The sequence below is a fragment of the Dreissena polymorpha genome, chromosome 1, assembly GCF_020536995.1.
Source record: "Dreissena polymorpha isolate Duluth1 chromosome 1, UMN_Dpol_1.0, whole genome shotgun sequence".
In the NCBI taxonomy this organism is placed as follows: domain Eukaryota; kingdom Metazoa; phylum Mollusca; class Bivalvia; order Myida; family Dreissenidae; genus Dreissena; species Dreissena polymorpha.
The window spans coordinates 112,012,977-112,144,036 of NC_068355.1; the positions used below are offsets into that span (position 1 = coordinate 112,012,977).

Consider the following 131,060-nt stretch of genomic DNA (forward strand, 5'->3'; position numbering starts at 1 on the left):
AAACTTGTCAATAATTTTAAAAGTTACATAAGAAATAAATATTTATGCTCCTGAAGAGGTGCTAGCAGACAGTCAGCATGGGTTGTCAGGTCTCATCTAGATGAATGCACATTAACAGGGATACAGTCATGCCATAGATTCATTCAACCTGCAATTTTACTAAATAACTCTTTAAAAAAAATAATTCTCCATTGAAAATGAAAAAGTAGGAATAGTAGGAAGATTTGGTAAAAAAATAGGAAAAAGTAGGATCCTGATGAAAAAGTAGGAAATAGTAGGAAAAAGTAGGAAAAAGTATGACCGCTTGACAGCCTGTAATCACCCTGTAAAATTGTTTATGAAATTTCAAAACATCCGGGCCTGAGCGCCACCTCGGAAGTTGCATTGGCTCATTTATTAATGCATCGCAAAAAAGAGGTGGCGCGCGTGATTAACGGCCGTGTATGAGCATATTGTGCTAAGGCAAGATCAAAACAAGTCGATGTTGTTCTGTTAGAAGCTAGTAATCTTTAATAAGAGTTTAGATAACTTTGAATATAATCAATTTGATAACCTATTACAAAAGAAAACCTATCTCGCTATTGCACTGTTATAAAGTATTAAACAACGGGTACACAATGCACGTAATAACCCTGGGGACATTTTTCAAACTTACCTACTTGCTGCGTGGATAAGTACATAAGGTGGGGTGTCAATACAAGTAGGATATGATTTCGATATAAAACTTCATGATTTGTTTTCATAATGTTCGAAAATGAAGTCTTTGTTTATCAGGTACCCTTGGATTACTTAACATAGGTAAATAAATACAGTGTGTTACAAATGTATGAGATAATGCAAAACTGGGAATAATGCCATATGTTGCAATCGAAACTCTCGACCAGCCTAGCTACTTACCAGAAAGGCAGTTGAGCATGCTGATCTGGGCCCATTTTTACCAAACAGTTCTTAGATTAAAGTCTAAGGATAAAGAATATTCTTTTAATTGATATATTCAATAGTTGCTTGAATTTTTAGTAAAACTTGTTATTGATTGCTTCTATCTATATCATTCTTCATGTAGAACATTTTGTTAATGATTAATTACCAGTGGAGGCATGTATATATTCAAACACTGAATGCACTTTCTTGATTCCAAGTCTATTTTTTATTCTTAAGTCTAAGAATAGGTTGGTGAATACGGCCCCAGGAGCTACACTGGTATATATAGCATAAGACCTATTTTCACATTTTTCATCCATGGTATAAAACACAACACAAGGCCAAAAAGTCAAACAGTGACTTAATATTTTATAATAAACATTAATACTTAAGCTTTGAGAAACAAAACTGATGGCTGAAACAATAAATTTTGTCTGTGCAAAACATGCGTATGATTTAAGAAACTGATAAATTTGATTAAATCTAAGTTTCAGTAAAAGATATCAACATTAGTCCTTAAACAATATTTCCGCATGTCCATCATTTAATCAGTAATAATACATTTCTGAAAATGTTGTATTTTATCCGTACACCAATACATGTTTTATAAAAATCAAGATAGTCGGTATAAAATGATTTTATTCCAAAAATGCATTTGTTGATACTGTTGTTATTCTCACCCAGGTTTATCTATGAAACTTTGGCAAAAGTTTAAACCGCAAATGTGTTATGTCAAAGTGAACTTAACTCCAAATTTCAATATCTGCTGATTGTTTGTCATGAATAAAAATTATAATAGCTAACTTTTCAAATAACAATTTTTTAGAAAAGAAAATACAGCAATTTAGTGCACAGAAAATAAAGTGATTAAAAAAACAGCAATGTATCTTTGATGTGATAAACCTTTTCTTGAAAATAATGTAAAACCAGAACAACAAAAAATAGTCTTGTTCTGGGACAACAAGGTTTAATGCATGTGTACCCAGATTAGCCTGTCCAAACAGGCTTTACCCAGATTAGCCTGTCCATACAGGCTTCACCCAGATTAGCCTGTCCAAACAGGCTTTACCCAGATTAGCCTGTCTATACAGGCTTTACCCAGATTAGCCTGTCCAAACAGGCTTTACCCAGATTAGCCTGTCCATACAGGCTTTACCCAGATAAGCCTTTCCATACAGGCTTTACCCAGATTAGCCTGTCCATCCAGGCTTTACCCAGATTAGCCTTTCCATACAGGCTTTACCCAGATTAGCCTGTCCATACAGGCTTTACCCAGATAAGCCTTTCCATACAGGCTTTACACAGATTAGCCTGTCAATACAGGCTTTACCCAGATTAGCCTGTCCATACAGGCTTTACCCAGATTAGCCTGTCCATACAGGCTTTACCCAGATAAGCCTTTCCATACAGGCTTTACCAGATTAGCCTGTCAATACAGGCTTTACCCAGATTAGCCTGTCCATACAGGCTTTACCCAGATTAGCCTGTCCATACAGGCTTTACCCAGATTAGCCTGTCCATACAGGCTTTACCCAGATTAGCCTGTCCATACAGGCTTTAACCAGATTAGCCTGTCCATACAGGCTTTACCTAGATTAGCCTGTCCATACAGGCTTTACCCAGATTAGCCTGTCCATACAGGCTTTACCCAGATTAGCCTGTCCATACAGGCTTTAACCAGATTAGCCTGTCCATACAGGCTTTACCCAGATTAGCCTGTCCATACATGCTTTACCCAGATTAGCCTGTCCATACAGGCTTTACCCAGATTAGCCTGTCCATACAGGCTTTACCCAGATTAGCCTGTCAATACAGGCTTTACCCAGATTAGCCTGTCCATACAGGCTTTACCCAGATTAGCCTGTCCATACAGGCTTTACCCAGATTAGCCTGTCCATACAGGCTTTACCCAGATTAGCCTGTCCATGCAGACTTTACCCAGATTAGCCTGTCCATACAGGCTTTACCCAGATTAGCCTGTCCATACAGACTTTACCCAGATTAGCCTGTCCATACAGGCTTTACCAAGATTAGCATGTCCATACAGGCTTTACCCAGATTAACCTGTCCATACAGACTTTACCCAGATTAGCCTGTCCATACAGGCTTTACCCAGATTAGCCTGTCCATACAGTCTTTACCCAGATTAGCCTGTCCATACAGGCTTTACCCAGATTAGCCTGTCCATACAGGCTTTACCCAGATTAGCCTATCCATACAGGCTTTACCCAGATTAGCCTGTCCATACAGGCTTTACCCAGATTAGCCTGTCCATACAGGCTTTACCCAGATTAGCCTGTCCATACAGGCTTTACCCAGATTAGCCTGTCCATACAGGCTTTACCCAGATTAGCCTGTCCATACAGGCTTTACCCAGATTAGGCTGTCCATACAGGCTTTACCCAGATTAGCCTGTCCATACAGACTTAACCCAGATTAGCCTGTCCATACAGGCTTTACCCAGATTAGCCTGTCCATACAGGCTTTACCCAGATTAACCTGTCCATACAGACTTTACCCAGATTAGCCTGTCCATACAGGCTTTACCCAGATTAGCCTGTCCATACAGACTTTACCCAGATTAGCCTGTCCATACAGGCTTTACCCAGATTAGCCTGTCCATACAGGCTCATCAGGAACACTTCTTTTGGCCTCAACTTAAATTTTGCAAAGAACAGACTTACTTTTAACATGTTTATCCCAAAATACAATAAAAGCAAATGTGTTGTCCCAGATTAGCCTGTGTGGACTGCATGGGCAAAACTTGAATAACACTTACAGCACATGCATTCAGCAATGTGTCCCAGAGTGAGGCTCAAAACTTAATCTTCCATATGACTCATTAAATAATATACACCACCATCTCTGTTATTCTGAACTGCATTTGTCATTTACTCCAGGTGAAATAGGAGGAAAGACACTGTCATTTACACAATTCACAGAATACTTGACAATAAACATTTAATACATCACTATTGCACAAATATAAATATATATATATATATATGATTTTACAGATATTTATATACAAACATAAATTACTAGTATTTACATTTAAAAACGAAACTCAATCTTGATAATTTTTACATACATCTACACATGAATAAATTTCATTTATAATAGGATTAGGCAACAGACTGTCAGTAAATAATCATAAATCATCTGACTTTATAACCATATTGACAATGCGACACAGAACACTTGTTCTGTCAAAATAAATTTATTAAATATAGTATAACAATTTTTGTATGCATGCAGGTTAAACATTAGATTGTAAGAGATTCAATATTCATAATTAAATATAGATACCAAATTTCATAAACAACATGGAGAAATATACCATAAAGTGTTGTGTGACAAAACTCTGACAACAATTTATTTGATTATTCCTAAAATAAAAATACATTATATGCAAGACAAACATTTTTTCTGCAAAGCAACTGCACTTAAATGCATCACAAACTGCGTTTTATATTGACTGTTCCTTTGCATCAATTTTTTTGTTGTAAAGCTTTGCTTGTGCACCTAGGCTTATTTGTATTAAAACAAGGGCTGTCAGAGGATACAACCCTTGACTTGTATAAACAGGCTTATCTGGGTAAAGCCTGTATGGACAGTTGTCAAAACACCTATATACTGTTTGATTCCAATAATGTCGCTTTAATGGAATTACTATTTTTATATATTTGATTCTTAATATTTAATCAACTAAACTTGTTTTATTAGTAGTACAATTTTGCAGTAGCCCCCCATTAATAGTTTTATTATTACTTTACAGTACCGCCCCTGGATTTTTTTCACGTCATTGTGTCTTCGCCTGTCAATTACGTCATAACTCTTTCTCTGTTCCAGTTGTAAGCCACATGCATAGGTCATTGGGTTTATAACGTTCAATTTTATTTATATTTTCTCTCTGATAGGCGTTTCTTGTTTGATTTTATTATTTATTTATTTTTTAGCAGTCACATAAACAACCAAGCAATGTAATATGGAATTTTTACACCCATTATTGCTGCTTCTTCCTGTATTTGCGCGATGATTATCTGATATATTAACTCCATGATGCTATATTCTCAAATCTTTTTCTATAAAGAAGGAATGTAGTTGACAATTGTTAATAGTTTTATTTGATCGTTCGTCAAAAAGTTGTAACTCTGTTACTCTTGTATCTTCAATGCAATTGAGTAATGAAATAGTAATTAAATTGAATGCGTTTTAATTCCCTTTTATTGTTGTTTAATTTGAGTTACAATGCTATGACGTTAAATTTTATTTACACTTAAATGTATTATGAATATTGCTGGGCCAAGTGTGAGGTTGAGCGCTCTATAACCAGGTTTAAACCCCCAATGCTTTGCATTGACCGTTCCAAGGCGGTGACCCCAGCTTTATTCATATTTTGTGTTTATGTTGGTTTGTATTGTGCTGTTTTGTATTGTTTGGGCAATCGGTCACTTGCCTTAAATAAAGGACCATCTATTTGTTTAAATGAGAATTCAATACTTGACCAGAAGCTGGAGTTTCACTTCTTTATATTATACAATGTTCTTCTGCTTGAAAAAGAAATTGTCTTTTTTGTATAAGTAAATAAACTGTTGTATATTAGTAAGTAAGCTATTTTAGCTGCCTAGTTATTCAGTATTTTTCTAATTTGCAATGAATCCTTCGAAACATTAACCTTGATTTTTATTGAAAACCAAATTGAATGTTCAGTATTTATTAAAATGACCTTAACTATTTCCCATGAACTTAAGTGTCACACATGCGAACAAACCTCATGCATGCCACACATGCAACCCTAGAGGTGACTGTCACACATGCGAACAAACCTCATGCATGCCACACATGCAACTCTAGAGGTGACTGACTATTACATATTTATAAATGTATTCTTATTACACTAGTGTATTATCATTTATCAGCAACAATTGATGTTTATTTACTAAACATGACCTTTATACCAGCCATTTCACGTGTGATCCAAAGCTGGATCTGAATTGAAGGCATTAATGTATAAAGTTTCATTACAATGACTCTATTTGTTATCCCAATATTGAGTGGAATCCAATTTGCCATTGAACTAAAAGTTACTTAGAAAATAACAAGATGTGTTTGTGAAACACTATGTCCCCCATATATTTAACCTTTGACCTTGAAGGATGACCTTGACCTTTCACCACTCAAAATGTGAAGCTCCATGAGATACACATGCATGCAAATATCAAGTTTCTATCTTCAAAATTGCAAAAGTTATGGCCAATGTTAAAGTTTGACACAAACAAACAAACCAACAGTAAGGGCGAAAATATGACGTTTGACCTTGAAGGATGACCTTGACCCTTCACCACTCAAAATGTGCAGCTCCATGAGATACACATGCATGTCAAATATAAAATTGCTAGCTTCAATATTGCAGAAGTGACATTACATGAGCAATTTTGACCCATATATTTGACCTTAAAGGATGACCTTGACCTTTCACCACTCAAAATGTGCAGCTCCATAAGATACACATGCATGCCAAATATCAAGTTGCTATCTTCAATATTGCAAAAGAAGTCATAAAATAAGCGATTTGGGCCACATATATTTGACCTCTGACCTTGAAGGATGACCTTGACCTTTCACCACTAAAAATGTGCAGCTCCATGAGATACATATGCATGCCAAATATCAAGTTGCTATCTTCAATATTGCAAAAGTATTCATAAAGTAAGCGATTTGGGCCACATATATTTGACCTCTGACCTTGAAGGATGACCTTGACCTTGACCTTTCACCACTCAACATGTGCAGCTCTATAAGATACAAATGCATGCCAAATATCAAGTAGCTATCTTCAATATTGCAAAAGTATACAATAAAATGAGCGATTTTGACACATATATTTAACCTTTGACCTTGAAGGATGACCTTGACCTTTTACCACTCAAAATGTGCAGCTTCATGAGATACACATGCATGCCAAATATGAAGTTGCTATCTTTAATATAGCGAAAGCTATTGCAAAATGTTAAAGTTGGCGCAAACCAACAGACCAACCAACCAACAGACAGGGCAAAAACAATACGTCCCCCACTACTAGAGTGGGAGTCATAAAAAAGGGCCGAGTGGGGGTTGTTTATACAAGGTATATAAGGAATCTACATATTAAGTTGCCAAACTTGGCCTAGGTGTGACAAATATTTAAAAAGAGTTAACAAAATTGGCTTAAGGGGTAGTTTCTACATGGGGCATTTGTGTTCTGAGTTAAAATAAAATCTTTCCAGCCAATCTTGTGTAACTAGATTACCAAAAGTACCAAAAAAACTGTCACCAGCCCCTATAGTGAATAAGTAAATTCTAATTGTACAATGATTCCAAAAAAATCAAACTCGAGTAACAACTTCGCCTATTGAGTCAGCTTCATATAGGGAAGGCATGTTTTAAGATCAAAATAAAATCTCTCAAGCCATTCCTGAGAAACTAGCTAACCAAGACAAACACTTTATCTCAGCTCAGAAACTGAACGACTCCAGCACAGAGGTGAGGAGAAAAGATTGCCTTCTCTTCAAAAAGTAGACCTTAAAATACCCGTATACCTTAGCACAGAGAACTGGTGATCCCATAAGTTGTATTTCAACAAAAACTTTCATTTAAAAGCAAAAAAAAAAAGAAAAGTTAAACCTTTTTTTGGCATATTTATCACAACCGAGTACACTGAAAAATCAAAACAGACCAATGATCACGAGTGTTAATTTTAACATGAAATGCAAAGGTGCATTGTGGGTAACTTAAAGTAAGCAGTTTCAGTAGAAAGCCCAGTTTCACCTATGCAAGTGAGCCTTGCTAAAAGGAAGTGGGAAAATACTATTTTCAAATTGTTTTTTTTTTGTGTGCAACAATATGTGTTAAATTAAGTGAACAACAAGAGATACGTTTGTCAGAAACAAAATGCCCCCTATAGGGCCGCTTTGAAATAAAATTTTAATGTATCATTTAGCAGGTTTAGAAATTACCTCCCTTTTAAAGCTTATTACTTCCCTTGGATTGTATTTTATGACTTTTGACCTTGAAGGATGACCTTGACCTTTCACCACTAAAAATGTGCAGCTTCATGAGATACACATGCATGCCAAATTTCAAGTTGCTATTTTCAATCTTGCAAAAGTTATGGCCAACGTTAAAGTTTTCGGACGGACGCACAGACTGGCACACTGACAGACGGACTGACGGAAAGTTCAACTGCTATATGCCACCCTACCGGGGGCATAAAAACCATTACTCTTGCATGAACCATTACTCTTATTCATTTAATTTAAAGTATGTACATAAAGTAATAACAACATGTAAAACTGCAACAGTCAACAGCAATTGCATACACCATAAAATGGTGATTTTTTTTTTGTACCCAGAATTCAATCACAAGATTCATGTTAAATACATGACAAATCAAATAAATTAGAAAATACAATATTTAAACATCAGCTCACTGTTGGCCTAATTCATGTGATAGACACGAAGCTGCTAATACAGGAGTATGTATACCTGCCAAAAAGTATGAGGTGTATCCTGGGAAAACTGAGCTTAAGGCATGAGCATCAAGAGATGTGCTAGATAAGCTTGCGAACCTTAAACAGACTACAGTAAGGTAAAACACTTTCAGCTTTTATATAATATTTTGACTACAGGAATTATCTCTGAGTGAAAAACAAGTTTATTCTGAAAATGTTGTCTCAGTTTAAAATGTGCAGACCTAACAGGCTAATCTGGCAAACCTTTCACACACATGCATTCAGCCCAGGTTTCCCGGAACTAGGGTCGTATTATTTCTGAGTAAATTCTCGTTCCAACTAAGCATGTCAAGATCACCTTATGCAAGTGAAGTTTTTACACTTAAGCAAGAATAAAATCTCCCCCATCAACATCAGTTGAATATATAAATCCAGCCTACTTGAACATCATATCCATAGACTCTACCCCATGCTAGGTTCATAAAACAATAGGGAACATGAGTCAGGGTTTGGCTCTGTTACATTTGTAGCCACAATAATAACAAAGTAAACAAGAGATGTGTTGGTCAGAAACACAATGCCCCCTAATGGGCCGCTTTTTGTTGTTGTTGACCTTTGACCTTGAAGGATGACCTTGACCTTTCACCACTCAAAATGTGCAGCTCCATAAGATACACATGCATGCCAAATATCAAGTTGCTATGTTCAATATTTCAAAAGTTATTGCAAAACTTTAATGTAAGGTTAAAAGTTTTTTTGTTGTTGTTTTTTTACCTTTGACCTTGAAGGATGACCTTGACCTTGACCTTTCACCACTCAAAATGTGCAGCTCCATGAGATACACATGCATGCCAAATATCAAGTTGCTATGTTCAATATTTCAAAGTTATTGCAAAATTTTAATGTAAGGTTAAAGTTTTGGTGACAGAATGACAGACAGACAGACAGGCCAAAAACCATATACCCCCGATCATTCGATCCGGGGGCATAAAAATCCACCTATGCCAGGAAGATAACAAAAAATATATATTTTGTCATTTACGACCACTACCACTTTGATCTAAGATTCTAATTACTGAAATTAAACGATACACTAAAACTGAAACCAAGCATCTCTGAAATCCCTCTGGTAATGCAAATTTTAAATCTTAATCAAATCTCATTCTGGTCCAAATGTCATTTGACCGGGCCCTCCCTTCTTCATGTAACGTCGTATCATTTTGTAGCGCCCACTCTCAGCTCGCTTGGACAAGAGTTCTTCTTCTTGAGCCTGCTTCCATTTCTTTAAATAGAAGAAAATTGCATTAAATTAGGGAAATGTATCAATTATTTTAACGAAGCAAGCTCTTTAACAAGGCAATTAGTAAAACCAGTCGTTTTAACAAGCAATTAATTAAACCTTGCAATTAGGCCAGTAGATTACCCAGAAGCAATTAGTTAAACCAATCTTAAGTTGTTTAACAGACAGAACAAGAAACCGTCGGAGACGGGTAATGCTCCCCAAAGGTTTTTTTGTCACAATATTGCACTATATATTCAGATAAAAGGAAACGTCTTGAGGGCACAGTAGGTTGGGGGACAATAATTTTTTTATAGAAAATTTCAAAGGGCCATAACTCTGTGAAAAATCATCCGACCAGAACCCGCTGATAATATGCACATCTCTTGGTAGTGAAGCTTCCCATAAAGTTTCATTGAATTCCGGTCATTAGTTGCTGAGAAATAGCCCGGAAAAGAATTGCACTATATGTACAGTAAATGGAAAATTTCAAAGGGCCATAACTCTGTTAAAAATCATCCGACCAGAACCCGCTGATAATATGCACATCTCCTCTTGGCAGTGAAGCTTCCCATAAAGTTTCATTGAATTCTGGTCATTAGTTGCTGAGAAATAGCCCGGACAAAAATTGTGCACCTGACGGACAGACAGACAGACGCACACACGGACAGATGAAGCGGCGACTATATGCTCCCCCCAAAATAAATTTTGGGGGAGCATAACAAATTAAATTGTTTAACAAACAATTAAAATAGTTAATGTAGACAGACATTTAACAAATCAAATAGTTTAATAAGATAGCAGTTCAAGAAAGACGATGTTTTACAAAGTAAGAAGTATAATCAAGCAAAATATTATAATCAAGAAAAAAATTAAATATTCAAGTATTTTAATCAAGACCGCAGTTTTACTATTGAAGCAGTTTTATAAAGACAGTAGTTAAACTTATCATGTAGTTTAATCAAGACAATAGTTTAACCAATCAAGTAGTTTATCCAAGCTTTTATTTACAATAAGCAGGAATCTTAACCAAGCAAAAAGTCAAGACCAAGCAAGAAATTCAACCAAGAAGTTTTACATTTAAACAACAACATTAAAACAAGAGCACCGCATAACGGGTGCCAACGCTCGGCTGCGCATGCATTTTTTAATAAATGAAAGCTTGTCAGAAATTATTTTTTTTAGAGGTCACAGTGACCTTGACCTTTGACCTAGTGACCCAAAAATGGATGTGACGTGTAGAACTCGTCAAGGTGCAGCTACATATGAAGTTTCAAAGTTGTAGGTGGAAGCACTTTGATTTTAGAGCCCATGTTCAAAACATTGACAAAATGTTAAGGTTTTAGCAAGACATGGAACGCGGACAACACAACGAGCTGGCTATGACAATACATTGGATTTTCTATGAAAACACCCAAGCTAAAAATGTTACACATTTCCAGTATTGTCAAAAATGTCATTTAACCATGGTATTTTTATGAGAATCAATTGAGTGACCACACTTCTTACAATACTAGATCCTATTTCAAAAGATATTGTAAATGTCTTTCCATCACAATTTCTTAAATCAATGTATGTGTTGATGGTAAACAGCTTTCCCCACTAAATGTCATGTGCACATAAATGAGTGTTGATTAGACATTCATCTAGTAAATTGAGGAAAAAACACAAAAAGATTAAGAAACAAGGGACAAAAAATTGTCAATAAACCAGGTTTTCAATTTGAAAAAGAAGAGTCTGATCAAGGGAGACCATTTAAAATGAGCATTGTTACCCCCCTTGTGTCAAATTCAAACCACTTTTACTTGTGGCAACCTTGATTTCAATTTGGAAAAAAATCTGATAAAGGGAGACAACTCAAAATGTGGATTGTTACTTATTGTTCATAGTTACCCCCTTGTTTAAAAATCAATATATTTTTAGTCTTGGCGACCTAGACCATGGAGATATTGACGTAATTCTTTCGCACGACACACCATCCAATGATGCTGAACAAATGATTTTGAAATCTCACAATGAATGACATAGTAACAACATGTATGGCCCGGACAAGCTCATTTATGGCCATTTTTGACCTTTGAACTCAAAGTGGGACCTTGACCTTGGAGATATTGACGTAATTCTTTCGTGTGACACACCGTCTAATGATGGTGAACAAATGTGCCAAATGATTTTAAAATCTCAAAATGAACAACAAAGTTATGGCCCGGACAAGCTTGTTCCGCCCGCCAACATTCGCCAATCTAATAACCAGTTTTTTCCTTTGGAAAACCTAGTGAAATATAAAAAGGAGAGACAGAGTTATGGTTCTTATGCACAGCACATCTCCGTAAAAAGGTCAAGTTACAAGCTGATACCTCTTTGATTAGTTTTTAAGATTTGTTCTAGAAAAAAATTAAACACAAAAATTGGCAAATGGCTATTTCTCTAAAATTAAAGGAGAAATATTTATGGATCTTGTTAACTCCACATCTCTTAAAAGAGATATACCTATATATTAAGTTTCAAATTGATACTTCTATTACTTTTTGCGATATTCTCCATGCAAAATTTCAGTTAAAAAATAACAAGGGCAAAAACAAGAAAAGTACCACGTGGGATTTTGCTGGTTAATGAACAGAGCCTTTATTTGATGATAAAAATAAAAATCTCTAAGGTTTGGTGAAGATACCATGAATACTGGCCAAATGAGAAGGCAGAAACCAATAAGTGAGCAATGACAGAAGAACTGACAAACACTGTTAAAACTATATGCCTGCTTCAACAGATTGTGAGCAACTTAAGACAAACCAGCAAGTTCACATTTCATATTATTTTTTCTATAATAACACATGTGCATTTCGTATGCAACTGTTCATACATTACACAAAAGGTGAATATGTCATAAAACAACTCAAGAAATTAAAAGTTATTCTTGGACTTATATAGACACAAATTTGATGTACCAACAACAAAAGAAATCCACAACTTATTGTTCAAAACTTACCTCAAATTCTGTCTTTTTCCAAAGCTCTTTGCTCAAATAATCTTCTTTTTCCTGTTCTTCTATAGCCTGCAAATATTTACCAACATCTGTAATTAAAAATGTACATGGTCCTTCCGCACCTGAGTCTGTAACATGTGCGGACTTGGAGTGTGTCCAAGCATCCCAAGCTGTAATTTCTAGCTAATTAGTTATTTATTAATATTCTGTGATCATGTGATGTAAGGGGAAGCTGGAGTACACCCTGGAAACCACATGGATGCATTATCATGACCATCAACCAAGCTATCATGTGCCGAGAGTGAAGTTTGAAGCCTGGTCAGCTGGGCAATAAGCACATGTACCAAGCACTGACCTAACTGCACTGCAAAGTCACTATCTGAAAGCCTTGTGTAAAACAACTCCGGAAAACAATTATTATTGAGAAAAAAATTAATTACAAGGGACAAAGTTGTCACAAAACCAGGTTTTCATTGTGAAAAAAAAATCTGATAAAGGGAGAAAACTCAAACTGAACTTTTGAAATGAACAAACAAAATTAACCCCCTTTGTAAGTTTGTTTTTAAAAAAAATCTATTTTTAGTCGTGGCGACCTTGACATTGGAGATATTGACGTGATTCTTTTGTGCGACACACCGTCCCATGATGGTGAACAAATGTGCCAAATGATTTTAAAATCTCACAATGAATGACATAGTTATGGCCAGGACAAGCTCATTTATGGCCATTTTTGACCTTTGAACTCAAAGTGTGACCTTGACCTTGGAGATATCGAAGTAATTATTTCGCGCGACACACCGTCCAATGATGGTGAACAAATGTGCCAAATGATTTTAAAATCTGACAATGAACGACATAGTTATGGCCTGGACAAGCTTGTTCCGCCCGCCCGCCAGCCCGCCCGCAACCGCCAATCTAATAACCAGTTTTTTCCGTCAAAAAACCTGGTTAAAAAGGCCCATAACTTCGCCAAAAATCAATGGACCAAAACGAATTTCACAATTCCTCAGGGCTTACTCTGCAATTCGCCAATTTAGCCAATGGCTAAAAATAAGGAAATTTGGCTACAAAAAATTCCATTTGGCTACAAGGTTTTCTGCATTATCACCCATAAAATATCCAAAGTAACAAGAATTAAGACATAAAGAGGTAAATTTGGCTTCAGAAAATTTTGAGCCAGAGGGAGCCCTGATTTCTCTGTAGGTCATGTAGATAGACTCGCATACCAACAAGAGCTGTGTTTGTGAAACACAATGCCCCCTACTGCGCCGCTTTGAAGCCATATATTTGACCTTTGACCTTGAAGGATGACCTTGACTTTCACCACTCAAAATGTGCAGCTCCATGAGATACACATGCATGCCCAATATCAAGTTGTTATCTTCAATATTGCAAAAGTTATGACCAAGGTTAAAGTTTGTGACACATACAATGACAGACCGACAGACAGACAGGCCAAAAATAATATACCCCTGATCATTCCATCCGGGGCATACAAATCAGTGCAAAATCTGAAAGCGTTGCGTAAAAAACCTCCAGAAAACCGCAATTATAGAGAAACTTCCAAGGCCCAAAACTTTGCAAAAAAAAAACAATGGACTGGAATGAAACACACACTCACCTGTAAATCATGAAGGTAGACTCACACACAAAATATAAGGTCAATTTTAAAAGCATTTTGAAAAAAAAGCCTGAAACATGGAATGCCTGATGGACGGACTGACAGTCCAACTTCTATATGGCATCCTACCGGGGGCATAAAAAAGAATTCACCTTTAGCTAACATATATTTGGTTATAATTGGTGAACTTTGAAAAGACAATATAAACATAAGAGCCTCACTTTAGGAAAACAGGGCAAAATGCATGTGCATAAAGTGTTGTCCCAGATTAGCCTGTGCAGTGAGCACTTTCTGACAGAATTGGATTTTTCGTTAAAAAGAGACTTTCTTTTAATGAAAAAATCCTTTCAAGCCAAGTGTTGTCCCTGGACCATGTTTTCTCATAACGCAGCTCATTTATCAATCCTCTAGTTTCAAGGACTAAGTCAATACTTTTTAAATTATGTAAAGTACAACAAAAATATTTACAATATGCTAAGATTTACAGAAAACTCCTTTTATATGACTTACCTTACCCGGTAATTGTTATGAAGCTGCAAGCAAATTTCAGTAATGTGATAAAACATATGTTTGACATGCTTTTTGTATAAGGTACAGTTTTGATACTTAAATACTTACATCAAACTGACTTGTATTAAGTTTAAGGTTTTTTCGTATAAGATGCAGTTTTTCCTCGCGCCCATATTCCTGTTTCATAATGCTGAACTTCCAGACCCACCGCAGGAACCACTTGATGTACATCACAAGCTGATATGGAAAGAACACCAGCTGTACCCAGAGTATATCCCGATATGTGGGCTTACTGTATCCACCTCTGCAAAATATTGGATATAAAGAACCCCAGCTGTACCCAGAGTATATACCGATAAGTGGGCTTACTGTATCCACCTCTGGAAAATATTGGATATAAAGCTGAGAATTTAGTTATTGCAGTATTGGGTGTTATTGCAGTCTTTGCTAAATAGCTGTCCCCCTGACCAGACCAGAAAAGATACATATCGACTGGTTTGGTTTTCAGAAAATGTCAGTCCTGGCGAAACATTAATTTTTGAACTTGACCATATCTTTTTTGGAACAGCTTTGTTTTGTTTTAAAAATGCAGGTTCTGCAGTGTTTTACCCAGTTACTCTAAGACTGTTTTTTCATGTTCACTAGTAAAAGCTCATGTAGAATATTTACCGTATATCTAAATTTTCTTCTATTATTTCCTTTAAGATTGCCTCTTCCTTTTCCTTGACCTCCTCCTGGAATACACAACATTTTGTTGAAGAATGAAACTCTTTCTATTTCAGATTTTCTATAAAATTTTGAATACATGAAAGCAAATTGAGTGGATTGACCTCATATTAATAGGAGTATACCAAATCAAGCAAAGATATATTTCCACTTTAAAAACAGTGCACCCTTCTAAAGAATAGAAAAAAGGAAAGTCAAGATTTGAATAAAAACAAGAGATGTGTTTGTCAGAAACAAAGCCTCCTATTGCACCGCTTTGAAATAAAATTTCAATATATCATTTGGCAGGTTTAGAAATTATCTCCCTTTTAAAGCTTATTACTTTCCTTGGATTGTATTTCTTTACTTTTGACCTTGAAGGATGACCTTGACCTTTCACCACTCAAATTGTGCAGCTTCACGAGATACACATGCATGCCAAATATCAAGTTGCTATCTTCAATATTGCAAAAGTTATCGCAAAACTTTAACCAAGGTTAAAGTTTTTGGACAGAATGACAGAATAACAGACAGACAGGCCAAGAACAATATGCCCCCGATCATTCAATCCGGGGGGCATAAAAATTTGATAACTTACCTTAGATTTTCTGGCATCTCGTTTATTAGCCACCGGGAATAGGCCCCGTTCTTTGGCGATATTAGTCGCTTGGATACGGTATTTCTGGTCCTTGCAGAGGTAGCTGATGGCAGACTGGTAGTTCGCCCAGGCCCCGTAATACTGAAACAAATCACTGAAACCATCACCATAGTTTTTTCTCAGCCTTTTGTGAATGGGACCTCTGAAATCAAAAGCAAGCATGCTACCACTGGGCCACGAAGACTACAATAATTATTAGTGAATTATAAATGCTATCGTATTCCAAATAATAGACATAAAAGCGTTCAAACGCTTCATAATTTTACCTTTTGCGAATGATTATTATCCATAAATAAAACAATAATTTTCTAATTTGTTCCTAAGTAAGGAGTAATTTTTTGCTGGTTTAATCAGAATGTATACATTCTTTTTTGAATCTATGACAACTCTTTGAAAATTGTTATTTAACCAAAATGAACAAATCCATTTAAGATTTTTCTGGGGACCTAGTTTTTGAACACATCAGATACCCAGATTCAAACTTGGCCTCGGTATTGTCAAAATAATATTCTGACAAAGTTTCATAAAGCTTGAGACATAAATATTGTTTCTACAGTGGTAAGATTTTTTTTTAAGTTTTAAAGGTTTGTTTCGGAGACCTTGTTTCTAGACTCACATGACCCAGAATAAAATATGTCCTAGATATTGTCGAGAAACATTCTTACCAAGTTTCATCAAGATTGAGTTATAATGTTTTCTAGCATGGTAACAAGGCTTTTTTAAGATTTGACCGGACAACCTAGATTTTGTATGCAAATGACCCATATTGAAGCTCGGGCTGTAGAGATTAACATTCTGACTTTGTTTCAACAAGATTGAATCATCAATAGTTATTATGAAAGTAGAATACAATTCTTGCCTGTAACCATTGCATGTACAGTGTATGCAGTTACGAATTCATTATAAACAAAGGTATGTTCTTTTTTTGCATTAAATGCTATTAATAAAGTGTTCCATTAAAAATAAAAAAGTTGGTACATCCATGTTATAGGTAAAGCTTTAACAAAAACACGATTGTTTTGGTTTTGCATTTATACAATGTTAATCAAGCAAAATGATATAGATCGCACCATGCACATTTCATATTAAAATGATTACTGATACATGTCCTCACAGTTCTGATAAAACTTTCATGTAACAGGAATGAAATTTTAGCACATGTAAGATTTTATATTTCAGATTCATTGTTTTAAAACTGTACTGAGGTGAAGCAGTGTTCTCCAGCAAAATTTGAGAAGCAGTTATATTTTCAAAGTAGCTGGCGACCAAGCAATAAAACAGGTATATTTGCACCATTTCAATTCATAATTTGGGGAAAAGTAGCCAGCATCAAGATTGAAAGTAGCCAGCATCAAGATTGAAAGTAGCCAGCATCAAGATTGAAAGTAGCCAGCATCAAGATTGAAAGTAGCCAGCATCAAGATTGAAAGTAGCCAGCATCAAGATTGAAAGTAGCCAGCATCAAGATTGAAAGTAGCCAGCATCAAGATTGAAAGTAGCCAGCATCAAGATTGAAAGTAGCCAGCATCAAGATTGAAAGTAGCCAGCATCAAGATTGAATGTAACCAGGATATTGCTGGCTGCGAGCGTCCCAAGAACACTGGTGATGACAATATCTCGAATTAAGCCCACGACTAAATTACTTCATTGAAGAAAACTCTGGTACTTGTACTTTTCATGCCCAGCAACCTTTTTCCAGCAGCTCCATGTACATTGTTACTTTTTCCAATAATTGTGTGATCGAATTTTCTTTTAATCCCTATTTAATGGAAATAATACAATTATGTTATAAATATTAATTTGGAACATATACATTCCAAATCAATTTATATTATCAAAATAATAGTCCTAATTTATAAATACAACGCAATCATGATTTCTATTGATTTTTTAACTGAATGTAAAACAAATTTTCAAACTGCATATGCTAAGCTGCTGACATAATCAATTGATTGCATCATTCAGCTCAAGAATGCAAGTGTTTAAGCATATTGAAATGCAGTCACATTAAAATATGTCGTCTTTGTGCATTTTGTGTGTAAGGATTCTTCCTTATGCTTGACATTTCGAGAGTACACACATTGAAAGTTGAAAATGACTGCCATTTTTGTTTTTATTTTGCTTTAGTAAAATTAGAAACTAAGTTTGAAGAAAACTTTGTGTTCTACTTGAGTGCGTAAAATTGTATATGCTGATTAAATTTTAATTTGGGCATTAAGCCATATTTTGTGTTGTAACAATTTTGAATGGCATAACCAGGAAATATCACAAATAATATTGATACTACTTAGAAAGGTTAGATTTAGTTTATTTAATCTGTTATTGATACAGTTTTTTAAAATCGAACGTTTTATACTCTGATTGTTTCTCAAAAAAAAATATGCAAGTGTCTTTGTTACCTTAAATCTATCTAACTACTCCTAATTAATCAGGTACAACAAATTCGGAGCGACAATGACTGTATCCCATACCTGTACACCAGATATCACAGTGATTGTGACTGCTATCACATACCTGTACAATAGATATATGTGATTGTGACTGCTATTACATACCTTTACACGAGATATCACAGTGATTGTGACTGCTATCACATACCTGTACAATAGATATCACAGTGATTGTGACTGCTATCACATACCTGTACAATAGATATAAGTGATTGTGACTGCTATCACATACCTTTACATGAGATATCCCAGTGATTGTGACTGCTATCACATACCTGTAAACCAGATATCACAGTGATTGTGACTTCTATCAAATACCTGTACAATAGATATCACTGTGATTGTGACTGCTATCACATACCTGTACAATAGATATAAGTGATTGTGACTGCTATCACATACCTGTACACAAGATATCACAGTGATTGTGACTGCTATCACATACCTGTAAATCGTATATCACAGTGATTGTGACTTCTATCATATACCTGTACAATATATATCACTGTGATTGTGACTGCTATCACATACCTGTACAATAGATATCACAGTGATTGTGACTGCTATCACATACCTGTACAATAGATATCACAGTAATTGTGACTGTTATCACATACCTATACAATAGATATCACATTGATTGTGACTTCTATCAAATACATGTACAATAGATATCACAGTGATTGTGACTGCTATCACATACCTGTACAATATATATCACTGTGATTGTGACTGCTATCACATACCTGTACAAAAGATGTCACAGTGATTGTGACTCGATGCTAGCACATACCTGTACAATATATATCACATTGATTGTGACTGCTATCACATACCTGTACAAAAGATGTCACAGTGATTGTGACTGCTAGTGCATACCTGTACAATATATATCACAGTGATTGCAACTGCTATCAAATACCTGTACAATAGATATCACAGTGATTGTGACTGCTATCACATACCTGTACAATAGATATCACAGTGATTGTGATTACTATCACAACGCGTACATCCACCTTCGGAGCTGTATGCGTCTTGTAGTAGCGGTAGTAGTTGTAGTAGAATTCATCTGAAGTGATAAACATTAACAGTCAAAAACAATGTTATATTTACAATCAGAATATAAACAAATTTATAGGATAAATAGCACCTAAAATATTATAAGACTCAACTAGTGAAGTGCAAAGATTGGATTTTATTGAACACTGTTTTTAATATGATTGACAGTTAAGAAACTGTCATCATTTGAAATTACTGATTAAAACAAAGGGAGAACAGAAAGTTTAAAAGTTCTGCATTTAGATGCAGTCGTGAAGAGGCAGCGGGACCAGTACAGAACTCTGAATTACAATCAGCAAGTTCAAATGATTTGATTAAATGGAAAAATTGCTTTGGGAAAGATTGTCAAAAGTACATGTAGTATCCATATTATGGTAGTGAAAGATAGATAAGATAAATGTTGTTCAAATACATATTCAATGGATTGAAAAAGTTGAGTCACTTCAAATCAGGGTGATCCACATGAGTTGCCCTATGGGAATACAGGGCTCTATGCATGTGCATAAAGAGCCGTTTCAGATTAGCCTTTGCTGTCTGCCTAAAATCATAAAAGACGCACTTTCTGTTTGTTTTTCTTAAAACAAACAAGAGCTGTGTTTGTGAAACACAATGCCCCCTACTGGGCTGCTTTGAAGCCATATATTTGACCTTTGACCTTGAAGAATGACCTTTGACCTTGAAGGATGACCTTTGACCTTGAAGGATGACCTTCACCATGACCTTTCACCACACAAAATGTGCAGCTCCATGAGATACACATGCATGCCAAATATCAAGTTGCTATCTTCAATATTGCAAAAGTTATGACTAAGGTTAAAGTTTAGTGACAGACACACACAATGACAGACAGACAGACAGGCCAAAATCAATATACCCCCCGATCATTCAATCCGCGGGCATAAAAAATTCCATATAAGTGGAATATGTCGTCCCTGGTTAGCCTGTGCAGGCTGCATAAGCTAATCTGGGAAGATTCTTTAAGCACAATCATGAGGCCCAGTTTCCCCAGAGAGCAATTTATATTGAAATGTCACAATTAGTATGAAACAAACAAGAGCTGTGTTTGTGAAACACAATGCCCCTTACTGCGCTTTGAAGCCGAAGGCAGCTATTTAGAAAAAAGGTCACATTTTGAATGTAAAGGTCACAGTGACCTTGACCTTTGACATAGTGACCCAAAACAATGTTTGATTGTAGATCTCAATAACATGCATGCACATGTGAAGTTTAATGAACACAGACCCAAGAGTTTTCATTTTATGAGCAAGGTTAAAGTTTTTGGACAGACACACACATACAATGACAGACAGACAGACCAAAAACAATATACCCCCTGATCATTCAATCTGGGGGCATAAAAAGAATACAAAAAGGACACATACCTGGGTGATCCAACATATAATCATAGTCATTTCTGGAGTCCTCCCCTGTCAGTATCTACAATACATCACAGTATTAAGCTAAAGAACCAGTAGAGGCTTTTAGATGATATCTTAAGAGAAAAGTGTATATATTCAATGTTAATTCCCTTTAAAATAATAGCAAAATTTATCAGTGAGAAGTAGATACAGGGGTTCTTGTATTATACAGACAAATGTCCAACCACTGTTCAATGGTATAAGGGTTTCTCAAATAAGCTGTCCGAGTTGTCCGAGTCATCAATTTTCCCATACAGACAAGCAGTTTTTCAAAGCTGCCTTGTCCGGGGACAAGTAAAATTTCCGTGGTAAACATTTTTCGAGAACGAAACTACTACATTTTCCGAAAATCAAAAATGAAAGTTTAAATAAATAGCTAATGATTAATCTGCAGAATGGCACACGTTTTCAACTGCAAGGTAGGTAATTTTCTGATGATAATTATTTAATGTAGTAAACCAGTCCACGCGTATATAGCAACAGCCAATCACACATAAGATAACATATTAAGTAGAAAAACCAGAACACATGTGTATAGCAACAGCCAATCACGCATTACATTTTTCGTACATTGCAAATGACCGCAAACATGTTCTTCTGACATGCAGTGAACATTTTTTTTTATAAAACCACTTCAACGTCAAGCCATGACACGAATCAGACCAATGATAAAATCAGTTTCGCGTGGGAGAAGAAGAGAAAAACCAAGTATGAATATGATAAAGCCTACAACGCCAAGCGGAAATGAGAATTTGTTGAGTCTTGGCTAAATGATTTCCCTTGGCTTAACTATGTTTATAAGTTAAAATAGAAGTTAACAAAAGTGTATGTTTGTATTATTTGCTTAATTAGTAATGATCTTTTCCTTTATCTACATGTATCTTAAAAGTACGTCCGTACTTCTTTGGTACAGACAAGTGAATTAGTGGGTCCAACATGTCTGTGGACAAGTAGACTCTTAAAATATTTCAGAACCCCTGGGTATTACATGTAGATGATTGTGTACATAAATTGAACATTCTATATTAAACTTACTTCGTATGCATTGGCAATTTCCTGAAACTTCTTTGAAGCTTCATCTTTTTTCTAATAAACAAAGAAAAACAACATACAAACTCAACATCAACACTTGAAAAGAATTTAGCAAAACACTATTTTTATTACTGTGAAAATCAATGTGGTAATTAAATGAATTTCTCAATAAATTATTAATACAAAATAATAAGTTAATAATATCGCCCCCCCCCCCCCCCCCCTAAAAAAAAACAGGGCCTTAACACATAATATTTTGCGACAAAACTGACCAAAACCAATTTAACATTTTCAGTCACAGTAATCTTCACCTTTAAAAAAGTGACCCCAATCAGTGAATTTTTGCAAAATTGGGAATTAACAGTAAGGAACCTATTGGGAACAAGGGACAAAATTGTCACAAAACCAGGTTTTCAATAAAAAAAGTCTGATAAAGGAAGACAACTGCAACTCAAAATGTGCATTGCTACAGATTGTTAATCACAATTACCCCCCTTGTTTCAAAATCAATCTGTTTTTCGACCCCGTGACTTAGTTTCTGACCCGGCATGACTCATATTTGAACTTGGACCTAGATATTGTCTAGATACAACTTCTGACCAAGTTTCGTAAAGATCAGATGAAAACTATTTGAATTAGAGAGCGGACAACATGCTCAATGTTTAAAACGCACTAAGTGACCACATGACCTAGTTTTTAACCTGGCATGACCCATATTCGAACTTGACCTAGATATTGTCTAGATACAACTTTTGACCAAGTTTCGTAAAGATCAGATGAAAACTATTTGAATAAGAGAGCGGACAACATGCTCAATGTTTAAAACACACTAAGTGACCCCGTGACCTAGTTTTTAACCCGGCATGACCCATATTCGAACTTCACCTAGATATTGTCTAGATACAACTTCTGACCAAGTTTCGTAAAGATCGGATGAAAACTATTTGAATTAGAGAGCGGACAAGCTTGTTCCGCCCGCATTCGCCAATCTAATAACCAGTTTTTTCCTTCGGAAAACCTGGTTAAAAATTATCTAGAGAAAATCTTGACATTGGGAAAATTCTTTTCGTGAAATCTGAAAAGTGGGAATTATGGGTCTTTAAATTCCTTAGTTTAAATTGCACAAACATATTCAAATATACATTATCGTGCATTTTGGCTTGAAACGTTCAGTGACAGTTCTCATTTCAATTGTTCACTGGCAGATAATGCACTTTAGGGAAGAAATTAATGAAAATGTCCTTCCTTTTTGGAATTGTTTGGAAATTAATTGGGAATTTTATAGCTTTTCCTTAATTTGATAAGTGCCTTTTACGGGTACTTAACAAAGAAGGAAAAAAAATGCTGCCAATTTTCAACAGTGGTTATTTACTGTCCAAGGCCAATGCACATGGGAAGTATAAAGCCAATGGGTTAATCAGCTGACGAGTTATTGATCAGAAACAATTTCACACTAAGTGTAACAGTGACCTTGACCTTTGACCAATTGATACCAATTTCAAAAGGGGCAATTTACTGTACAACATCAATGCACATTGGAAGTATCCAGCCTATTGGTCCCTCCGTTCACAAGTTAGTGATCTGAAACAATTTCACTCTTTGAGTGACAGTGAACTTGACCTAGTGATCTCAATATCAATAGGGGTCATCTACTATCAAAGGCCAATGCACATGGGAAGTATCAAGCCAAGAGGTCAATCTGTTCACAAGTTATTGATCGGAATCAAACTGGTCTACTGACAGACTGACCCTCCAACATCCAGCAAAATAATTTACCCCCTCTTCTTTGAAGGGGGCATAAAAAAAGAAAAATCAATGAGGACTCAAGGAATGAAAAAATAACACTGGTACACTCAATTAACTGAAAGAAAAACTACTTGTTATATTTTAATCTATTTATTTCTGTTTACAAATCTTTATAATTCACAACTGATTTTTCGGAATTAAATCACAAAATGATGATGATGAAACGTAAATATTTCAAAGAGAAGTTTTGATGTTTTATATGCAGAACAATTAAAAACAGTTGACTTTTACCTCATCTGTTTTGTGCATATCTGGATGCCATACTTTCGCCAATTTTCTGTATGCTTTGGTGATTTCTGCCTGAAATTGTCAACAAATTGAAAAATAAGAAATTCATATAAAATCGTGCAATTAAGGCAAAGCCTATCAATGTACGTAATTATATTTCAAGTAAGCTTTGGTATGCATAAAGCAAATTATATATTTTTTATTGTGACTATTTTCTAAATAGAGGTTACACATTTCCAAAAAAAAAATTAGATAACACAAATTTGACAATAGTTCGAAACAGTGTATGCAGAAATACACATTGCCAGTAATTTAATTTCAATCTTCAATCACATAATTTTTATTCAGTAACCAGCATCATTTTACAATCATATGCTAAAAACATGTTATATTCCTTGACAAACTTTAAACCTTTTTTTTCTATCACAAAATTTAATGAAAGTTTGTTTGCACTATGGTATGAGCATGTTGTTGTAATCAACACTGCTAAATATACATGCTATTGATTTATTTGTTACTTGCCTTAGTTGACTCCCTTGAAACATCAAGAACTGAAAATAGGAAAGGTTTTCTTTTCAAAATATGCATAGAAGCATAAGTTTATATATTTTCTAACTATAAATAAAAAGTTCTTTAACTTTAATTTTAGATTCATTATTCACTAATGAAGATGTATTTTTTATATGAGACCCTGCTTTTGCCTTACTGATCAAAAGTGATAAACACTTAACTTTTTTAGAAGAAAGAAATATTCCTAAGCTACAAATATTACAGAATATGTTGATTTGTATTGGCTATTACAATGTCAAGATTTGAATTCTTTTGATAGCCTTAAAACTGACCAATGCTCCAGCTGGACCTAAATGGAAGAGCGCTCTTCCCTGCCATTCCAAAGCCCTGTCATACCCCTGTAATCTATACATTCTCCATTGAGATTCAGATTGGTATGTTTTGTACCAAATAGCACCTTTATGATGCAAAAAATCCAGTTCCAGCCCGTCTAAATTCCGCCCTTGGTATATTTTTAGTTAACAATTGAAGTGCTGAGACCAGATATATCCAGCTAAAGGTCTGCTGCACCGGACACTGTACATAGCATATACATGTATCCGCCAAATCTGTTCATATGTCCTTCACTTGCTGGGTGCTTTTCTAACATATCCATATTTGACATCTTGTATGCCCTTTATAATCCAATTCCCATCACTTCCATAGAACTGTATGTTAATTTATTTTCATTTTTTAAGCTCATTTTAATGGCTGAATAGATGTGATTAAAACTTCAAGTAAATAATTGGGCTACAATATGCAGTGTTTCATTTTGTTCAAAATTGTCCATTATATTATATTATTCTGACAAAGTTTGATGAAGATCGGACAATAAATGTGGCCTCTAGAAAGTTAACAAGATTTTACTATAGCCATATATAGCCATATTAGGAAAAATGCCCCGCCCCTTGGCAGCCATGTTTTTCAAGCAAACGTAACCATTTTCGAACTCATCCAAGAGATCATTGACACCAATCTTCTGACCAAATTTCATGAAGATTGGACAATAAATGTGGCTTCTAAAGTGTTAACAAGGTTTTACTAAAGCCATAAAAAGCCATATAAGGAAAAATGCCCCGCCCCCTGGTGGCCATGTTTTTTAAGCAACCAACGCCATTTTCAAACACATCTAAGATATCATTGGGACAAATCTTCTGACCAAGTTTCATGAAGATCTATGAGATACACATGCCGCTAAATATCAAGTTGCTATCTTCAATATTGCAAAAGTTATGGCCAATGCACCATACCGGGAGCATAAAAATGATTGAAAATCTCTGACCCGGCCCCACCCCAACCCCCTTAACTTTTCACCCAGAGGTCAGATCAAAATTCTAAATAGTGCAGGGTCACACATATGCTCATAGCTACCATGTGTGTAAGTTTCAAGGTTCTAGTGCTTATAGTGTAGAAGGAGATAGTGTCCAGGACGGATGGACGGACGGACAGCGGAGATAATCACAATATCAATGTTAACCTGTCTTAAGCACGAACCTATGCAAATGGTACCATTAAAGCATGAAATAATTGCGATAAGTTTATTTTGTTATTCTTTTGTTCGCTCTATTCACCATATTGGAAATCTGGTGTAATGTTGCTGACTTAAATTGTCGCTATAGGTTCTAAGGTCGTTATTATACACCAATCTTACAGGCTGTTTCCCAATTGCAAAAAGGAGAAAAAGGCTGTTTCCCAATGGCAAAAAGAAGCATTTTTCCCATAAAATCTGACTAAAATTTCCTGGAAAATATGCCAAACTTTTCCAAAAAACTCAATAATAGGTTTATTGAGTTTAATTATATAAAGGAATTTAATTCCCTACCACTTTATAATATAAATTTTAGAAAGCATGCATTTATCAACAACTGGTATACTGTCATTTATAATCATATTAAAAATGTTCAATTATTCCCAATTGCATCTCGCTTTTTTTTCCCAATCCAAAAGGAAAAGGTTGTAAAATATAAAGCAAATTTTTTTAAACTGGTATTGGGGCGACACGAATTACCCAAATCTACCCAAATCCTCCTAAATCAACCCAAATCTAAATAAATCTTTATAAAAATAATTATTTTGCATCATGTTTGCGTGATGAGAACTTATAATTGTTCTGTTTTATGCTTCATCTTTACTCAAGACAATACAGGGCTCGCGCAAGAGGGCGACATGAGCGACAAAAAGTCGCTTTCTTACGCAAAATGTCGCCTAAAACTAAAGAAATTGTAGATAAAAAGCGACATCCAGTCTCCCTCTTACTGGAATTTGTTTACATCCGGTTTTCTCGATGTCAAGGTCTGATTCAATTTTCAATACACAGCAAAATGTTGCACCCTGGAGCTTGTCGCAATTAAGCGACAGGTAATTTAAACCCCGCACCCGATTCTCCCAACTTCCGAACTTATCCAATCGGCGATCGATATTCATCAAGTCAGCGTTCAAGTCACATTGTAGCTTGCCAATCAACACTGAGTTCGCTCACACATAATTTTTGGTAATTCATGCGCAGACGCTGTATAAAGTTAGTTGGAAATACACAGTTGATATTGTCGTCTGCCAACACGGCCGATGGCAAGCGTCATATTTAAAGATAAACAAATAAAAAGGAGCGTAACAATAAATAAATTATTTCTAAGCTGATCACTTTACACCTTTCTACTGACTATCGATCTGAATTAACAAAAGGATGATAATTAAATAATTAGATCTATGTCGATGATGTTACACCTTTCTGCCAATTATCGTTTGATAAAAAGATAATTACATTAAGTTGTTTTTTAGCGACAAACTATGCTATTGTAAAGCAATATGTCAATTAAATTGTATATTAATTACGTATTTGCTAGGCTACTGGTTTTCTTTTATGCAGTCAAACGATATGCACATTTTATTTCATTTACAAAACGCGTACAATTTTTCGGACGGTCGTTTTTGGATACATTATTTTTCGTCGATCATAATTTATTTTAGAAGTTGACATGGGGTGATACGGACGGTGTGGTTTATAATATTTCGAATTGTATTCATCAGATATTGAAATTGGAAAGACTATAAAAATAACAAATAATAGTTAACAAATCATATGGTAAATGTCATATTTCAAACATAAATATTTATCTGGTCTGAGCTTATGTTGGCTACTGCTTCATATACATTTTATCTTCGAATTACTTTAGTCTTTATAATATCATATATATATATATATATATATATATATATATATATATATATATATATATATATATATATATATATATATATATAGGGAGAAAGGTGTGTGAACAACCAGATACACAGACAGACATACATATTCCCATTTGAGACTTCGGCGTGTGCGCCTAGCTACGGTGCAGAACGAGACATACATACTATGAAATCCCCATCCCCAGAAAAAGGATGGTTCATTCACAGTTATACATCCCGCACTTACACCGCAACACATCTCGACGTGGGAACATTTTTTTATTACATACACAGAATGGACAATATATATATATATATATATATACATCAAAATGGATTGAATATAGAGCTAGTAAACTTATAGTTATTAGTTATGTATACTACAGTGGTATACTGCAATAATGTGATACACATGTATATATGTGTGTTGTAACCCCCTACACGCAAACCCTTGTGTCCGAGTCTCTCCACTTCTCCCTAAAGTCTCCTCTCTTCTCCCTAAATCAGTGTCCAGGGAGAAGTCACTTCTCCCTAAAATTTGAGCCCAGCGTGAGCCCTGCAATATGTAATTTTTCTCATAAAATTACCTTAATAATTATAGGTTACACACCACTTACTATATGATTTCGGTATTGGCCACTATGGTACCCAATATATTTTGGTCTTAAATGTTATTGTTCAGGGTTTTTTATCTGATTTTGGGGAAAGGGCCTGGCCTTTTTTGAGGGGGAAAAAATCGCGCAAAATGCCGGATTTTGGGGAAAAAATCACGCAACACGCCAGAGTTAGGGGAAAATAAGGAAAGTCTTAAATAATCAATTTAACATATTTAGCTGTTTTTAAAATAAACTTGATTCAACAGATAATTTAATTATGCAAAATTTTATATTTTCTACACTGGATCCGGTTCACTTATATATTTAAAGTTTAAAAAAAAGGGGAAAAAAAAGAAGTCTGGGGGAAAATTTACCTGCTGAGGGGAAAAAAAAATCCGAGGGGAAAGGGCCGTTTTTCAGCGGGTCCCAAAGAAGGAAAAAAAAACTGTCGTTGTAGTATATGTTACCGTCCTTTAGATAAAACTAGTTTCACATATTTAAGTTCCTTTGATTGTTGCTATACTTAACATTTTCAACAATCAGCTCGAACTGTATGCCATTTCAAATACCCAAATCAATCAAAATCTTACCAAATCTACACACAATCTACGCAAAAGTTATACAAATAATTAATTTATATCATGTTTGTGTGATGGGCACTATTGTTTTTTTTTAAGTCTTCATCTTTCCTCGGGACGATATGTAATTTCCCAATAAAAATCAAATATAGGTTACGCACTACATTACGAATTTTTCTCTGTTCTGGCTACCCAATACATTTTTGTCATAAATGTTATCGTTGTAGTATATTATGTAACCGTCCTTTCGATCAAACGTGTTTCACATTTTTATGTTCATTTGTTTGTTGCCGTACTCAACAGTTTCAACAATCAACTTGAACTGCCTGCCAATTCAACTACCTAAATCTACAAACATATAACCAAATCTACCCAATATTGACCCAAATCTACACAAAGCTTTTAAAAATAATTATTTTACATTTTGTTTGTGTGACGGGCACTTTTGTTTTTCAATGCTTTATCTTAACTCGTGACAATATGTAATTTCCAAATAAACAAATACGTTAATAAATATAGGTTACACACCACATACAAATTGATTAATTTTCTGTCTAATCTGCTACCGAATAAATTGTGGTCATACATTTTATCATTGTATGTTTGTTTGTTTATTGCCGTACCATACAATTTCAACAATCAACTCAAACTGCATGCCGATTCAACTACCCAAATCTACTGAAATCTTACAAAATCTACCCCAAATCGCCCCAAATCTACACACAGCTTGTAAAAATAATTATTTTACAACTTGTTTGTGTGATGGGCACTATCGCTTATTTTTAATGCTTGATCTTTACGCGTTACAAAATGTTATTTCCTAATAAAAAAATACTTTAAATCAAATACATGTTTAACTAGAAATGGCGCGGCTGAGGCCGACGCATATCCCCACGCTGCATGTTTGATCCAGGGGAGCCCCAGGGTTGGTAATAGGGCCATGCATAGTTGAGATTGACCGTATTGTCATAAGAGAAGTTCAGTATCAATTAGAAGTGAATTGGTGTAGAAATGAAGAAATTATAGTAAAAGGCAATTTTGGATGGGCGTGGCCTATGTGGGCACAGTGTCCCAGGGTTGGTAATGGGGCCATACATAGTTGAGATTGACCATATTGTCATAAGAGAGGTTCAGTATCAATTTGAAGTCAATCGGTGTAGAGATGAAGAAATTATAGTAAAAGGCAATTTTGGGTTGGCATGGCCTATGTGGGCGGGGTGCCCCAGGGTTGGTAATGGGGCCATGCATAGTTGAGAATGACTGTATTGTCATAAAAGAGGTTCAGTATCAATTTGAAGTGAATCGGTGTAGAGATGAAGAAATTATAGTAACAGGCAATTTTGGGTGGGCGTGGCCTATGTGGGCGGGGCGCCCCAGGGTTGGTAATGGGGCCATGCATAGTTGAGATTAACCGTATTGTCATAAGAGAGGTTCAGTATCAATTTGAATTGAATCGGTGTAGAAATGAAGAAATTATAGTAAAAGGCAATTTTGGGTGGGCGTGGCCTATGTGGTGAAATATATACAATTATGATAAGAAACAGTACGAGAAAATAGGCATCAGGTTGATAAGGAGGCGAGGAACTGATCAACAACATATCGGCCAATTTTTTAAAAATTTCTTTTATGAAATTCACAATTTGGCTCTTACAAGAGGTGGCCTCCACGTGGCAAGAGGTGGGAAACATATCCATTATGTTGGCAAACTACCTCATGCATATAAAGAGAAATTGTGTCCTTTTCGGTAATTCTGTGCTGACGCGGGAGTGCTTTTCGGTGGCATAAAATACTATTGTGATCTTTATTTAAACATAAAGTGTCATCGTTTCTTAGTCCCATTGCATAGGTATTTCCCTGTTTCAAAACATGCACAGAACAGTCTATGTAAAAACTCTATGCGATTTCCGAACAAAACAATTGTGCCGGAAGTCCGTCAACCCCACAAGCTTTATTTTTGTTTAGATAAGGCTTGTTTAATGTCTAAGATAGAAATTCCATCCTTTAAAATGTCCCTTTCATGACAGTTTACATGATGATACAGTGTTTTTTATGGCAATTTAAGGGCCGATATTCAGCCCCATTATCCTAAAAAAAAAAAAAGAGTATATATTCAGTGTTTTTTATGGCAATTTCGGGGCCGATATTCGGCCCCATTCCCCTCAAAAAAGAGCATATATTTTTCCCCCATTTTGTAGAAAAAATCCCCTCCAAAAGTAAATAAAAAAATTAAAAAAACAAACATTTTTTTTTTTTTTTGAAATAACTGTCTTATGATAAATATACAGGGCTCAACATTAATGGTTGTCCTATTTCCCCCTGGCAAGTAAAAGTTGGGTCTGGGCAAGTTATTTTATAATCTAGTTGTCCGCCCGGAAAAGTGCAAAAAAGAACAAAGAGCATTTAATTTAGACTAACTACTGTAATCATTTTGTTAAATGTTCAAAAATAAAAAAGGTTTTGTGGTGTATCATTTTGGTTTATTAAACAATATGAGGTTTACAGTTGATGTGATATATCATGTTTTGGCAAGTTGCTTTACGTTCAGTGCAAGTAGATTTTAGAAGTACTGGCCCAGTAGGGCAAGTTGGTTTTTCGGTTAATGTTGAGCCCTGATATATCTCAAATTTATTTCATAAACAACTAATAAAGTATGTAACTATAATTAATATGATTTTGAATTATTATAAAGAGTTATATTAAGTTAGTTTTTCCCAAATCAGTTAATTTAACATGAACTGCATTTTTTTCCCAAAATGGCCAGGGAAAGGCCTGAATATGTATCTATATTGTGTAAATATTCATTGATAAAAACATTCCAATTTAGTCCATTTTATTGATAAAAAATGCTGAAATTTTCCATTTTATCGATTTAAAAAATCCCAATTAGACTCAAAATGGCTAGGAGAACTAAGACTGTGCATGAAGGCTGAACTGTCTGAAACTAATGTTGAAAAAATCATTGATATATATTTAAGAAAAAGGACAAACACATTCAGCTGTGAATATTACATTCATGCATAAATTTGTATTTATATAATAAATATCATTACATATAAAAGAGTAAATTTTTATTTTCCCCTTTTCCTAAAAAACGACGCGTTTTTCCCCTTTGGACGGGCCCCGCCACCATTCCCCTATAGGTGAAAAAAAACACTGATATTTTTCCCCAATTTTGTAGAAAAAATCCCCTATAAAATTAAAAAATAAAAAAAAATTATTTTTTTTTTGGAAACAACTGTCTAATAATAAAAGAATTTATTTCATAAACAACAAACAAAGTATATAACTGTAATTAATATGATTTTTATTATTATACAGGGTTATAATATATTAAATTAGTTTTTCCCAAATCAGTGGACTTTTCACATGAATTGCATTTTTTCCCAAAATGGCCAGGAAAAGGCCTGATGTATCTATATTGTGTCAATATTTGTTGATAAAAACATTCCAATTTGGTCCATTTTATTGATAAAAAATGCTCAAATTTGCCATTTTATCGATCCCAATTAGACTCAAATTGGCTTGGAAAACTGAGACTGTGCATGAAGGTTGAACTGTCTGAAACTAATGTTGAAAAAAACATTGATATACATGACAATGGTATACAGTCCAACCTCTCTTAAGCAGCCAGTCAAGGGAAACGGCCAAATTGGCTGCTTAAGCGGGGTGGCCTCTTAAGAGGTGGTTGGGTCATAGGGAGTCTGGAGTTGATGAGTGCATGGCCAACTGTTCAATTTTTGTATAAACAAAATGGTAAATATGTGTACGTATTCTAAACAATGTATAGAATTAAAATAATTGTATTTCTTCCTTTCTAAAATCAGCTATAAAACAAAATTTTCATTCAAAAAAATAATATTCATCTTTCTAATCATCATCAATATCGTCATCATCATCAGAATCAAGTCAATGAAAAAGAATCATTCTCATGATTCATTGTTTACACAATGCGCGTTGTATGGTCCCAATGCACTTAAGATGGGAACAGTTGTGAATCAGTTTTGCGTGAATAACTCCCGTGTCACTATCAATCATAATTTAATTGGTTTATTGCAGTTTTATGTCTATGTAATACCTACCGCACGAATTGGTCCCTACAGTGATCTCCTCCACGATAAAATCGTGGCCAGTTACTTAAGAGACTGATTATAGCAACCGGGTGTTAATCCTCCTGGCAATCGTGCTTTTCATGCATAAATTATAAAAACATTTTTTCGCCGCGTGAAGGGTTTTATCAAAACTAATATATTGAAATAATTGTAAATATAAAAACAAATATTAATGCTTTGTTTAATTCCCAAATGAGAATACCGTCATAATTTGTAATCCGAAACACACTCCCGATTGTTTTATGTTAACGAGACGTTTAAAAGGCATCAAAATGTCCTCATATATTTCCTTTGTCCTGACAAAAGCGCGCGAAAATTATGCACCAATGTACAATGTCACGTGAAAAGCGTGCGTGTATTGATTATTTGATAAAAACTTTGTAGCACAGAGAACATGTAGATCAGTTGATTTCGGCTAAAAGTTTCGTTGTTCTTTTTAACTTTTAATTGGCCGATAATTGTCATAATGTGTGCTTGAAATAGTATGATTTAACAACTACAAATAATAAATTATAAATTAATAATCTCTTTTCCAGTAATAATAGGTGATATTCGCACATGCCGAAACAAGGGGTTGGACTGTATATTTAAGAAAAAGAACAGAGACATTCAGCTGTGAATATAACATTCATACATTTATGTGTATTCATAAGATAAATATCATTACACATAAAAGAGTGAATTTTTTATTTTCCCCTTTTCCTGAAAAACAACGTGTTTTTCCCCTTTGGACGGGCCCCGCCACCATTCCCCTTTAGGTGAAAAAAACCACTGTGATATGGCTTAACATTATTTTGGATTGCTGCATTATCTCCTTTGTTATATAAATTTTCAAAATCTGTTTTGCATTTAATGAGAAGTGGCGTATTGTCCGTTTTTATGTCACCATTTTCTGTAACTGTAAGACTTAAATAAATACTATATGTAATTATTTTAATGACTTAACGAGTGTTGGTTTGTAACTAAATTTGTTTAATGATTGGCTCGTAATTAAAACTCGCTTAAACGGTTGCAGTGCAATTGTTGATTATGCAAATTAGTTCGACTATAAGACTTATAATATTCATTTCTGCTAGAGCAAATACGACGCTAACTGATCTTGATTTCAACAAAAGTGATAATCTTGATACAATTAATATAATATTAATCTATGCACATGTTTACACGAGCGGTCAGTATTGCAAGTTGGTTTACAAAACATAAAATAATCAGACAAAAGCCTCAATCGAGTGCCTTTAATAGTTTTTAATAAACGTGTCCTTTACGTCTACGCTAAACGCCCCTACCCGCCCCTATCTCAATTCAAATTTTAACGACTAAACCATAAGAATGGTACCAATTTTCGAAAGTTTACCCCTGTCTGTAACAAAAAAGGTGCTTGTTCAGAGCTCCAGATAAGGGTCGTATTTTCGTAATTACGAATTATTTTCAAGTCCGTTACGTATTTATTTTAAAATCTTGTTGTACCATATAGAATTACCAAATCAAGTTACGAATATTATTTTTACATCGGTGCGTATCGATTTTTATTGAGTTCTTTTCGCGTATTAAAGATCTTTGCGGTGCTTATATAGAATGGTTATCGGGTTTGTTTAACAAAGCGCATTTTTTCCAATAAAAGCGGCGTATACAGTCTATCTGTCAAAACACAATGGGGGCGCCCAGAGAGCGTCCTAAAAAAAACTGCAAAGCGTCCAAAAGCACGCTTTTAACATATTGTACGCAAAGTGAGCCGAAGTTAAATGTTTAGAAAGACATTATAGAAAAGATCTTAAACCATGTTGTATGTTCAGTTGTCGACACAGTCGGAAAAGCTAAACAAAAACGCGACACGACGGGTCCAACTTTAAACACAATAAAAAAACATTAAACGAGTGGAAGGGACAAGTCCCGTGGCTAATCGTTGAAAAGATTTTAGGGGAGACCCGTTTTAATTGTGAAATATGTAAAAATTCATCTAAGGCATGCAATCTCAGCACAGTTGGGGCATATGAACGTATTTGAAAAATAAAATTGTATAATACTGAAAAGACACTGTTGAACTCGTATAAATAAAGTTGCTAGAATGTTTATTTTGATTTTTTTGCATGAAACTAACCATTATTATTTATTGTTAGGTCATTTAGAAAAAATAAGAATTATTTTTCAAAACTTAGTAGTAACGTTAAGAATAAAATTTCAGAGTTAAGAATTCTTTTTGAAAATCTGGTAGTAATTTAAGAATTTCACAAAACCTTATCTGGAGCTCTGTCGTTGGTTGCTTTATAAATGTGTTTATTGTCACGCAATTGATTCCCTTCATAATTGTGGAAAGTTGTGGAAACGACATCGTTAATTAAAATTATGTAGCGCGTTTAAGATCAAATTTGTACGATAAACAATGCGGGGAATCACGTGGTCAGATTTTAGAAAAAATGGCCGCCGATGCCTTGATTCGATGGAGAAATTGAGTCTTCAAACAGGTACATCTACCTTATTACTTACTTTTTTTCATTCGGATAACGCCTATCATAGGGCCAACCGGAAGCAGTTTCAGTGAGTATCAACCGTTTTCCGCTGGTTGGTCTGAGTGTGGAGATAACTCATGGAATATTTCCCGATTGCCTGAATCCTCCATCGAATCGAGGCATCGGCGGCCATTTTTTCTCAAATCTGACCACGTGATTCCCCGCATTGATAAAGTCTGTGAAAAATTAATTTGTAACAAGAGTGCCAAACTGTCTCAAGATACGCCCGTTTGAAGGTTTTGGACAACTTGATAACTTTACCATGACCCATATTTGAACTTGACCTACATATCATTTAGACACAACTTCTGACCAAATTTGGTGAAGATCAGATGAAAACTACTTCAATTAGAGAGCAGACACCATGCTAAATGCTTGAAATGCACTAAGTGACCTCATGATCTAGTTTTTGACCCGGCATGACCCATATTTGAACTTGACCTAGATATTGTCTAGATACAACTTCTGACCAAATTTGGTGCAGATTGGAAGAAAACTACTTCAATTAGAGAGCGGACACCATGTTAAACGCTAGAAATGCACTAAGTGACCCTGTGACCTACAGGGCTCAACATTAACTGAAAAAACAACTTGCCCTGCTGGGCAAGTACTTAGAAAATCTACTTGCCCTGAACGTTAAGCCATTTGCCCATACATAAAATATCACATCAACTGTAAACCTCATATGTTTTAATGTTTTAATAAACCAAAATGATACACCACAAAACCTTTTTTATTTTTGAACATTTAACAAACATTTATAAAATAACTTGCCCGGACCCAACTTTTACTTACCAGGGGCAATAGGACAACAGTTAATGTTGAGCCCTGGACCTAGTTTTTGACCCTGCATGACCCATATTCCAACTTGACCTAGATATAGTCTAGATACAACTTCTGACCAAGTATGGTGATTATCGGATGAAAACTACTTCTATTACAGAGCGGACACCATGCTAAATGCTGTAAATGCACTAAGTGACCCCATGACCTAGTTTTTGACCCGGCATGACCCATATTCAAACTTGACCTAGATATTGTCCAGATACAACTTCTGACCAAGTTTGGTGAAGATCGGACAAAAACCACTTTAATTAGAGAGCGGACACCATGCTTAATGCTTGAAATGCACAAAGTGACCCTGTGACCTAGTTTTTGACCCGGCATAACCCATATTCAAACTTGACCTACATATTGTCTAGATAAAACTTCTGACCAAGTTTGATGAAGATCTGAATCAAAACTATTTGAATTAGAGATCGGACACTGCTGTGGACGCCGCCCGCCTGCCGCAAAGGTGAAACTATAATATGTCCTGTTTTTTTAAAACGGGCGTATAAAAAAGTTTCATGTTATTCTTTAGTTGAAAATTTAACTGGTCATCTGATTATTTCAGTACTTACATTTAACAGTTTGTTTTCGATACTGACACTACGCTTTCGGTACGCTGTTATTGGCTTTTCTTTGTTTTATTACGTACCGTGATAATAAAAATTAAGCTCTATTTTTTTAGCTCTATATTTTTTAGACATTAGTTGGTCTTGACGACACAATTCTATAGCAACCAAAGGTTGTTATATTTGTATCAAAATTTATATCAAAAGTACCTTGAATTAGTGTTGATTGGTGTAGATTTGGGAAGATCATTAAGTAAGTGGTGTATAATTAACCTATAATTATTAAGGTAATTTTATGAGAAAAATTACATAATGTCTCGAGTAAAGATGAAGCATAAAACAAAACAATTGTTCCCATCACACAAACATGATGCAAAATAATTATTTAAACAATGATTTATGTAGATTTGGGTAGATTTGGGTAGGTTTGGGAAGATTTGGGTAGATTTGGGTAATTCGTGTAGCCGCTGATATTGTAATTTTTTATGTAGCCTAAGTCAATTACAATGTTGAACAGATGTAGAATATTTGTACTGTTCAAAATTTTAACATAAAAATGTTGAAATATCATCCTGTTGTTTAGGTTGCATGCAAATGACTGCCATTCTGGTAAATTTAATATATCCTCCAATTACCTTGAGTCGAGCGGTTAAGGAAACAACTAAAATAATTTCTGAGTTAATTCAAATAATCCCGCAATAAACGATGTACCTAAAAAGATTTATTTCATTCCCGTAAAATCCATGTCAAAATTGTTTATTTACAGCGTGTTCAACCACACAAAGCCGATAGTTCCATACACACCCACAATAACGTACACTACGCGCGTTGTTTACCTTGAGTCGAGAGGTCACATTCGAAAAGCGAGAGTACTCTATTGCAAAAGGCATGAGGTCAACAAAACTTTGAAAATTCGATTCACTGAACAAATTTAGAGAAACTGAAAGATTAATTAAACTTTTTTTATAACTTCTATTTACCATTTAACAAGTTTCCGTTTTATCGGTCGATCTTCTTTTGAGCAACATTGACACTAAAAAGTGCTCAAGAGTTGAAAAAAAAACAACGTTCGCAATGTGTTCAAATAAAACTTTGGCATATATGTTACTATTAAAAGATTTGATAAAATCATCATCCAATCGGGACAGGGTAAACCCACTGAACATGTGAATATTGGCATGTCACCTATTTTCGCGATGTACGCGCAGAGATTGTTCCATGCAACATTTTCTGGGAATCGTGAAAGGGTAAAAGAATTGTCTTTAAAATAAATCAAATACATGAAATTATGAGTTGACTCTTGCGCAGTGGTCAGCAATTTATGTGCAAGTTTAATCAAGAGTACTGAAAAAATTCACGGAATAGGCATATATTTGGATTATTTCAGTTGAAGTAAGATTTATAAATGCAATTAAACTGGTTTTTTTCCTTATTTTAGTCCTGTCTATAATTATTTTCAAGCGTAGTTATGTTAGTAAAACAAAACACGCGGAGCGCATGCGTGTGACGCCATCACTAGAGCCGCGTTTTTAATGTAAACAAAGTGATCAAAATTAGGTCATGCTCGAAATAAGGGAATCATACGATATATTTGGGTGATGGTCGTTTCGTCCCACTACCAGTTCGAGCCACTGATATTTGTGTAGGGAGGGATTGGTCGTTTCGTCCCACTGATAAGATATAGCCAGGATGGTGTGAATAATAGCCAGGATGGTGTGAATAATACCGTATAGGTGTGAATCATAATGGGGTGTATATTAATGTAGCAAATTAAAATAGTGTTAACATTTATATTAATATTTATGTGATTATTATTATTATTATATGTTTGCATAGTGCATTATGTTCAATTAATTAATAACATTAAACGCTGTCGTTGTTATTTTATGCACCATGTGCATTACATGTATGTTCAATAAATTTAAAACAGAAAGTGCTGTTATTTTATTTGTTTGCATTATATTATATTTGCAGAGTGCATTGTGTTCAATAAATATAAAACATCAAGTGCTGTTATTATTATTTTAGGCACCATGTGCATTATTTTCAATAAATATAAAACATGAAGTGTTTTATTTTTTTGCATCATGTATATATTTACATATATATATTACATTTAAAAATAAGAAGAAATGAACAATAATACAAGTTATTTTCAATAAAGAAATAATAAAATGTTGGTCATTTACTTTTAGAAAAGCTTATGTTTTACTTGCAACCTGCAAACTATTAATTAGCGGCATGTGCCGCTAAAGGCATTCCACTGTTATATTAGCGAAGTGCAAACACTTAATTAACGACCCAGGCCTTAAATGGTCAATTAGTAAACTTATTAACTATCTTTAATTGGCTGCGTGGATTGCACACACTGTGTGATGAACACTGAAAGAGTTAATAAGGTCTGTTAAACACATAGTATATAATACGTGCGTTGTTCATTGCATTCACAAAACCATTAATGGCAGAAGAATACCCGTGCATGTATTGTGAACGGAATGTCGGCGAAGATGACAGAGCGATATCATGTGACGAATGTGAAAGATGGCAACATCTGTCGTGTGAGACTGGTGTCAGTTTACGGCAGTAAAGGAAAATGATGAAAGGGGAAGTTGTCGTCGAATGGAAGTGTTGCTAGTGTAACCGACCGGTTCCAATGGATGTTACACAGTGATTTTTTTTGCTCAAATTTACAGCCGAATTTCGGCTGCTTCCCAATCGCAAAAATACACTTTTTTCCCCAAAATTCTTACCAAAATTTCCCAAAAAAAGCCCAACTTCCAAAAAAATAATAAAAAAATTTTTTTTTTTTTTTTTTTTAGAAAGAAGTCTCATATAACTTAATAATGATTTCTTAAATCTAGGTCTCAACTTTATTTTTTAAACATCTTACAAAATATATAACTTGAATTTAGTCATTTTTGTCCATAAATCATTCCCAAACTTGCCACTTTTATTGATTAAAAAAAAACAATTTGACCAGACTCCTTTTCTAGAAAACTCCCTGAACATGCACTTAAAAGCAATATCACTTCTGTTACTTATAATCCTATTTATAATGCTTAATTTTTCCCAATTTCATGGTTTATCGCGCTATTTTTCCCAATTTCACGGTTTATCGCGTTTATTTTCCCAATTCAAATGGCACAGGCTGTAACAAATTAAAGCAAAAAAAATCACTGGTTACACCCGAGGTGGAGGTTCCAATGGATGCTACACTAGAGGTACCGGAGATACCAGAGGCTAATGACATTTCTATAATGTCCGAACTCTCGGTGGAGTCTCGTTCCACAGCGACGCTGAAGGGCTGTGTATTCCACTGGAACCAGCGCGTCTATCGGAGGGTGGTGAACAAAGGCCTCGTAACAGCATATGCGGCAAAGGGCGATAAGTTCCTCTTCTTGATGAAACTGATGTCCTTGTCGTATTTGCGGTGCGAATACATCGTTCCTGCCTTCGAACAGTTGAAGATGCGTTATGTTTTATTTTATTTATGTATTCCATATATTATTTATAATACATTGTTAATGTACTGTATATAATATATATGACAACTTTAAAATAAATCTTTGACTGAAATACATTTAATTAAATTTATTATATTTAAATTCAATCTTCAAATATGAAAAATCGCATGCAGAATACATTTAACCTGAATAAATAATCTTGAAATTAAACAAGGTTGTTTTTACATGGCACAGAGGTGACCATCACAGGTGCAAAAGTTTCCCGTTTTCATTCACACCTATACGGTATTATTCACACCTACCCGGCTATATATTATCAGTGGGACGAAACGCTACCCCTTTTCAACAGTAATATCAGTGGCTCGAACTGGTAGTGGGACGAAACGACCATAACTCATATATTTTTACTCATCGCTTTCCTTAATTAATTGGGTAAAGAACGACGTCTGATTAGTGATGTGCACTGAATTGCTGCGAAAAACTTCAGTTGTGTTTTTGAAGAGGTGCATATGGACTCCAAGAGCCGTCATAACAAAAATTATCAAAGGCTCTAGGAGTCCGTTTATAAGGACTAAGTAAAGCATATGCTATTTTTGAAAGCTTACCCCACCCACACATTTAAACAGTTGCTATTTGAAATATAGATGCTTAAATGAACATTGCCATTATTCTGTGGCTATTTATGAAACTTACTTTCGTAACAATTTTTCTCTCCACAGTACAGGTTGTCAACATATCCAGATGTAGGTGCAAGAAATAAACAAAAAACGAAAATACTCCAACACGAATTCATTTTCGCCGGTATATAATAATACCACACCGAACTGTCAAGTCATAACGGTCATCAAGAGTTACGACAAAACGACCATATATCGTTTGTCTTGTCAAAAGCGGTCCTGTATCTTCTAATACTTTGTAATGTTTGTTTAAAAAATAACTCCACAGTGAACATAAAAATCCAACATAGTTCTTTAACAATTGACCACAGCACTATGTAACAATTGAATATGTCATTGTTAGATTTTAGTGTATATTAGAGAGCTATACCGTATATTTACTGGTTTACTTGCTATATATTTGTTGTGTATTTAATTAAAACGACAGATAAACAGACAGATGGACAGACAGACAGACAGACAGGCAGGAAGGAATGCAGGCAGGTATAGGCAGACAGACAGACAGTTAGTTAGTTAGTTAATTTTATTTGTGTATACATGTCAAGCATGTTTTTAACAAGTTTCTAAAAAGTTAATTTCGATTAAATGAACTTTATATTATCATGTAATAAATTCCAATTCTAAATATCATATAGTGTAGTAAAATGAAGAACTAGTAAAGCCATTAACTTGAGGTACATACAAATTGAATCTTGATCTATCCCCATAGTGATGGACATCTGTACATTTGACAAAATTTTCTTTCATATAGCTTGGACATTTATTATAGAAAACCTTAAGGATATAGTTAAGTCGAAGTTATTTGCATCTTTGCTCAACATTCAATAAACAAAAAATCTTCAAAATTCGATACACCAAGTGACGTTCTACAATGGGAATTGTTAATAAAACGAACCATTTTATTTTGGACTATTTGTAGCTTGTGCTTGAGATGTTTCGTGAGCCCACAATACCACAAAGATGATGCATAATCTAAATGGCATTGTATTCAAGAATTACATAAGCTTCTTCTAAGATAGACAGACAGACGGACGGACGGAGGGACGGGCGGACGGGCGGGCGGGCTGATTCGGCGGACGGACAGACAGAAAGAGAGACAGACAGACAGGCAGGCGGGACGACAGACAGACACTCACACACAGACGGACAGACACACAGACAGGCAGACACACTGACAGACATACACACATACAGACAGACACACATACAGACAAACAGACAGACAGATTACAGACCTGATTCTGGATCTGAATATGAGTACGTCGAAAATACCACTTCTGGCTTTTACTCGACGGTAATGGAGTGCGCGATAAGACACAATTGATTTTCTTTGAAAAACATATATTGTTGAAGAGTTCTCACGTAATGTCATCACGGAGTCTACTCCAGTCAAGCACAGTTTTAACAAAGAGTACATTTATAAAAATTAAGTTTTTGCTGGAATTGTTTTGAAGCACATGGAATTATTTATCACTAGGTTACTTACTATGTTCTGATGTATTGCTTAGCCTTTATGGTACGTTTAGACCTGAACGGCGTAAGGTAGCGTTCAATAGATAGGTACGTTCCCTTTCACTGTCTTGTACAAGAGTGTCAAACTGGCACGTCGTCTGCCTTGGAGTGGTGCGATGTCCAACTTGTGTAACATTTCAGTGGCACAACCTTGCTGTCGAGAACGGGAGTCTCGTGTGATGAACCTTGCGGTTAATCGCTGGACACCCTTAAGCCGATCGATGTCTTCTTCGTTGAAAAGGTCCCATACAGCACTGGCATATTCTAGTTTTGAACGGACAAGTACTAAGTAGGCTTTTTGTGGGATTCTAAAGGGCAGTGACGTATGTTTTTTTCTGAGGAATCGTATACTAGTAGTAGAATAAGCTTGCTTTGTTTAATTGGTGAAAAAAGTTTTCCATTCCAAGTCTTTTGATAAAGTAATGCCATGGTGGGATTGTCTTGTACTCTTTTGAGGATTTTTTTTTTGTAAATATTATAGAAAAGGCTAGATATAAGTGGAACTAAGAAGATAACATTTCTTTGCATTGAATTCCACCCCATTCGTTGGCCCATTTCTGAAGGTTGTATACTAGTGTGTCATGGTGTAGGATTATTTTTCATAACAGAGAGCACTGGTGTAGGTTGTGAGCCATCATCCTTGGTGAAAACTGATTAAAACTGGGTTGATTAGATCTCAGCTCTGCCTTTCGAGTCTGTGACTATGTGACGAAAGGAGCGTTTATTTGGAATACCGATTTTATCCGGTTTCTTTGATTTGACATACGACCAGAAAGTGTTTTTTTGTAGGTCTTTAGACCTTCATTGATATTTATATTAACATAATCCAATATGCCTGCCGGATTCTTTTCTTTGGAGTGGTGTTTAGTTTGTCACCTCCCTTTTTGAGGTTCTAGCTAGCTTTTTATAGAGGCGTGGTTTCTTTTTAATTATTGTTTGACTTTTCTCGTGATCAATGGTGTGGAGTTTTTAGTTTATCTCACGTTTGCAGAGATGTTTGCATTGATGGCAACAGTAAGATCTGATTTGAACGAATATCAAAGTCCATGGACTAATTAGTTGTTGTTGAACATATTGGTTGTGTTTCCTGATATTTCGACAACTTTCACTTTAAAGGGACCCCGATTGGCTTTAGAAGACATTTAATAACGTCTTGGTAACCTTGTTTTTGTGTAGAACGGTTTGGTGCCTGAGTCAGCAACGACAGTGTCATGGCTTTATATCTCAGAATCATTTTGTGTGGATTTTATTAGAAGAATGTTTTTAGTGCAAATAAGATCAATGAAGGTGGTCTCCCTGATGGGTTTGTCGTGGACTTGTGAAAATTGAAGTCAGCCGAGTGGTCAAGAAGCGCTTGTTGGGCTTCTTTGTCCTTGGAACTTTTCACCACAGCTAGGTTTTCTCAGTCAATTTCAGGGCAATTGAAGTCCTCTGCGACGACCATTTTACGTATATAGTGGAGTGGCCCCAGTTCAAGTGATTTACGAATTTCTTGGACGTCAGACATGTTTCTAAGTGGCATATAAAAAGAGGATACTAGGATGTTTTCTCTCCTTCCATTTTGATCTGAACCCGTTCAGTTTTGCATTTTGCCACGAACTCAGTTTTCTCCTCAGCGATGAGGTACTTATGGACTCATAGAAATGCTCCATCCTTTAGTGTGCCTATGTCATTTCTAAATGAATAGTAGTGTATTGAGAAAACTTCTATTGATTGGAAAGCGTCTGGGGTTGTGAGTTTCCCAGGTTTGATCCACTTGAGCCAGAATTTGGTCCCGAACACTTTGTCTCGCTTGATATATTGTAAGGCTGCTTGTAGCTAAGAGCTCCTTTCGCTGCCAAGGCTTCTGCAATTAAATTCATAAAACGAAAATAACTTTTGTCTGATACGCAATAGAAAGATGATGCATTCGTCTTAGATGTGCTGGAGAAGGATACGTGTATGGGTGTACTTTGTCTCTATGCAAGGCTACTGACGTGTACACTTGGAGACTTTTCTAACGCAACAATTTTCAAACTTGAATATCGCAGTAATGAGTTAAGATTTTTTGTTCAAAATTGCACGTGTTATCATTTGACTATATTCTGTGCAACATAAAGATAAAATCATTCATTCATGACAAAAGGGCGCTTTTGCACGTAGGGAAGTTATGGTTTCCTCTTTTCGCACGTGAAAATGGTGAAACGCGATATAATTCTAATTAACCAGGGAAACACAAAAACTATATTTCTCGTATAAAATTTCAGGATCGCAACAGCGCAATCGGCATATTGCAGGCTACCTCCACAACTTGCTGAAGCATTCGATCGTCACGGATAAATGATTTTATCACTTGCTTGCACATATTGTAGTCAAATGATCACATGTACAAGTTTAAATAAAAATATTTACTAATAGCTAAGATATTTAAGTTTGAAAAATGCTGCGTTCGAAAAGTCGCCTAGTGTAGTACAACGATACATAATTCCAAATTAATTTCAACGTCATCATTCTCGGTGGGTTTTTACACCAGGAAAACATTACATTCGAATAACAGCACGGCTCGTTTGAATTTTGAGCGCTTTGTTGCAAGCCGGTAGATCATTAAGACGTGAAAGTAAATGCGTTTTACTTTTCACATAATTATGTTACGATGTACGATTTTGAGAATTTTACCTTTTCAGATATTTTTTATTTTTTATTTTATTTGTTATGTTTGATATTTTAATGGTGATCAATTTCAAACAAATTTACATGAAGTATTATGTTTGTGTTGAATTGGTCAAAATTTAAAAAAAATCCGTTCTAAAATAAGGGAGCTATATTGATTTGAATACGTGTTGCGTTAGCCAAGTTTCAAAGTGTAGTGGGCTAAATACAAACGTTGAGGTAAATGAGTCTATGGTTGAACATAGTTGAGATAGTGTGATGTATGGAAAGCCATGACTGTTTAATACATACAAAATGAATATTGCTGTCTCCAAATAAAATATATTTAGTCACTTTCTCAATATATTAAGTCAATATGTCATTATATTGGTAGCTTGTGTCAATATATTATGTCAAGCCACCCTATTGAGTCAACGAACCTATATATCATGTCGATGTGACCTTATATTATGTCAATACGTCATTCTAAAATATGGTTTGACACAATATATTGACAAAAGCACCTGATATATAAATGATCGATTGATTAATATAAGGATGGTTTGACACAAGATATGGACAAACGCACCCAATATAATGACGAAACCACTCAATATAAGGATGGTTTGACATAATATATTGGCAAATGCACCCACTATAATGACAGATTGACTTAATATAAGGATGATTTGACACAATATATTGACAAAAGCACCCATTATAATGACCGATTGACCTAATATAAGGATGGTTTGACACAATATATTGACAAAAGCACCCAATATAATTACGAAACCACTCAATATAAGGATGGTTTGACATAATATATTGGCAAATGCACCCAATATAATGACAGATTGACTTAATATAAGAATGGTTTGACACAATATATTGACAAATGCACCCAATATAATTACATATTGACTCAATGTAAAGGTGGCTTGACATAATATATTGACAAATGCACATCATATAATGACGTTTTGACATAATATAATGTCACATCGACATGACATATAGGTTTGTTGACGTATAAGACAGTCAATCCATAGGGATGGACCATGTTTGACGTGCGCAGTTCATAACTGTGAACGTAGAAGCTTTTAATGTTGGTGTTGTCGCATTAAAAGCAGAGCCGCTGGATATGCGAGTGCTTGGCATAGTCATAATCAGCTCTACACAGCCATCACGACATTAAGCATCAAAGTGTCCCCACTATTAAAAAAGCTCTAGACATGTTTTGTCTGTTCAGACCTGTGGTAGATGACAAACGCACTTCGGATTACAAGTTGAAGTCAGTTTGGTTAGAATATTTGATCAATTTCAAGTAACAGTTTTTGCTCCTTCATTATTAAGCACAAGTTTGTCTCAAAGTTTTCAAACGAAGAAAAACAGTTGTGCAAATGTACTCAGTTATCATTTGTTGCATTATCATAAATTATTATACTCCATCAAAGCTTTATACAAAATAACACAGGGTCGTAAATTGAAGGCCAATAAAAATTATGTACAACCTTTGCTCACCTCAACATGACAAAACGTTGATGTTACAAGACGCAATTAAATGATTGGACACACATAAGAATTAATAGGCTTAAATACGCAATGGTTAAGGAAAGGATATTGTAAATACTTTGACTCGAAAACATTCGGAGGTGGTAGCGAATTAGTCTCTAAGTTTTACAATTATATTGCAGTTTATTTAACACATCGATAATAAACACACATGCAATGTTTCTTAATACACGCCCGGTAAACCAACTTTTGAATCCCCAATAGGGATACGCTTAAAATCATAAGTGGTACTTTTGAGAATACATAAAATGACGGGAAAACTGTTAAAATGAAGCATAAAGAGGTGATTCGTTTTGATTTTTCACGTATATGCTCTTCTTTGAGACCTTTTCTTCCAAAAAAGTCAATACTATTCGACCGTACACACATTATATTTGTACTTAATATAGATTATTCTATTGAATCCGTCTTGAAATCGCTTTCCAGGTGCTGACCAGATAGACAATTTGGTTAGCATTTCCTATTTTCATCGAAATTCTTACTCGTAACAGTCAGATATTGTATCCAGTTTGTCATTTTTCAATACTTTATATTGACCGCGACATCATAATCTTCTCTTTTGTCGAAAATCGGCCAAATTTACCAAAATCGGAGTTACATTTCCGTGATGCAAGAAATGACAGATATGAGGTCTAATTATATATTCTGATAATATCAGTGACGGTGACACCATCATTATAACTGCTGGAATTATGTTTGATTTATTAAGTATGTTTTCTTACTTTGTCATTCATTTATATAAAAAATGTACAAATAACGAGACAAAAATATTATGATATTTCTTAAAAAGACAATGAGTAAATAGGAAGAAAATACCTGATTTTAACATAACCTTTGTTGGTGAAGGAAGACCATTGATTGGATAAAACGTCTACAATGTGTTTTATTTTAATACTTATGTTCACTTTCAAATAAATTAGTTTGAACAATACACAATTAATTCAGTATTCCACCATTGGGCGAATGTTTTATATTGTAGGTACAGACTGAAGCGTATGTTATACATTCGTATAATAATGTGTGATATTTAAATGCTTGATGTAAGTTTAGTATACTCTTGCCATTTGTCACTTTCATCCACACACAGTCTTGGTCAACAGGACCATCATCATCATGCTTATCTGCCATGACAATTTTGCGTATTGACGAATACCAAAATGGAATCTGAAAAACAATACGTTCATTGTTGTTCCGAAAATGTAAAATACAAATTAAATGTAACCTGAATGTTTTTATATGACCCCAATTAAGTTGCAAAATCCAACTACCATCTATTTACTCTCCGGGTCTCTTGGAGTTTCAACTGGTAACGAGATTTTTTTATAGAAACGCTACCGCCCAGAATTGAGTAGGCATTTCAATAGGTAAAATTAGCAACATTAACTATTGCCATCAATTAAAACAAACATATCATAGATATATCAATAATGCTCAAATTAAAACGACTTACTTGATAAGGTATGTGCGCAGAGTAACGATATTATTGCAAGTTTCAAACACGTCAACGGTTCACGATAATGTGTACGTTTTGCAATGGAAAATGCCGAGTATTTCGAATTAAAAAATATGCTTATATATTCATCCACTATATCCGGAACATCCGTAAGAAAGATTTTATCGTCAATTCAAAATTTCGGTTTTCGGGTTGATTACGGTTTTTTTATTAACTTTGATTGGGGAAATTATCCATAAAACAATAAATTGATGTCGATGGTGACAGGTTTTGCGTTAGTTACAATGTGTTGTATGGTCATGCTTGATGTTTCTTTATCGGATAGCTTCTTTGACTTGTGGTGACAAAATCATCTCAATAAGCATATTGTTTGCATCAAACGGCAATATCCCGGCTTTTCTGAATCCCGTCTGGAGTGAGATTGGTGTGATTGGTCCGGAGCATGTCTAACGGTTGGAGGGTATGTGTGTTGAGAGAACACAAAGGTTAACATGGTGCTGTCAGACCCACTTTACAATGTCAAGAGAAACATGAGATGAATGACCATCATAAATCAGCAGGATGGTTAAATGTTGTCGCCAGACCCCGTTGTTCAAATATAAAGAAAAGTTCATTGAGGTTCTTATTAAGAGCATCACCATGCTCACACCCAGAGTCCGACATGGTGTTGGGACTGTTGGCTGCACCAGCTGTTGAATTTTTCATTAACTTATCGATCGTCCGTTTCTCTTTTAAAGCATAGTAGGGTGGAATCGCAGTATCGGCTACATTGGTAGTGGTCCCTGTATTTGGTGAGGTTACTGCTTGCGTTTTGCTAGACGAAACACCAGTAATGACTTTTGATTGCTTGTACTCAAGTTAAATTTCGTTCTCTTCAAGATTGAAGATCAAATGTAGTTTTGAATTTAGAGTTTTTAAGAAGTCTGAACGGCATTCAGATCACAAAATTAATTGTCAATGTTTTCTTGGTCGCCGCTTCCCGAGTGGAAGGAATCCTTACCCCACTTTACTTTTATATTTACTTTGTTCAGAACACTGTCCCTAAATGTTTGTCTTGGTACAGCAAACATCACAGCAGCTCTGTCTACTTTCATGTGATTTTCCGTAAGAGTTTTATAAGCTGCAATCATCATGTCAAAGGTATACTGCTCCAAGTCCTTCATTCTGACAGTTTTTTCTGAAAGTATAATTTTACACACTATAAATTTTAATTGATACAATTTGTGATCTATTTTCCAATTTCTAACAATTAGAAAACAATTAAGAAATTTATAAAGCCTGGTCATACCGCGTATCGGTGTATTAAACCTTTGTCTTCAAATATTTTTGTAATCGTTATAAATCAAAGAAATCATGCGGTTCGTTTGTCATGTAACAGCTTATAACATATCGTTTATTCTAATGAGTTTATTCTTATGACGGAAATTAATAAGGGGATATTTCAATAATATGTATAGGCAATGTTAAGATGAAGTTTGAGAATTTAATAATACACCTTGGGAGGTATTTGCAAAACTAAGACCTGATTTAAGATTTATTTAAAGTAAGAACGCAAATATGTTTACACTCAGCAGCCAATATTTTTGACATAAGTTTTGACGTTAATCACAGAGTGGCGGATGACCCGGAAGAACCACAAGACACGTGAGTTGCAACAATTAAGTTTATTTAATATGATTACCGGTAAATGAATGATCTAAAAAAAAATAGAACGCACGTTCAGTATGCAAATTGTCATTCTTTGTTTTCATATAATTTAAGTCCGATAGAGAAATATTTGTTTGCTGTTATATTTCTTTTATTCTTTATTGTGCATTTGTTTATTGATTATTTTTTTAATTTACTAGTTGTTTATGTATTAAATATTTCTACAACTTCATAAATTAAATGCAAACTGGAAAATGTGCTTACAAAATGAGTAGTGCTTTGGTAAACCGGGTCTTAACGCAGTGCGCTTTGATGTCCAGGAAGACGGAGGCTGACTACGTTGCCGTTCTTACAGCCATCAAAGAAAAACTCAACAATCCTGTCGTTGACAACTTTGTGCTCGACTTTAAACAAGGTAAATAACCATATTACATTATTTATTACATATTTTATAATTTATAAGTACTGTTTTCATTGCATTGACATATATCGGTTATCTACTACATATTAATCTCGCAACTAAGTGTTTTAAAAGTTTTATTAATTAACAATACATTATAATTACAGCTGCTTGGTTGGCTGTTCGGCGCGTTTTTCCTGGCGTTACTATCAAGGGTTGTGTGTTTCACTGGACACAGGCTGTTTGGCGAAAAGTCCAGGACCTTGGGTTAGTAGGCAGCTGATGACGTTGCCCTTCCTACCAGCTGCACACATACGGGAGACGTTTGCAGCGTTGAGAGACCGCGCGAACACTCCGCAGCTCGATGCCCTCGTGACATACATGGATCGTCAGTGGTTCCAGCACGGGCTGTTCAATCCTGAACACTGGTCCATATTAAGACGTTCAGTACGGACAAACAATGATGTCGAAGGTAAATAATAGTATTAAAATGTGTGTAGCTCACTCAGTGAAATTGACTTATCATAAAAACGGAAATGCGATGTTCTTACTTGTACACCATATTGCTTATGAATATAATTAAATATAATTGATGCTTATGTGCATGTATAAAAATATCAAATCATATATTATTATCCAATATAATTTGTTTCTTTATTTCAGGTTGGCACCACAAGCTGAACACTACCGTTATATATGGTGGCTGCTCCATCTACGTTCTTGTACCAACCTTGATGACTGAGGCAGAGATCATCGCTATCGCAGTAGCTGCCGACGACCTGGATCGTGATGTCGCCACCAAATTGGAGGAAAAGATACAATCCCTGTGGGACAAATACATGGGGAATGAAGTATCCACAACACATTTCTTAAAGTCCGTGTCCAGATTGTACGGGCCGTCCGACGACATGACAGCAGGCTCAGTTGTCGGATGGTCTGGGGAGTGAAGTGGATAGTGTTATCAAACAGGTCGCCGTGGTGTAATGGATATGGTGTCCGCCTTGCGACCGGGAGGTCACGGGTTCGATCCTCACCGTGGGAGCGTTCTTTAGATTTCCCCCAAAGACACCAAGTACTGGTTCTAGGCCCAGGAAACGGACTCGAGAGCGTTTATATAAGCCTAAGGCTTTCGACGCAATCGAGCTTAAATAAATAGGTTTAAACTAAACAGGCGATGACGTCTGTTACGGACATTAAAATAAGCAAAACTAAAAAAAGCTGTTGTAAAATCAAAGTTTATATCAACTGATTGTGTGTGTATTCTACCACATTGTATTCAATGTAATTTTGATGTGATTTGCTTAGTTGTTTTATGTTAGGTAAAATAAGATGTATGTCAAATTAGTTTATATGTGTGCTTCGACACTGGATTGAATGCTTTGTTTATTAATAAATATAAAATGAAATCTGTATTTCGATGTGATTTTCTCAGTTGTTTTGTGTTAGATAAAATAAAATGTATGTTAAATTATTGTGTATGTGCGCTTCGACATTTTATTGCATGTTTTGTTTATACATGTGTATTCTTATTTTTCATATTAGAGCTATCAAACATATTAGAGCTATCAAAATATATGCAATATAATTAACTTTGTACTTTGTTTTATTTCAAAAGACAAAATAAACAGTAATTAAGATAATATAATACTGTATTAAACAATATCCCATTCAGCTTCTGACAAGCCTAAGATAAATCCTTTAATATCGCTATACGTATAAAAATTAGGGCGAAACGACCCAGGAATTAGGGCGAAACGACCCAGGGCGAAACGACTCGGGGGGCGAAACGACTCGGGGGCGAACGGAATTTAGGGCGAAACGACCCGGATTCGTTCTGACTTATAGCAGAAAGGGTCAAAGTTCATTTTTAATAAAATTTATGCAAAGAAGCGATTATCTACCAGCAATAATGGAAAGGTACTACCATGAGCACAGTGTTCATATTTTTTATTGAAGTTGAGGCTACTTTAATGATATGTTCTTGACACAGTATTTAAATTTACTGTTATTCTTTATGCGTCACTTATTTTCGCGATCTGGAACTATGACGATTCGAATCCAGACCAGTTTTATCCCTACAGATATAGTAATGTCCTGACTAATGTTCTGGTTTCCGTTTTTATAATAACATTAAATGCAAAGATTATGAAATACATCTTAGGATTAACAAGTAAGTAAACCTATTAAAATGAATTAATAAATCTGGCATTGTTAGTCTATAGACTATCCCTGACTCTCATAGTAGCATTTTGGAAGTGTTCAAGTGAAAAAATAGAAAAACATGTATGCGTTATATGTCAATGCATAGTTAAATGCGTAATTTATCTTCCTTTTTATTGCTAGCATTTGCTGTTTAGGTAAATACCACTGTTTTTGTCATCATTTTGGGAATATAGTCCAAATTTTTGACGCTCTTAAATATTAAGCTACTTTTTATATGGGTAATATTTGGAGCGTACAAAGGGTGAAAGACCAATTATGTGGTGGGAATTTTTTGTTCTTTGTCTATATTGTTGCGCAAGGATTTTCTGCGCAACATTCAAGCCCCGATATAACACACTTAATAACAACGGATTGCAATAATATTTACATACCTGTGTAGATAATTCATTTCTCGATAATGTTCTGTAAAAATTATGTAATGACACTTTGAATTTTGCACGCCTGAGCAATTTAAATCCAACCACTATTCAATTTTTCAATATCTCTCGATTCGCTCGCTGTGTAGATATAAATCGATAACACGACCTCGATGTAAAGCATCTGGTTTAAAGTGGAAGAATAAACAGCGTAAAATACAGTTTGCGTTCGTCTGTTGTGGTGCAGCGCGTTACATAGTAAACCGATGTTATACTTTTCTGGATTAATTTAGCATTGTTTTTTTCTAAATTGACAATTAAAAAGTTCTGAAATAAATTACATCTTTTATTTTTATACTGTACATAAATAATATTGAAACAGATCGTACAGTATACCGTCCTTTGTAACGTAGAATGTAAGTACATAAAACAACACAGACAGAGGTGCGAAAAAGACATGCATAAACATTTCCTGAAACTTAGAACAGTGAATAGAAACTGCACCATATCTGTTTTGAACATATGCTTATTAAATCGACAAAGATTAGCATACTAGATCTAGTTAGGTAAAAGTCTGTGTTAAAAGCTCATGTTAAATAAAATTACGCGTACACGTTACACCGTAATGCCTTCTTCTGATTGGTTCATATTTAAATCAGTTTCATGACATGGCTACAGGTCAGTGATTGTTTTGCGATTTAAGCAGAAGTTTAACTGAAGAATTTATGCCTTTCTAACTTCGAATCGACGATATTTGATGTAAAAATGAACTTCTGAATTAAAACTGAATGAGTTGGTAATGTTATTTTGCAATTTTATGCAAATTTATGAAAATTTAAACTTTCTGGTTTCCACCACAAAAAAGGTCCTTCAACGATGAGACGTTCCAAAGAATTTAGCCCATATAAAAAGTATCTCTAAATTCTTTGCGCGTCTTATAAATGAGACTACATGTATTTGGGAATATAGCCATTTTGTGTACTATCAACTTTTCGCGTATAACTGAACACTTGCCTGTTATCTACCACAATTTATTAATTATCATAACAAAGCTAATTGCAATAAGAGGTTGTTCACTGTTCGTCTAGCTCTTTGTGACTCGTCACTGCGCATGTGCCTTCAGGCTTTCAGCAGGTCAGCCACAACTCACCAGGTCAGCCACAACACTACCCCATATTTATTGTTGAGAATCGCTCCCCGGAACCAGGTACCAGCACCTGAAACAATAATCTGCCACTTGTCTGGGTCTGGTTCCTTGTGCCCATCCTGGGTTGCCAAGGGGCATACGTCTGTCTCAATGAGGACTTGTGACTCCTCACTAATGAGGATTGGTTCCTCACTCATGCCCACTATAACGGCCACATCCTCCTCAGTGAAGTGTTCCACATTCCTGTTGAAACTAAAGTGGGTGTCGGGAAAAACTTCCAGCCACCACCCGACATGACTGAGTGAACAGCCCCCCCCCCCCCTTACTGGCTGCTTTCAACTTCTGTGACATCGCTTTAACCACTCGGTCTGATTGGCGATACACATATCCCTTCCCTGGAAGAATGTTTTCTCAGCTGTACGTGGATAGGCGGTGTCACAATTCCTTTCAGAACACAGTTCTTATCAGCAAGCTGCATGTTGATCTCCTTGACCTTGCCTGGTTTCTGCTTTAACGGGTCATAAACTGCTGAAGACAGTATGGATATATCTGCCCCGGAATCTACCCGAGCCCTAACCAGACAATCTCCTACCAACATACATGTATTCACCTAAGAAGACCCTGCTGTCACTACCTTTACTGCTATGGTCTCTGCTTTACTTGCTGCCACGGATTTGTCTGCTGGGGTTCCAGCTTCTACTTCAGTCACCAATCTAGATGAAGTATCCTGCCGCACATAAACTGGCGGTAACAACTGGCCTCTGTCTACATCGAGCTGCGGGGCTAGGCCTATGCCACAGGCTCTTTGAAGTTAAAAGCCTTCTGTGAATCCTTTCCGCCTGTTTGCTTTCAGACTTTGATTTAAGGAATTCCTGGTACTCCTTTACAGTCCCTGTTCATATGGCCCTCACCATTACAATGAAAACATCTGCAGCCAATTGTATAAACATTGGTTAAAAAATACCACGGTAAAACAATGACCACGGTAATTATCGTGGTTAAGTTACCACGCAGTAAATCCGCTTGTACAAAACTTTTTACCGCGCGGTAACTTAACCACGATAATAAACAAATTAACCACGGTAATTATTACCGCAAGGTGCACGCGTATGACGTCATTTTCGCGCACAACTGTCAGCAGAAGATCATAACAAACATGGCGGAGGAAGCAAAACGCACTAAGTCAAAAATGTTCACTTCTAGAGAAGTTGATATAATTGTCGACTTCATGAAGGAAAATGCTAGCACCATGCGAAGTAGCCACGCTTCCGCTGGTCCGGGGGCCGCCCAAAAGGTCAACCAGATGTGGTTGTCGTTAGTAAACAGTGTAAATGCCTGCGGCAGCGGTCCTCGGACCTTAAAACAAGTAAAGGAAAAGTGGCGAAATATAGTACGTATGATTATTTAAGCACTTGTTCAATTAACTGTACATCTGAAATATTTGCTATGAAACCGGTATAATACTAATGATTAATAGAAACTGAATTGTATTTGTATCCCAAAGTAATATGTTTTAACGTTGATACCTTTTTATTTACTGTGCCTGTGTACTGACTACTGTCCTGTACTGTAGATGAAACACGCTAAGACAGACATATGCTTGCGAAAGATAGACAGATCAGCGACAGGTGGTGGCCCGCCTCTACCGAAGATGAGCCAGACCTCGCAGGCCGTGGCTGGACTTTTCGACCACAGCTCTTCCTTCCATGGCATCTGCGAGGATGCAGATACGGCCATCTCCGGAGACGGTAAATAGCAGTTAGCAGCGAAGCTGATGAAAATTGTTATCTTGCAGTGTAGTGTAATATATAACACCAACTTTGTATTTTCCAACACAACCTTGTCTCATGGACATCGTTATTTGCAGACCCTCAGACCATATGGGAGATGTCATACGATGTACTCGCTGATTTGCCCAGCCCATTAAGGAAACTTCCATTGCCCTTGGGGATCGAGGATGTGGGCTGCGATAGTCCGATGGCGATGGAGTCCAGCTTCTGTGCAACGGAGACAACCCCGGGTCCATCGGCAAAGACTGTATCTTCAGCGCTCGTCTCCGTTGCTGGTTAGTCAATATAAATTGCCACCATAGTCTTTTGATGAGTTTTGCTTTGGCAGACTCTGAATGCGAATTATTTCAGCTACGTTGCTGGTTAGAAATTAACTGTTTTTATCCAAATTTCTTCTTTATTGTCTGTCACTTGAGTTCTTGTCACTTATAAAGAATGGTACATCTGACATTTAGTACTTTAAGAGCACAAGATATATTCCATCAAATAAACAATTCATAATCCTTTGAACATTTTCTGTAAGCATTTTCGTAACACTAAAAGTTCCATGTTACTGTTCTGACTAATGACACACGAATGATGCTTTTTTTTATTTTACACAAACAGGGTTTCGTCCACTTTCCCAGAAGGGGTCAATTTTCCAGCTAAACATACATGTTTCTTTTATTAACGTCGTGTTATCTTTTCTGACGTTTTAGCTTTACTTAGTATATTCAGTTTTCTTATTATGTAGTGTATTATTATTTTATTTATTTTTTTAAATGCTGTATTGTGTAAATAAAAACTATCCATCAAAATCACCACCCATCACTCTTGCAAATGGAATCACCTGTCAACGTGTAGAATATCGCACTCTGTGCACTATTCAATGAGGGTCCAAATGGGGAAATTCTCTCTTTTGCAGCTTTGTTTGCCGAATGTCCAGGCGAGACAACGGGAAAAATTGCGTCAGCTAGTTCCGCAGACCAAACCAGCAGTAATATGATTTAGATTAAATATTTTAAAGGAATGGGAATTATTCATCCAAAGTATAGTTATTCTTATGAAGCTGGAATCATTAATGGCATTTCTTCATAACATTAGTCATTGCCATTTGAAATATCATGTGTATGTACAACTAATTTCAATTTAAATTCTTATATTTTATAATGTAATAAAATACACATTAGTAATTTAATTTTTTTATTTAAGTTATAAGAATCAGTTTGCAATATTATATCTCTACTGAACAGTATGTATGAAACAAATAAAAACTTCAAAATACCACTTGCTTTAACAACATTGGCTCAATGAAACAAATAATATGATCTTAAGATAAAAGATGTATAACAGGGTTCTATAATGTAAATATTTTCATCAGAGATGCAGGCAAAATGTGGTACATCAGCAGGTACAGATACAGATTGCAAAAGTAACAAGAAAGAGCCTCAGACTAAGTATGTATATAAGTATGATTATATTCATGGAACTAGTTTCATTTATATAAACTAAATATGCAACTTTAAACTATAAAATGACAATGTCATATTCTTTTAATTTAAATTATTTACTATCAACGAAACGGACTTACTGAACCAATAGAATCATATCATTGTTTAACAATAACCATAATAACTAAGCTGATGGCTTTCTTTAAACATATACAGGTCACTGAAAGAGCTGCAGATGCTGTTCTATGCCAAACAAAACAGCTTGGCAGACAAGCAGGAACATTTCTATGAACGAATGACAGTACTTACTGATATACTCATACAAAAATTCCAATAATGAGTGAGTACAAAATGAGGTTATTACCTAAAAATTTATTCACAAATATTATGTGGTCAATGAACTAATACATTTTGTTCTATTGTTGAATGGTTGTTCTAAGGCTGTAAAACCCACTTTAACAAACAAGGACCCAAACTATCAGTGTAATACACTGATAGTTTGGGTCCTTGTTTGTTAAAGTGGGTTTTCATTACATTTGTGCTAATATATCTCTGAGTCATACAGTATGACTCAGAGATATATTAGCACAAATGTAATGAAAACATTTACATTTAATCTGTTAATAACCTAAGAAAAGTAATTTTCGACAATTGTATCTCGAACTCTTCTCCCATCTGTTGCAGCCTGAAACATATCTCCCTGGGCAACCTCTTCTACGGGTTCTGGATCCACTGCTGGTTCTCCCCACATCAACCGTAGATTATGGAGCACAGCACAGGCAATAATGATGCGGGTGACCTTGGCAGGCTTCATTCTTATCTGTCATACAAGAATAAAAAGAAATTGTAGGAAAAACATTGAATTAGCATTTTTTTTTTCTTTTGGGCTGTGAGTACTCTATTTAAAATTCAGCAATAACTGTACTTAGAAACTAAATTATAAATTAGATATGTATCACAACTTTAATTTGAAATACATATTAATTTCTTTTTGCTACTTAGGAAACCCTAATGAGATAAGCAGCAAAAGACAAATAAACGCCTTTTAAGACATCATTACTTCTTTGATACCAACATCTTCATGTTTACTGTCTATAAATTATTTTAAGAAATTGTTTATGTTTTGGTCATTTTCTCAATAAATGAGAGGGTAGGGTAATAAGTTAATAACTGACATATTTCATACAATGTGTTTGACATGATATAAGATCTAATTGAATGTTTGCATATTCCATATCTGGTGCAGATGTATACTCCGAAGTGACACCTGTCTGTTAACTAAAACTCACGTAAGAATGTTATTGATTGGTTATTTCAATAAAGTGAATGGACTTGTATTACTTTTACAAAGTTTCATCTTGACTTCTGTTATTAGAAAAATCTTTTATTTCTAGAACTTATTATTGTGATTAATATAAGAAAAATCCTTGATTATTAGAGCTTATTGCTGTGATTTATAATTATTTGAATTAAAGTTGTTATAATGTCTGACTCAGACTTGTGCAATTTTTTAATTCCTTTTTCATAGTCATTCAGAATGAAGATCATTATTGATTTTGATCAATTGCTGTAAAAATTTATGTACATAGTTTCTTTAAAAATGAACTAACCAATATTATCCCCATTATCTGCTCCTTCACTATTAGCCCAAGAACCTTGAAACTTACATACATGGAAGCTATGAGCATATGTGTGACCCTGTACTAAATTGTATTTGAAATTTTTTAATCTGACCCCTGGGTCAAAAGTCATGATGGTTGAGGTGGGGCCGGGTCAGAGATTTGCACTCATTTTTATGTCCCCACCACTATAGTGGGAGGACATATTGTTTTTGCCATGTCTGTTAGTTGGTTGGTTTGTGTGTTTGTTTGTTCCAAATTTAACATTTCGTCATAACTTTTGCAGTATTGAAGATAGCAACTTGATAATTGGCATGCATGTGTATCTCATGGAGCTGCACATTTTGAGTGTTGAAAGGTCATGGTCATCGTTCAAGGTCAAATATAAAATATATAGCTTCAAAGCGGTGCATAAGGGGACATGGTGTTTCTGACAAACACATATCTTGTTTTATGTTATTTTACATTAACTTCTTCATTTCTACACCGATTGACTTCAAATTGGTACTGAACATCTCTTATGACAATACGATCAATCTCAACTATGCATGGCAATATATAATGATTCAAATTTTCATTTACCATCTTTGTTGATTAAATACATTTCATGTTATAATCCTCATTTTATCCTCAATAATATAAACAATTTCCTTACATACCTCACCATGGAGGACATGAAAGGTTCTCTTCCAAACCCCAAAGGCCCTTTCAATACTGTTCCTGGTGCCGATGTGCGCAGCATTGTACCTTTCCTGAGCTTCTGACTCTGTGAAAACAGTTATATGTTTATAGTTTTAATATTGAATTATTTAAAGGAAAAATAGTTAGTATTTAGAGAATCAAGGACAATCTATTTCATTTTCATATATGTGTTGATTATATGCTTAGCATACATAAAAGTTGTTTTGTGTGTTTTTATTTTTTGAAGTTTACGAAAAAAAAAACTGTCATTATAATATTTCACAAGATCTAGTTAAAACTACTTCTTCAATACAAGTTCATGACATTGACTTGTTGTTTTCACCTGGCTGAAGGAACGGTGTCAGCAGGAAAGGCCTGCAAGGGTACCCACTATCTCCTAAAAGATATCCACGTTCAGGATCTGAAAATAATATAACACCTTATTGTACATAGTTACATGTCCTATAATAGTTATTTAAAAATTGCATAATCATTGAAAGAAAAATGGCAATTTTCAACCAAAATAAGATGTGTGTTCTGCTGGAAACAATTTATAAATATGTAATGCAGTAGTATTTACCATTAACATTATTTTGATAACTTGTAACCATGAACATGTCTCAAAATTCAAGTTTTTTTTAAATAATGTAAACTTGACCAGGGGATAAACACTGATTGTTTTTATAGTAGTGAACATAATCAGCATTGAGGATTACATATATTGAACCAAAAGATTCAAAAATGCAACCTTGATGGTGATTGGCCATATGCTGTCCAAGCTTGGACATTCGGAAGATGTGGGAGTCATGGCAGCATCCAGGCCAACATGCATTCACACTTGTAAACATCCCTGTGAATAAAAATTCAGTACATTGATAAACATTAAAGAGACATTCACAATCAAACATGAAAGCTATGAAACATGATCCATCTTATGGCAGAGCAATACAGTCCAAAATGCCATTGCAGTAGAATGTGCATGCAGTAATACCATTAACTTGAGGCACACAAAAATTTCACTCCTGTCAATACTTATGTAGATCTTTAGTTCTCTTTAAATGCTCATTCATACATAAAGGAGATTTCTCATTATAAATCTTGTGAACATGATTCAGTCTTACTTGCTTATAACTCTGGGGTGGTATTCCAGAAACATCTTAAGTCAATTCTTAAATAATTTCACTTAAAGTTCAAAATTACAATGTTTTGTATTTTTTACTTAATAAGGAAACACATGTTTTTTTGGTATTCCTAAAATGATATTGTCATAATGATGCTATTTAAATATATATCTTGATACCAAGCTATTGAAATATGAAATCAAACACTTAAGAAAATTTCCCAATTTAAGGATAAAAATAAATTTACTTAAGATGCTTCTGGAATACCACCCATGGTTAATATTTAACAATCCTAACTGTTCAAAGTCTGGAGCACAAAGTTACAGGGTGCCTACAGTCATAATTATTAATGAGTCTATTATTCTTATTTTGAAATTTGTTTTTAACCCTTTGATGAGTCCACAATACCAGGATGAACTAGCATAATCAAGGTGACATTGCAATATAATGAATTACATTGTGTGTTTTTAAGTGGTTTAACCAAATACATTTCAGATAATTCACTTTCTCAAATGACACCTAGGTACTTGGCAGAATTCTGATATTGGGATTAAAAAAAACAAATTGACAAAAAGTGTTACATGTGAAACCAGTGTTAAAATACCCCACAGGAGCCTCTATTAGGAAAACGCGATTCTTATTCAGCAGCTCAAATACATGTATGGCCTGACATGTACCAAAGTACACATGTGTGATGTCATTACAGACTACTACGTCAGTACTGAGTAACTGAATTCAGTTAGCGTGTAGTCTCTGTCATGGGTGGATCACTGAATGGAAGTTGAAGATTATAGAAAAGAATTTTGAATATGGCAAAATAGATGCGCGCATTAATAATATGGTATGCATTTATATTGCTGTATTTATATCAGCTCTCATCTGCAAATCAAATGAAATATAATTGCGTGTGCTTGAAATAGTGATAAAGTAGTGAAATTACACGTTGATCACTGCGAATTAAAAAAGTTGAACAAACTGTTTTCCTTAAGAGTTAATGTTTAAGATATATACCGGACTAAAGTGATGAAAATACGTACAGTACTGAAATGTTACAGTACCGGATTACATGGGCATTTAAGAGGCCAAACCTGTAGAAGGGACTTACCTTTGTGGTCACAAGTTGCCTGGACGTTGAGGGAATGAAACCCTTTTCGATTCACAAAGGAAGGCTCATCTGGACCACCGGGAGAAATGATACGGACGTGTGTGCCGTCGACACAGCCTATAACGCCCGGAAACCCTCTCATTTCAAAGAAACCCGTCATCACTCGTCGTCTGTCAGCGTCAGTCACGGGAAACCTTATCACCATATCCTTAAGTGCAAACAAGCTGTTCGTCACGTCGGTCACAACTCGGGACACAGTTGCAATGTCCACGCCGAAGGTGTCTCCTATTATCTGGAGAAAAGCCCCGGAAGCGAGAAACCTCAAAGTCAACATGATCCGTTGTCGAATGGTCAGTGCCTGGTTTCGTCGCGTCCGTCTTCGTAATGTTGGCTCCAACAGTCCCACAAGTCGGTCAATGTTGTCCGTCGAAAACCTATACCTTCGGCGCACTTCGTCGTCCATTAAGTCCGTCTCCTGTCTGTCGACTCGTCGAAAAAGTCGAGGTCTACGATGTCTGACCATATGAACGTCCGCCATGTTTGTTGTGGTTAAAATGCAGTTACCCAGCTAGCATAGGTGGGTAAAAAGTTACCGCGGTAAGTGCGTGGTAATTTTTTTGTAAATTGTTTATACAAATGGTTTAACCATGGTAAGCGGTCTGGTTACCGCGATAACGTGGTTACCTTGCGGTTAAAATGTTTATACAATTGGCTGCAGGTGGGGTATAATTGGAATCAATAAAATGTACTGTGTCGCGTAATTACACATTGTTCGTGGAGAACACACAGTAACAAACAAAGTTCATTTCTGTTTTCATCGAGATTTATTTCTGTTTAATAATTTCTAACACAACGCTTCTAATGTTCATGAAGTACAATTTTACAGCGCGGCGGCCGACATGGCCACCACGTCAAATAGACGTGACAAATCTCTAACCGCAGACCTTTCTTATTAACTAAAACACTGCATTTTATCCCCAGGATTATTTACATAAAATCTACTTGTAATTTCCATTGGTCATCAAGGTCTGGGCTTATTACGGATTGGTTGACTTATTAGAACGTTCTAGAAGGAACAATCTATTCATGTATTTACTTGCTTGCCAAATGCACTAAAATCTAATCAATTTATATTGGTTTAGAGTAATCCCGTTACGTTCGTCAGTACTATAACTTTTGTACCCCAGACAATAGGTGACCTTTTCATCTGTGCTGTTTGTTGACCATGTGTGTTACTTACAATCTCGTATCTATATGCTGACTCTGGACTCATTGTGTTCTTATTTGGATTTAATCTTAAATCAGGTCTGACTTTCCATAGACCTGATTTAAGATTTATTTAAAGTAAGAACGCAAATATGTTTACACTCAGGTGGGGTATAATTGGAATCAATAAAATGGAAAGTCAGACCTGATTTACGCTAGGTTCACAACACACAGACGTGAAAATAATAAATGTAGTATGTAAATGAAAGATGACATTGTGATTTTTGGCAAATGCAATTCAACAAATGTATTTTTTTATAAACTGTGTACAAAACATATAAAATTGAAATAAATTAGGTAGTTTGCATAATATTTGTGCATTTGTTTAAATAGTATTATTAGGTTACAGGTCCCTTGCTACACTTTGGTGGATTGGGGCCGGGGCCCTTAGAGGGGGGAATTTCGCGTCGTTTTGGGCGAAAAGGGGAATTTTAGAAGATCTTTACACCAACCATTTTACACCTAAAATTGCTATATTTTAATGTGATTTACATAAATATACATTTAATCAAAGGTTAGTAGCACGATACCAGCTGGCAATATAGGTATAAAAGTTTTAAAAAAAAATTGGAGGGGGGAATTTTTAGCTGAAATAGGAGAAAAGAATATACTTTTTCATGGGGGAAGCCGCCGATATTCGGCAGTAAAAAGTGCAAAACGAGGGCCCTGGGTTACTATATTATTATAAGTACTTTGTCAAATATTGAAGTCGATTAATAAGTTTCAATGCATTCTTAGAATTTAACATGATCACAATTACTTATTTATTCATGTTAGATAAGATAATTAATTTAATTAAGTGCAATGGTTTAATTCATAAGAAAACCTTAATTAAAGAAAGGAAATTTAATCTGGTTGGGAGCGCCAAGTGTCAAAATAGATAAACCAAGACTTCAGTTACACACATTGACAAATAATTATGTTGGGCTGGGCAGTTCTAATACCAGGTAATACCTGTATTAAAAAGTTCCATTTTTGTTCACCGGATATTTTGATTATTATTTTTATTTAACTGCCTGTAAACATAAGTGTTTCAATAAAAAAAAAAATTCTTATTATCCAGTAAGTTGTTTGTTTTTCTCTCATTGAAGGATTAGTGATAGAAGTTATGTTTTGTAATGTTGTGTATTGAAACATATTTAAGTCTGCATATACTAGTATTTATTTCAATCCAGTAATTTACACCATTTTCTGTTATAATTTCAAAATGCTACTTATACACGAGTACCGTAATTACTCTATGATTTCGGACACTTAATAAAAAAAAATTCGTGTCCGAAAACTTAGATATGAAAAATATTCACAATAAACAGGTGTCCAAAAAGTTAGAGTCGAAAATTGAAGTGTCCGAAAATAGCGTCAATTGTATCAACGACTACCGGTAATAGCACGCGCTTGTAAAATACCATGCCGTATAGTATGAATTACAGTTATATATGTTTGCACTGCATTTTAAATAATTTTAAATGCTTAATCTATTTTAACGAAAATTACTACAAGGTTGTACTTTGACCAACGAGTTAAAAGATGAGCATGTGATGTACCGATACTCGCTAGTATGAACCTGTAATTAACGCAATAAAAAAGCAAACTATGGATTCTTTGTTTGTTTATATCCGATAGTTGTTGTCTAATTGTTCGTAAAACTTGCAATAGGGTGCATCATACTTTGAAGCGTTTAGTGTTTGTCACAGTTATTTTACTGAAAAGGGGTAGTACAATTGCGGTAGATAATTGAACTGTTAATCGGCACTACCCCTGGTAATTGTCATAACGCTATGCTATCAGTCGAAACCCTTGTTTAATACCGGTTTACAAGATCATGTACCCAATAACGAAAATGAAATGGTCCGTTGCCCTCAGCAAAGACCTATAGATAACACAGATTGGAAACTCTCCTCTTCGCGATAGCGATATGCGATAATATATAACGGCGGACGCGGGTCACGTGACATTGATTTTGGAGATGCCGGTGTACCTGTAGATTCTTCCCTGTTCCAGCTAATGTCGGCCATTTTGTTATAAAGCAATCAATTATTCTTCGTAATTAGTCGTTAATAGTTGTTGTCGTAGGGTATTCTGAGCATGATCTGGTAGTTTATATTATATTGATATTGTTATTAACAATCTTAATGTGTTAATTAGTGTTTTTTAGCGCTCGGTTGTCAGTTTGCAGAGCAATGAATGTCTGAAAGCGCAACGTTACAAATTTCTCGTAGTGAGCAAAGTCGGTCGACGAAAAAAAGACATATTGAATATTTTTTGTGTGAATAAAAATAAGTATTTATTTTCTGTGTTGATAATTCTTTAGGTTTTGGTAGTTATTATTCTAATTAATTATTAAGTATTATCTGATGGTGTCGTACCAGATCAACAGCATGTTGAATGGTTCATGGTCATTCATAACAGGTGTGCTTTCTTGCTTCCCTGTGAATACAATCTTGACAGAACTTTGAAACTGCCTCCCTTTGACCAAACTGATCAGGAAGGTCCCTAAAAGCAGGAGTTGCCAGAGTTAACACTCTATCATCACAATCTTCTAATGATTCCCCTGGTTGCTGTTGAGCCTGCTGTAACTTGGCTCTTCTGGTCTCGGGTAGTATCTTTGAACCAAAGCGCCTTTCCATCTTTGGCATAATGTCATGGAAAGAAAAACTTTCTCCCACGTACGTTTCAAAAGGGAAGTAATTGAGAGCCTTCCCCTCAGTTAAGGTTATCACGGCATTCATGATCAGACCATTAGTAGACTTTTCTGTAGCTGTTGAACTTTTGTTTAGATGACTGCCAACGGGTTCATCTGTCATACCGTAGATTCTTTGGCTGCCTCCTTGGGTCACTGTTGACTCTAGAGTGATATTCATTCTCTGATAAACTTTATAAGATTTTGAACTAGAACGGTAATAGAACCTTGATCGTGATGACCCTGACCTACAAGGCCATCCTAAAAAAATTGTTTGTTTGGCATAACCCGACCCAGGTAAATTTGGGTGGGTAGGTAGGTAGGGATTTTATTTTTTTTTTGTATTTTTTTTTTCTGACATTGAACTCCGACATTACCAAACTGAAAGGTAATTATCAAATAAAGCTCCAAGTCTTCTGCCTCATGAAAGGAAATTGGTAAAGATATTTCTTCACCGTCCGTATCACCGCATGTGTATTTGTAAGTCTTTTTTTTCTATAAAGAACTTCGAAAATATGATATAATAGACGAAAAATACTTTAATAAATTGTGAGTAAAAAACAACAAAGTAATTATAACATATTAATTTTAGTCAAGAACAGAAAGCTGCAACATCTTCGACATGTAACTAATTATTTAATTATCATCCTTTAATCAGTGTCCGACAAATTTCTTATTTTTCAGGTAGCCCACTGGGCTACCAATAAAAATATTTGGTAGCCCATAAAATTTTCCTACAAAATGATAAGAGGCAGGTTTTCATCTTTATTTTATTTCTACATTTACATATACATAATATGTATGCATACATATACATAATACAGCAAGTGGTCTGATGTACACAGTCAATATCGTTAATTAATGTTACAGTACAGGCACCTTGTACTTAAATGTAAATGTACCAAAGAAAATCATATACTACATGTAGATATTACATGTATGTGCACATGCATGTGTACTTAAATTCGGACAGCACGTTAAGGTGGAAACGTAAATAAAGCATTTAGATGATCAATACGATTGATTCGTACGGTGTTAATCAATGCAATTGCATTTTTAAACAACAAATACAGAGTGTCAAGAAATTAAGAGTATTAAATTATTTATTTACTTGTGTCCGACTTTAAGTACTGTCCGAATTTACGTATTGCATCCGTATGTTACGACACTTGTGTGCAGTCAGTATACAATACAATAATTGTTTCAATAATGAAGGAACTGATACAGTGTAACGGTAACGATACAGCGTGTTTACATTATATTTTATTAAGAGGAAATGTCAATGCCAAATAATTCGTGAGATACCCCGGTACTTTAGTTGAAATTCACAACGAAACTTTTAATGGAAATTAAATAATCTCAATGTTGTACCCGCTACGAAATTTTTATTTACAAATAAGTACACCCATGCCAATTTCTGCGCGCTTTTTATCTGGACAAAGAAATTCATTTATTAAATGTAGAATTTTGTAACCTAAAATAGCTGTACACATACACAACGCGCGCAAACCGTGGCAGGTGATTAACGCATGTTGCAATTGAACGGTCCTGATTGGGAGCTTGTTTCATCATATCTTTAAATAGAACCATATGCCGAAATTCATTTGACACTTTAAAATTGCAAACGTTTGTGTTTATGACTCTCATCATCTATATTACCCTCCCATAATTTGGTTTAAAAAATATTAATTGGGCATATATGGGATTATTGAATAACAGTCGATTAATCCAATTATTAAATTTACAATGCAAACTAATAAGCAGGTGTTAACCGCGTTCACACCGTTGTTATTAATATTAATTTTCAGTTTCGTTACCGTTTTGAAGAATCCGCTATTGTTTTGATTTATTTAATGTCCGGCGTCCTTGAATATTTAACGACATCAAAAACGTCATTGTTGCGGTTAACAAAGAATTCCAAACTGCGAAATGATGTTGCATCATGTGCGCCAACTATCCAACCGGCTCTCATTATATTATTAGCAGACGACAAATGTTGATTCTGATTGAATGATTAAAATACACTGTTACTGTTTACGACATTACCGCAAGTGATCGGTGACTGATTAGATAATTAAATGCACTTTGTTATCGGATTATAAGCAATACACGGTGTTGAAACACATGGTCAGCGTGTTTATTCTACGTATGTCTGTCAATCAAACGGGCTACGTTCTTATAGATTTACAGTAGCCCGGCGGGCGTCAGCTGGAAAATTTCAGTAGCCCGATGAAAAATTTCGGTAGCCCCCGGGCTCCGGGCAATGGATTTGTCGGACACTGCTTTAATTTAGATCGATAGTCAGAAGAAATTTGTAAAGTGATCAGCTTAAAAATAATTTATTCAGTGTTACGCTTCTTTTCATTTGCTTATTTTTTATACGACTTTTGCCATCGGCCGTTATATTATAGGCAGACAACAATATCAATTGTGTATTCCATTATCTGCGCATGAATGACCCAATATTACCCGATAGCAAACTCAATGTTGATTGGCCAGTTACCATATGCGCTTCAAATTGTTCATGGAAACAAAGAGAAAAATAGTTAAAAAAAACACTCCGGATTAAAATGGTGGATGTTTTCAATGAAATTTAACGAGATTTAAGCATATTCCCAAATTATATTTTTCTTGAGCCAATTAAATTCGCTATACTTCCGCAAATGGCGAACGACAGCGTGAGCCCTGTAATAGTGAGCATTTATTCCAATAATAACACGTTCATAATGCTCCCGCTGTCGTTCGCCATTTGAGTCATTTGCGAAACTATTGAGAATTTGGTTCAAGATGAAGAAAATTCTAAATTGCGAAAATCTAGTAAAATTTCGTTGAAAACATCCGCCATTTTAATCTGGACTGGTTTTCTATATTTGTCTCTTTGTTTCAATGAAAGTGTTCGCAATTCAAACAGTTAAGGAAACCCGGTCTGTACCCGATTAGACATTGGTTGACCTTATTGTTAATGAAGTGCACATGGTAGCTGGCCAATCAGCATTGAGCTCGCTTACACATGACATGACGTTGTCGAATGAAACGTGAGAACAGGTGGAGTTATCGGATAATATTGGGTCATTCATGCGCAGATGTTGTATAATTTGATATCGGCGTCTGCCTCCAAAATAGTGACCGGTCAGAAAATCGTATAAGGAGATAAGCAAATGAAACAAAAACGTGACAATACCTGTTAATAAATATTTTAAAGCTGACCACTGTTTATCTTTCTACCGAATATTTGCCGAACTGAATTAAAGAGTGATAATTAAATAAATAGTTATATGTCGATAATATTACACATCCCTGCCGATTGCCGAATTGAATTGAACGGTGATAATTAATAAATTTGTTTTTATGTCCCCCACTATAGTAGTGGCGGACATATTGTTTTTGCCCTGTCTGTTGGTCTGTTGGTTTGTTTGCGCCAACTTTAACATTTTGCAATAACTTTTGCTATATTGAAGATAGCAACTTCATATTTGGCATGCATGTGTATCTCATGAAGTTGCACATTTTGAGTGGTGAAAGGTCAAGGTCATCCTTCAAGGTCAGAGGTCAAATGTATGTGGCCAAAATTGCTCATTTTATGAATACTTTTGCAATATTGAAGATAGCAACTTGATATTTGGCATGCATGTGTATCTCATGGAGCTGCACATTTTGAGTGGTGAAAGGTCAAGGTTATCCTTCAAGGTCAGAGGTCAAATATATGTGGCCCAAATCGCTTATTTTATAAATACTTTTGCAATATTGAAGATAGCAACTTGATATTTGGCATGCAAGTGTATCTCATGGAGCTGCACATTTTGAGTGGTGAAAGGTCAAGGTCATCCTTCACAAGGTCAATGTCATCCTTCAAGGTCAAACATCATATAGGGGGACATTGTGTTTCACAAACACATCTTGTTTCACTCCCAAACTATCCTGAACGACAGCAGCGTATTTTAATTAAAGGGATACGAGAAAAACAGGAGCGGTTTAATTGTATTTAAAGTCTAATCAATCGCATATGCATATGTCAAATAAATAGGCGACTCAAATAAATACCGGTACACGATTTGTTCATTGCTATTCTAGATATCATAGAAAGAGCATTTCATTAAATGACGCAAATAACCGGAAAGGATAAAAAGCTGAAAGGAAAAATTTAGCGGAAAGAAGTTTCGGCGAGCAAAAAAAATATTTTTTTTGGAAAGTATCAAAAAAATTCAGTCGGGCTGATTTATGTGGGTCGGTCGGGTTATGCCAAACAAAATAATTTTTAAGGATGGCCTTATCATCTTTTGACTGCTTTTCCATGCGTTTGCTAACTGACCGTCTGTCATCGCTCTCCTTTCCTGAGTCACTAATATAATTTATAGTTGTCTTGAGAAACCCTATTATATGACCGACGATGCCTCAAATGACCAGAAGTCTTAGAATGATCACCCTTTCGCCGCTTTTCCAATTGCACCGGTGATTTATCGTCACTGTTCTCTTGTCTTCTGTACTGTGAACTGCTTTGTGGCTTACTTGGCTGTCCATCCCCCCTGGCTGTAAACATGGGGCTTATAGGGCCTTTCACCTTGTCTTGACTGCAGATTCTGATCTTGTTCAATGGGCTGCTGGCCTTGCACTTATTTTGCGACAGCTAGTTTGCTTTCAGGCCTTGCTGCAACATCAAGCTTTACCTCAGCTGATGTAGCTGTATCTGGGAACTGCACCTGTACACCTGATGCCCCTGATGGTAATGATTGAGCAAACTGCACTGAAGAGGGTTGCTCAGTGAGGTCATGTGAAACAACTGACTTAAAATCCTTTACTGCCTCTGGAAACTCAACGAGGTCCAGTAAAGCCACAGGGATTGTTCACCCCAATGCTAAAAACAATAAATCAGGTGTCATAGTCTCGTGCTTTTCCCTGAATCGAACAATTACCCCTGCAGTCTTTGGTCCCACCCCTGACAATTCACGCAACTCTGCTTCCAGTGCAGTATTAATATGAATAACCATTTTTATTTCTTTTATTTCAGGTATTTAATAATCAAAGTAGAAATGGCGCAGCAGAGGCCGACGCGTATCCCCCAGTGCCCCAGATAAGCTGCGTATCTGCGTCTTTCACCCTATTAAAATGTTTAAAAACGCAAAGAAATACAATATCATGCGTATTGAAAACGCACCAGATTTGCCTTTTACGCACATTCGTCTTATTTGATGCGTACGATACAATAGCTTTGATCGAAAAAACTCATTTTCGGTATTTTTTGTGATTATTTTCGTTACGCGGCGACGCTTTTATTCAGCAAGCGCCTGGATGACGGGGCAATAAAACAGTCAAAGCTATTCAAACGCTCTGCGGACTAGATTTCATAGTTAAGGCCCGGTCACACCGCCAGAACTTTGCTTGAGCGTTCCTGTAGCGGTGAAAAACAATCATCACCGCTCGCTACCGTTCACGACCGTTAAACAGAAGTTAGCCACCGTTAAAGCAACGCCGTATACGCTCGGTCACCGCTGATGGTTCCTCCTACCGCTCAGAAAGTTTTGAGCTGCACAAAATATTACGAGCGGTGAGGAGCGGGAAATTTTCCGCTCCGACAAAGTTCACCACCGTTCCACCAACGCTAAGTCAAAGTTTGGCACCGCTAGACGCAAGTTCGTGGACGTTAGGGTCCGCAAGGCCAACGCAGAAATCTTGAATGCTGAACAACCGCTGCTTCGCCAGCTTTGCCAGGGCGGTTATTAAACGTTGAACAAACTTTGGTGGAGCTGTTGTAAGCGTTTTTCAAAAGGACACGGAATTTCTGGAACGGTGTCGGGCGTTGAAGTAGCGATCCATTGCAGTGATGAACTTTGGTTTGGCGTTGGTATTGAGGTGTTGGAGCGGGACCAGAATTTTGGCTATAAATACGGGGAGAAATGAGTCAGGAGTCCATTTTTAATCGAGCTACCGTTGAGTGCAGACCTCATTTTAATTTGCTCAGTTACAGTAAAAGTGTTCTACCATGGATGCTGTGGGACTTGTTGTGATTGGTGCACTAGTCCAGCAGCAGAATTAGAACCTCCTCAGATTGAAACAAGCTGTTGATAGAAGGAGAAGAGAGAGAAGAAGGAGAGACAGAGTTGTGTGGGTCAGAAAGTGGATACTGAGAAGGCCTGAACATGGACTGTATCACAAGCTGATGGTGGAGCTGAGAAATGAGCCTTCCATCACTTTATGAGGATGCGACCCCCCCCCCCCCCCCCCCCCCCCCCGATTGACCAAACGAAGACACCAAACACCGACCAAGCCTGGAACCTGGTCTCAAAGTGGCAATCACCCTACGGCACCTGGCCTCTGGTAACACCTACAGAAACATGCAATACGCCTGGAGGGTTCTCCACAACACCATCAGTGTGGTAGTTAGAGAAGTGGTAAAGGTCATCATTGAGGAGTACACAGATGAATTGTTGTTTTGCCCATCAACTGAACAAGGATGGAGAGACCTGGCTGACAAATGGTACCAGAGATGGAACTTCCCCCCCACAGTTTGTGCCATTGATGGCAGGCACGTGGCATGTAAAGCTCCTCCTAACTCTGGCTCAGAATTCTACAGAATGCTTCCTCTCCATCTCCAGCCTTCCACTTCTTTTGTCTACGGGGCATAATGAACTTCAACTATTGACTTCTATAAAAAATTATCAGAACGTCTATCAGAGCGATCCGTTTAGTTCCGTAGTCAGAAGCGGTTTGCCGCTATACCAACTTTAAACTCCCGCCGAGCCGACGCGCACATGCGAAGAACGCCGCTCTATCAACGCTCGCGTCACCGCTAAACCAACGCTCGCTACCGCTCGATACCGTTAAACCAACGCTAAACCAACGCTGGCTTCAGCGGTGCACCGCTTTGGCAACGCCCCTGTTGTCGATTTTTTCCCCCATTTTGTGCGCGGTGACGAGCGTTGCCGAAATTCGGCCCCTCTTCATACCGTTCAAGGAACGCTCCAGCAAAGTTCTGGCGGTGTGACCGGGCCTTAAATAAAGCGGCTGACAAAATTATTTACGACATACATGCGTTTTCAATCTGACTTAATCCGTCGTTCATTGTGCAAATATTTGTAAAGTGTCTGTACTTTCAGTTTCTAATACGATGCGTAATAAAAATGTCTAAGAGAAAGACGTCCGCAATTGTTGCGCCAAAATATGTGTCGATCGCTAACTTTATCGAACCAAGAAAGCAAGAGTCAATAAGTGCCGAATCATTCGTGTTATCGATTTTTTTTAAGTTTAAAGTTTATATTATTGACAGTTTCAAGGATTAAAGATGTTATGAAACATCAGTTTATTAAAGTTAATTATATTAGTTTACAGTTTTATTGAATCAATACAATTGTGTGCAGCTTCAACAGAAGTAAAGCAGCAATGGTTTTACTGTATGCATCTTATAACTCATTTCACCCTATTCCAAGAATGAAATCACCCTATTTTTCAAAATCAGTGGGTGAAAACCCTATTACCGAAATAATTATCTGGGGCACTGGTATCCCCACGCCGCATGTTTGACCCAGGGGCGCCCCATGGTTGGTAATGGGTCCATGCATAGTTGAGATTGACCGTATTGTCATAAGAGAAGTTCAGTATCAATTAGAAGTGAATCTGTGTAGAAATGAAAAAATTATAGTAAATTGCAATTTTGGGTGGGTGACTGGCCTATTATGGGCGGGTGCCCCAGGGTTGGTAAAGGGCCATACATTGTTGAGATTGACCTTATTGTCATAAGAGATGTTCAGTTTCAATTTGAAGTAAATGGGTGAAGAAATGAAGAAATTATAGAAAAAGGCAATTTTGGATGGGCGTGGCCTATGTGGGCGGGGCGCCCCAGGGTTGGTAATGGCGCCATGCATAGTTGAGATTGACTGTATTGTCATAAAAGAGGTTCAGTATCAATTTGAAGTGAATTGGTGTAGAAATGAAGATATAATAGTAAAAGGCAATTTTGGGTGGGCGTGGCCTATGTGGAGGGGGGGAGTGCGCCAGGGTTGGTTATGGGGCCATGCATAGATGAGATTAACTGCAGGGTCTTCCCCAGGCCATTTAAGCGCCCCTTGCCGGGGCGCTTGAATTTCGAAATCAGAGTCCCCGGGGCGCTTGAAATTTTCCTTTCAGTGTATTCTTCAGTAAAAGAAAGTGGAGATTGTCCAAAAAAATCAAGGTTTCCCTATCAGTGTATCAATATTCCCTGTTTTAAAAGAGCACTCGGTACCTACTTTCACAAGTAATCGCCATAAACACCACATGGGGTAATGGATAATCCACTGATAAGAGAATAGCATGACGCGCGTATCGATTATTCTAGCCACATTACACGGTCATTTAAATGCTGACAAGGATGTATCTGGTAACTTTCCAGTCGTCAAACTGTGAAGTTCATCGTCCAATCGGTTACGCGAATGCTTATGAGGGCGGGGTTAACTATCGACCATTATTTTTGATTGACGTCGGGCATGAAGTAAGAGTTTATCGCAGCTTGATTAGCAAGTAGTTGTACCATTTGAGTAATATAAAACCGGTAATTAGTACAGTACAGAACATTAAAGACGGTTTCGGGCATCATCATCACACCTTTTTACTGTAAACAAGTGTTACCTATGACTCATAATTAATACGTGAAATTAATTGCAAGTGGTAAACAATTAATTATTATAGCGGTTACAATTATGTGAATACAATTTATTTAATTTAAGTACATGTATATTTCAACATGTCCATTTATAGAACTGATTCACCTCGTTTTTCTGACATTTATTCGACACGTAATGCGCTTTAACAAATTTTTGTTGAATTAATTACGCACACTTGTAAATGTTTCGTCCGATAATCGATAGTTAGAAGAGTGATGATGGCAACCGGCCATGATCCTCGTGGACAACGTGAATTTCATGCATAATTCCGTCAAAACATTTATTCGACTCGTTAAGTGTGTAAACAAATTATCGTTGAATTTATAACACAACGGTTAATATTTGTTGAAATCTCAAATGGGAATAATTAAATTTGTAATCCGAAACCCATTACCGTAAGTAGATGTTAACGCGTTTTTAATCCGAAACACTCTTCCGAATGTAAATGTTACCGCAACGTTAAATATTTTTGCTTCAAATTACCAGTGCAAATTTATTTTGTGTCGAATCTTTTTCTCAATTAAAAAGAGCGCGAAAATTATGCAGCATGTACAACGTCGCGTCTATTGCATACAAATGGCGTGTATTGAGCGTTTTAACAAGCACACAACAGGTCAGGGGATTGACGCATATTCAGAGGCAATATTTCATGAAATCTATAAATAGTCACTTAAAAAATGGCAAGGTTTGTGTTAAAGAAATAACTGAAAGCTTTTATCGTAAATATTTACCAGAAAGAGATTGATAAAAACGGAATAAACGGGATTATCGGGTAATAAATAGAAACTTGAAAAATAGTAAGTATACAGAAATAGAGTCGGGTTGAAACGGATGTATTGGGGAATCGTTCGAGTCGGCATTTTACTATCTGTCCGGAAAAGTTTTAAAACAATTAAACAATATAAAAAAATATATTTTTAAATGACTGGGGGATTTTTTTGAAGAGTCATAGCGCACCAAATGACGTCTTTTGACGCTGTTTTTCTTTGAGTTGTAACGCACCACAGAACGTGAATTGACACGTTAAATTAAAAAAAAATCAACGTCGGGAGGGGACACCCCTCCCCAACCCACCCCCGGGGCGCCTGAACAAATTCCTGGGGAAGGCACTGAACTGTATTGTCATAAGAGAGGTTCAGTATCAATTTGAAGTGAATCAGTGTAGAGATGAAGAAATTACAGTAAAAGGCAATTTTGGGTGGGCGTGGCCTATGTGGGTGTGGCCTATTATAGGCGGGGCCCCCCAGGGTAGGTAATGGGGCCATACATAGTTGAGATTGACCTTGACCGTATTGTCATAAGAGAAGTTCGGTATCAATTAGAAGTGAATCGGTGTAGAAATGAAGAAATTATAGTAAAAGAGAATTTTGGGTGGGTGTGGCCCATTATGGGCGGGGCGCCCCAGGTTTGGTAACGAGGCCTTACATAGTTGAGATTGACTGTATTGTCATAAGAGATGTTCAGTATCAATTTGAAGTAAATCAGTGTAGAAATGAAGAAATTATAGTAAAAGTCAATTTTGGGTGGGCGTGGCCTATGTGGGCGGGGCGCCCCAGGGTTGGTAATGGCGCCATGCATAGTTGAGATTGACCGTATTGTCATAAAAGGGGTTCAGTATCAATTTGAAGTGAATCGGTGTAGAAATGAAAAAAAATATAGTAAAAGGCAATTTTGGGTGGGCGTGGCCTATGTGGGCGGAGCGCCCCAGGGTTGGTAATGGGGCCATGCATAGTTTAGATTAACTGTATTGTCATAAGAGAGTTTCAGTATCAATTTGAAGTGAATCGGTGTAGAAATGAAGAAATAATAGTAAAATGCAATTTTGGGTGGGCGTGGCCAACGTGGCGGGGACGCCTCAGGGCTGGTAATGGGGCCATGCATAGCTGAGATTGACCTTATTGTCATAAGAGAGGTTCAGTATCAATTTGAAGTGAATCGGTGTAGAAATGAAGAAATTATAGCAAAAAGGCAATTTTGGGTGGGCGTGGCCTATGTGGGCGGGGTGCCCTAGGGTTGGTAATGGGGTCATGCATAGCTGAGATTGACCGTATTGTCATAAGAGAGGTTCAGTTTCAATTTGAAGTCAATCGGTGTAGAAATGAAGAAATTATAGTAAAAGGCAATTTTGAGTGGGCGTGGCCAATGTGGCGGGGACGCCTCAGGGCTGGTAATGGGGCCATGCATAGCTGAGATTGACCTTAGTTTCATAAGAGAGGCTCAGTATCAATTCGAAGTAAATTGGTGCAGAAATGAAGAAGTTAATGTAAAATAACATTAAAAAATGAGTGAAAATCTCTGACCCGGCCCGCCCCAACCCCCATAACTATTGACCCAGGGGTCAGATTAAAATTCCGTCACTGTCACCGTCGCACATATGCCCATAGCTACCATGTATGTAAGTTTCAAGGTTCTAGTGCTAAAAGTGTAGGAGGAGCAGGTGGTCAGGACGGATGCACATCAATGCAATATCCCCACTTTTTCTCCGAAAAACGTGGGGATAATTATTTAGAATTCAAGAAAAAAACAATCTTCACTCAATTATTTGCCAAAATAGCCCACCATACTATACTTACCAACCAAACTGGTCAGAAGTATACGAACAGACAAATTCACCTCCCTCCGTCTTTACAACTGCAGCATAGCTTCTTAAACAAATTAATACTGCCAAACTGGCTCAGATATGTTTAAATTTAAAACTACTCTGTGCTGGTCGAACTGCACCTACTAACTTACTCAAGACGATCCAAGTTTTGAAATTCGAGGTTGCAATAGCTTGTGATTGCCAAACTGGCAAAAGCAAAATGTTGTTATTTAACCTAAATCCAGCTGCTTTCCAGAATTTACCTCTTTGCCAATGTTGTTTACTATCTTCTTTCTGTGTATAACTCAACTCTTGCCTGTATACCACAATTTATTAATTATCATAACAAAGCTAATTGCAATAAGAGTTTGTTCACTATTCGTCTAGCTCTTTGCGACTCGCCACTGCGCTTGCGTCTTCACGCTATGGCAGGTCAGCCACAACTCTCCAGGTCAGCCACAACAGCCAGGTCCTTTGGGATGGGAAATATCCCGTCCTTTTGACTAAATTTGGAAAAATAATGTTGTAGATTTTACGCTTACAAATACATTTAAATTTATAATAAATGTGATTTCAATATTATCTTTTCTAAGGTTCAACCTATAGAGCTGGATTTGGAGATGAATAATCTTATTTGGAAACCTTCAATTGGGATTTTTAGTTCCCATTTCAGGAATTATTTTTTTTCCATTGGGAATGGGTCCCCCTACTGGACCCAAATTTGAACGAAATAAACACACTGAATACTTGTACCAATATTAAAACAATTTTCAAACCCACATTGGATAAGTCCGTAGTTAAATAAGTGCTTTCCACAGGCCATTTAACAGTCCATCGCTGGGGAGCTTGAATTTAGTAATCAGAGTCTTCAGGGCGCTTGAAATTTATTGATAAGTGTATTTTTCTACAACTAGCCCTTCTTGAGATCAAATCAATATTGTTTTCACTGAATATTTTAGAGCCAATTTTCAACCTACTGTCAATAACATGTATCTCTTTTCCCAACTAAAGCATCAATGTATTGGAAAATTGCTATTGGCCAATAAGCAACAGCACTCTTTTTAGCTCACCTGAGCACAACGTGCTCATGGTGAGCTTTTGTTAATCGCTTTTTGTCCGTTGTCCGTTGTGCAGCGTCAACATTTGCCTTGGTAATGCTCTAGAGGCCACATTTATTTCCAATCTTCATGATCAGAAGATTGGTTTTAATGATATCTTGGATGAGTTCGAAAATTGTTATGTTTGCTTGAAAAACATGGCTGCCAGGGGGCGGGGCATTTTTCCTTATACGGCTATAGTAAAATCTTGTTAACACTCTAGAGGCCACATTTATTGTCTGAACTTTATAAAAGTTGGTCAGAAGATTCACCTCAATAATATCTTGGACGAGTTTGAAATTGATGCTGGTTGGTTGAAAAACATGGCTGCCAGGGGGTGGGGCATTTTTCCTAATATGGCTATAGTAAAACCTTGTTAACACTCTAGAGGCCACATTTATTTTTCGATCTTCATGAATCTTGCTCAGAAGATTTTTCCCACTGATATCTTGGATGAGTTAAAAAAATGTTAACCTTTGCTTGAAAAACATGGCTGCTAAGGGGCGGGGAATTTTTCCTTATATGGCTATATATGGCTATAGTAAAACCTTGTTAACACTCTTGAGGCCACATTTACTTCCAATCTTCATGAAACTTGGTCAGAAGATTCATCCCAATAATATCTTGGACGAGTTCGAAAATGATGCCGGTTGGTTGAAAAACATGTGAGCCAGGGGGCGGGGCATTTTTCCTTATATGGCTTTAGTAAAACCTTGTTAACACTCTAGAGGTCACATTTATTGTCCAATCTTGATGAAATATGGTCAGAAGATTTGTCTTAATGATATCTTGGATGAGTTCGAAAATGGTTACGTTTGCTTGAAAAACATGGCCGCCAAGGGGCGGGGCATTTTCCTTATTTGGCTATATAAGGCTATAGTAAAATCTTGTTAACACTCTAGAGGCCACATTTATAGTCCGATCTTCATGAAACTTGGTCAGAAGATTCATCCCAATAATATCTTGGAAGAGTTCAAAAATGATGCCGGTTGGTTGAAAACATGGCCACCACAGGGGCGGGGCTATTTTCCTTATATGGCTATAGTTAAACCACTCTAGAGGTCACATTTATTTTCCGATCATCATGAAACTTGGTCAGAAGATTTGTCACATTGATATCTTGGATGAGTTCGAAAATGGTTTTGGTTGCTTTTAAAGCATGGCAACCAAGGGGCATTTTTCCTTATATGGCTATATATGACTATAGTAAAACTTTGTTACCTCTAGAGGCCACATTTATTGTCCAATCTTCATGAAATTTGGTCAGAAGATTGGTCGCAATGATATCTTGGATGAGTTCGAAAATAATATGTTTGCTTGAAAAAATTGGCTTCCAAGGGGCGGGGCATTTTTTTTATACGGCTAGAGTAAAATCTTGTTTACACTCTAGAGGCCACATTTACTGTCCGATCGTCATGAAATTTGGTCAGAAGATTCATCCCAATAATATCTTGGAAGAGTTCAAAAATGATGCCGGTTGGTTGAAAAACATGGCTGCCAGGGGGCGGGGCATTTTTCCTTATATGACTATAGTAAAACCTTGTTAGCACTCTAGAGGCCACATTTATTTTCCGATCTTTGTGAAACTTGGTCAGAAGATTTGTCCCAATAATATCTTGTTATCTCAGGTGAGCGACTTTGGGCCTTTCAGGCCCTCTTGTTAAGTTAGGCAGTCTATACCTGCAGTAAAATCATGTAGATTACAAGTGACATAGTTGCCATAAGTTTCTGATTTTGTGACAGTTTGTTGGCTTTGTTTTCTACCTCACTTATTGGTCCCTGTGGTGTACATCTCAACGAGGAGATCTTGGCAAGTTACTTAGAAGACTGATGATGCCAACCAGGTGTAATCCTCGTGAAAACTGTGCATTTCATGCATAATATGGTCACATTATTTATTATCCCCACGCTTTTTGGGGATATTGTGGTTATCTCCGCCGTCTGTCCGGTTGTTTGTCTGTCTGTCCGTCCTGGCCACTATCTCCTCCTACACTATTAGCACTAGAACCTTGAAACTTACACACATGGTAGCTATGAGCATATGAGCGACCCTGCACTATTTGGAATTTTGATCTGACCCCTGGGTCAAAAGTTATTGGGGTTGGGGTGGGGCCGGGTCAGAGATTTTTACTCATTTTTTTAGGTTATTTTACTATAATTTCTTCATTTCTACACCGATTGTCTTCAAATTGATACTGAACCTCTCTTATCATTTCTACAACGAGTCACTTCAAATTGATACTGAACTTCTCTTATGACAATATGGTCAATCTCAGCTATGCATGGCCCCATTACCAACCCTAGGGCGCCCCACCCACATAGGCCACACCTACCTAAAATTGCCTTTTACTATAATTTCTTAATTTCTACACCAAATCACTTCAAATTGATACTGAACCTCTCTTATGACAATACGGTTAATCTCAACTATGCATGGCCCCATTACCAACCCTGGGGCGCCCCGCCAACATAGGCCACGCCACCCTAAATTTTGCCTTTTACTATAATTTCTTCATTTCTACACAGATTCACTTCAAAATGATACTGAGCCTGTCCTCTCTTATGACAATACAGTCAATCTCAACTATGCATTGCCCCATTATCAACCCTGGGGCGCCCCGCCCACATAGGCCACGCTCACCCAAAATTGCCTTTTACTATAATTTCTTCATTTCTACACCCATTTACTTCAAATTGATACTGAACCTCTCTTATTACAATACGGTCAATCTCGACTATGTATGGCCCCATTCACAACCCTGGGGCACACCGCCATCATAGGCCACGCCCACCCAAAATTGCCTTTTACTATAATTTCTTCATTTCTACACAGATTCACTTCTCATTGATACTGAACTTCTCATATGACAATATGGTCAATCTCAACTATGCATGGCCCCATTACCAACCCTGGGGCGCCCCTGAGTCAAACATGCGGCGTGGGGAAACGTGTCAGCCTCTGCCGCGCCATTTCTAGTTCGACTTGTAAAGCACTTAAAATAATTATTGTTTAATTCATTACACCTAGCTATAAATGTTTTGTTGAATTCTGAAATGAGCATTAAATTTATTGTCCGCAACATGCTACTGAATTTTAATGTTAATGCCACATTATAAATTCTAGCTTCAAATAAACATCGCTTCATGTATTTTCTTTTGTTCCTTTGTTTCAATAAAAAGGGCATGAAAATTATGCAGACATGTTTAATGTTTAGTGTTGGTGTATGTATTGTTGTATAAAATCGGAAACAGCATGTGGGGCGATTTATACGTGTTCAGTGGGAAAACCCTGTCCCTATCGGACGTTATTTAGAAAAATCTTTAAATAGTCAAATATGATAAATTCAAAATAAATTCATTTGATACGTATGTTTTGATATGCATTATATGTTTGTTATATAATCAATGTATGGATGAAAATAAAAAACTTGTTTGTGAAGTTATTCAACTATTTATAAGATTTTTATGTCCCCCACTATAGTAGTGGGGGACATATTGTTTTTGCCCTGTCTGTTGGTCTGTTGGTTGGTTGGTCTGTTGGTTGGTTGGTTGGTTGGTTTACGCCAACTTTAACATTTGCAATAACTTTTGCAATATTGAAGATAGCAACTTGATATTTGGCATGCATATGTATCTCATGGAGCTGCACATTTTGAGTGGTGAAAGGTCAAGGTCATCCTTCAAGGTCAAAGGTCAAATATATGGGTCAAAATCACTCATTTAATGTACACTTTTGCAGTATTTCAATATTCAAGATAGCAACTTGATATTTGGCATGCATGTGTATCTCATGGAGCTGCACATTTTGAGTGGTGAAAGGTCAAGGTCATCCTTCAAGGTCAGAGGTCAAATATATGTGGCCCAAATCGCTAATTTTATGAATACTTTTGCAATATTTAAGATAGCAACTTGATATTTGGCATGCATGTGTATCTCATGGAGCTGCACATTTTTAGTGGTGAAAGGTCAAGGTCATCCTTCATGGTCAAATATTTGGGTCAAAATTGCTCATGTAATGTCACTTCTGCAATATTGAAGCTAGCAATTTTATATTTGAAATGCATGTGTATCTCACGAAGCTGCACATTTTGAGTGGTGAAGGGTCAAGGTCAAGGTCATCCTACAAGGTCAAACTTCATATAGGGGGACATTGTGTTTCACAAACACATCTTGTTATTTCACAAATACCCGGTATGTGAGTTGTAACTTATTTGTAAAACCTACTACAAAACCATACAAGGATAATACAATTTGGTGTTCTTTGATTACTCGGTAAAGCAATCAAAAAAGTCTAAAGTAAACATGATAAACATTCATTTTCAAAACCAGATATCATAATCTGAAAGATCAGCAGCAAAACATTGAATTACTGTAAAATATGTCAACTGCTTCCCATTTCAAGAGGGTTATTGCAAGTGGACTATTTCAACTCTTAGACCCATTCGGAGGTTCAGACAGATATTTTGTGGGAAAATATTATTCTGATACACTTTACTAAGCTGTGGACAGGATTCAAATAATGAAAAATGATTGCACATTTGATTGTTTGTCTACACTAGTGAAATGGTGTTAAAGTGAGATTATACAATTTTGTCAAATATTTATGAATTTATATAACATGTGTAAAAAAAACTTATTATATACCGGTAAATATATATTTCAATATAAATTAAAATAAAAGTTAAGAAGAACATGTGTCAAAAAATGGAAATAAGCCGGTTATTTAATTCTGAAATCGAAAATGTCTGTACAGTCAAATTCGCCAGCATGTATATCATGCATGTACGATGTGAATCTCAATTTAGTGTAACGGTTCATTTTAAATTTATGCAGCGATGTATATTCATACGACACACGAACACTAACTCTGATCCTAATAAAAAGAATGCTTTGGTTATTGTAGGAAAATATGTACGAAATATCTTCGTCACAATCTGCTCGGGGCGCTTATTTGTCTTTGCTGCATTTTATGAAATTTGTCTTCAATGTATTAATCTTCTTTTGCCTATTTTGTGTTATTGTAACATATTTTATAAAAAATTACAATTAAACACATATAAAAAATCGTATAATCTTGCTTTAATATGTGACAGTTGCTTTCTTTGGTTTGTATCTCACACCAGAAAATAAGTAAATACATCATTTTCTTTTTCAGTAAATGGATACATCACTGATAATTGGAATGGTTGTGCTAGCAACTATTGCTGGAGGTTACATTGCAGCCTCAATCATTCTGCTGAGGTTTCCAAATATTCTTCACAAGAAGAAAAAACTACGCTTCAAACCAGTACATATCAGTCACAGGGGAGGTAAAGTAGACTATAACATATCAGTCTCAACAGAGGAAGTGTAGACCAGTATGACAGGTGCATGGGAAGATTCAAGTAATGTAGGCCAGTGCATAGCAGTCAAAGACGAGCAGTGATTTTTTTTTCCACAATGGGGAAAAGTACAAGTACCAGCCCGTTTGGGAAAAATTTGCGCAAAAAATCCTGAATTTGAGAACATTCAAGTCGTGAAGACTTCACATTGGGAAATTAATATATTTAAGTTTTTGCTTCCAAATACTTAAAAAGTGGTCAATATTATACTTACTTGGGTTCAAAGCATAGAGCTGCATAGGCAAACTAGCTAAATGTTGCATTTATTTATAAAATTGTGTTGTTGTTTGAAACCTTCAATTATGATATTCTTTGGACAGCAATAGGGAAATTTAGTTTTCTCCCAATTGGGAAAGTGCTTTTTCCCAGTACTTTTAAAAAGGAGGAAAAAATCGCTGACGAGGTAGTGTTAAGACGAGACGTAGAAATAACAGGAGAGGTAATATAGAATGGAACAAAAAAGGGAGTTTATTAAGACCAGTACATATCAGTCACAGGTAAGGTTATAAGACTATTGCATAGTAGTCACAGATGAGGTAATGTAAACCTGTACTTATCAGTAACAATAGATGTAAACGTAGACCTGTGAGTGAGACCTGTGAATATTATTTGCAGGAGGTGTAATGTACCGTATACGTGCGCTTATAAGACGCATTTTTAAGACTCAAATTAATAAATTAAAGTGGGGGTCGCGTCTTATAAGCGAGTTACTTGTGAAAATAAGCGAAATTTTTCAAAATATCGAGTTAACTGGGCTTACGCTGGCCAAGTTGGACACTTGTCAATTGTTTTGAATCATCGCGGCAGCCATTTGCATTTTCTCTAAAGTCTGTATTTGCCCGTACCGTGTATCGGAACGCTATGTTCAGTTACCGATTTACTGGAAATAAAATGTATCGTTATTGATTTTGTTGTCTATTATTTTTTATTTGAATTTTGTTATTTTGGGGTCGTAAGGCGTTATATTGTCCATGGTTATACTTGAAAAGTTTGTATCACCCGATTGTCTGCGCGCGACGTCGTTAAATGTCATATAAATTGGACATAATAGTATACGTGTGTAAGCGGCGACACGATGCCAAACATGCTTAAAATAACAGCAAAATCAGTTCTCAGTTTGAAACTGTTAATTGTTAAATAAACACGCGATTACAAGTGCTTCTTGACAAATTTGTATCACCTGATCGTCTTTGTTCGACGCTGTTAATTGTCAATTTAGACATAATTGGCAATAAGGGTATCGTCTGAAAATAGTTACCAGTTTGCAACTGTCAATTGTTAAATAAACACGTTCATTCAGACGACCCCCTTGCCGATGACACCTTATTTATTAGGAACCCACGACAGCGGGAGCAAAGAGCGACCGCATGCAATTATCCACAGGTGGCTTTCTTCTTGACCCGTGATTTCACTCTATCACGCGATTGGCTAATTTTATGAAAGTAGGCATTACCTATAGACAATGGGCGTAACATTAGCATAATCAAGGTAATCTATATCTGCCTCTTAGTTTTCAATACCCGTCAAACAATATAATTATAATTACAAATAACAACTACTGGAATCGTCAAAATGAAACACAAACGTAACTCTTATGATCTCAAACTCAATGGATGGTACACAGGACGACAAGTTGTTTGATGATCTTGTGGAAAATGGCGATTAATCTGAGGATGTATCGGCCTGTGCAAAGGTTAGTGATTGCGACGATGATGATGATGATATCGGCGACTGGGTTTACGATGACAAGCTCACTAGTGAGGAATTCTACAAACTGTTCGGTGAAAGCGATGATGAGGATTTCGAGGGATTTTAAGATGACTGATACGATCAATTACGAACGTAATATGTTTGAAATTGTTATGGCAAATTGATTAAATACGCAATTGATAGAAATTGTGTTAATTTGATAATTATTTTTACTGTATGGATAATACTTGAAAATAAATTAAAACCTACTTATATATCATGAAATAAACAAATATTATTTGCTTTATTGTTTGATTGTTTTATTTTTCGGACTTGCGAAAATTACTAATTGTATGCAGCGCGAGTTTGAAAAATTCTCAATGTGTTTCTTATTGATTTTTTTCAACATTCTGCCGTTTTTCGGCAGATGAAAACGGCAAAATTTGACCGCGTCTTACACGCGGGTCAGTCTTAAATCCATCGATTATAAAGTCCAAACTCTGGGTGCGTCTTATAAGCAAGGGCGTCTTATAAGCGCACGTATACGGTAAACAAAGTATCAGTCACAGGTGATGTACTAAAAATCAATATGTGTTGGTCACATGAGTTGTAATGTAAACAAACATGTATCAGTCACAAGTGATGTACTGAAAATCTATATGTGTTAGTCACAGGAGATGTAATGAAAGCCAATACATATCAGTCATAGGATTGGGAATGTAGAACATAATACATCTATATCAGTCACAAGAGAGGTAATTAAAGGCCAGTGCATATCAGCCACAGGGGACGTAATGTAGACCAGTGCATATCAGTCACAGGGGAGGCAATGTAGACCAGTGCATATCAGTCACAGGGGAGGTAATGTAGACCATTGCATATCAGTCACAGGGGAGGTAATGTGGACCAGTGCATATCAGCCACATGGGAGGTAATGTAGACCAGTGCATATCAGTCACAGGGGAGGTAATGTAGACCAGTGCATATCAGCCACAGGGGAGGTAATGTAGAACAGTGCATATCAGTCACAGGGGAGGTAATGTACACCAGTGCATATCAGTCACAGGGGAGGTAATGTAGACCAGTGCATATCAGCCACAGGGGAGGTAATGTAGACAAGTGCATATCAGTCACAGGGGAGGTAATGTGGACCAGTGGATATCAGTCACAGGGCAGGTAATGTAGACCAGTGCATATCAGTCACAGGGGAGGTAATGTAGACCAGTGCATATCAGTGACAGGGGATTAATGTAGACCAGTGCATATCAGCCACAGGGGAGGTAATGTAGACCAGTGGATATCAGTTACAGAGGAGGTAATGTTGACCAGTGCATATCAGTCACAGGGGAGGTAATGTAGACCAATGGATATCAGTCACGGGGGAGGTAATATAGACGAATGGATATCAGTCACAGCGGAGGTAATGTAGACCAGTGCATATCAGTCACAGGGGAGGTAATGTAGACCAGTGCATATCAGTCACAGGGGAGGTAATGTAGACCAGTGCATATCAGTTACATTGGAGGTAATGTAGACAAGTGCATTTCATTTACAGGGGAGGTAATGTAGACCAGTGCATATCAGTCACAGGGGAGGTAATGTAGATCAGTGCATATCAGTCACAGGGAATGTAATGTAGACCAGTGCATATCAGTCACAGGAGAGGTAATTTAGACCAGTGCATATCAGTCACAGGGGAGGTACTGTAGATTAGTACATATTAGCTACAGACAAGGTGATGACACAAGAATATGGCATTTTTAGCTCGACTATTATATATGAAATATATATAGTGGAGCTATCCTACTCACCCCGGTGTCCGTGTTGCCGTTCCCGTGTCCGTTTGCGTGCAAATGTTAAAGTTTGCACACTACCCCAAATATTTTCAATGTCCCTTGACATATTGCTTTCATATTTTGCATACTTGTTTACCATCATGACCCCAACCTTTAAATAAGAGTAGACAACTGTATCAAGCATTTTGACAGAATTATTGCCCCTTTTATACTAAGAATATGCATATTATTGATAAATATATGTTAAAGTTTGCGTATTACCCCAAATATTTCATATGTCCTTTGACATATTGCTTTCATATTTTGCATACTCGTTAACCAACATGACCCCAACCTATAAACAAAAGCAGACCACTGTATCAAGCATTTTGACAGAATTATTGCCCCTTTTATACTTAGAATATGCATATTATTGATAAATCTATGTTAAAGTTTGCGTACTACCCCAAATATTTCCTGTGTCCCTTGACATATTGCTTTCATATTTTGCATACTTATTTACCAACATGACCCCAACCTATAAACAAGAGCAGACCACTGTATCAAGCATTATGACAGAATTATGGCCCCTTTTATACTTAGATAATTGAACATTTTGCTTAAATTGCCATAACTTCTTTATTTATGATCAGATTTTATTAATACTTTGACAAAACAACACTTACCTGAATACCACAATGGATTCCACCCAAACAATACCCCACGCCCCAACCCAGAATCCCTGCCCCCCCCCCCACCTCCCCTTTTTTTATTTTTGAAAGATCATCTTATAAATGACCACACCCCACATTATACCCCCCTCTCAACCCCGCCCCCCTACCCCACCCCCCCAAAAAAAATTATAAATGTTTTTTCCTTTTTTTATTTTTGAAAGATTATCTATTAAATGACCACACCCCACATTATACCCCCCTCTCAACCCTCCCTACCCCCCCTAAAAAAAAATAATATAATTTTTTTTCCTTTTTTATGCCCCCCTTCGAAGAAGAGGGGGTATATTGCTTTGCTCATGTCGGTCTGTCGGTCGGTCGGTCTGTCCCTCCACCAGGTGGTTGTCAGACGATAACTCAAGAACGCTTGGGCCTAGGATCATGAAACTTCATAGGTTCCATTGATCATGACTCGCAGATGACCCCTATTGATTTTGAGGTCACTAGGTCAAAGGTCAAGGTCATGGTGACCCGAAATAGTAAAATGGTTTTTGAATGATAACTCAAGAACACAAACGCCTAGGATCATGAAACTTCATGGGTAGATTGATCATGACTCGAAGATGACCCCTATTGATTTTGAGGTCACTAGGTCAAAGGTCAAGGTCATGGTGACCCGAAATAGTAAAATGGTTTTCGGATGATAACTCAAGAACACATATGCCAAAGATCATGAAACTTGATAGGTAGATTGATCATGACTCGCAGATGACCCCTATTGATTTTGAGGTCACAAGGTCAAAGGTCAAGGTCACGGTGACCCGAAATAGTAAAATGGTGTCCGGATGATAACTCAAGAATGCTTATGGCTAGGAGCATGAAACTTCATAGGTACATTGATCATGACTGGCAGATGACCCCTATTGATTTTCAGGTCACCAGGTCAAAGGTCAAGGTCACAGTGACAAAAAACATATTCACACAATTGCTCTCACTACAACGGAGAGCCCATATGGGGGGCATGCATGTTTTACAAACAGCCCTTGTTTATATTTCAAATATTGTCTAATAAATTATTGAATATGAACAAATTCCCCATGATGGCTTACGTTATACTGTTAAGCACTCGAATAGTCAAGCGCACTGTCCTCTGACAGCTCTTGTTATGAAACTTCAGGGATTTCAAATTAAGCAAATTCCAGTTTTTTTATGCAAGTATATAACAATTTTCTCATTGTTGACTCCTGCAAATTATTTGCCTTCAATCATTAATCGTTTTGATTGAGATGTTACGAGGAAGCTAACTCAATAAAACATTTATATCATAGATATGAGCCGTGCTCTGTTAAAAGGGGGTTTAATGCATGTGCGTAAAGTGTCCGCCCAGATTAGCCTGTGCAGTACGTACAGGCTAATCAGGGACAACACTTTTCGTCTAAACTGGATTTTTGCTAATAAGAGACTTTCTTGAAACGAAAAATATCATAAAGGGGGAAAGTGTTGTCCCTGATAATCTTAGATGACAATACACAATTGCATTAAACCTGTTTTTCACAGACCAGGGCACATGTATATTGAATTTTTTTTTTGAAGGGCCTCAATATTTAGACCCCTAAACATTTATTTGACCCTTACAATTTTCAGGCTTGGTCATTTGACTCATGGTTTTCAACATGATTTGAAATCCCTGAACTTTTCTGTTATATGTATGTTTCTTGGACACTGTATTGGTCAAATGCAGAGGTCGCCGTGGTGTAATGGATATGGTGTCCGCCTAGCGACCGGGAGGTCACGGGTTCGATCCCCACCGTGGGAGCGTTCTTTAGATCTCCCCCAAAGACACCAAGTACTGGTTCTAGGCCCAGGAAACGGACTCGAGAGCGTTTATATAAGCCTTAGGCTTTCGATGCAATCGAGCTAAAATAAATAGGTTTAAACTAAACTAAACTAAATGCATTAATCAATATATTGCTGAGTGTAAACACATGTGTCTTAGAATTAAATGATGAATATCAACTTTTTGCTGAAATAAATTAGTAACAAAGTTGCTTTTTATGCTTTTGAGTATTTTATGTTTTTAAATAAAAACATGTTTCAGTGTTATACAATGTGAAACAGTTTATCTGATCAATGTTAATGTATATGGGCCATGCTCCGTGAAAAGGGGGGTTAATGCATGTGCGTAATGCGCCGTCCAAGATTAGCCTGTGCAGTCTGCATAGGCTAATCAGGGACGACACTTTCTGCATGTTTTTTTTTTTTAAAGATTGTTTCTTCTTAGCAAAAATCCAGTTTAGGCGGAAAGTGTTGTCCCTGATTAGCCTGTGCAGACTGCACAGGCTAATCTGGGACGACACTTTACACACATGCATTTAACCCCTTTTCGAAAGAGCACGGCCCATTTTTTTTAGTGCTAAACATACCATAAGTACGTGAATCTTTCAGGGGCTGGGGAAAACTGTGAGAATACATTGACATCATTCAGACAGTAAGTCTTAGAGAGTTTGCAGTATTCACAAATAAAAAATCACGCTATGGTCAAAAATAAAAATATGTTTGTTTCTTCTTACCAACCGAACTACTGATATTGCTGCAACCACAATTTGTTTTCGTTTTCAGATGTTGTTAAAATGTTTTAGGATAAGATAAAGAAATGAAACGCCATGTTTACAAATCTGTCATCAGTGTGTTTACCAAGTAAAGCAAGATCTCCAAAAATCACAGTAACATATCAAGTTGCCCCTTGTATGTCCACGAAGGAAAACATTAAAGACTTGATTCAAGAATTTGTTTCAACTGTGATTCTAAAGTAAATATTTAGTAATTTCATCAGCATGGGATTTATTATTGTTATTTAATTATTTAATGCAACATAACATAATTATGTTCAAATATCCTGTCCGGTTATGCGGGTTACACCTCATTTAATGCCGGAAAGTTACACGTAATATTTTCATATTGTGTCATCATAGAACAGATCATACTTTAAAGGACCTTTTCATGATTTGGTAAATTGACAAAATTAAAAACAAAATGTTTTAGATTTGCACATTTTTAGCTCGACTTTTCGAAGAAAAATGAGAGCTATACTACTAGCCCGGCGTCGCCGTTGGTTAAAGTTTTTTTTAAAGTCAAATAACTTTAACCCTGTTATATACTACTTAATGAGAACAAGACAATTGTGTAGGTCAAGGTGCATAACTCTGTCAGCATTATTTTTAGAGTTTGCCCCTTTTTATACTTGGAAAATTGAAAATTTGGTTAAGGTTTGTGTTTTGGTCCATTTTACTCCTAAAGTAATATGATTATAGGTGCTACCTAATTTACGGGCAAAAGCTTTTTAAGTTTTTTTTAATAACCATGTATTTTTAATAAATATATGGACATTATTGTGTTCAAAATATGAATCTATGCTTTTTGTATAGTAACCACTTGTACTGTTTTCAAACTCTTAAACATGTATTTCATTTTTTGTTTCCATTTTTCAAAACAATGTTAATTTTTTTTTTTTTTTAAATCTCGCGAAACTGTGTTTTATTGATGTTTTCCATATGCAGGGATGCCATTTATGTTTTAGGGCGAGATTATTTCTAAAACGATTTTATTTAACTTAAGCATAAAAAAAAAGGTGCCGTACTTCATTATTTTGGTCCCATGTCTAAATCATCGACATCGAAAATGTATCCCCTGCATATGTAAATGAAAAACTTTTTGTACTTAATTAATGTTAATAAATATATAAATGCAACAATGCTTGCGGGAGTGTTTGCGTCTATCTTGAAAGAAGTGCATAGACCTCATTCACTGCGCAAAATTACACAGACCAGAAATATCACCTTTGGCTTTGGACACAATACTCTTTGCATATCTTCCGCACTGTTAGAGCTTAGAGCTTTTTCCGAATCCTCAGGAATTAACAGTTGGTTAAAACTATCGCTTATGGCAAACACAGAACATTACTAGGTTGGTGCTAAGGAGAAAATACTAGTAGCAAAAATTTAGGTTTATGATGAAGACCCACATCATGAGCTTAACGCTAAATATATGAGTGTACCTGTCACTTTATGTGTGAGACAAAAAATAAACAACAACATACTTATTATCACGAATTTACTGTTATCAACAAGAATTGTTATACCAGTAAATAATTTACCGTATTTAAATAAAATATAATCAAATATTTTTCACCTGAATTTAATTACATTATTTCGTTTATTTTCATTTCATTTAATTCATTTTCATGTTTTGAAAGTAAAGATATTCAGACATTATGGAATGTGGCATTAAACATATAGACAGCAGCTGCGCATTGCATGTGAATTAGGCAGTTTCCACATGAATGTGATTATAAAATAACAACCCGATTATTAAACTGCATGTACATCCCAATTGATTAAAGTCAAGTTTTTGTATGTTCAAGCTCATAAACAAAATAACACATTCATTATGTTCATTTATACCCTTATCTTCTCGCCCTTGTTTCTGTGCACTCAACACAGTCATGTAGTATTAGACACACTGTTATGAGTTTGCATATATTCGGTAAGTTCCTACCACGCGTTTGTTAGTTAAAAAACACGCTCAGTCATGGCACTAAATGTCAATGAGTTGACTTCATCAAAGATGTAGAACCACAAAAAAAGTACTCCACTCATCCAGTACGCCTTCTATGAAGAAATAATAACAAGCAGTCATCAAATAAAATGAATACCGTATCCTACACTTTCGCTTCTTATATGGTCTTCAAAAAATTAATCAGAGACAGTTGACAAGACTAAACTTCTGCTTTTCGCTTATTTGCAATTTTTTCCAATGTGCAAAATAATAATGGTAATACACAACATGGTCTCAGGTGTGTCAAATGAATTTTTAGGCAAGGATTATTAGTTATATGTATAAGTTCAAGTGTACAACACACTCTTTTGTAATAAAAATATTGCAAAGTGTGCTACTGGCACTGCATTATGCACATTTATATTTAAGCAAAAATTAACATTCATTTATATAATAAACAAGAAATCTGATACTTTAAAACAACTTAGTAGATATTGTTTAATGTACAATGTATTACTCAAAGTCATCATCACACAATGAGACAACACAATGGTCTCTAAACATTATGTGTCCATTGGTGAATGAATAACTGAAACCTCTGGCATAAATTATATAACTCTTTCTCGGCGTGGATGCGGCAGTTATGGGGTTAATCGTACCTAACAAAAGTGGCTTGAAACGCGGGGTTTTAACCTGTGCTTTTTAATTGTGGCATACATTTTATGAATTAATACTAGTAATAGAAATACAGAAAAAAACGTCTAGAGCTGCCTGGGAACTATCATTTTTAATATCAACAATTCATTTGACATGCCTGATTGCAAATTGTTAATTTCACTATTCTTTCATATTGTTTTCACACCTGATATTTGTTATGCTGTATATTCTTTTTGCTCACAGACATATAGAGTCTCTTCACAATAATTGCAGTTTCTTTACAGTCCACTAACGTTGAACATTACAGAGTCACAATTGCTAATGTTTCAGTCCCCGTCAAGCTTTATAGGTCCAGAATTGCTTCGTTGTTGAGTACAAAGCACGCAGTCAGTTTTGCTCAGAAGAATGCTGCATGGAATGTGTGAAGTCCAGCATTTGACAGAGCAGCTTCTAAAAGAAAATCAAAAAGATTCCATAATTGTACATATGAATTAGTCTATTTCCAATGTGTATGTAAGCACAGTTTGATTTTTTACAGTTTGAAACAGTTTGGTACGAAAATGATCGAGTGTGAGTCGGAGATGCAATATTGTTTACAATCACAACGTAACTTAATACATCACAAAAGAAAGGGTCTTAAGAATAATCACGTAGAATATACTCAAGAAATAACTCCGAAACTTAATAAAATGATAACTTTTATGTTCCATTAGTTTGACTGAATAATAATGACCTTAAATTTAAAATCGGCGAAATTTTGTATGTGCCGAAAACAGTTCCCATGTTATCAAAAGTAATCTTTAGAAATATTATATAGATTGATGTTTTATGTAACCAAACGCAGTATTTTAATTGAATAATGACTTACCAATCGAGTGCATTCCATTAATTTATTAAATTTCAACAATGTAAACATCCACCAGAGTATGTCCGTTTCAATTTTTAGCTCCACTGGCCAAAGGCCAGCGGGGCTTATGTCATGGTCCTGTGTCCGTCGTGTGTGCGTGCGTGCGTGTGTGCGTCCGTGCGTGCGTTAACTTTTTCTTAAAACATCTTCTTCTCCTAAACTACTGGTCCAATTCTGATGAAATTTCTCAGGAATGTTCCTGTGGTGAACCTCTTTCAAATTTGTTCAAATGATGCCCCTGGGGTCAAATTTGACTTTGCCCCTGGGGGTCAAAATATTGAAAATTTGCTTATATAAGGCCTATTTTGTGCAAACTTTATAAATCTTCTTGTCAAGAACCATTGGGCCTAGGGCTACCAAACTTGGTATGTAGTGGCATTTTATAGTCCTCTACCAAGTTTGTTCAAATTATGTCCCTGGGGTCAAATTTGACCCTGCCCCGGGGGGGTCAAAAAATTGAAAATTTGCTTATATAAGGCCTATTTTGTGCAAACTTTATAAATCTTCTTGTCCATAACCGTATGGTGTAGGGCAACCAAATTTGGTATGTAGTGACATCTTATAGTTCTCTACCAAGTTTGTTCAAATTATGCCCCTGGGGTCAAATTTGACCCTGCCCGGGGGGGTTAAAAAATTGAAAATTTGCTATATAAGGCCTATTTTGTGCAAACTTTAAAAATCTTCTTGTCCATAACCATTGGGCCTAGGGCTATCAAATTTGCTATGTAGTGACATCTTATAGTTTTCTACCAAGTTTGTTCAAACTATGCCCCTGGGGTCAAATTTGAACCTGCCCCGGGGGGTTAAAAAATTGAAAATTTGCTTTTATAAGGCCTATTTTGTGCAAACTTTAAAAATCTTTTTGTCCATAACCATTGGGCCTAGGGCTACCAAATTTTCTATGTAGTGACATCTTATAGTCCTCTACCAAGTTTGTTTAAATTATGCCTCTGGGGTCAAATTTGACCCTGCCCCGGGGGGGGGGGGGGGGGTTAAAAAATAGAAAATTTGCTTATATAGGGCCTACTTTGTGCAAACTTTAAAAATCTTTTTAACCATAACCATTGGGCCTAGGGCTACCAAATTTGCTATGTAGTGACATCTTATAGTCTTCTACCAAGTTTGTTCAAATTATGCCCCCTGGGGTCACATTTGACCCTGCCCCGGGGGTCAAAAAATTGAACATTTGCTTATATAAGGCCTATTTTGTGAAAACTTTAACAATCTTCTTGTCCATAACCATTGGGCCAAGGGCTACCAAATTTGGTATGTAGTGACATCTTATTGTCCTCTACCAAGTTTGTTCAAATTAAGCCCCTGGGATCAAATTTGACCCTACCCCGAGGGGTCAAAAAATTGAAAATTTGCTTATATAAGGCCTATTTTGTGAAAACTTTAAAAATCTTCTTGTCCATAACCATTGGGCCTAGGGCTACCAAATTTTGTATGTAGTGACATCTAATAGTCCTCTACCAAGTTTGTTCAAATTATGCCCCTGGAGTCAAATTTGACCCCGCCCTGGGGAGTCAAAAAATCGAAAATTTGCTTATATAAGGCCTATTTTGTGCAAACTTTAAAAATCTTCTAAAAAGTACCAAAAAATGTATTCATTCAATGGCTGCCACTACAACTGACAGCCCATATGGGGGGGGGGGGCATGCATGTTTTACAAACAGCCCTTGTTTGAGATGATTCTTTACAAAGAAAGATGCTACTATTGTATTTGTTATAAATGTGTGAAAGGCTCTAAGAAGGAACCAGAGATTATTAACCCTTTGCCAAACACCAACAGGATTTTACGGGTTTATAGCTGACGACTTTATAAAAAAATATGATAAAATGAGAAATTGCTCAAGATGAGCAATTTCTCCTTTTATCACAATTATTTCTACCCTACCTGATTATTTCCTTAATATTCCATTACAATTTAATTGTCGTCTGCAACCTTTTTCAAATTGGGAAAGTCCAAAATGTGTAGTTTGGTAAAGGGTTAAGGCATTTTGATTCCTACGGGTCTTGTGAATCTGTTTCAAATCAAATGCGTATATTTGATCTTCAGCATCTAAAAATATGTGAAATAGAAAGAACGACAATATCTTTTGGAGAGATAAATGTACCTACGTTATAAGAAATGGGACTGTGCTTCAAAGGAACAATTCACAGGCTTTTGAGTCTGTTTAGTTAACACAGTAGTAACTTTTTCCATATATAAAAATGCTCACCCTTCCAACTTAAAGCGCCCAATGGGACGAGGGATAGACAGAGAAAGTCACATGCTTGAGTACATTTCAACCCATGCGCATTGAGCGTTTTTTTCGCATAAAAAAACAGTGGAGCGATACAGGGCCATCATGGCCCTCTTGTTACTTCTTAATGACGTATTGACGAAAAGCAGTGACGTCACACAGACATGTATAGTTGTCGTCGAAAGAAACGCGGCCGTTCATGTTGTGAACAGATTAAACTTTTAAACAATTGTTTATTTATGTAAAGGGATAATATTAACTATAGATTATTGGGTTCATTGAAGAAGTTGATTCGAAACTAATCTTATTCGGTATTGTAAACCGGAAGTACGCAAATAATTTAGACGGGTTATCTTTTTTAAGATTTTGTTAACAACATCTAGAGCAATTTTCAATTTGCAATGCATTATGGGAAACAGGAAGTGTCACACAGGGAGGCAAACAGACGTATTTTGATCGTAGAAAATCATAATACAATAACAAAGAGTACGATTCGCTACTTAATAATTACTGCCATGCCGTATTATTTCATGAGGAATGCATCTACGTGACATATAGCGTTTGTCGAAGTGTCTATGTTTTCCAGCGCTCTATGATTTTCCATCGCGAAAATAGGTGACGGCAGAAATTATTTGACTTGTATCCCTATAAGGTAATGTCTCTTTGTATTTCAGAAAAGTGATACAAATAAACGGTCAACGCCCGCTTCGCGGGCTTTTGCCCGTATCATAGCTATTGCTATCAGAACACTAGCTAACTATCATAAGGGGACTGTACAGGGCAAGTTGCATAACTCTGGTTGGCATTTTGACGTAATTATGGCCCTTTTTTTACTTAGTAACTTTGAATATTTTGTTTAATTTTGTGTTTAGATGCACTTTACTTCTAATGTATAAAGGCTATTGCTTTGAAACTTCAAATACTTTCTTACTATCATGAGGGTACTGTACCTGGCAAGATGAATTTGAACTTGACCTTTGAATTACCTTATTATCATTATTAAACATCAATATGTTTCAATTATGGTCCTCTTCCTGTTAGAATATGACTATATTACCTTGACATTATTGAATATGAACAATTTCCCCATGATGGCTTTCGTTATACTGTCAAGCACTCGAAAAGTCAAGCGCGCTGTCTTCTGAAAGCTCTTGTTGTTTTAGATATTTGCGAGGAAACAGTAATACTGAACATTTACTTTGCTCGAAAATATCCATTATATGCATCGTTTGACAATTTAAAACCTGATTGATTGAATTATTTTGAGAGTGCTGTTGTTATTGTTATTTTTTGTGACATTAAGTGGATTGCTTTATATAAAGAATAAAACACATCACTTACCATATTAGCACGGATGGCTGACACATCACTTACCATATTAGGACGGATGGCTGACACATCACTTACCATATTAGCACGGCTGGCTGACACATCACTTACCATATAAGCACGGATGGCTGACACATCACTTACCATATTAGCACGGATGGCTGACACATCACTTACCATATTAGCACGGATGGCTGAGTGGTTTCAGTGCTACACTTTTACTCCAAGGGTCAGTGGTTCGAGCCGTGTTTAGAATGACTTAATTCTTTCTTTAATTTTATTCTTGTTTTTATGTCCCCCACTATAGTAGTGGGGGACATATTGTTTTTGCCCTGTCTGTTGGTCTGTCTGTCTGTGCGCCAACTTTAACATTTTGCAATAACTTTTGCTATATTGAAGATAGCAACTTCATATTTGGCATGCATGTGTATCTCATGAAGCTGCACATTTTGAGTGGTGAAAGGTCAAGGTCATCCTTCAAGGTCAGAGGTCAAATATATGTGGCCAAAATCGCTCATTTTATGAAGACTTTTGCAATATTGAAGATAGCAACTTGATATTTGTCATGCATGTGTATCTCATGGAGCTGCACATTTTGAGTGGTGAAAGGTCAAGGTCAAGGTCATCCTTCAAGGTCAGAGGTCAATTATATGTGGCCAAAATCGCTCATTTTATGAATACTTTTGCAATATTGAAGATAGCAACTTGATATTTGGCATGCATGTGCATCTCATGGAGCTGCTCATTTTGAGTGGTGAAAGGTCAAGGTCAAGGTCATCCTTCAATGTCAGAGGTCAAATATATATGGCCCAAATCGCTTATTTTATGAATACTTTTGCAATATTGAAGATAGCAACTTGATATTTGGCATGCATGTGTATCTCATGGAGCTGCACATTTTGAGTGGTGAAAGGTCAAGGTCATCCTTCACAAGGTCAAGGTCATCCTACAATGTCAAACATCATATAGGGGGACATTGTGTTTCACAAACACATCTTGTTTTACAGCAGAAATTTGCTTCAAATGTTAACATTTATCAATTTAAAGCATTTAATGACAAACTTCAATACATGCTAAAATCTGTGAAAAGGTCTCTTTAAATTATGAAAAACTAGTTTTTGGGAGTTTTTCATAAAATTGTTGGTAATTAATTAAATGCACCCATAATTATGTCAGGTAATAGTAGAATGGAACTTTAACTGTGTCTAAGATAGTTTTATTGATGATTAACGCTCCTATAATTTCACAGAAAATTGTGATTTTGAATAAAGAACATCAAGTACATGTAATTTTATTGTCAGATTTCTAGTTCATTGACAAGTGTAGTTGTAATATTCTTTCTGGAATGTCAGATTTGTCTAGTTATATATTTTACAATCTTGTCAGGCCTTTTCTATGGGTCTGTTAAACAGCATAATTACGGAATTAAAAAAAGTGACAAGAAGTGAAAACAAAATTTTCCAAAAAAGTGACAAGAAGTGACTAATGATAATTATACCTCAAGTTTATTATCCCCCGTCATCGGCGGAGGGATATTGTTTTGGCATTGTCCATCTTTCCGTCCATCCGGAGCCGTATCTTGGAAGTGCTTTGACTGATTTCATTGAAACTTGGTATGAGTATAAATATGGATACTTGGATGTTAAAAACAGGGTTATGGCCCTTTGTATCTTGAAAAAATGAATTTTTGAGTGTCAAATATAACACTTGTGTCCAGAAGCATATTGGCGGGGGATATCAATTCAACGAATTTGCTTGTTTAAAAACAAATTGTGTAACTTTAATTTAAAATGTATATGTTCTTTTTCTTCACATTTGAATTATTAAAAAGAGTTGCATTAAATTTGTTTTATCCAAATCCTTGGACTTTTCACACACAACAAATCCTATTTATGAAATTTGATTTTTCCCCAAAATGGCCATGAAAAGGCATAATGGTCCATTCCAAATCAAGTCTCTATAACTCGTACACAGTGTTTTAGAATTGCAGCTTACACACACTTGATTCATTTTTAGCTCATCTATTTTTTGAAAAAAAATTATGAGCTATTGTCATCACCTTGGCGTCGGCGTCGGCGTTGGCGTCCGGTTAAGTTTTGCGTTTAGGTCCACTTTTCTCAGAAAGTATTAATGCTATTGCATTCAAACTTGGTACACTTACTTACTATCATGAGGGGACTGGGCAGGCAAAGTTAGATAACTCTGGCGTGCATTTTGACAGAATTATGTGCCCTTTTTATACTTAGAAAATTGAAAATTTTGGTTAAGTTTTGCGTTTAGGTCCACTTTTCTCAGTGAGTATCAATGCTATTGCATTCAAACTTGTTACACTTACTTACTATCATGAGGGGACTGGGCAGGCAAAGTTAGATAACTCTGGCATGCATTTTGACAGAATTATGTGCCCTTTTTATACTTAGAAAATTGAAAATTTTGGTGAAGTTTTGTGTTTAGGTCCATTTTATTCCTTAAGCATCAAAGCTATTGCTTTCATACTTGCAACACTTACTAACTTTCATAAGGGGACTGTGCAGGCAAAGTAATGTAACTCTGACTGGCATTTTGACAGAATTATGTGCCCTTTTTATACTTAGAAAATTGAAAATTTGATTAAGTTTTGTGTTTAGGTCCACTTTATTCCTACAGTATCAAAGCTATTGCTTTCATACTTGCAACACTTATTAACTATCATAAGGGGACCGTGCAGGCAAAGTTATGTAACTCTGACTGGCATTTGGACGGAATTATGGGCCCTTTATACTTAGAAAATTGAAAATTTGGTTAAGATTTATGTTTTGGTCCACTTTACCCCTAAAGTATCATAGATATTGCTTTCATACTTGGAACACCTAAAAAACTATCATAAGGGTACAGTAAAAGGACAAGTTGCATAACTCTGGTTGTCATTGTTACGGAATTATGGCCCTTTTTTGACTTAGTAACTTTTAATATATGGTTAAATTTTGTGTTTCGATCCACTTTACTTCTTAAGTATCAAGGCTATTGCTTTCAAACTTCAAGTACTTTCATGCTATCATGAGGTTACTGTACCTGGCAAGTTGAATTTTACCTTGACCCTTGAATGACCTTGACTCTCAAGGTCAAATTATTAAATTTTGCTAAAATTGCCATAACTTCTTTATTTATGATTAGATTTGATTGATACTTTGACGAAACTACTCTTACCTGACATACCACAATAGACTCCACCCAAACCGTCCCCCGTGCCCTACCCCCCTCCCTCCCCCCTCCCCTCCCCCCTATTTTTTTTTTTTTTTTAAGATCATCTCACAAATGACCACCACACCCTCACACTATACCCCCACCCCACCCCCCCCCCCCGAATTTTTTTTTTTTTTTTTTTTTAAGATCATCTCACAAATTATAACGGTTATGTTTGAAATACCGTCCAACCATCGCACCCAAAAAATCCCCCCCCCCCCATCGCCCTTCCCCCCACCCCCCCCCCCCCCCCCCCGCCCCCGATTTATTATTTTTTTTTTTTTTCGCTTTTTTGGAAGATAATGTAATAACTGTCCACAACCCCACACTAACACCCCTCTTCACTCCACCCCTCCCTCCTTTGTGATTGAAAATGAGAGTCCCTTCACCTTTAAAAAGAAAATAGATGAGCGGTCTGCAACCACAAGGCGGTGCTCTTGTTAAAATTACATTGACAAAACACAATTATTTACCTACCTACCTAATTAGCCCTATTTGTCATAGGTCAGAGAGGGGAAATAAACATATATTTTTATGTTTGACCTCAACATATATCAAGCTTTTGTAACACTTTGAGACAGTTCGTATTGCTGTTGCCAAAGTTTCTTCTTTTTGAGGCAAGGTTATTCAGGAAAGTTCAGTTTACTTGTGTGTGTCATTTGTGTTATTGCTATTCAAGGTTTGACTAATAGTATGTCACCTTTTAACCAATCGGGCATTACAGCAGTGGTTCTGCCTGTTTGTAGGTTTGTCAGATGGTGCGAAATTTCCTGTTCTTGTGGCAAAACTTGCCTCGTCCTAAGGGTCAAAGGGCTTTATATAGATTGATTTATTTAGTAACTTCAAAAATCTTCTAAGACCCCAAGGGCCAAGGGTTTATTATTTCGTTTGTAACATGTTACAGTTTTCCTCTTCTTAGTTATATATGAGCTCACCAAATCACAAAGTACTCATGGGTCACTTTTAAGATACTGCCATTTCTGTCGTCTGCAGTCTGTGTGCGCGTAAACTTTTTTCTAACAATATCATTCAACTGCTGGGCAGATTTTAACGAAACTTGACAGGAATTGTCATTTGATTGCTCACTTGCTAAGTTGTTCAAATCGTTCTGGTCTGTTGCTTATGTAGGTCCCAGGAGCTAAACAAAAGATTTAAAAAGGAAATATTCTTTTAAGACCACAATGTCAAGAGAAAGGAGTTTTGATATTTGGTGTGTAACTTCATCTTGTGGTCCTCTATTGCATGTTAACAAATCATATCTATTTTGTCAAAATTTGCCTTACTCAGGCTAATCAGGGATGAAAGTTTGCGCTTTTTTTGCAGTTTAGGTGGAAAACGTTCTCCCTGATTAGCCTGTGTAGACTGCACAGGCTTATCTGGGATGACCCTTTAGTTACAAGCATACATCCCAGCTCACCCAGAAAGAGGCTCTAATATATACTTTATTGCTGTTGTGCTGTTTAGTGCTGTCAGCAAGCGGACAGAGATGCTTGAGCTGGATGTCCATCTGACCAGAGACGGGGAGGTTGTAGTGTCACATGACGGTCATCTCCTAGCAAAATGTGGCATAGATGCGGATATAGCATCTCTTGATTTTAAGGTAAGCTCTCTCACTAATTAGCTCATCTATTTTTTGAAAAAAAAACTATGAGCTATTGTCATCACCTTGGCGTCTGGTTAAGTTTTGCGTTTAGGTCCACTTTTCTCAGAAAGTATCAATGCTATTGCATTCAAACTTGGTACACTTACTTACTATCATGAGGGGACTGGGCAGGCAAAGTTAGATAACTCTGGCGTGCATTTTGACAGAATTATGTGCCCTTTTTATACTTAAAAAATTGAAAATTTTGGTTAAGTTTTGTGTTTAGGTCCATTTTATTCCTTAAGTATCAAAGCTAATGCTTTCATAATTGCAACACTTACTATCATAAGGGGACTGTGCAGGCAAAGTAATGTTACTCAAACTGGCATTTTGACAGAATTAATTGCCCTTTTATATACTTAGAAAATTGAAAATTTGGTTAAGTTTTGTGTTTAGGTCCACCTTATTCCTACAGTATCAAAGCTATTGCTTTCATACTTGCAACACTTATTAACTATCATAAGGGGACTGTGCAGGAAAAGTTATGTAACTCTGACTGGCATTTTGACGGAATTATGGGCCCTTTATACTTAGAAAATTGAAAATTTGGTTAAGTTTTGTGTTTTGGTCCACTTTACCCCTAAAGTATCATAGATATTGCTTTCATACTTGGAACACTCGCAAACTATCATAAGGGTACAGTAAAAGGACAAGTTGCATAACTCTGGTTGTTATTTTTACGGTATTATGGCCCTTTTTTGACTTAGTAACTTTGAATTTATGGTAAAATTTTGTGTTTCGATCCACTTTACTTCTAAAGTATGAAGGCTATGGCTTTCAAACTTCAAATACTTTTATGCTATCATGAGGTTACTGTACCTGGCAAGTTGATTTTACCATGACTTTTGAATGACCTTGACTCTCAAGGTCAAATTATTAAATTATGCTAAAATTGCCATTACTTCTTTATTTATGATTAGATTTGATTGATACTTTGACAAAACTACTCTTACCTGACATACCACAAAAGACTCCACCCAAACCATACCCTGTGCCCTCCCCCCCCCATCCCCCCCCCCCCTAAATATTTTTTTTTTATGATCATCTCACAAATGACCACCACACCCTCACACTATACCCCCCCACCCCCCCCAATTTTTTTTTGAAACGGTTAAAACACAAATATTTATTTTTATTATTTTATGTTTGAAATACCGTCCAACCATCTCACCCAAGAATCCCCCCCCTCCACCCTCCCCCCCCCCCCTCCCCCCGAATCGCCCCCCTCGCCTATTTTTTTTAAGATCATCTCACAAATGATCACCACACCCTCACACTATACCCCCCCCCCCCCCACCCCACCCCCAAATTATTTTTGTTTGAAACGGTTAAAAAACACAAATATTTATTTTTATCATTTTATGTTTGAAATACCATCCAACCATCGCACCCAAGACAGGTTTTCTTTTGGCCCGATTTTATAGCCGAAATTCGGCTATGTTCCCAATTCCAAAAAGTATACTTTTTTCCTAAAATGTGACAAAAAATTCCCAATTTCCAAAAAAAACAACATAAATGACTTTTTTTTTTTTTTTTTAAAGTGTTCAATTACATCTAACAAAGTATTGTATGATTGTGTTCTTTTAATTTGAATGATTATAAAGAGTTATATCAAATTTAGTATTTCCCTAATCAGTGGACTTTTTGTTTGGAATAAAAAGGCTAATGAATTTTATTTTCCGAATTTCATGAAAATGCCGATAAAATTCCCAATTCCAAAGCCATGGGCTATCTTCCCAAAAAGTGGAAAAAAAACCTGCAAGAATCCCCCCACCCACCCACCCTCCCCAATTTATTTATTTTTTGCATTTTTTTTCCGCATGTTTGGAAGATAATGTAATACATGTCCACACTCCCACACTATACACCCCTCTCCACACCACCCCTCCCTCCTTTGTGATTGAAAATGAGAGTCCCCTCACCTTTAAAAAGAAAATAGATGAGCGGTCTGCACCCGCAAGGCGGTGCTCTTGTTTTAAGTGGTCATCATGAATATTTGTGTCAATTGTTTTTGTATGAACCTACTGCAATGCTGCTAGTTGATTTTTCTTGTATTTCTTCTTTTTATGAAGTCAAGACTTTAATTTTAATTGATTTTTGAAGGTAACAATTTCCATATTTTACATGGTTTTTACGGTTTACAATATTTCGCCAATCCTTTTTTATGGTAGTCATTTGCCATCATTTAAATGCTTTTCCTTTGCCATATTTATTGAAAAGGGGAACTTAGAAACTCAACCTTTTACTTTGCAGTATTGTGCTTTTTCAGGTGCCATTAATATATTTGTTTTGTTTCTGGCTACGAGTCAAAATGTATGTAAGCATTTGCATTTCTGCAGTAATATAATAATATTAACCTTTTAACCGTTTCATTGTAAAACATAGAGATAAAATCAAAATAACAGCAATGGTCACTATATCATTTCAGGATTTACCGTGCTACAAGCCAGAGATGAAAGTGGATTTTAAGCCAGGTAAGCTTAATCTATATTGAGTTAACCTTTTATATGAGTCCAGGTAAGCTTAATCTATATTGAGTTAACCTTTTATATGAGTCCAGGTAAGCTTAATCTATATTGAGTTAACCTTTTATATGAGTCCAGGTAAGCTTAATCTATATTGAGTTAACCTTTTATATGAGTCCAGGTAAGCTAATCTATATTGAGTTAACCTTTTATATGAGTCCAGGTAAGCTTAATCTATATTGAGTTAACCTTTTATATAAGTCCAGGTAAGCTTAATCTATATTGAGTTAACCTTTTATATGAGTCCAGGTAAGCTTAATCTATATTGAGTTAACCTTTTATATGAGTCCAGGTAAGCTTAATCTATATTGAGTTAACCTTTTATGAGTCCAGGTAAGCTTAATCTATATTGAGTTAACCTTTTATATGAGTCCTGCTCGGTGAAAACCATACTCAATACATGTGCACAAAGTATTATCCGACTTAAATGAGGGATGACACTTTCCGTAAATGTTTCGTGGAAATTAATTCTCTTCTAAAGGCAAATGCAGTTTAGGCCGAAAGTGTCATTAAGCTCCATTTTCCCTGATTGAGCCTCATTTAATATCATTTTTTCAGGATTTACACTTCATTGCGGTGAAGATCGTCGTATACCAACTCTACGAGAAGTTTTCAGTACATTTCCAAACTCGCCAATAAACATAGATTTAAAAGTGTACAATGAAGAGCTGATAAGAAAGGTATTGATTTATTATACACATGCAATGCATAAAAGAAAATAAGTTTTTTTAAGTGCGTTTCTGTTATAAGTGATAATTATCTGTGATTATCTGTGATTTAAAAATGATCATTCAATGATTGAAGCGCAAAAATTATATTTTCTCAAATCAAAGTTTTTCAAGATGTAAATAAATAGTGGAAAAGCAACAAAAAAAAATAATTATTATAAATGTTTATTCACTTTTGGTCATAGAAAATAAACAATTTCACTTGTGGCTGTGTCACTAGTAAAATCACTCATTAAATTAAATACATAATGTGCTTTATGTTCATATCTTCTTTACTCCAGGTTAACTTGTTTTTTAGAGAGCCTGCGTTCCCAAGCAATATTTAAAGATTGTATCCATTCCCCACAATTTATTGTAAAATTTCATGCAAATTCCAGAACTATGGGCTGAAAAGAAGTTTGCTTTTTAACTAACCCGAGCACTAGGTGCTAATTGTTAGCTTTTGTCATCCCTTTGACCGACGAGTTCGATAATAGTTCCTATTGGTTGAAAAATATGGCAGAAAGGGGGCAGGGCACTTTTCCTTATATGGCTTTAGTAAAACCTTGTAAACACTCTAAAGGTCACATTTATTGTACGACCATCATGAAACTTGGTCAGAAGATTTGTCCAAATGATAAATTGGAAAAGTTCAAAAAGGGTTCTGGTTGCTTAAAAAATATGGCCGCCAGGGCGCAGGGAATGGCTTAGGGGTGTGATTTTTCTGCGGATCTTTTTGCAGATCCGGTTGTCAGGTGGTCCTTTCTGAGATTCGAGGAGATTCTTTTAAAAAATGGGGGAAGGGGTACGACTAATTCCGCAGGCGTATTTCATAAATGGCCTGAAAAATCCGCGGCCCGCGAAACCTCTCTCCATTTTACAATTTCAAAATCGTGCATACCCACTTTAAGGTTTATGATTGCGTTCTGCACCCGATTTGCAAAGTCAAAATCAGTTGGCAGAATTTTCCTCCCCTCCCCTCGGCTGTCACCTCAATTACACCCCTGAAACTGGGTTGAAACATTTGTTCTAATAATATCTTTGGCTGAACAGAACTTTCCAGTTCCTTGGTATCTCAGGTGAGCAACTTAGGGCTTTTTAGGCCCTCTTGTTCCTTATATGGCTATAGTAAAATCTTTTTAACACTCTAGAGGCCATATTTATTGTCCGATCATCAGGAAACTTGGTCAGAAGATTTGTCCCAATGATATCTTGGACGAGTTCGAAAATGGTTTCAGTTGCTTGAAAAACATGGCTGCCAGGAGGCGGGGCATTTTTCCTTATATGGCTATAGTAAAACCTTGTTAACACTAGAGTCTACATTTATTTTCAGATCTTCATGAAACATGGTCTGAAAATTCGCCCCAATGATATCTTGGACTATTTCGCAAATGGTTATGGTTGGTTGAAAAACATGGCCCCCAGTGGGCGGGGAAATTTTCCTTAAATGGCTATAGTAAAAACTTGTCAACTCTCTAAAAGTCACATTTATTGTCAAATCTTCATGAAACTTGGTCAGAACATTTGTTGTTGTAATGATATCTTGGATGAGTTCAAAAATAGTTGGTTAAAAAACATGGCTAGTAGGGGGCGGGGACTTGAGTTGTATGGCTATAATAAAACCTTGTTACATGAAGCACTCTCAAAGTTACATTTATTATATAGTTCATTTTTCATGAAACTTTGTCTTAAGATTTGTTCTAATGATATCTTGGGCTGCACAGAACAGGTGAGTACCTTTGTATCTCAGGACAGCAATTTTGGGCCTTTCAGGACCTCTTTTTAAAGTTTGATAATTTTTCTGGACAGGTTCACCAGTTAATGAAGGAGTACGGAAGAGAGGATCTCACAATATGGGGTGCCCGTTCCAACCAGACCACCATAGCTTTGTATAAACTGGTCAGTGAATGAGTGCAAGTCTTGTGCTGTGAATTTATCATTCAATTTGCCAGAATTGAGCCTTGTCCTGGGGAAACTGGGCTCAATGCATGTGCTTAAAGTGTTGTCCGAGAGTAGACTGTGAAGCCTCATCCCGGAGGACACGTTCTGCTTTTATGGAATTTTTGTTTTAAGGAAGTCTCTTATAAAGAAAAATCCAGTAAATGCCGAAAGTGTTGTACCTGGGGTCATATTCCAGAAGCATCTTAAGTTAAGTTTTATTCTTATCCATAAATTGGGAAAATTTCTTAAGTGTTTCATTTCATATTGCAATAGTTTGGCATCAAGATTTACATGAAAATAACATTTTTTATTGATTATGTCAATGTTTTTGTAGGAATACCAAAAAACATGTGTTTCCTTATATAGTAAAGAAATACAAAACATTGTAATTTTGACCTTAAGTGAAATTATTTAAGAAATGACTTAAGATGTTTATGGAATACCACCCCAGATCATTCTTGACTGCACAGGCTTATTTGGGAAAAGACTGCGCACATGTATTAAGCCCAGTTATCATAGAACAAGGCTAATTATACCTGGTTTGGCTCTGAATCTTATATTAACATTCTACCAGTTGGCTATTGTGTAATAAACATTTATATCTATATTTACTATCCTGGATTGTTAAGGTTAAAATGTCTGAACCAATAAAATATTTTATGGTTTACAAGTCACAATGATAAGGGTAATATATTAAGAAATTCAGTGTCCATGCCAACAATGGAGCATTATCAATAAGCTATGCCATCTATTGAGCATTATCAACAAGCTTTGCCAAAAATGGACCATTATCAATAAGCTATGCCAACTATTGAGCATTATCAACAAGCTATGCCAACTATTGATCATTATCAATAAGCTATGCCAACTATTGATCATTATCAAGAAGCTATGCCAACTATTGATCATTATCAATAAGCTATGCCAACTATTGATCAGTATCAATAAGCTATGCCAACTCAATAAGCTATGCCAACAATTGAGCATTTTCAATTTGCTATGCCAACTATTGATCAGTATCAATAAGCTATGCCAACTATTGATCATTATCAATAAGCTATGCCAACTATTGATCATTATCAATAAGCTATGCCAACTATTGATCATTATTAATAAGCTATGCCAACTATTGAGCATTATCAACAAGCTATGCCAACTATTGATCATTATCAATAAGCTATGCCAACTATTGATCATTATCAAGAAGCTATGCCAACTATTGATCATTATCAATAAGCTATGCCAACTATTGATCAGTATCAATAAGCTATGCCAACTCAATAAGCTATGCCAACAATTGAGCATTATCAATAAACTATGAACTATTGAGCATTATCAATAAGCTATGCCAACTATTGATCATTATCAATAAGCTGTGCCAACTATTGATTATTATCAATAAGCAATGCCAACTATTGATCATTATTCATAAGCTATGCCAACAATTTAGCATTATCAATAAGCTATGCCAACTGTTGATCATTATCAAGAAGCTATGCCAACTATTGATCATTATTAATAAACTATGCCAACAATTGAACATTATCAATAAGCTATGCCAATTATTGATCATTATCAATAAGCTATGCCAACTATTGTTCATTATCAATAAGCTATACCAACTATTGATCATTATCAATAAGCTATGCCAACTATTGATCATTATTAATAAGCTATGCTAACAATTGAGCATTATCAATAAGCTATGCCAACAATTGAGCATTATCAATAAGCTATGCCAACTATTGATCATTATTAATAAGCTATGCCAACAATTGAGCATTATCAATAAGCTATATGCCAACAATTGAGCATTATCAATAAGCTATGCCAACAAAATGAGCATTATCAATAAGCTATACCAACTATTGATCATTATCAATAAGCTATGCCAACTATTTATCATTATCAATAAGCTATGCCAACTATTGATCTGTATCAATAAGCTATGCCAACTCATTAAGCTATGCCAACAATTGAGCATTATCAATAAGCTATGCCATCTATTGATCATTATCAATAAGCTATGCCAACTATTGATCATTATCAATAAGCTATGCCAACTATTGATCATTATCAATAAGTTATGCCAAGTATTGATCATTCTTAATAAGCTATGCCAACAATTGAGCATTTTCAATAAGCTATGCCAACTATTGATTATTATCAATAAGCTATGCCAATTATTGATCATTATTAATAAGCTGTGCCAACAATTGAGCATTATCAATAAGCTATGCCAACTATTGATCATTATCAATAAGCTATGCCAACTTTTGATCATTATCAATAAGCTATGCCAACTATTAATCATTATCAATAAGCTATGCCAACTATTGATCATTATTAATAAGCTATGCCAACAATTGAGCATTATCAATAAGCTATGCCAACTATTGAGCATTATCAATAAGCTATGCCAACTATTGATCATTATTAATAAGCTATGCCAACAATTGAGCATTATCAACAAGCTATGCCAACTATTGATCATTATCAATAAGCTATGCCAAGTTTTGATCATTATTAATAAGCTATGCCAACAATTGAGCATTATCAATAAGCTATGCCAACTATTGATCATTATCAATAAGCTATGCCAACAATTGAGCATTATCAATAAGCTTTGCCAACTATTGATCATTATCAATAAGCTATGCCAACAATTGAGCAATATCAATAAGCTATGCCAACAATTGAGCATCATCAAGCTATGCCAACAATTGAGCATTATCAATAAGCTATGCCAACAATTGAGCATTATCAATAAGCTATGCCAACTATTGAGCATTATCAATAAGCTATGCCAACAATTGAGCATTATCAATTAGCTATGCCAACTATTGATCATTATCAATAAGCTATGCCAACAATTGAGCATTATCAATAAGCTATGCCAACAATTGAGCATTATCAATAAGCTATGCAGACAATTGAGCATTATCAATAAGCTATGCAACAATTGAGGATTATCAATACGCTATGCCAACTATTGAGCATTAACAATAAGCTTTGCCAACAATTGAGCATTATCAATAAGCTATGCCAACAATTGAGCATTATCAATAAGCTATGCCAACAATTGAGCATTATCATATAAACTATGCCAACAATTGAGCATTATCAATAAGCTATGCCAACAATTGAGCATTGTCAATAAGCTATGCCAACTATTGAGCATTATCAATAAGCTATGCCAACAATTGAGCATTATCAATAAGTTATGCTTACAATGGAGCATTATCAATAAGCTATGCCAACAATTGAGCATTATCAATAAGCTATGCCAACAATTGATCATTATCAATAAGCTATGCCAACAATTGAGCATTATCAATAAGCTATGCCAACAATTGAGCATTATCAATAAGCTATGACAACAGAAGATCATAACCCTTTCCCTCTCAGAAGCAAAGTGAAAATGGTTATGTGCTCACAGTAATTTGCAGTCTGTTCAGTTTTCATGCTGTTTGCTGCTCATCAGTATTGTAGGGTTGGAAATGAAGTATTTAAAACTTGAATCTAGTAAGAAAGGTCTTCAATTAAATGTTGCTTTCTAAGGGACTACAAATGCTTCAAAATACGTATCTAAGTGGTAAAGGGTTAATGAATAAGCGTTTGTCAACAAATGTGCTGTTGTCAAGTTTGAGATTTGTTTAATTTGTCAACAAATGTGCTATTGTCAAGTTTGAGATTTATTTAAGTTTAAGTCAATACAATGCAAGTAAATGTTAACAAAATTTATATATATATATATATATATTAAACAAATTTATATAAATTATATATTGCTAGCAACCAACAGTCTTAGTACCTATGCCCTATTTTCAGGACCCCAGTATACCAGTGTTTTTCTCGTTCACTCGAGTGCTGGCGTTGGTTATATGTTTCTACACAGGTCTCTTGCCGTTCATTCCAATAAAGGAGTCAGCACTCGAGATCATTATGCCCAGCATTGCACTGCGGTAAGGGAATAGAAACTACACGTGCATTGAGCCCCATTTTCATAGAGCCCGGCTCATATACATGTAGATTAGTCTGCAATACTATCTGAGCAGTGCTCTTGGATTTCACATGTAGATTAGTCTGCAATACTATCTGAGCAGTGCCCTTGGATTTCACATGCAAAGCAGTCCCACAATTTAGCTCAAAAGAGTATGTGTTTTTGCCTTTTATTTTGTGCATATGATAATGTTAGTAAATTTTGATGAAAGTAAACTAGTCCTTTTATACTAGCCAAGTAGTAAATTAATCTTTTTTATAATAGCCAAAGATGTATCAGCTAAAATAATAAATTGTTATAAAAGATTCTGCCATTTAAATATAATTAAAATACTTGTATGGTGGCAATTTATAGTGAGACTTGGGATCAATGAGAAGATTCGAATCTGGGTCATGTGCGTCCCAAAACTAGGTCACCATGTTAGATGTTAGAAAAACTGTGTTGCCACTCTAGAGGCCAAATGTATGACTTTATTTTCATGAAATGTGGTACACATTTTTATCTTGACAATATCTAGGCCAAGTCTGGTTCACATGTCTTGTCCATGGGATTGACATTTTTTTAGAAGTATGCTATTATTTTGAAATAAAATCAAAGAAGTATGTGTAAATGTTAATTAACCCATTCAATATTTTCAGGAAAGGAAGTTTCCCAGTTGAATTATCATGGAAGATTAGAACTTTACTCAGAGTGTTTGATATGTAAGTGTCAACTTGTGTTATAAACATTATGTACAGCTTATTTGTCCAGGATAAAATATATGTAACATACAAAAACTGAAAAAGCTATTGAATTCTTTCAGTGTTGGAACTGTATTTTGAAGGCCTTTGCAAACAGTTTGGATCCAGATGAGACGATACAGAATGTGGCGTCTCATCAGGATCCAAACTGTTTTGAAAAAAAATCAAAGAAAATGCTAATTTTAGAAATTCAGCAGATGACATTTAAGCAGATGACAAATTTCCCAGCATGCAAAGGGTTAATAACAGTTTAATTTGAAATCCATAAGATATATATTTGTTTGTCCCCAAGAGGAGAGGGGCTACATAAGAGTCAGTCTGTCAGAAGACCTATATGGGTGTCGCATTCTGAGAAAACTGGGCATAATGCATGTGCGTAAAGTGTCGTCCCAGATTAGCCTGTGAAGTCCGCACAGGCTAATCAGTGACGACACTTTCCGCCTAAACTGGATTTTCGGTAAGAAGGGACTTCCTTGAAACTAAAAATACCATACAAGCGGAAAGTGTTGTCCCTCATTAGCCTGTGCAGACGACACTTTACGTACATGCATTAAGCCCAGTTTTCTCATAACGCGGCTCATGGGTTCGTCTGCTTCAGTTTGTTGATCAAATTACTTCCATGTAATATCACCATCATCCATAGAGTGTATAATCTTAATTATGCAAGAAACTGTTCCTGTGACCATTCATCTACACAAGAATTTCATGAGTTATTTGCCCTTCAATCTAGATGGCAAAGCTATGTGGGTGTATAAGGCAAATTTGAAAGACAGTGATTTTTTTTGGCCCAAAATTGCTCCCTCTTACACGCTGTTCCCCAATTGCAAAAATTAAAAAGAGGTTGTTTTTTTTTTTGCAAAAAGTTACATTTGTTCTAAAAAAATCTGACCAAAGTTTGCCCCAAAATATGCCAAACTTTTCCAATAGCCTGAATAATTAGTTTATTAAGTTTATTATACCGCAATTTAATTCCCTTGCACTTTATAATATAAATTTTAGAAAGCAGTTATATATCCACTTATTAACCAGGTTTTCCGAAGGAAAAAAACTGGTTATTAGATTGGCGAATGCGGGCGGGCTGGCTGGCTGGCGGGCGGGCTGGCGTGCGGGCGGAACAAGCTTGTCCGGGCCATAACTATGTCGTTCATTGTCAGATTTTAAAATCATTTGGCACATTTGTTCACCATCATTGGACGGTGTGTCGCGCAAAATAATTACGTCGATATCTCCAAGGTCAAGGTCACACTTTGAGTTCAAAGGTCAAAAATGGCCATAAATGAGCTTGTCCTGGCCATAACTATGTCATTCATTGTGAGATTTTACTATCATTTGGCACATTTGTTCACCATCATGGGACGGTGTGTCGCACGAAAGAATCACGTCAATATCTTCAATGTCAAGGTCGCCAAGACTAAAAATAGATTTTTTTAAAAAACAAACTTACAAAGGGGGGTAATTTTGTTTGTTCATTTCAAAAGTTCACTTTGAGTTTTCTCCCTTTATCAGATTTTTTTTTCACAATGAAAACCTGATTTTGTGACAATTTTGTCCCTTGTTAACAATTGTTATAATGTTATTTATTATCATATTAACAATGTTTAAATCTTCCCGATTTTTCACGATAAAAAAAGCACAGGCTGTAAAATGTATTAAGCAAAAAAAAATCACTGTAATAAAGCTCTAGGTTGTGCAAATGTTGGATTCAGACATAAAGGCTATGTTTTCTTAGCATACAGAATTTATTTACGGACATTCATTTGGATTTGAGAAAACAAGGTTTGATACATGCCTGTACTGTTTTTGATGGTAAAGACAATCATTACCAAATGTACATTGCTTGATGATGCAGTTCCAAGGATATCTATATATACTGTTTACCGAATAACTAGTTGTTTATTTATATACATGTCTTTGATTTTCTAAACATGTTAATGATTTCAAAACACAAACAGAGAATCAGCTCATCCTTTCATCATGTGTTTCGTCCATATGTAAAAGATTCCTTCATTTTTTGTGTAAACTTTACATAATATTAGAATATTTACTGTTTATAAATTATGGACTATTACTATTGTTGTCCAGTTTGTTTAAAAATTACATATTTAAGTGTTGTATCAGTGATACCTGTAATATTTCAGGTTAATGATGCGACCAGCTCTGTTTAAACATCTGGAGAGGAGAGGTATACAGGTAAAGTATTGTAAAATATTTAACCCATTTATGCCTAGTGGACTCTCCCATCCTTCAAAATTGGATCAATTTATTTCCAAAATTAGGGATGTCTTTATTTATTATGCTCAGCAACTAATGACCGGAATTCAATGAAACTTTATGGGAAGCTTCACTACCAAGAGGAGATGTGCATATTATCAGCGGGTTCTCGTCGGATGATTTTTCACAGAGTTATGATCCTTTGAAATTTTCCATTTTACAAATAGTGCAATTCTTGTCCGGGTTATTTCTCAGCAACTAATGACTGGAATTTAATGAAACTTTATGGAAAACTTCACTACCAAGAGATGTGCATATTATCAGCCGGTTCTCGTCGGATGATTTTTCACAGAGTTATGGCCCTTTGAAATTTTGCATTGTGCATATAGTGCAATTCTTGTCCGAGCTATTTCTCAGCAACTTATTCAGGGGATTCAATGAAACTTTATGGGAAGCTTCACTATCAACAGAAGATGTGCATATTATCAGCCGGTTATGGTCGGATGATTTTTCACAGAGTAATGGCCCTTTGAAATTTTTTATAAACTGTACATATAGTGCAATTCTTGTCCAGGCTATTTCTCCCCAACTACTGACTGGAATTCAATGAAGCTTTATGGGAAGCTTAACTACCTTGAGGAGATGCGCATGTTATTTGTGGGTTCTGGTTGGATGATTTATTTAGAGAGTTATGGCCCTTTGAAATTGTTAAGTTGCTAAACCATCCATCGTATTATTTTGTCCAAAGTTATGCCCCTCAAGACGTTTCCTTTTATCTGAATATATAGTTCAATATTGTGAAAAAAAAACCTTTGGGGAGCATTACCCGTCTCTGACGGTTTCTTATTTCTATATTTAGAATATTTCTTATAGAAATCCCTTTAAGCAAGCAGCGCAGACCCTGATGAGACGCCACATCATGCGGCATCTCCTTAGGGTCTACGCTGTTTGCCAAGACCTTTATTCTAGACGCTAGGCATAAATGGGTTAAAATCTGAAAACAGCATGTTTTTCCTTTTATCACAAGAAACTCCTGGTTAGTATATGGTCAGGTGATTCCAGAAATAAAAATGTTGGCTGAGTGTAATTAATAAGCACAAGCAAGTCTTAATAATTAATATTAATATATCAAACAAAAACAAATTTACACATACATCGTTAACTATAAAGACTTCTAGATATACACGTAATTTGGAGATTTGCCTGTGCACAAATCCTTAAAAAGCCTTGTGAAGACAAACCCATGGGGGCAAAAAGCTAAATCCTGTCATACAGCTGTCATGTTTTAACATTCATTTGCAGACATACTTATGGGTGCTTAATGAAGAGGAGGATTTTTCCCGGGCTTTCAAGCTGGGTGCAACCGGCGTGATGACAGATTTTCCCACAAAGTTGACTAACTTTCTGGAACAACACCCTCAGTACTGGCCACAGATTGATGGCCGGAATGCAGGAAACCAGGATAGTCAGCCATTGAACTCCACTGAAGATGGTTGATGGTTTTTATAACATGAATTTTTAAAGTTACGTAATTTGTACTTAGCTGTTGTTATTTTTGTGTTTTTTTTTAGCTCACCTGATTGCTCAGGTGAGCTTTTGTGACCGGTCTTTGTCCATCGTATGTCCGTCCGTTAACATTTGCTGGTAAACACTCTAGAGGCCACATTTCTTGCCCATCTTCATGAAACTTGGTCAGAAGATTTGTCCCAATGAAATCTCGGCCAAGTTTGAAACTGCGTCGTGCCGGGTCAAAAACTAGGTCACTAGGTCAAAAAAAAGAAAAACCTTGTAAATACTGTAGAAGTCATATTTCTTGTCCAATCTTCATGTAACTTTGTCAAAATGTTTGTTATAATGATATCTTGGTTGAGTTCAAAAGTGGTTCCGATCTTTTGAAAAACATGGCCGCCAGTGGGCGGGGCAGTTTTCCTTATTTGTCTATAGAGAAACCTTGTAAACACTCTAGAAGTCACAATTTTTGCCCAATCATCATGAAAGTTGGTCAAAACATTGGTTCAATTGATGTTTGGATGAGTTCGAAAATGGTCGAGATCGGTGAAAAAACATGGGCGCCAGTGGGCGGGGCATTTTTCTCTATATGTATATAGTGGCAGTTTTCCCTATTTGGCTATAGAGAAACCTTGTAAACACTCTAGAAGTAACAATTTTTCCCCAATCATCATGAAAGTTGCTAAAAAAATTGGTTTTATTGATATCTCGGACGAGTTTGAAAATGGTCGGGATCGGTAAAAAAACATGGCCGCCAGTGGGCGACATGGCCGCCAGTGGGCGGGGCATTTTTCTCTATATGTATATAGTGGAAACATGTGAACACAGTAGAAGTCACATTTTTGGCCCAATTTTCATGAAATTTGCTCAGAACATTTGTTTCCTTGATACGAGAGTTGAGTTAAAAAATGGTTCCAGTCAGTTGAATAACATGGCTGCTGGGAGGGGGGAAGTTTTCTCATTATGCCCCCCCCCCCCCTTTCGAAGAAGAGGGGGTATATTGTTTTGCTCATGTTGGTCCGTCCGTCCACCAGATGGTTTCCGGATGATAACTCAAGAGCGCTTATGCCAAGGATCATGAAACTTTATAGGTACATTGATCATGACTCGCAGATGACCCCTATTGATTTTCAGGTCACTAGGTCAAAGGTCAAGGTAACGATGACCCGAAATAGTAAAATGGTTTCCGGATGATAACTCAAGAACACTTATGCCTAGGATCATGAAACTTCATAGATACATTGATCATGACTCGCAGATGACCCCTATTGATTTTCAGGTCACTAGGTCAAAGGTCAAGGTCGATATGACCAGCAATAGTAAAATGGTTTCCGGATGATTACTAAAGAACGCTTAGGCCTAGGATCATGAAACTTCATAGGTACATTGATCATGACTCGTAGATGACCCCTATTGATTTTCAGGTCACTAGGTCAAAGGTCAAGATCATGGTGACCCGAAATAGTAAAATGGTTTCCAGATGATAACTCAAGAACGCTTATGCCTAGGATCATGAAACTTCATAGGTACATTGATCATGACTCGAAGATGACCCCTATCGATTTTGAGGTCACTAGGTCAAAGGTCAAGGTCACGGTGACCTGAAATAGTAAAATGGTTTCTGGATGATAACTCAAGAACGCTTATGCCTAGGTTCATGAAACTTCATAGGTATATTGATCATGACTCGCAGATGACCCCTATTGATTATCAGATCACTAGGTCAAAGGTCAAGGTCACAGTGCCAAAAAACGTATTCACATAATGGCTGTCAAGGTCACGGTGACTCAACTTAAAAAAATGGTTTCCGGATGATAACTCAAGAATGCTTACGCCTAGGATCATGAAACTTCATAGGTACATTGATCATGACTCGCAGATAAAATGATGAAACTTGACCAGGATGTTTGTCTGGACAATATCTAGGTCAAGTTTGAATTTGGTAAAGATTGAATGAACCGACTCCTCTCAGGTGAGCGAACTAGGGCCATCTTGGCCCTCTTGTTTATACATTTTTTAAAACATTGTCATAATGTATTGTACCAAAAGGAAACTTGTTAGCCTGATGTGTTATTTCACATGTTTGTAAATTGTAAAATTGTAGTGCAATTTATTTACATTGACTATAAGTGCATTATTCAAAGCTCCAGGTGTGATGATGTCTACAGGTTAAAGCATTAACAGAAAGCAAAAAACACATAGAAAACTTGTTCCGTCTTTTATGTTATGCATTCATATGGAATGGCTGATTGTGCCTGGTAATTGGGCATTTGAATCAATTAATATTTAACCAAAGAACCTTTCAAGTAAAAATGGAGGATGTGTGAAAGTAAAAAATGTTTTCGATCTATAAATATGTTTATCGAAAACAATCTTATTTTGTTATTGTTTAGAGAATGTGATAATTGCTGAATAATTTTTTTTATATATATATATATAAAACAAAAACAACAACAATACAAACACCAATATTATGCTAAAATAAAAATTATTAGATTTTAGTTAACTGACACTATATATTATAAAGAGTTTCATGTAGGATTAACATTGTTAAAATATTGTCTGAAATCGGTTTATACTATTTGCAAATATAAATCAGGTTGTATGTATCACAAACACATTTGACACACCTTGATCTTGTTTAAGAAGAGAAAATGACATTCAAATTTCTCAAGAAGCCTTTAAAGCTGATGGAGAGCTTTTAAAAATTTGATTAATAAAAAATGATAGGTATAGAAGACTTTTTAGACATAACTTGTATATCTATTGATACTTAAAGTGATTGCCATAAGACGAGAATCTGAACTTTGTAATGTTTTTATTATGCCCCTTCTGTGATAATTGCAGGAAGGAATGTAGTTCTAACCCTGTATGTTCAACAACAGCAATAATCAGTATGCGAGTGCCATATTTTTGACAGGATGGTTGATTTTCCATTGTCAGTAGTTAGTAACCTCATTTTGAATGTATTCTGTTATCAAAGAAACAGGTCTTGATGTTTTACTTCCGTTGCTATAAACTCAACGAAATTGTTCATGTCTAATGTTGAACTTAATCAGTATTTGTAGTTTGAAGTTTATGAGGTCCTTCTGAGCCTGAGGATGTATCATGTGAGTTCCCTGAATGTGTGCCAGCACTGCTTCATAATCACTATTAAACAAGACATTCCAAAGTTGGGGCGAAATGCAAAAGCTGCAATTAAGAGCTACTTGTTTTTTATTTTTTACTGAAAGGCATTCAATGTTGGTGTGGTTTTGTATTGTGGGGGAGTGGAACTAACCTGAGGTAACCTCCTGGTCCAGAATGGTGACCAACAACGGAACTACTCATAAGCGCAGGGAGTGTGGATAATCAATTGAACCTTGGTGCCTAGGCAAGAACCACTGCCCCAACCAAACAGCCTTAATGCTCTTATCCACATATTCTGAGTCTGTCTGTATACTGTATTTGTTATTATTCTTATTAAATAAGGTGCTTTTGTCATATTTGTATTCAATCAGACTCAAAAAATGGTCTTACAGAGAAACATATCTGGAAAAAAAGTTTAATGCCAGTGTTTTTTGTAAAGAACAGACTTTCTTGAAACAAAAAATATCATACAAGTGGACTGCATAGGCTAATCTGGGACGACACTTTATGCACATGACTTTTGTATTCAACCCCTTTTTAACAGAGCACAGCCCAATTTTGTTGAACTGTCTGTTATACTGATAAATGAGGATGACTAATATAAAAAAAATGGCAACATTAATGCATTGATGTTAAACGTGTGGCATATTTGTCAAATATGTCAAAGGTTCAGATAAAACAATACAAAGATGGATGTAGTAAAGGTTTTAACTATTTGTTAAAGTAAAGTTCTTAGTATCTGTTAGTATCTGTAGCTTTTCTCGATGCTTTATTTTCTAATTAAATATGATGTTAGCACTTTTGTTGATCTTTTTACATTCATGTACTGTATTGAATATTTCTCTCTTGTTTAAAACCTTATTTTCACATTTGTTTTTCAGTGTTGATTATTGATGTTGAATGGTTTTAACAACTGTTCGAAAATTCTTCATCAAAAGATGTTATTGTTGCATAGATTATATGATCTAAAGATCTCTGACTTGGTAGAGGTACAGAATGGATCAAAACAATCTTGTATGAATGCTATGAATGAAGGATGAAATGTGCAGTAATAACGACATAGGTAACATGTGAGAAAAACTTAGGAACTAGTAGCAACATGAGAACTGGTTTAGAAAGTTACAGTATCGATATAAGAAACCAATCAGAATAAATCCAGTCTGAAAAGCATTAAGAAGTGTAAGTTTTTCATGTATCGTCAGGAATCTTGTTAGCTTTATTTTGAAAGCCATTTTATATCCATTAAAAAAACACGTTTTTAACCAGGTTTTCCGAAGGAAAAAACTGGTTATTAGATTGGCGAATGCGGGCGGGCTGGCTGGCTGGCTGGCTGGCGGGCTGGCTGGCTGGCTGGCTGGCTGGCGGAATAAGCTTGTCCAGGCCATAACTATGTCGTTCATTGTCAGATTTTAAAATCATTTGGCACATTTGTTCACCATCATTGGACGGTGTGTCGCGCGAAATAATTACGTCGATATCTCCAAGGTCAAGGTCACACTTTGAGTTCAAAGGTCAAAAATGGCCATAAATGAGCTTGTCCGAGCCATAACTATGTCGTTCATCGTCAGATTTTAAAATCATTTGGCACATTTGTTCACCATCATTGGACAGTGTGTCGCGCGAAATAATTACGTCGATATCTCCAAGGTCAAGGTCACACTTTGAGTTCAAAGGTCAAAAATGGCCATAAATGAGCTTGTCCTGGCCATAACTATGTCATTCATTGTGAGATTTTAAAATCATTTGGCACATTTGTTCACCATCATGGGACGGTGTGTCCCACGAAAGAATCACGTCAATATCTCCAATGTCAAGGTCGCCACGACTAAAAATAGATTTAAAAAAAAAAAAAACTTACAAAGGGGGTTAATTTTTTTTGGTCATTTCAAAAGTTCAGTTTGAGTTTTCTCCCTTTATCAGATTTTTTTTTCACAATGAAAACCTGGTTTTGTGACAATTTTGTCCCTTGTTTATTGATAAAGTATGTTGTTATCATGAATTAATTCATTCCTACAACTTATTAAGTCGCAGTAACAAATTATTCTGTTAGGATAACAACATAAAATCTTCACAATTCTGTACAACAGTATTTATTTATCCACATATTTCTTGTGATCTTATACAAATGTTTTTTTTGCATGTTAATTCGTGTAAATTGTGTTACCGTATTAGTTTTCTTTATTAAAAGAGCTTTTTATTATTTGTGCTTCTCATCATTGTTATGCCTACCCCCTCCCCTCTTGAAGAAGTGGGTGATTATTGGTTTGCATCAGAATCCGTTTGTCTGTCGAAATATTGGTCGGTCAATAGACCAGTCATTTCCACACAATGTAAGAGAATACTTTTACCTTAAACTGTTTAAATTGGTATGATTGGTTACTTGGTTTGAGGGGAACATGCTCCAGCCATTTCCATCACCAATATAGTGACTTTCATTGCTTGGTGATGTCTATATGTGAGGGATTCTTTCCAGCGTAACAAAGAATCACTACAAATCAGTCAGTAGAATCACATTCTCCTACACTGTTTAAAGAACAACAAAAACATTGCAGGCATGGTTGCTTATAAGTTGAGCCTTGTTCATAGAAAACTGGGTTTAATGCATGTGCGTAAAATGTCATCCCAGATAAGCCTGTGCAGTCGGCACAGACTAATCAGGGACAATACTTTCCGCCTAAATTTGATTTTCGGTAAGAAGGGACTTTCTTGAAACTATAAATACCATAAAAGCGGAAAGTGTCGTCCCTGATTAACCTGTGCGGACTGCACAGGCTAATCTGGGATGACACTTTACGCACATGCATTTAACCCAGTTTTTTCAGAACAAGGCTCAATAATTCATGTGATTTGGAATACAAATAACAGCTATGCACATTTTGAACTGAGTTTTTATGAGTATAAATATAAACTGTCAGCAAAATACTTTCTCTGATACCTATATCAACTTGAAGACATGAAGCATTGTAGAACACAATGTGTTATCTTACTAAATGTAGTTGATGAAAAGCTTTCAGAGTTTCAATCTTTTCATTTTCAAGTTGAGTAGTCGTTTAACAAGAGCTGTCAGAGGACAGCGCGCTCGACTATTCGAGTGCTTGACAGTATAACGTAAGCCATCATGGGGAAATTGTTCAAATTATTCAATAAGGTCAAGGTAATAGTTCAGGTATATTTTCCACAATCGATTGAACATTTGTAAAGACATAAAACAAACTTATAACATTTTATTTCAAGTTTGATAGCAATAGCGTGGGTGGGAAGTATGGACGGTCCTTCAAAAATAAAGTAAATAAATATATATATTTTTTTTAACCATGTTTCAAAGAAAAAAATATTCTTTTTGGGGTGGGTGTTGAGAGGGGGTATAATGTGGGGTGTGGTCAATTATTAGACAATCTTTGAAAAATATTTTTTTTTTGGGGGGGGGGAGGCAGGGATTCTGGGTTGAGGTTGATTCTGGTATTGTTTGGGTGGAATCCATTGTGGTATTCAGGTAAGTGTTGTTTTGTCAAAGTATTAATAAAATCTGATCATAAATAAAGAAGTTATGGCAATTTAACTAAAATTTATTCTTTTGACCTTGAGAGTCAAGGTCATTCAAAGGTCAACGTCAAATTGAACTTGCCAGTTACAGTACCCTCATGATGTAAGAAAATATTTGAAGTTTGAAAGCAATAGCTTTGATACTTAAGAAGTCAAGTGGATCTAAACACAAAATTTAACAAAATATTAATTTACTAAGACAAAAAAGGGCCATAATTCTTACAAAATGCTTGATACAGTTGCCTGCTCTTGTTTATATTATAGATTGGGGTCATGTTGGTAAAGAAGTTTGCAAAATATGAAAGCAATATGTCAAGAAACATTGACAATAATTGAGATGGTACGCAAACTTTAACATAGATTTATCAATAATATGCATATTCTAAATGGAAAAAGGGTCATAATTCTTACAAAATGCTTGATACAGTTGTCTGCTGTTGTTTATATATTGGGGTCATGTTGGTAAAGAAGTTTGCAAAATATGAAAGTAATATGTCAAGGGACATTGAAAATATTCAAGGTGGTACGCAAACTTTAACATAGATTTATCAATAATATGCATATTCTAAGTGAAATAAGGGCCATAATTCTTACAAAATGCTTGATACAGTTGTCTGCTCTTGTTTATAGATTGGGGTCATGTGCGTAAAGAAGTATGCAAAATAATAAAGCAATATGTAAGGGACATTAAAAATATTTGAGGTGGTACGCAAACTTTAACATGTTATCAATGATATGCATATACAGTTGTCTGCTCTTGTTTATAGGTTGGGGTCATATTGGTAAAGAAGTATGCAAAATATTAAAGCAATATGTCAAAGGACATTGGAAATATTTCGGGTGGTACGCAAACTTTAACATTTGCATGCCAACGCCGACGCCGGGATGAGTAGGATAGCTCCACTATACATATCTCATATATAATAGTCAAGCTAAAAATCAAACACAGAAGATTAAAGTTGATCGTGTTCTGTATTTTTTAAAACTGGCTGGATCAGTCCTCCGGTCTTTGTATCAGTAAAGAAGGTTGTTACCTGTACGAGAATCATGGTCTGAATATTTTCAATAGATCATGGGGCTTATTCATGAAAGTGTCAGTGGTGTAAAAATGTGACTAATGCATTTACTTTGTTGGCAAACTTCTTTTTTTAGGTGTGTGTGTGTAGTGTGTATGTGTGTGATGGTACATGTTATTTACACTTAAGATTGTTTAATTAAGAAATAATTTCCAGGTATCATTTTTATGGTAAAATAAACTAACATTTGGCGTTTTGATGCAATTGAATTAAATCAAAAGTGTGTCTGCCCCAGCAGTTTATAAGCCTTACAACGACATCTTGAGGGCCATTCTTCCCGCACCCAAGTCCAAGGTACACCAACTTTCAAAGACTTGACCTGGCAGCCTATTTGTTTCCCTCACATAACCCAATTTCGAACTTGGCCAAGATATTGTCATGATAATACTTCTGACTAGGCTTCATCAAGCTTTAGCCATGAATATGTTATCTTGAGTGGTAACCAGATTTTTCTAATATTTGACATGGTCTAGTTTTTTCTACTCATTACCTGATTTAAACTTGACCTACATATTGGCAAGAAGCCATATTTATGACTCAATTTTGATTTTACAAAGTTAATCTTGTGAAAGTCTTTGCAGAGTGTGAATCTGGTCATTGCGCATGCAACAGCTTGGTCCCCAGCTCAAAGCTTAAACAAGAGGGCCTGAAAGGCCCAAAGTCGCTTACCTGAGATAACAAGATATTATTGGGCATACATGCCAGAATTATTCAGGTCCAAATCGGGACATTCCATAAAATATTGTCGGGACATTTGACCAAAAAGCGGGACACCTGAAACAATCAATCATTCCACATTATGTTTAGTCAATAATCAGTATATTACTTAGAAAAACTCTAAATTTCTGCCCAATACTGACGATAAATGTGGGTTCAGAATTTAGTGAACACAGAGTCGTCCATTTTCCGGAAGTAAACACACTCCATAAACTGAAATGAGGGGTATACCCGTGTGCCTCGATTTGACATTCAATTGGTACAAGGATATTCCCCATTCTATACATAGATTGTGAAGTCACTATGTTATTGTAAGACCGGTGTGTACACAATGGGATATCCCCTTGAACATATGTAAATCCAGTGACAAGATGTGAGCGCATCGAGTACTGTTCTTATTCAATCAATCGTAAATTAACTCTGAATTTAGATTGATGCAATATGTACAAACTATTTTCTGAAAATTAGTCGAAAACGAAGTGTAATTTGTGAGAAACATCAATGTGAATTGGTCAGCATACAATTTGGTTGATGTACAAATTGGTGTTTTGAAAGGATTTATAACCTTATGTTGTATAATACACAGGATAATTAGAGCTGCAACGATTCACCAACAGCCCGATTTGATTCGATTTCAGACAGTCCGATACCGATTGTTTCGATTCCATTCATATTTCAACCTAGCTTTATCATTTATTCACTCTTCTGCTTCAAAATAAACATTTCTGTTCAAATGTGTTGCATAACTAGATATCTTGGGCATTTGTGTGTTTGTTAGATATAGTTTGGTTGGTTCAACAGTGTTTTAAAAACTGTTGAAAGTGGGTTAAATTAACATTTGTAAGAAATATTTAGCAAGAAACTGCCAATTTTCTGACAAACTATGTCAATATTTTAATAAAACACATAAAAGAGAAAAGCAAATTAGGAATTCAATATTAATATCAATAAACTTCTGACTAGAAGATTGTGTTGACTACACAATAATATAATAAATAAATACATAATAATAAGGCTGGCGACTTGAGTAGTTGCTCTGGTGCTACCTTCTGCTTAATCAACTTTATGATTGCGTTTGACATGTTGAATTAGATTATTGGTTGAGCCGGACTTAGGGTACGCCACGTCCGGACTTAGGGTACGCCACGTCTATGAAGCACAGTTTATACGTAGCTTTATCGGTCCATGAAGCACAGTTTATACGAAGCTTTATCGGGAGGGCTACCAGCCCGAAACCCAAAATACTGCCATACTTTTGATTTTAGCTTCTTAGGCACATCTGATAATTTCAATTTGTCAGCCACAACTTGTTCAGCCATTTTGATGCTTTTTCTAAAAGTAGACCGTACCGCACGTGATTGGATGACTAAAGTTATAAGTAACCAATCGCGCGCGTCGTAATTTCAGGTAAAGATAAAACCTATACCTTCCCGTATCAAATAGTCAGAGTACAGCGCGCTTTACGTATCTATGTTTATATATTAAAGAATCGAATCGAATTCGGTAGGGTTGGTATCGTCATTGAATCAACGCATTTAAAACCAATTTTCCATGCATCGGATCGAATCGTTGCAGCTCTAAGGATAATAGTTTCGGTTGACTTGATTGGGCCATAAAATACAAACCCAGGTGGTATTAATTTCTGTATGATACATCTTTCGATAGCAATTAGCAACCCCTATCATAAAAACACCATGGTGTGAATGCTGATTAAGTTGCCGATAAATCGCTGATAAGGTGTCAAAAACAACACTGGTGCACTCGAGTAGTAGAAGGGGGTTGTGAATTGGGGGCAATAAAGGGATAAGCGATGGTAAGTTTTAGCCAGAAAGAGCTCGAAAAGCGAATTTTATTGGGAACTTATAGACCTTATATTGTTTTTAACGAATGTCGGGACAAATTGTCTCATATCAGGATGCCGGGACAAAGAGCCCAAAAGCAGGACTGTCCCGCCTAGATCGAGACGTCTGGCATGTATGTTAATGGGACAAATCTTCTGACCAAGTTTCACAAAGATAGGAAAATAAATGTGGCCTCTAGAGTGTTAACAAGGTTTTACTATAGCAGTATAAGGAAAAATGCCCCGCCCCCTGGCAGCCATGTTTTTCAACCTACCAGCATCATTTTAAAACTCGTCCAAGATATTATCGAGATGAATCTTCTGACCAAGTTTCATGAAGATCAGACAGTAAATGTGGCCTCTAGAGTTTTAACAAGATTTTACTATAGTCATATAAGGAAAAATGCCCCACCCCTTAAAAGCCATTTTTTTCAAGCAAACAATTATTTTCCAACTCCTCCAAGATATCATTGAGACCAATTAATCTTCTGACCAAATTTCATGAAGATTGGACAATAAATGTGGCCTCTAGAGTGTACACAAGGTTTTACTAAAGCCATATAAGGAAAAATGCCCCGCCCCTGGTGGCCATATTTTTAAAGCAACCAAAACCATTTTCAAACTCATCCAAGATATCACTGGGACAAATCTTCTGACCAAGTTTCATGATGATCGGAACATAAATGTGACCTCTAGAGTGTTAACAAGGTTTTACTATAGCCATATAAGGAAAATAGCCCCGCCCCCGTTGTTTTTCAACCAACCGGCATCATTTTTAAACTCGTCCAAGATATTATTGGGATGAATCTTCTGATCAGTTTCATGAAGATCGGACTATAAATGTGGCCTCTAGAGTGTTAACAAGATTTTACTATAGCCTTATATAGCCATATTAGGAAAAATGCCCCGCCCCTTGGCGGCCATGTTTTTCAAGCAAACGTAACCATTTTCGAACTCATCCAAGATATCATTAAGACAAATCTTCCGACTATATTTCATCAAGATTGGACAATAACTGTGGCCTCTAGAGTGTAAACAAGGTTTTACTATAGCCATATAAGGAAAAATTCCCCGCCCCCTGGCAGCCATGTTTTTAAACCAACTGGCATCATTTTCGAACACGTCCAAGATATTATTGGGATGAATATTCTGACCAAGTTTCATGAAGATTGGACAATAAATGTGGCCTCTAGAGTGTTAACAAGATTTTACTATAGCCATATGAAGCCATATAAGGAAAAATGCCCCGCCCCTTAACAGCCATGTTTTTCAAGCAAAGGTTACCATTTTTCAACTCATCCAAGATATCAGTGGGACAAATCTTCTGAGCAAGTTTCATGAAGATCGGAAAATAAATGTGGCCTCGAGAGTGTTAACAAGGTTTTACTATAGCCATATAATGAAAAATGCCCCGCCCCCTGGCGGCCATGTTTTTTAACCAACCAGCATCATTTTCAAACTCGTCCAAGATATTATTGGGATGAATCTTCTGACCAAGTTTATTGGACAATAAATGTGGCCTCTAGAGTGTTAACAAGATTTTACTATAGCCATGTACAGCCATATTAGGAACAAGAGCACCGCCTTGCAGGTGCAGACCGCTCATCTATTTTCTTTTTAAAGGTGAAGGGACTCTCATTTTCAATCACAAAGGAGGGAGGGGTGGAGTGAAGAGGGGTGTATAGTGTGGGAGTGTGGACATTTATTACATAATATTCTAAAAATGCGAAAAAAAAACACACAAAAAAATAAAAAATCAGGGAGTGGGGGGGGGGGGGGATTATTGGGTGCGATGGTTGGACGGTATTTAAAACATAAAATAATAAAAATAAATATTCGTGTTTTTTAACCGTTTCAAAGAAAAAAATTTCGGGGGGGGGGGGGGGGGGGGGTATAGTGTGAGGGTGTGGTGGTAATTTGTGAGATGATCTTAAAAAAACAAAAAACAAAAAAATTAGGGGGTGGGGGGAGGGGGGGGGGTTGGGGGGGATTCTTGGGTGCGATGGTTGGACGGTATTTCAAATATAAAATAAAAATAAATATTTGTGTTTTTTAACCGTTTCAAAAAAAAAAATTGGGGGTGGGGTGGGGGGGGGGGGGTATAGTGTGAGGGTGTGGTGGTCATTTGTGAGATGATCTTTAAAAAAAAATAATAAAAAAATAAAATAAGGGGGGGGGGAGGGCGCAGGGGATGGTTTGGGTGGAGTCTATTGTGGTATGTCAGGTAAGAGTAGTTTTGTCAAAGTATCAATCAAATCTAATCATAATTAAAGAAGTTATGGCAATTTTAGCAAAATTTAATAATTTGACCTTGAGAGTCAAGGTCATTCAAAGGTCAAGGTAAAATTCAACTTGCCAGGTACAGTAACCTCATGATAGCATGAAAGTATTTGAAGTTTGAAAGCAATAGCCTTGATACTTAAGAAGTAAAGTGGATCGACACACAAAATTTAACCATATATTCAAAGTTACTAAGTCAAAAAAGGGCCATAATTCCGTAAAAATGACAGAGTTATGCAACTTGTCCCTTTACTGTACCCTTATGATAGTTTGCGAGTGTTCCAAGTATGAAAGCAATATCTATGATACTTTAGGGGTAAAGTGGACCAAAACACAAAACTTCACCAAATTTTTAATTTTCTAAGTATAAAGGGCCCATAATTCCGTCCAAATGCAAGTCAGAGTTACATAACTTTGCCTGCACTGTCCTCTTATGATAGTTAATAAGTGTTGCAAGTATGAAAGCAATAGCTTTGATACTTTAGGAAAAAAGTGGACCTAAACACAAAACTTAACCAAATTTTCAATTTTCTAAGTATAAAAAGGGCACATAATTCTGTCATAATTTTTTTTCAAAACATAGATAAGCTAACAATTATCTGGGAAAATCTAATTCACACGAGTTTAAAAATTAGGTCAGCCATGCAAATTTCAGAAAAAATGCTTGTTACCTTTCTATAGGCCACATTTTTTAAATCAGTCTCGATAAAACATGGTCAGAATGTTTATCTCGAAAATATCAAGACCAAGTTTAATCATGGGTCAGGTGTGGTAAAACAAGAGGGCCATGATGGCCCTGTAATGCTCCACTGCTGAAAAAATGCTGAAACAAATATTCTCGGCATGTGCAAATACTTAAATATAGGCCCTATTTAAGCACATGTACACTTTTGTGACCCCCTGGGCTGGGTCAAATTTAACCCCAGGGGCATAATTTGAGCAAACTTTGTAGAGGACTACTATATCTCACTACATACAAAATGTGGTAGCCCTAGGTCCTAGAGTTAGGCACAAGAATATTGTAAAAGAATTCACAAAATAAGCAAGATGTAAGCATATTATTATGTTCAATTTTGTGACCGGCGTGTCAGGGTCAAATTTGAACCAAAGGGCATAATTTGAACAAACTTGGAAGAGGACTATAAGATGTCTGAATGGTTTTCGACAAGAAGATTTCACAAAATAGGCGCTTTATAAGCGTTTATTCAATTTTGTGCCCCCCCCCGGGGCAGGGTCAAAGTTGACCCCAGAGGCATTATTTGAACAAATTTGGTAGAGGTTTATTAGATGTCACTACATACCAAATTTGATAGCCCTAGGCCCGATGGTTATGGACAAGAGAATTTTTTAAGTTTTCACAAAATCGGCCTTATATAAGCATATGTTCAATTTTTGTGACCCCCGGGGCAGGGTCAAATTTGACACCAGGGGCATAATTTGAACAAACTTGGTAGAGAACTAAAAGATGTCACTACATACCAAATTTGGTAGCCCTAGGCCCAATGTTTATGGACAGAAAGATTTTTAAAGTTTTCACAAAATAGGCTCCATATAAGCATATGTTCAATTTTGTGACCCCCAGGGCAGGATCAAATTCGACCCCAGGGGCATAATTTGAACAATCTTGGTAGAGGACTATAAGATTTCACTACATACCAAATTTGATAGCCCTTGGCCCGATGGTTATATACAAGAAGCTTTTTAAAGTTTTCACAAAATAAGCCCTTTATAAGCATATATTCAATTTTGTGACCCCCGGGGCAGTTTCAAATTTGACCCCAGGGGCATAATTTGAACAAACTAAGAAGAGAACTATTACATGTCACTACATACCAAATTTGGTAGCCCAATGCCATACGGTTATGGACAGAAAGATTTTTAAAGTTTTCCCACAATAGGCCTTATATAAGCATATGTTCAATTTTGTGACCCTCGGGGCAGGGTCAAACTTGACCCCAGGGGCATAATTTGAACAGACTTGGTAGAGGACTATAAGATGTCACTATATACCAAATTTGATAGCCCTTGACCCAATGATTATGGACAGAAAGTTTTTAAAGTTTTCACAAAATAAGCCCTTTATAAGCATACTAGTATATTCAATTTTGTGACCCCCGGGGCAGTTTCAAATTTGACCCCAGGGGCATAATTTGAACAAACTAAGAAGAGAACTATTACATGTCACTACATACCAAATTTGGTAGCCCTATGCCATACAGTTATGGACAAAAAGATTTTTTTAAGTTTTCACAAAATAGGCCTTATATAAGCATATGTTCAATTTTATGACCCTCGGGGCAGGGTCAAATTTGACCCCAGGGGCATAATTTGAACAAATTTGGTAAAGGACTATAAGATGTCTCTACATACCAAATTTGAAAGCCCTAGGCACAATGGTTATGGACGAGAAGATTTTGAAAGTTTTCACAAAATAGGCCTTATGTAAGCAAATTTTCAATTTTGTGACCCCCGGGGCAGGGTCAAATTTTACCCCAGGGGCATAATTTGAACAAATTTGAAAGAAGTTCACCCCAGGAACATTCCTGAGAAATTTCATCAGAATTGGACCAGTAGTTTAGGAGAAGATGTTTAGAGGAAA

The 131,060-nt window shown here is 36.0% G+C and overlaps 4 protein-coding genes, 2 long non-coding RNA genes and 1 pseudogene across 14 annotated transcripts; 3 read left to right on the forward strand and 4 right to left on the reverse strand.

The window, feature by feature from the left end:
• Positions 1 to 484: 484 nt before the first annotated feature.
• On the reverse strand, positions 485 to 3,317 carry LOC127844532 (uncharacterized). The gene is made up of 2 exons (XR_008032785.1): positions 2,986 to 3,317; positions 485 to 2,840 (listed from the first exon to the last, which is right to left on the reverse strand). It is a non-coding gene; the product is annotated as an uncharacterized LOC127844532 (long non-coding RNA).
• A 4,877-nt stretch (positions 3,318 to 8,194) lies between these two features.
• On the reverse strand, positions 8,195 to 41,360 carry LOC127844531 (dnaJ homolog subfamily C member 25 homolog). The gene is made up of 11 exons (XM_052374840.1): positions 41,240 to 41,360; positions 24,685 to 24,717; positions 24,170 to 24,234; positions 22,136 to 22,186; positions 21,065 to 21,119; positions 19,586 to 19,692; positions 16,111 to 16,251; positions 15,477 to 15,541; positions 14,916 to 15,111; positions 12,680 to 12,745; positions 8,195 to 9,696 (listed from the first exon to the last, which is right to left on the reverse strand). The coding sequence occupies exons 1-11, from the start codon at positions 41,337 to 41,339 to the stop codon at positions 9,574 to 9,576; spliced, it is 1,002 nt and encodes a 333-aa protein (XP_052230800.1). The 5' UTR covers positions 41,340 to 41,360; the 3' UTR covers positions 8,195 to 9,573.
• Positions 41,361 to 50,350: 8,990 nt separating this feature from the next.
• Positions 50,351 to 51,797, forward strand: LOC127868041 (uncharacterized; annotated as a pseudogene).
• A 455-nt stretch (positions 51,798 to 52,252) lies between these two features.
• On the forward strand, positions 52,253 to 121,209 carry LOC127844583 (lysophospholipase D GDPD1-like). 9 transcript variants are annotated; one of them, XR_008032832.1, is made up of 13 exons: positions 52,295 to 52,355; positions 70,481 to 70,576; positions 83,323 to 83,476; positions 90,129 to 90,171; positions 102,063 to 102,198; positions 104,669 to 104,714; positions 105,324 to 105,445; positions 107,282 to 107,371; positions 111,245 to 111,378; positions 112,055 to 112,117; positions 114,295 to 114,346; positions 115,670 to 120,490; positions 120,653 to 121,209. XR_008032832.1 is itself a non-coding variant. In XM_052374982.1 (12 exons), the coding sequence occupies exons 3-12, from the start codon at positions 83,326 to 83,328 to the stop codon at positions 115,862 to 115,864; spliced, it is 1,032 nt and encodes a 343-aa protein (XP_052230942.1). In that variant the 5' UTR covers positions 52,292 to 52,355; positions 54,106 to 54,170; positions 83,323 to 83,325; the 3' UTR covers positions 115,865 to 121,209. The 9 variants fall into 9 exon arrangements, 5 of the variants coding, with proteins under 5 accessions (XP_052230923.1, XP_052230942.1, XP_052230915.1 ...); XR_008032835.1 differs by having other exon boundaries at positions 115,670 to 117,155; positions 117,446 to 121,209; XR_008032830.1 differs by having other exon boundaries at positions 115,670 to 117,010; positions 117,156 to 121,209.
• LOC127844673 (uncharacterized) lies at positions 55,267 to 55,836 on the reverse strand. The gene is made up of 2 exons (XR_008032864.1): positions 55,691 to 55,836; positions 55,267 to 55,520 (listed from the first exon to the last, which is right to left on the reverse strand). It is a non-coding gene; the product is annotated as an uncharacterized LOC127844673 (long non-coding RNA).
• Positions 55,321 to 58,875, forward strand: LOC127844627 (uncharacterized). Its single transcript, XM_052375036.1, has 7 exons — positions 55,321 to 55,554; positions 55,738 to 55,912; positions 56,032 to 56,229; positions 56,859 to 56,930; positions 57,315 to 57,390; positions 57,601 to 57,724; positions 58,069 to 58,875. The coding sequence occupies exons 1-6, from the start codon at positions 55,321 to 55,323 to the stop codon at positions 57,719 to 57,721; spliced, it is 876 nt and encodes a 291-aa protein (XP_052230996.1). The 3' UTR covers positions 57,722 to 57,724; positions 58,069 to 58,875.
• Positions 57,985 to 62,626, reverse strand: LOC127844611 (putative nuclease HARBI1). Its single transcript, XM_052375016.1, has 5 exons — positions 61,911 to 62,626; positions 60,433 to 60,534; positions 60,028 to 60,105; positions 59,663 to 59,769; positions 57,985 to 58,204 (listed from the first exon to the last, which is right to left on the reverse strand). Exons 1-5 carry the CDS (start codon positions 62,446 to 62,448, stop codon positions 58,013 to 58,015), a joined length of 1,017 nt encoding a protein of 338 aa, XP_052230976.1. The 5' UTR covers positions 62,449 to 62,626; the 3' UTR covers positions 57,985 to 58,012.
• Positions 121,210 to 131,060: the final 9,851 nt, after the last annotated feature.

Excerpts from the sequence above, each read along its gene's own strand:
- LOC127844531 (XM_052374840.1), bottom strand. The coding sequence starts at position 41,339 with ATGAATTCGTGTTGGAGTATTTTCGTTTTTTGTTTATTTCTTGCACCT. Across the intron at positions 19,693-21,064 it reads TTATATGTTGGATCACCCAG|ATGAATTCTACTACAACTAC; the intron begins GTATGTGTCCTT and ends TTATCACTTCAG. Across the intron at positions 16,252-19,585 it reads CTGTGATATCTATTGTACAG|TATTACGGGGCCTGGGCGAA; the intron begins GTATGTGATAGC and ends GATTTGTTTCAG.
- LOC127844627 (XM_052375036.1), top strand. The coding sequence starts at position 55,321 with ATGGCGGAGGAAGCAAAACGCACTAAGTCAAAAATGTTCACTTCTAGA. Across the intron at positions 55,555-55,737 it reads AGGAAAAGTGGCGAAATATA|ATGAAACACGCTAAGACAGA; the intron begins GTACGTATGATT and ends CCTGTACTGTAG. Across the intron at positions 56,931-57,314 it reads TTCCGCAGACCAAACCAGCA|AGATGCAGGCAAAATGTGGT; the intron begins GTAATATGATTT and ends TATTTTCATCAG.
- LOC127844611 (XM_052375016.1), bottom strand. The coding sequence starts at position 62,448 with ATGGCGGACGTTCATATGGTCAGACATCGTAGACCTCGACTTTTTCGA. Across the intron at positions 60,535-61,910 it reads GGCAACTTGTGACCACAAAG|GGATGTTTACAAGTGTGAAT; the intron begins GTAAGTCCCTTC and ends TTTTATTCACAG. Across the intron at positions 58,205-59,662 it reads TTCATGTCCTCCATGGTGAG|ATAAGAATGAAGCCTGCCAA; the intron begins GTATGTAAGGAA and ends CTTGTATGACAG.
- LOC127844583 (XM_052374963.1), top strand. The coding sequence starts at position 83,326 with ATGGATACATCACTGATAATTGGAATGGTTGTGCTAGCAACTATTGCT. Across the intron at positions 104,715-105,323 it reads GAAAGTGGATTTTAAGCCAG|GATTTACACTTCATTGCGGT; the intron begins GTAAGCTTAATC and ends TCATTTTTTCAG. Across the intron at positions 111,379-112,054 it reads ATGCCCAGCATTGCACTGCG|GAAAGGAAGTTTCCCAGTTG; the intron begins GTAAGGGAATAG and ends CAATATTTTCAG.